The 144,179-nt window shown below is 39.2% G+C and overlaps 1 protein-coding gene across 5 annotated transcripts; it reads left to right on the forward strand.

Annotated features, from left to right (window-relative positions):
- The first annotated feature begins 27,544 nt into the window (after positions 1–27,544).
- On the forward strand, positions 27,545–117,185 carry LOC124099227 (sperm motility kinase Z-like). Of its 5 annotated transcripts, none has more exons than XM_046454281.2 (4): positions 27,545–27,681; positions 27,851–28,057; positions 32,089–32,138; positions 115,725–117,185. In XM_046454281.2, exon 4 carries the CDS (start codon positions 115,878–115,880, stop codon positions 116,868–116,870), a length of 993 nt encoding a protein of 330 aa, XP_046310237.1. In that variant the 5' UTR covers positions 27,545–27,681; positions 27,851–28,057; positions 32,089–32,138; positions 115,725–115,877; the 3' UTR covers positions 116,871–117,185. The 5 variants fall into 5 exon arrangements, with proteins under 5 accessions (XP_046310237.1, XP_046310234.1, XP_046310235.1 ...); XM_046454278.2 differs by having other exon boundaries at positions 27,581–27,724; XM_046454279.2 differs by lacking the exon at positions 32,089–32,138 and having other exon boundaries at positions 27,581–27,724.
- The last annotated feature ends 26,994 nt before the right edge of the window (positions 117,186–144,179 follow it).

Here is a 144,179-nt window from a genome sequence, read left to right on the forward strand (position 1 = left end):
TGCCACATAAGAAAAAAAGTAAGCACCAACATAGAAAACTAAAATAAGAAAAATAGTGAGTGATTTCTCTGGGCACTTCCCATTACTATCCCTTCTAGGTTGCCTGGGACTTCCTAACCAGGTTTTATTCACTTTTTTTTTAAATTTTTATTATTAGTTGTTCAAAATTTATTCACTCTTAGGCATATGTTTTCTATTGTGGTATAACAAAATTAGTCCAAGATTTCACCTTCAAATAAGGATTTATTATATCAGAATTTTTGTGAGTCAGAATCCTAGAAGTGGCTTAGCTGCGTGGTTATCCTGAGGTTGCAGAGAAGCTGTCACCTGGGGTGGTAGACATCTGAAGCTCTACTGTGGGAGAATCTCTTCCAAGCTAGTTCATATAGTTGCTGACCTTTGGCAGATCAAGACTCAGTAGTGGCTGTAGCCAGGTTGGTCATGGTAAGCAGAAATCTGTGGTGCTGTGCCCATGTATAACCTCTATCCCTGCTGTTATAGCCACTTTTGTTAATGAACCTCTTGTGTGTTGATAGGGGTAGATGAGGAAGGCAGATGACTTACTTCCACAGACTGGCCTTCCAACCCACCTGATTATTAAAATTCTTCTCCAAGACTACTCTTTAATGAGCCTTCACATGGGTCACAAACATCTCTATAGTCTGTCTATTTGAAAATGTCTCTCCAATACCTCTTTCTTAGATGTTGTAGTAACTGATTTTCTATGTGTATTTCTTTCAAGTCCCTGACCATCCCATTAAACTATTGGCCACAGCTCCTGAATTAGTGTATATACATATACACGAATTAATTAGTGTGTGTGTGTGTATGTATATATATATATATATATATATATATATATATATATATAGTAATTCACACACACACACACACACACACACACACACACCACACCCACCTGTGGGCATCTCTTTTTCCTGAAAGAGATGAGAAATCTGATGTATGGCTTGAAGTTCTACCCACAGCAAAGGTCTCTATTCATCCTCAGGGGTCTTCTGGAGTGGGGTTATCATATTATATCTCTCCATTTTGGGTGGTGCCTGAATATTGGGCAGAACTTCCCTATAATCCAAGATTGATTTTGTTCCTCAGTGAAATGGTCACAGGGAAACTCTCCAAAAGTCCATAGATGTTCAGTGGAGAGCGGAGTGAGGGGAGAGATAATATGGTAGGATTAGGGGCTGTGGGCATTTGGACCATTTCCTGGTGTTCCTACTTGTATCTTGAAGACCTGATTGAGCCTGATCTCATGTATATCATTTCCATTTGATGACAGAGAGCTACTGTGAAAGCAAATTTATAACTTGGTAGGTTTGGTAATACCCAATTATTGATGCACAGTTCAGTTTGCATGGTAACTTGGTATCTCTTGTTATCCCATGGACAAGCATTTAGTTTCTACTAAGCCCCAGGAGCAAATCAAAAGATTTTTCTCAAAATGAGTAATTATATTCAGAGGATGGCATAACTCTACTCCAGAATCCTACAGATCTTCTCTGATCTTCTCTGTAATTCATCCTTAAGAGCCTGACAAAGATGTCAATACTGTATCTTTATCCATTACTGCCACTTCAAGAACTTTTGGATTTGCTGGTTTATACAGTTCAAGGAGGAGAGCATAGACCTGTTGCAGAGATTTTTCTTTTCTGGGCACTGCTCAGAAAAGTGGCTTTTCTGGGTGTTATGGTATCCATGCATGCTTTACCTGTGAGATATAATTTGCTTAAGAGTGTTCAGCCTGCCCTTCCTGATGGCTTTCCCATGCATTTTTGTATGTACCTAGTCGGCTCTCATCATCTCTAAGCTTATTTCTTGCAATAAATTTATTCTTACATGTCTCCTGTGGTTCTGTTTCTCTGGTGGAACCCTGACTGTTTCTTGGCCCCTATCTCTGTTGAGCTTTTAGTTTTACCTCATCCCTTCCTATTCCATTATTTGTCTCCTGGCCTTGAAATTCTCGCACTATTAAGAAATAGCCATGGTATATTAGACTAGATCATCTTTAATATCATAAAACAAACTAATGTCTTTACCAAAGAGAACTTTAATATTCTCAAATAACATTTAGTCTAAGGATGGAAGTCCAGGCTGGGTTCCCTGACTTCAGGGTCAGGGCTCCTTCTAGCCTTCCACTACCACTTCTATGACATGGTTTTCCTACTCTTGAACCTAAGAAAACAGCAAGGTGCTGCTAACCTTTTGCCCCTATACAGCTTTGGACCTTGTTTAGATATGTGTCCCCCAAAAGCTCGTGTGTAAGACAGTGCAAGAAAGTTTAGAGGTGAGGGCTGGGGATGTGGCTCAAGTGGTAACGCGCTCGCCTGGCATGCGCGGGGCGCTGGGTTCGATTCTCAACACCACATAAAAATAAAATAAAGATGTTGTGTCCACTGAAAACTAACTAACTAACTAACTAAATATTAAAAAATTATCTCTCTCTCTTTAAAAAAAAAAGAAAGTTTAGAGGTGAAATGATTGGGTTTTGAGAGCCTTGACCTAATCAGTGAATTAATCTCCTGAAAGAGATTAACTGAATAGTAACTATAGGCCAGTAGGATGTGGGTGGAAGAAGTGGGTCATTGGGGTTGTGCCTTTGGGGTATGTATTTTGTATCTAGTGAGTAGAACCTCTCTCTCTCTGCTTCCTGGTCATCATGTGAGCTGCTTCTCTCCTCCACCACACTCTTCTGCCTTGATGTTCTGCCTCACCTTGAGCCCCGAGGAATGGAGCCTGCTGTCTATGGACTGAGACCTCTGAAACTGTGAGCCCCCAAATAAACTTTTCCTCTTCTAATTGTTCTTGTGAGGTCTTTTGTTCACAACAGCAAAAAACCTGACTAAAGCAGGCCTGCTTTGGAGCGAGAAGGAGGAGGAGGAAGGGAGGAGGAAGGTTTGTGCCTATGAATTCTTATCTTTTTTAATGAGGAAAACAAGAGCTTCCCTCTCTGACTCCTCTGATGGGGAGCTGACATCACATCTCACTCAGTTCTGGCCATTCCACACTGTAGTAGAGGCTGGAGAGATGAATTTTTTTTTTAATTGGGTCTAATGCTTCCCAAAACAAAATTGGAGTTCTCCTATGGAAGGAAGAGAGCAAGAATGGGTACTGGAAATTTCTACTGCTCATTATTTTTTCTTTTCTGAAGTTCTTATATATTGGAATTGTGGATGGGAATTAGAAATAGATTGAGGATCTGGGCAAGGGAGAGGAAGAAGAGGAAGGGGCAGTCAAGAAGAGGAACTGGGTACTAGAGGAATGGCTTTCCTTTGTGCCCACTAAACCTAATAAATTTGCATGGTGTGTAAACTCTCTCATCTTTCTAAGGGAGGAGGCCTGGGAAATAAGGCTTCCTTAATCTTCATGCTACTTGTCCAGCTGTTCCTCTCTGAAGACCCTCTTCATTCCCATTATTGCTAGCTGAGTCTTATGAGGATTTGCTTTGGCCAGAGATACTAGTTTGGTAATCCTGTCTTTTCTGTCAGCAACCAAAGTGGCTCTTTTGGGTTTGGGTTCCATTTTCCTATTCTTCCAGAGACATTAGCTCTATTTTTATCTAAAGCAAAAAAAAAATGGTCCCTGGTGATGATTTTAGCCTGAATTTAGGAAATGTAGGGTTGATAAGATTTTTAGTTGGTTGGGACTTGGGAAGGTACCATATTATACTCTTTAGGTAATTTACCATTTTGCTTAAACAAAGCTGTTTTTAGCTGTGTAGACTCCCTTTAAACTCATTCTTGTGGTACCACCTATTCAGGACCCATGTGGATGCTCTCTAAATTCCTGGGAATAGGTTTTGAACTGGGAGGCCTGCCTTGAAAAAACTTTCTGTCCTTTGGTCATGACCATGTATAATTAATGAGACACCAACTATACTACATATTAGTTAAATGGCAGATTTTCCTGCCAGCAAATTATTTTCATGCCACCTCCTAACAGTGAGTCAGAGTAAAACAGATTATTTTAGGGAGGTAGTTAATGCATTTGTTATGTGCTAGTCTAATATAGATTATAAACCACACATTGATATATTGACAGGATGAAGCTACAGAAGCAACTGTACACTGAAAGTTCTGGAACTCAAATAGTGATATCAACATAGCACCACAGCTCACAAATTATGTAGGAGAAGATGTGAATTTCTCTTATCCCGAGATAAATATCTTGTCCCAAGATTGGTATTGCCAGTCTCAGTGGTAAACTATTCAAATGATGAGTGTTTCTCCTTCTTGGATTAGTAGGTTTTAATAATTTAAACTGTGCTTTTGATTTCCAGGTTGTCTCCATGGTAACCTACTTGGAAGTCTTTTTGGCAGCTAAATGGTTTAGAACTTGTATCCCAGCCACCCTGACTTGTGGAAAGCTTCTAGTAGCTGTTTATTTTTAATTCTAAAAAGTCAAGGAGCATCTCATTAGCACTGAATTACCTTCAACTCTCTGTCCTGAGGAGATTGACACCCTTAGAGTTCAGGGCTGTGGCTTCTACTGTGGGTCCCACCTGACATGTACTTACTTGTCCCCTCCAGCCCATAATCTCTAGTCTGGTGTGGTCAGTGTCCCAATTCCCTGATTCTGTTGGAAGCCAGACTTCTCAGAGGCAGAAGGGCTTGTGGCTTCCAATGGCTTCCAGTGCCCTCTGTGGTGCTTGCTTTTTCATGATCTTGTTATTTTCTGTCTTCTCTAAGCCAGGGATAGACTTTTCTAGTTGATCTGTCACTATACTTGAATTGAATAATATTTTCTTCATGTTCACGACCCACTTCTGCTTAATAAGAATGTGAAGTAAAAGAGGAGGAAGGGTGGTTTAGAGCACCCAATTCTTCATCGCCTGCCATCCTTTCCGGTAGCTTATTATACAAGGTTGTCAAGCACCAAGGTAAGATGTCAGGCTACCTTAAAAGCTGCATTTGCTAAAAACTTCATTTGTAACAGATACCCAAGGGAACTTAGGAGAGTGGCAGGTAACAATTAGCCAACAGTATCTTTTTCTGGATCTACTTCATTACCTTTTTCTTGCAACTTGTCAGAACATATTTGTGGGCACGTTTGTCTCAAATATTGGAGGGAGTTAGTAGAAATCCATTTTTCAGTTTATTTTGTATGGTGGTCTCATGGAATGATGGCTTTCTTGATTTTTCTTGAGAGATACAGCCCACAGAAGTTTGAGTATCCAGGTACCTCAGCTGAACTGACTAGTGAAGGTTTGAGATAAGAAATTCCTTTGTAAATATAAGGCAGTACTTCAATACATTATTTACCCTCTCTATTCTTTATTCTGTCATATTCCTCTCTTTCTTTTCTTTCTTCCTATGAAAAAGTATTTTTCTTTTTTTTTAACGTGTAATTTCTCCTTAGATCTTTAATTCTCCTCAGGTCAGCTACAAATTTGATTTCCTTGGCTTAGCTGGCTGTGACAGAGACAACCAGCTCTCCACCTCAGATGTGTGTTCCCCTCCGCACAGTGGGAAACTGCCTAGCCAGAGACCACATTTCCTGGCTCCCCTTGCATCAAAACAGACTTATATGACTCATCTTCAGCAACAGAGTGTGTAGTAGTGATGTGCTTCACTTCTGAGTTGGAGCTTTAAGAAATGGTTGTACATCCTTTGCCATTTCTTCTTTGGACCAGTGATTGGATTCATAACACACTGAAGTCCCAGGGAATGGAGAAGTCATGAGATGAAAGTTACCCAAGCACTGAATTACTGTGTGAAGATAGTTGACAAGCTCCATTGTACATTTGGACAGTGCTATCAGTGTGAAATAAACTTCTGTCTTCTTCAGTTCCATCTTACATGCTTTTTCTGGGTGACTAGCAAATTAGATGGGTAAGAGTTGAGGTAGATGGGCAGGAATAGAGAGGTGATAAATTCTGTTTTAGGAATATTAATATGAATTTTCTGTGAGATATTCAAATTAAGATTTCAAGTAGGAATTTAGATATTTTCCTACAAATTTCAAGTGTGGGTTAGAAATAAAAGTTTTGCAGTCAACAGTTTAATACTGTTCTTCAACTCCAAAAATAATTGTTGAGATTATCTAGGGAAAGAAGATAGAAAATGGAGAAGTATGCCCTAGAACAAGCATTAAGGTTCCTCAACACTGAAAGGATGAGTAGAAAAGAAGTTTGAGGAAGAGTGAAAGGGGAAGTAGAAGGAAAATCAGGAGAGTATGAGGTTGAAAGAGCCAAGGGTAAAGAGTTGTTCAAGAAGGAAGGAGGCCACCATTTTGAATTCTCCTGAGTGGTAGAGTAACTATGAAAGTCCCTGGTAATCTTGACAAGAGATGTTCAGTGGGAGGATGGAGGGAAGCCAGATTAGGGTGGTTGAGGTGAGAACCAGAGGTTCTCAATATTTTCTAAAGATGAAAAGTACTTGAGCCTGTTATATGCTATTGAGAACAATCAAATGGGGAGAGAAATGATGAGAGAGAGAGAGAGAGAGAGAGAGAGAGAGAGGAATTTTCTAAGGAAAATGATGCCTTCCTTGCCTCATCTAGCCTTCAGTGATCTCTTAAGCAGCCTCCAGCCTCTAGAATGTACAAATGATGTGGTTTTTGTATCCCTTCCCTGTACATGTTGGGATGGTGTGTAGAGTTGGAAAGACTAGACTAGAGTTGAATGTTCCTCCATCTATTTTTTTTCCCAGGTACATCTTTTTACTTCTACATTCTCTTTTTCTAGTCCTGTCCATCCTGATCTACCTTCATATGTGTTGTTCTCATATATTCCTTACCTTTGCAGATTCTAATCCACCAGTCACGAAAGCCCATACCACCTTCTCCTCCGTAGGTATCACTAACTCCCATGCATCAAGCTCACTTAACTTCCTTGTTATATTTCCTGGACTTCTAGAGGTAGCTGCTCCTTCAACAAGCTCTTGTAGAACCACAGCATCCCTCTACAGTGCACTTGTCACACTGAAGACAGTTTTCGTTACTAATCTTATTCTTCAGTAGCTCTTAAGCACCTTTCCAATAGAGACCATGTCCCATTAATCTTTGGATCCCAATTGACTCACATAGTGTCAATCACATAATAGGCATTCAAATAGTTTTTAATGAATGAGTAACGAAAATAGGTATCATATTGGCTGTTGCTTTATAGAGTTGATTATTACTAATAATCTTTATTTGTCCAGTGCCTAAACAATATCCTTTTGTTTATGAAGGCTCAGATTCACTCTGCATGTAATTACATATTGTACTGAAGGACAAAGAAATGTTCATTCCACTGCTAGGAAATTCTTAAATATATTCCAATAACAGATGATATGTTAAGAAACTTTATAAGATAGAAAAAGAGTTAAAATTGGCTGGAATAGATACGATCTCCTGATTAAATTGCTCAGAAAACAATTTTGATTTTGAAGATTAAATTATGAATATGCTCTCAGTATTTCTGCTGGTGAGAAAGTTATTTTTCCTTGGGTAAAGATGATTAATATGTGATATAAAGTCAGGAATAATGATCTCATATTAACAATGATGAACTATCTTCCTGGTTTATCTTTTATTGAAATGAAACTGTTGTTTTAATCCCCCTACTGAGATGGAATGGGAATGGGGAGGGTATATGTTTTGTCTTCAGGGTCATTTACCTTAACAAATATGCCATTTTCAGTGAGACTATTTGTGAATAACCTTTAGGAGATTTGAAAGAGAAGATTTGTAATTTAAAGCCACAAGTAGTCAATTTGCTTTATGAAATACATTATCTTGCAGGATCTGTGGTTGGGTCTTCTCAGAGAGCACTGAGATTTCTCACTGCCTCATCATGGGCACTGAAAATGTCCTTTCAATTCAGAGGATTAAAGTGGCAACACAATGAGTAAAAGACATGGAACTTATGTGCACAAGTTTTTTGGAGTAATTGGAAGAAATAAAGCACTTACGGCAAAGTTTTAGCACCACTAATTGTGGCTCAGACACTCAAAACTGTAATGAGGAGTTCTAATGCTAGAGGGGATTTTTTCCCTCCCCCTCCACATTAACAAACAAACAAAAAACTAAAAACATTCACTAAAGTGAGCAAGAATTTCCTAAGGAAAATAATGACAAAGATGGCAAATGGTGGCAAAAAAAGTTAACTTTGGGCATTAAAATGTATCTTAGGGCTACAAGTAAATATCTTCATGAAGCTCAGTTAATGTTTGAAGAAAGAAGGGGTGAATGGAAAACTTCATATTTTTTTAACTTAAAAAATTAATTGGTACTAATTGCATATATTAATGGGGTTCAGTGTGCTATCTCATACACATATATATGTATGGGATGATCAAATCCATCCTTCCTTTATTCCCCACCCCTTCCCAACCTCTATCAGTCACTAGTTGAAATTCAAATTCATTGAAAACTTTTGGGTTCTTAAAACCAGAATGTAGATGCTAGACTCATAGCTCCAGAATCATTTCAGGTCACCTTGTGTTGAGAAAGTACATTTATCTCAGAATTGAAATAGAGAACTTCATGAACCCATTCAAGAGACTAAGAAGCAGGTATGAGAAGATGATTAATATGTGATATAAAGTCAGGGATAATGATCTCATATTAACAATGACGAACTATCTTCCTTGTTTATCTTTTATTGAAATGAAACTGTTGTTTTAATCCCCCTACTGAGATGGAATGGGAACGGGGAGGGTATATGAAGATGACAAGTGGAGTCATCAAATTGTAGGGACTAGAGCAGCATCTCCTGGGAGCTTGTTAGAAATTCAGAACCTGTTTCTGGTTTTTATTCTTTTTTTTAGTAATACATTGAGTAGAATGTATTTTAATACATCATACATACATGGAGTATAACTTCCTATTTTTGTGGTTGTACATAATGTGGAGTTACACAGGTCATGTATTCATATATGAACATAGGAAGGTTATGTCCAATACATTCTACTGTCTTTCCCATTCCCATCCCCCCTACCTTCTCCCCACTTCGCCCTGTCCAATCAGGTAACCACCCCACCCACCCCACCTTTGTGAGTCAACACCCACATATCAGAGAGAACATTCTGCCTTTGGTTGGGGAATTGGCTTAATTCATTTAGCATGATGGCCTCCAGTTCTATCCATCTACCAGAAAATGCCATAATTTCATTCTTCTTTATGGCTGAGTGTATATATAGCACTTTTTAAAATCCATTTATCTGTTGAAGGTCACCTAGGTTGGTTCTATAGCTTAGCTATTGTGATTTGAGCCGCTATAAACATTGATGTGGCCACATCACTATATCATGCTGATTTTAATTCTTTTGGGGTATATGCTGAGGAGGGGGATAACTGGGTCACATGAAATCATATTCCAAGTTTTCTGAAGAGTCACCAATTTGCAGTCCCACCAGCATTGTATGAGTGTACCATTTCCTCCACATCCTTGCCAACATTTATTGTTACTTGTATTCTTGATAATTGCCATTCTGACTGGAGTGATATGAAATCTCAGTGTAGTTTTAATTTGCATTTCTCTAATGGCTAGTAGTGTTGAACATTTTTTCATATATTTGTTGACCAGTCATAGTTCTTCTGTGAAGTGTCTGTTCCATTCCTTTGCCCATTTGTTGATTGGGTTATTTTGTTTTGTTTTGTTTTGTTTTTGTATTAAGTTTTTTGAGTTCTTTATATACTTTGGAGATTAATGCTTTATCTGAGGTACAGGTGCAAAGCAACTCATTCACTCTTACTCATAACCTTGGAATTGAGGATCCTTTCACAGTTGTATGGCATTGTACAGAGGGTTTTGTATAAGAGCATCTTAGGTTTTCCTGTTCATTTTGATGTGGATGTTGCTCTTGAATAGAAGTGTCTCAGCTAGTTTCTGGCTTTCTCAGAGGGATCTACCTGTGTAGATGTTTATTTGTTGCATATGTGGGAGGAGGGAAAGCCAGGATCTACACAGGGATCTACCTGTGTAGATGTTTATTTGTTGCATATGTGGGAGGAGGGAAAGCCAGGAACCACTTATTCTGCTATCTTGCTGATGTCCCTTTCCTAATATATTTTCAGATCACAGATCACATTTTTAGGTGATTTCACTTCTGGTTATATCATTTAAATAGAATTAGGCCTTTATATATATATATATATATATATATATATATATATATATATATATTGAATATTAATGATCTAGCTGAGACAACTGCATACATTTTTTTTTTCAAATGACTGAGTAGCACTCTTTCCTAAGGTCTAAAAATCTCAACAACAACAAAAATTTTAAAATCATCCACATGAGAAGTAAAAAGTAAATAATAATTTTCAAGAAAGTTAATGTTCTGCAAGTCATCAAATATGTGGAAAGGTAGTAAATAAATTCTTCTACTCTGAAAAAAAAAGAAATTCAGAACCTGAAATCCCAGCTAATCAGGATGCTTGCAAGAGATGGAACAGCTGTGCTCCAGGCTATTCACTGCAAGATTTTAGCTCAACCATTCTGCCCCTCTGGGCCTCCGTTTTCCCATCTGTAGGTTAAATGGAATGGCATTAGTCACTAGGATCTTATTCCTGACTTTGAAGAGAGCCAGAAGTGGGAAGGTTATATCTGTGCCAGGCACTTGGCAAGTGCTATGCTGAACGCTACCAACTTTGTGTGGTGTAGAACAACATCCGTGCAAAACAGTTGTTAGCTGATGGAAGACCAAGTCTGGAAAGGTGACACTTGTACTGTGGAGTGCCATGCTGTGATGTCAGGGGTCATTTGCAATCAGTTCTAGACACGGGGAAGCTAAAGTTGAGAGAGAGAGAGAGAGAGAGAGAGAGAGAGAGAGAGAGAGAGAGAGAGAGAGAATGAATGTGATTAAGAGTGCAAAGCTCAGGGCAGAGCAGCTGTGTTGATCCAGGAGGGCAGGGCCTGTTGAGGGCAAAGTTGAAGGACCCAGAACCCTGGAGCTTAGCCAAGCAGTGATTTCATCGGGGGCAGATCAGAACTGCTTGACCATTTGAGGGGTGGAAAAGTTTTAAAGGAAGAGAGCGTGTTTGATGTGATCAAGGGAGATTTAACTATGAGATGAAATCAGAAGCCTCAATGCAGGATTTTCCAGAAGAGCTAAATGAGAAGGGAGATAGACTCAAGGGATGTCTGACAGCTTGAATCATGAGGCCGAAAAAATTCTGAAGGCTATGTGAAAGTCAAATGAATCCTCTCTGCTGTGAGGAAGTGGTGGGAAAGGAAATGGGGTGTTAAGGTCCACAATGTCTTTCTCCCCATTTCTGTTTGGATCGACAATGGCACAGTCATTTTACTTTTTCCTCCCCAGAGTCTTCTTTGGACTTATCCCAAAGGTCTTAGTGGACCTCAAGCCTCTTTTCGTTTATGGCTAGCCTGCAGGCTCCAGACTAGCTATTGCATTTCGCTCTCCATATCCACCTCTTCAAAAATGTCACCGTACAGACCACAGGTGCTGCCTGAAGCTGACTGTCAGCTGTTTGGTTAAGCTGTTCCTTTCAGTCCCCTCTCAGCCAGAATTTTACAAGAGCTACACAAGTGCAGAGAAACCATACTGACATACCAAAGGGTACAAAGAAAGAAAAGGGTCTGGATGAGTCCATGACAGTGCAATTAACACTTGTATAATTTGTAGAGATTCTGTCACTGTCACTTCTGTTGGAACCTCTGGGAGAAACCAATCCTCGGGCGCTATTGTTGCCCATTTAGGGTAGACATGTTTTCTATGTGGCCCCATCTTTCCTCACTCTAGAAAGAATTGGCTTTAGTACTTTTGAATTTAGCTGGTTGAGTTTTTGGCATGTGTACAAATTTATGCTCATATTACTAAAGAGTTAAAGAAGTTGATTATGGGTTGGAAAGAGCCTATTAAAGTAACGATATACACAATTGCACTGGCTAAAAGTTGTCACCGTCTCTAGTCCACACAAAAATATATATAAAAAATATTCATTAAAGAAGAAACAAAGAGGATTGATAAATGATGTCTCAATTGACAGCAGACTGGCTTACAGTTATCTGAAATCAACATCTTTGAGTACTATATAAATGACCAAGCATGTTGATTTCTTACAAATAATAATAATTCCTGGTGAGAATATGGGAAAAAAGGTACCACTTATACATCATTGGTGGGATTGCAAATTGGTCCCAACACTTTGTAAAGCAGTATGGAGATTCCTCAAAAGTCTAGGAATGGAACCACCACATGACCCAGCTCTTCTACTCCTTGATATTTATTCAGAAGAACTAAAGTCATCACACTATGGTGATACATGCATCCCAATATTTACAGTGGCACAATCCACAGTAGACAAGTTGTGAAATCATCCTAGGTGCCTGTCAACAGATAAATGGATAAAGAAAATGTTATGTGTATATATACATACACACACGAAATTTTACTCAGTCATAAAAAATTATGTCATTTGCTCGAAAATAGATGGAGCTAGAGAACATCAAGATAAGTGAAATAAGCCAGACTTATAATGTCAAGGGGTGAATGTTTCATATGTGGAAGAAGTGGGAGGAGAAGGGGAGAGAGAGAGATAAAGGGAGAGGGAGGGAGGGAAGGAGAAGAAGGAGGAGGAGGAGGATAAGGAGAATGAGGAGGAATAAAAGAAAAGTGATCTCATGAAAATAGAAGGGAGATCAAGAGAGTAGAGGAAGGGGATTGAGAAGGAGGGGAAAAGGGAGGACATGGGAAAGTACTGGGGAACAAAATCTAACAAATTATGCTATGTCCATGTATGAATATACATATACATATACATATACACATATATATATTTACAATGCAGTATTAAAATAATATTAGAAGGCAGATCAGAGCAAGAAAATGGGGGAGGAGGGGAGGGAAAAGGAAGGTAATGGGGATTGATAGTGATCAAATTATGTTATATGCATGTATGGCTATGGCATAATAAATCCCACTATTATGTGAAATTATAATTTACAAATAAAAACAAAATTAAAAATGAATGTTGATTCCTTATATATACATATATATTTTTAATGTTTATTTTTTAGTTGTAGTTAGACACAATACCTTTATTTCACTTATTTTTTATGTGGTTCTGAGGATTGAACCCAGGGTCTCGCACATGCGAGGCGAGTGCTCTACTGCTGAGCCACAATCCCAACCCTGATTCCTTATATATTTAATGAACATGTATTTGAATAGTTAAAGGACAAGTGCACAAGTTTAAGAACTTGGATACTATATCTGAGTGGTGTGCCTGGAAATGGGCAGTCCTTCAACATTCCCAACCATAAACCATGTAAAGATAAGTTGAAGAAGGAATATGAACCCTGATGAATCCTGGGTGATGTCTGGTAACTTTCTGATGATACTTTCTGGTAAGATCCTGAAAGTGCTAGAGTCCAAAGAACGAGTGGTAAGAAGCTAGAAGAAAGCCCTGGAGACAGCAATGGTATATTTAAGAAATATGGCATCTTGGGCTAAGGTTGTGGCTCAGTGGTAGAGCACTTGCCTGAATGTGTAAGGCAATGGGTTCGATCCTCAGCACCACATAACAATAAATAAAAATAAAACAAAGTTATTGTGGCCATCTACAACTAAAATAAATAAATAAATAAATAAATAAACAAACAAATAAATAAATAAAATGGGGCATCTCCAAGGCTCTTAATGACACAAAGAACAGTCATCTGTAGAAGAACAGGGTCTTTAATTACTTTGAGTCTAAGAGTGATTCTGTGGAGCTGGGCTCTATGTGAAAAGTCTGGGGAATGCATTGTTTGTTTCTTTTTCTTTTTTTAATAATTTGCTGGGAAAGGAGGTTTAACCACAGATTGAACCGAGGGGAACTTACCCATTGGGCCACATCCCAGCCCTTTTAATTTTTTATTTTGAGACAGAGTCTTAACTGAGTTTCTTAGGGCCTTGCTAAGTTGCTGAGGCTGGCTTTGAACTTGTGATCCTTCTGCCTCAGCCTCCCGAGTTGCTGGGATTATAGGCGTGCACCACTGCACCTAATTGCATTGTTCCTCTTTGAAAGAACGTACTTGAAGTCTGGTTCTAAAGCTGTCTCTTCTCTCTTTCTAAATCTAACTATTGATTTAGGGTTTCATTCTCCTCCTTTGACTAGAGGCTCTTCAAACATCTAAGATATCTATGTTATTAATAATATACCCAACTTCTGACTCTGACCCCACCTAGCTCTTTCTGTCATTGTATCCCTTTACTGTCAAATGTAAAAAAAAAAATAAAGTCTGTGCTCACAGCCCCCACTTCCTCCCCTCCCGGCCCTTCTTCAGGCTTGTCATCCCATCATGTCCTCAAAACCTCTTTAGCTGAGGTTACCAAAGACCTCCAGGTAGCCTGATCTGCTGGCCATCTATCTTGGCTCACTTGACTGTCTTGCAGCATCTCTGCACCTGTCACCTTTCATTCCTTTTCCTTATCTTCATAGCCCTTGACTCTGGCCTCTTACCTCCTCTTGTGCACCCTGGCCATTTTCTCCTAACCAGTCTTCCCATCTCTGCTATGTGTTCAATCCTCTGTACAGTTCCTGTGGTTCTTTTAAATCAAAACCAGAGGTTCCTGTTTTCACTTGAAGCCATTCTGTTGGGCTCACAGAGAAAAACCTCGCCTTTCTTAGCTGTCCGAGAAGGTCTTGAGGATTTGCCCGGGCCTGTGTCTCCCTCACTTCATTCTCCTCCATCCTTTTTCTGACTCTGTGTTCTAGTTGATCTCAATGACTTGCAGTTCCCCATATCATGCCATTTCCCACATCTGTGCCTGTGCACTGGCATTTCCTTCTGCCAGAGATGTCCTTTGCTCTTTTGTTTGTGTATCAAACACTCATCCCTTGAGATCTGCTCCAAATGTCTTTCTCTCCATTAAGCTTTCCTTGCCTGGGTAAAGGGGATCTCTCTGTACCACCATGAGCTGCACTTCTGATTGTAATTATTGCCCAGTTTACCATTACTGGTTACATTTCCTCCTTTTTCAGCCTGTGAACAACTAGTAGCAAGACTTAACCTTGTAGCCCCAGTGCATACAGTAGACACTTATGAGAACACTTATTGCATGAATGAATGGGAGACTGAATCAAGGTGACATTTGTACATGATGCTTACTCTCTTTGCTGGCAGCTGTCTCTGCCTCTGGCATTTGAGTGCAGCCCTCTAGGATATTAGCAAATTCTCTCTACCCTGGGTTCCTGAGATGCCCCAGATGAGTGAACTCTCTTTTCCTCTTGGGCTAAAATATCACTTCCTATTGACCCTTCCCTCTCACCTTGTATCTGTGTCTCTCTCTCAATCCTACTCACTTGTGAGTAAGTTCCCTGAAGCAAGGGACTCTTCATTATTTTTCTTGGTCCTCCCCCACCCCACCAAGATCAAGTTCAGTGCTTTGATGGGGAAGGCACTTGATTTCTGTATACTGAATTCATCAACATTGTTTTAACTCAAACAACCAGGAGTTTTTCAACAAGAAAAGGAGCCATACATTGCAAAATTGGCTGGAGTGTTATATGGGTGGAGTATAGGTTATATGGGTGAATGATTATTACCAATAGACAGGCAGGTCATTCCAGAAATCAGAAACAGAATGATTGCTGAGAGAGAGAGAGAGAGAGAGAGAGAGAGAGAGAGAGAGAGAGAGAGAGAGAGAGCCCCAGGTATGAAAAATCCTCTTCCACCAAGAAGCTGCTTTTAAGAAATGTTCTCAACCCACAGGGGAGAGCTTGGCATATCTCAACACTCCCAGCCTGGGGCAGGAGGAAGAGTTGCTTTTTCACTGAGCCTATCTAAACTTGATTGGACTTTGGGGCAAAGCTCTGTGAAACTTACGAAAGGCTGTTTTTAGAAGATGTCAAAGGAGAGAAGCTGATTAAATCTTCTTGAGCTATGGCAGGCCCTGGAAGAAAATGTGCTTCCTTTGCCTCTGTTCCCTTGGTGGGAATACCACGGTTGAAGAGAGTTCCTTTCCCACTCTCAGAGGCCTTAGTATTCTAATCTCTAGTTAAATTAAGCAGCAATGGAGAGGAAAAAGAGCCTGACTTGATGAAAACAATGAGCTTCCATGGAACAAACCGATCTTGCGGGAGAGCAGATACCCTTAGCCATCCCCACTCTCACTCACACTTCTGAAGAAAGGGGCCCATTAAATGTTAAATATACCCACAATCAACATTTCCTTTGATTTTTTTCATGAGTTATCAGATATTTCAATATTTCAGTGTAACATGTTTTCATCATGTCTATTTCAAAAAAATTGTCTTTAGTCCTTGAAAACAGGCTGGAAGCCCTCATCTCATTTTTTTGAGGGTTAAAGGAAGCAAGCTGCTCCTGGACGTTAGGTGGCTGATCTTGGGACCCTGACCATCCTGGGAGGAGGAGGGGGAGCACCGAGCTCCTCACAGTTCCCCTGACAGCAGGACAGAAGTCCCAGCTAAGTGAACTTTGGGCTTCTAGGACTTGAAAATGTTTATGGAAGCATCCCTCCTTGGCCCAGCAAGGGTCGTTTCTAATTTAAAGAAATCCCTCACTCTTGTGGAGAATTTTTCTGAAAAGGCTAGAAGAGAACAACAATCTTTTAGTGACTTCCATTTGATATTTGTTTCCATAGTAGATACAAAAGGAAAGCTTGAAGACAGGAAGAAGAAAACTCTGTTTTATCCATATGGTCAGCACACTTACTGGAGGCCCAGTGAGTTCTGCCAAGAGGCAGGGGCTGTTCTCCCCCAGGGGAGGTTAGCTGAGAGGCCTTATTTCATTTAAGGGCAATGGTTGGATCTGGGTTGGATTGTTTTCTGTTTGCCCTTCTAGCACCACACTCCTCCCCTTCTCATCTTGCTCTGAGCCCCAGGAGATCAGCCATTATAGGCTGAATCACAGGGCTCTCTTGCCTTTGAGCTCTATGTTAGGTCTGATCAAAGAAAAGCAGGTACGAGAGGTCAAAGGGAGGGAGGGCCCTAAGGCTGGGGTATTGATCCTTGGTTCTTCCCTGCTGGTCACTGCAGGTTAGATGGCCTCTTTGGCTTCTGTCATGTCCTCCCCTATAATTTCTCTAACTTTCTCAAGGTTTGGTCGATTACTCCCTCCCTCTTCTGCTTCAAACCTGGGAGGAGGTAACAGCTCCCCCTAAAGCTAGCCTCAGGGTGCTTCACCACCCCTTGGTGGTGCCTCTGTTGCTAAAGAGCCCCTGTGTTAAAGCTTCCCCAGGTGTCCTCCTTGAGTGTGCCGTTTGTGTCTGGCCTGGGCCCTGCTTGGTATAGGAGGCATCTTGGAAATATCTGGGTGGAGGACACTAAATAGAGCATGTAGGAATTGGAAGGTATCAGGGGAGGAGAAGCATGAAGCAAATGAGGGTTGACCAGGTAGGAGGGGGTTGCAGAAGGAGCAAAGCTGAGATCAGTTTGGAATGATGGAAACCTATCACTCCTGAGGCAAAGAAATAACCTGCCTTGCTTATTGCTTTAGGCGCAGTTTCCACTAGAGCCCCAGGGACACTGTAATTAATTCTGTTTGTCAATAAATGGAAGAGTGAAGGAAGGCAGAGAATGGAAGGGGTCAGAGTGTTCTTCAGGGCCCAGATCCCAGGGATACAGGTAAGCCACGGCAAAGGAGAGACACATGTGAAAATACATAATCACATGAACTTGAATGATCAGATGAGTGACATAAAGAAAGATTCAAAGAGGACAACTAATATGCAATTATCAACTGAAAAATAAACTCGGGCTTTCCAGAATAAATGATAGTAATTATAATAAGATTTTTTTTTAACAATAGGATTTTTGGTCCTTTTGTAATCTTCAGTCCTTCATTCATATTTATCTTTGGGAATTCCTGCTGAGACATCTAATTCTAGGTGGATTTTGCTATATATGTTTAGATGTATATTCAGTCAAATGTCCTGGGGTCACCTGAGTTAAAAAGAACATAGAGGTTCTTACCTTTAGTCTTTTCTACCTAAGCCCCAGGAAGCAGCATAAGCTCAAGTAAGGGAGGCTACATCTGTCCCACCAGACAGGCCTGCTTTCTAGGGTACAAGCATTGCTTTCGAAAGATAGGTTCTTCTTTAAAATATAATACTTCAAATAATTTTGCATATTCTTTTCAAGTTATGTTTTCATCCTTGATTTACCAACATTATTGTGAAACTACTGGGTGCAGCATGGGGGGTAGATTTGTCAATTAAAAGAAAAACAGACATGGGCCTTGCCTTAAAGGGCAATTTTAACTGTAAATACAAGGTAGTAGTCCTTCCTGCGCAGAGTGTTCCTGAAAATATGCATGGGAGGGTGTTTAAAATCAGGAGCCCAAACCTTAACCCCATCAAAAAAGAGCTGTGGGTACTGAGACTCATGTGGTTGCAGAGAGGTGATCCTGCCACAGTGGAGCAGGGGGTCATGGTGAGGAGAAGACAGAAAGATAGTGAGTGGCGTGTGGTAAGCCAGCCAGGTGGACGGAAGGTACAAGTGGAAGGTGCTTTGTTCCACTTCCTGAGGTCAGAACAGGTGGTAAAGTGAGGTTGCATCTGTGTATATTGTCTTAAAAGAATGATTAGCGTTTGCTGTCCTGTTGGGAGGGGCTGAGGTGTTAGTCTTGCTGTTCCTCCTGGAGTGAATCCTGTGTATGCAATGACGAGGTGTGGAAGGCAGGCGAGTGATGAGGGATGAGCTGGGCAGAAGTTAGATCACGACACAGTGGACTGCTGTTTTCTTTCTCGGGTAAGGAGGTGGTATTCTATTGTAACAATGATACCGATTTGGGTAAAAAGTTTGAAATGATACAGAAGCAGATGTGGTTCCTTCACGTTCTCCTCCAACTCCCCAGAGGGACCAAACACCATTAGAACACTTCCATGTTTTCTTTGAGATATTTTCTTTTAGATGTATATTCATATACTCTTTATTTTAGAACAAAATTGTACTTTAGATAATTATAACCTGCTTTTTTCTTTTAATAATTAAAAAGGAGATTCCATTGTATTTCTACCTGATATTTTCTAGTTGTTACATGGTATTCTCATTAGGAATCATCATGGCTCATAGATAAACCAAATGAGTGATGTTTATGTCCACTGCTACAACAACATAAACATTTTGGTGTTGCAATCAATGCTGAAACAAATCTCACATTCTGTATGCATGTGTCTAAGATAATTTTTTTTGGAGGTACTGGGGATTAAACCCAGAGGGACTTTACCATTGAGCTATTATCCCCAGTCCTTTTTATTTTGTTCTATTTTTTAAAATTTGAGACAAGGTCTTATTAAGTTGCTGAGGCTGGCCTTGAACTTGTGATCCTCCTGCCTCAGCCTCCCATGTTGCTGGAATTTCAGGCTTGCATTACCACACCCAGTTTGATAAATTCATAAACGTAGAATTAATAGGTTTAAGGGGCATGAGCAGTTTTGATTTTGATGCCCATTATCACATTCTTCTCCATGAATTGCACCATTTTATACTTGATACTAGGTTTTTACTCAACTTGACATACCTGGATATTATTACACAGTATTTCACAGGACTGGATAGCATTTCACTTGTAATAGCTGTCCATCTGATAGGTGGACTCCCAGTTATTTTACTTAACTGCTTTCTCTCAACCAAATGCTTCATTTTGGCTTTAGTAACTTCCATTTCTTGTATTGAAATTGCAAACTCCATTTAGAATGAAAAGAAAGAAAAATTTCACAAGTACTAATTAATTTTATTCTCTACATATATTTCCTCTGGGATATTTCTACAGCTTCTGAAATATTTTCTTTTCTTACCTTCAATAAGTGACTATTTTAAGTTCATTTCCATCCTTGCTGCTTTCCTCATGGTTTCTAACACTCCTTATTATTTCCTATTTTTTTTTTCCTAAGGGAAATCTGGCACTCTGATTTATGCTTATAGTGTAGGTTAGTGAGGCAGAAAATAAACAAGTAAAAAAGAAAACAATATAATTTCAGATGGGGAGTAGAGCTATAAAAATACAATAAGGACAGGATGCGAGGGTGTGTATGTTGGAGATGGCACGTGGAATTTGGTGTCCAGATATACAGGTGATGGACGACCTCTTTTGATGAGGTGACTTGTAAGCAGACTGAATGATAAGAAGGAGTAAGACCCATGATGAAGGGACAGGTGGGGGAAGTGAGACAGGCAGAGAGAGAGTCTGCAAAGGTCCTGGCATGGCCAGTGGTGGTGGTGGTGGGAGTTCAGCAAGAAGCGAGCCAGGCAGGGGCCTAGTGAGCCCTTGTAGGCCTCATGGTGGGCCACTGCAGAGTCTGGCTTTGTCTGGAGGAAGGGAGGCCATTGGAAGGTGACATGATATGACTCAGGTTTTTAGAAGACTGTTCTGGGGAGGTGTGCTCCTTCCTGAATTTCCAAACATGACAAGCAAGAATTAAAATACAGAGGTGCCTATTTGTGTGGTCTTTGATCTCTCCTTAGAGTCCTTTAGCTGATTTCATGAAAGGTGATTAAATTTTATGGAGTCACTGAGGATTATCTGAAGCATTTTGGATAGATCTGTAACACGATTAGGAAATGTTTGGAACACTTCCACACACAGACCCGGGCTGTTTAACATTTTCTGGGTTCCTTCAACGTTTCAGATGCCTGAAATGTTCCATTCCTATGAAGATTTAAGAGAAAAGCAATTTCAAATAAATCCTCTCTTTCACAAATTTTTGAAGTTTCTTCTCTCACTGCCAATAAAAGTCAACTTCGGTGTGAATAATAATAAGAGATTCAGTCTCTCCAAGGTTGCCAAATCATCTTCTTTGCAGATCCGTGAATGTTTCCCCAGCTCCCTGTTGGCCAATGTAGATTTAGTTTCAGGAGCATGTTGGGCTACTCCTCCACTGATTCTCTGCACGTTGGCTGATGTGTATCAAGTTAATTGCTGGCTAATTCTATAATAGATGCATTCCAGGTGTTTCCCCCAGTCTCATGAAGCCAGTACTCTGTCATCTGCACTTGGATCTCTGCTTACATCTTTGCCGACTTGCATAATACATCCATGTCTAATCTCTCTGAAAGCACTGCCTTTCTCCTTGCTGTAAACTCTGGATTAAAAAAAAAAAAATCCTTGCTGACTACATTGAGTTCAGTTTAAGAATTTTCATTAACATCAGAAATCAAGTCTAAAAGACTCAATGATGATGATAATGATTTTGGTATTGGGGATTGAACCCAGAGGTGCTTAACCACTGAGCCACATCCTCATCCTCCTTTTCTTCTTCTTCTTCTTCTTCTTCTTCTTCTTCTTCTTCTTCTTCTTCTTCTTCTTCTTCTTCTTCTTTTGTATTTTATTTAGAGACAGGCTCTTGCTGAGTTGCTTACAGCCTCGCTGAGTTGCTGAGGCTGCTTTGAACTCTCAGTTCTTCTGTTTCAGCCTCCTGAGGCACTGGGATTACAGGCGTGCACCACCGTGCCCTGCCAAGACTTGATCATTTTGAACTAAAATGTGAGAATACCCAACTGAATGGCCCAATCACACAGCAAACACGCACAGAGTTTGGGGACTGAAAGTGACAGGGAGGTGGCAGAGGACATAAGTAAACAGTACTGGGCCTCTAACTCAGCTGTCATCTGTGTCGTGTCCTGTGTCCTGCATCATAACAGAGCCACCTGCAGTTTTAAGGTAATGCTGGACATGCCTTTCACTCTGGATGCCCAAAGTTTGGACTCTGATATTCCCTGAACCTCAGATGACAAACACTTTGGATCACGGGTGGAAAAGTTTGTTGTTGTTGTTGTTTTCCTATCTCTTGAGGCCCTGGCATTTTCTAATCATCTGTGGGTAACAGCTTTTCTAATATTGCCCCTATAAGGACACCCAACCTGAACTGTCCTATTTAAAATTGCAACACTCCAAACCCCGCTATATCTCAATCTTCTTTCCCTTTTCTTAGCATTTATCACTCTCTAGGATATCATGTTACTTTTTTATTATGTTCACTTTTTTTCTTCCTCTCCCTGTTCAACCCTGGAGGGAGAGCTGTCTTCTTCATTCACCTATCCCTGTGTGATCACTTAGAACAGTGTCTGGAACATAAAAGATTCTTAATAAGTATTTGTTCAATGACAGATGAATGAGTGATGTTTTGCCATAAATATGGGTCATAACTATTAGCTGTCAAGATCATTTATTTTGAGAATCTAATTAATTCAGCTCTTCAGCTAGTCTTCACTTGGAAACGTTTTTGAGACCTACTATATATCTATATTACCATAAGTTTTAATGTGATTTCCTTACCGACTAGGTACATATTAGTCTTATCCTCAGACTACCAAAGTCATAAAACTAGCTATTACCTGCTTGATAGTCAAATTGATCCAAAATGGTTGGATCCTCATGATTGTATGATACCTTGGCATCTTTCACTGTGTTCCACTTTCTACTTCATTTCTGATTCTACAACCTGGCTCATGTTGATTCTTCTGATCAGGAATGCCCCATAACCTGGATTCTATGGGTCAAGTTCTTTGCATCTTCCAGACTTGGCTCAAAGGCCACCCTTTAAATCAAACTTTCTAATTCCTCCAGTTGGAGGTACTTCTCTAAACCATTGTAACATTTTGCACTTCTGATATACACTTGATTTCTTTGACATACATGTTAATTTGTGCACTTGTACAGTCTCCCTTCTCTGCTAGAAAACATCAGTGGTCAGGGATTGAAGACAAGAATTACATGCATGATGGTGGTGAGTGATATTTCACTGTTACACCTGAATTGAATGAATAAAGGCCTTTTCCTGTCTAGTGGGGGATTTTCCATCCTTTTATTTGGCTTTATCTCGAGAACATTTAACTGTAGGTAAGTTTAACTTCCCTGGCTCATGATATCAGACTTTGAGGGATTATTTCATGAGTTTGTCTCCTGGCATATCTAGCTTCCATTTGGCATGGAAATGGAATAAAAATAATTAAATGTATAAAAGCACTTTAAAAATGGAAAAAAAGTATGCAAATATAAACTATTTTTTATCTTATAACTCAGTCCTGTCCTGAAATGTAATCGTCACTCCATAAATCTTGTTAGATTGGATGGAATGAAAAATTAGTTGGAGATTTGAGTTGTATGGTAATAGTAAGTTGGTTGTCACTTGTGGGCACTTCCTCTGTGCTGGGAACTTAAGCAAATTTCTGAGAATATAAAGAATAAGATATTTCTTTGACTTGAGCAGCTTAGTGTCCAGTGGGGAAGGGAGTCTTGCAAAAGACATTTTAGTTCCACCATTATTGGCAGTGTGGTGAGTTATGAAAACATGAGAGACAGGTACTTAATCTACTGAAGTGCACAAGGAAGACTTTGTGGAGATGATTTTAAGCTGAGTCTTAGGATGCATAATAGTTGAAAAATACATAGAAGATGGACAGGTAAATAAAGGTACGGTTGATGTTTCAGGCAGAGGAAATAACAATCAAATCCCCAGAGAATGGAACTACATGATGTATATGAGAAAATGCAAGCTATTTGGTCTTGTTGGCATGTATAGTGGGAAGTAGGAATTGGTGGGAAGTGACAGAAAGGAGGTAGGTTAGAGAAAAGCAAAGAGCAGAGATTTGATCCTGCAGGCAAAGAGAAGAAGAATGTCACAGTTCAGTTTTCCCTCCTGCGAAGTAGTGAGGAGAGATTCAAGGTGGGCAATACTGAGCGCAGATAGGTTAAGTTGTAGGCTATTTTGTTTTTGGATACTAGGGAACTCAGGGGCACTCAAACACTGAGCCACATCCTCAGCCCTATTTTGTATTTTATTTAGAAACACGGTCTCACTGAGTTGCTTAGCGCCTTGCTTTTGCTGAGGCTGACTTTGAACTCAAAATCCTCTTGCCTCAGCCTCCCTTTAATCCTCAGCTGGGATTATAGGCATGTGCCTCTGTACCTGGCAAGTTGGAGGCTATTTTAACTGTTGAGGTTAGGGCAATAGTAGCAGAGATGAGGAAGAGGGAGATACTTTTTATTATTATTATTATTATTATTATTATTATTATTATTATTATTTGTTCTAATTAATTATACATGACAGCAGAATGCATTTCGACTCATTATATACAGATGGAGCACAACTTTTATTTCTGTGGTTGTACATGATGCAGAGTCACACCATTTGTGCAATCATATGTGTACATAGGATAATCATGTCCAACTCATTACACTATCTTTCCCACCCCTATACACCCTTCCCTCCCCTCATTCCCCTCTGTCCAATCCAAAGTTCTTTCATTCTTCCCTTGCCCCCTGCCCCCCCCCCATTATGGATCAGCATCCATATATAAGAGAAAACATTTGGCCTTTGGGTTTTGGGGATTGACTTATTTTGCTTAGCATGATTTCTACAACTTCATCCATTTTCCTACAAATGCCATAATTTCATTCTTCTTTAAGACTGAGTAATATTCCATTGTGTATTTATACCACAGTTTCTTTATTTATTCATCTATTGAAGGGCATCTAGGGTGGTTCCACAGTTTAGCTATTGTGAATTGAGCTTCTAAAAAAATTGATGTGGCTGTGTCACTCTAGTATGCTGATTTTAAGTCCTTTGCATTAAACCAAGGAGTGGGATAGCTGGGTCAAATGGTGGTTCCATTCCAAGTTTTCTAAGGAATCTCCATACTTCCAGAGGGGTTGCATCAATTTGCAGTGACTTCAACAATATATGAGTGTTCCTTTTCCCCCACATCCTCGCCAACACTTATTATTGCTTGTATTCTTGAAAATTGCCATTCCGATTGGAGTGAGATGAAATCCTAGAGTAGTTTTGATTTGTAGTTCTCTAATTGCTAGAGACGTTGAACATTTTTTCAGATATTTGTTGATCAACTGTATATCCTCTTCTGTGAAGTGTCTGTTCACTTGAGGGAGACACTTTCGAGAAATAATTGAGATATGAGATTGGCAGTACTTGATGATTGGTGAATGTGGGGTGGGGGTTAAGGAGAGAGAGAGAGAAGCCAGCGAAAGGCTCAGGTTTGTGCACAGGGGAGCTAGGTGAAAGTGTAGCCATTGATAGAACTGGATGATTCACATGGGGAGGAGACATGTGGACCAGGAAGTGTGAAAGGCATGGATTTTACGGTGCTTGCATTGAGCTTGAGGAAGCTCTGTGCTATCTGGCATCTGAGCATTAGAGGGTGAAGTGCAGTCAGTTCTCGGAGATACAGTGCTACCGTCAGTAGTTGATGAGAGTGGGTGAGATAGCCTGGGGAGAGTCGTACATAAGGAGAGAAAACACAGGCTAAAGACAGAACTCCATTATTATTGGTGTGGAAAGAGGAGCTAGAGCACACAAAAGAGAAGAATCAGAAAGGTAGGAAGGATGTCAGGAAAATCAAGGGGACTGAGGGATTCAAGGAGGGAAAAGGGATCTGGTGCCTAATGAAATCTAAAGTTGTAATAAAACAAGAACTTGAGCAGGTCCATCAGCGTCTCCTGGGTTAATGGGGACCTGCATTAGAGGATTTCCGGAGAGGTGGTGGGGATTAACCCTGAAGGCTGGTGATTGAGGCGTGAATAGAAAGCAAGGAGGAGGCAGTGAGCTTCCTTTCAGGAAGATCACCAATTAGAATGGAAGGAAAAAAAATCAAAGAGGGAAGCCAGAGGTAGATACAGGGGAAAAGGGGAGTGTTGCCCCTCCTACAATGGGGGAGAAGAGCTTTTGGAATGGAAAAACGTATATACTTTATGTAGCAGATGGAATGTCTCTCATTTCACGACTTCACATGAACAAAAATGCAAAATCATTTCTCTGTAGCAGAATAATTTCTATCTCCTGCTTTCACGTTTTCAGTGTAAAATAATCTACCTTGCCAAGTGCAGCATCTCCTTCAATAACCCAGAGTTTGGTCCATCATTTCAGTGTTCCCTCCTCTCCCCTCCCCTCCCCTCCTCTCCTCTCCGCTCCCCTCCCCTTCCCTCCTCCCCGGGGTTGATCTTAAATTCTAAAGGGATGGCAGGGGAGAGTCCTTGGTTAGAAACTGTAGTCAGCTGCCCACACTATGATTTGCTGAAAAGTGTACCTTCCTTTCTGGTTTCTGCTGACCTTCTGGAATATCTAGCTTTCTTTTGGCATAAAAGTATATTTTTAGCATAAGAATGATATCAAGTCACGCATTCTTTGCCTGACTTTATGCCCTCTCCACATTTATTGGTATGATGTAGTTTCTCCTGAACCCCTTTGCAGGGTAGGAGTGGAGTGCCTGAGTTCAGATCTGAAGACACATGTGCTAAAGCCTTGGTCCCTATCCTATGGCACTTAAGGAGGTGCAGCCTCATTGGTGGAAGTTAGGTGGTTGGGAGCATGCCCTTAAAGGGGATATTGGGACCCTGGCTCCTTCCCTTCTCTCTCTGCTTCTCAGACACCATGAGGTGAATGGGCCTCCTCTGCCATCTGTTCCCACCATGATATACCGTGCTGCCACCTGTATATGGCTAAGTAACCATGAACTGAAATGTCTGGAACTAGCAGACAAACCTTTCCTCCTTTTACATCATCTCAGGCATTTGTCATAGTGATGGGAAGCTGACCTACACAGGTAGGGCCTGTGTGGATGCCTTCTCGTGCTGCTCTGCAGCCGTGGGCTGAGGCCATGTCTGCCTGGACGTGCTGCACTCCCATTTCCCTCCACCACCTACCACTACTGTTGATGTCACAAAAATTTTCTGATGGGGAAGTTGCTCTTTTGTTATTGGAGCAATCGATTTCGCTACTTTGTCATTTAATTGTCGGCTATAAACGAATGCAATTTTACATCAATGCAATTGAGAGAGCAATACAGGTAGCAGTCAGCATTGGCTACGTCCCACTGTGTAGGCTTTCATTTGTCCTGTAATCACTTATTCGATCTTGTTGTATAATGGGGCTTTCTAATAGGTGCCAGAATCGAAGATGACAAGGGGTAATGCCTGCCATTAAGGACTGACTGTGCTACTGTAAAGATAGGTGCATGAAAATGTTTTGTCACAAGGCCAGTACATCAGAACTCTGATCAGAGGTGCTGGGGCTCTCTGGGGATGCCTCGCAGGGTGACATTTGAGATGGCTGCTGAAGGTGGTAACAGGAAAAGAATGAGGGGAATGACAATGGAACTGGCATATAGAGAGTTTGTGAAAGGGCAGTGTGTCATGATCAGCATGGCCAAACCAGCAGGTTCTGGTGAGGGGTGATGGGAGACTGGAAAAACTAAGATTCGCATACACAGATCTTGAAGATCAAGCTGGGGTCAGGCGCAGCGCTGCTCTCTGATGGAGAAGCAGATCTAAAGAATGACATCAGCTGTCTTTATTATATATGTCTCTTAATCAGATTAAAGATTATGCAAGCATTATTCTTTGTATTCATGAATGTTATAGAGTTAGCAACAATATGCAGCTATTTTCTCAGTTACTAGAATGTGCAGTGTTAGGAGCATGGTGCAGCTCCTGAGAAAGTCCATTGTTTAAAGTTACCAATTCGCGGGCTGATCCAGGAGCAGCGGAACTGGTGAAACATTGTGGTTATCTTAGCAAGGAAAATCCCTCATTTCCAGGAACTGCTCTGCCTCAGAATAAGGTCGAAGCTGATAAGACCCTAGCATGGAGGACATCTCCATAGCAACTGGGCATCCTATGACCTTGCACAGAAGAAACTTTCCCAGTCACCAAGTATGCCACAGCCATGAAGTCATCAGGGACCCCAGTCTCAGACACTGCTCTCCCAGTCACTGTCACAGCTCTTCACAGCAGTGTGCCTAGGAATGGTGAGATATTAAGAGTGGCCAGTCAATGTGTGGGGAAAATGAGGTGAGACGGGGACAGAGAGGTGGACGGGGCTGGATCCTGACAAGATACCTGAGTCAGTTTGTGGGAGGTGGACTTTATATTTCAGTTTAGGCCCCAACAGAGATTTATGTTCATATTTGTTTCTAGCTCTGGTTCGTGTACAGAGGTTGTACGGAAGTGAGGGAACCATGGTCTGTTAAAACCACGATGGAGACGACTTCCAATAACCTACTGAGATGAGGAGAACCCACTAAAGCCATGACCATGGGAGTGGAGTAGAGGGTCTGGAGCGGAGGAGGCTGTTTGTGAAGCTGAACCAGCAGGACGTAGGGACTGGTTGGCTGTGGAATAGAGGTGAGCTGCAGGAAAAGGGAAGTGAGATTCTCTTTGGCTCCAGAATAGGCTCCATTAACAGAGGATTGGAATAGGATTGGAATGAGAGCAGAAATATGTTTTGTGCATGTTTTAGGTCCGAGGTGCTTTAGAGATGCTGGGTGGAGCTAGAATATAAGTGAGAAGCACTGGAAGAGATTGATGAATGGAGGGTATATAGAGGCAGGAAAAAAGCAAAGCAGGTAAATACAGGAGAAGAGGAGCAAAGATGGAATTCTTATTATAAGCAACACTGGCAGAGTGAGGAGGGGAACAGAAACAATAACCAAAAAATGATGATTAAAAAAGCAAGTGGGGGATGGGGGAGAGGGAGAGGGAGGGAGAGAGAGAGAGAAAGAAGAAAAAGGAGGAGTGCTGGGAGCCATTAGCCAAGTAGGTATGACAGTTTCCTTGCCAGCGTACCCCATGTTGCTGACATGTTGCAGTGACATTGAATGTAAGTGACCTTGCTCAAGGACCAAGGCAGATTAGGGTGTTCCCGGTTTAAGATAATCATGTTTAGGGCGTTCCCAGTTTAGGTTCCAGGTTTAAGGTTTAAGATTATTCCTGCTGGGAATAGGGCGTATCCTGCTGCCTGAGTTCCCCTTGAGTTCTCACGGGATTTAGACAATATATTTGGGAGATAGAAGCCCAGTGGAGGTGGATTTGGGCAGAGAACGTGGATTTGGGCAGAGAACGTGGATTTCCCCAGAACGTGATTGTAGACGGCTGGTGTGAGTTCGGGAATAAAGAGTTGCTGTTTGAATCTACAAGCTGTGTGGTGGCTCCTGATTGTGTGCCCAGCCAGACTGCGGCATTTGTGCCCAGCCAGACTTCGGCAGAGGAGGAAGAGGAGAAGGAGGAGGAGGGAGAGGAGAGAAGGGAAGGCAGGTGTTGGGGAGGATGAAGGGACAGAAAACATCACAGAGGGGTGGGAACCAGCGGTGCTCACTGCTGCCACGAGGCCCAGGAGGGTGTGGAGTTAAACAAGACTTTGGGTCTGACAATTAGGAGGTCTCTGGTGCTCTCCGGTAGGACCTTCACCTTTACAGGGGTGGAGAGAAGAGATTATCAACAAAGCCGAGGGAAGATGAGGAACCAAAGCAGCTTATCCTTAGAAGACAACTGGCAGAATAAATAAATCCCATCACCAACAAACTAAAACAAGATGTAGAAGAAGTGTGTATTTTCATAGGAACGGAGTTAACTGTGGTCATTTTTCCTAGACTGCAAGAGGTTTAGTTTGTTTTCCTAAGGAAGGAAGGAAAGGAAGAAGGGGTGTGTGTGAGAGGCTGAGGACATAAGAGAATGGGCTGAAGATGGGAATAAGGTTCTGAATAGGGTAGAAAAGGATGGCCAGCCTATGTGGCAAAAGGGAACAGCACTAAGCGAGGTATGTTTAGAAGGTGAAACGGAAGAAAAAGAGAAACGGTGGAGAGATAGGATGTGTGTTGTCAACTATTTTTACAGGATGGGAGAAGAAATGGGAATGAGTGTTAAAAGAACACCGGGGTGATGTGATGTGTGATGGGGGTTCAGAAGAGCCTGTATGTGGAGTGAGCAGAGGGTAAAATTTTGTCCCTTCCAAGGACAACTGAAAGGCCTGCCTGATCACAGAGGGCACCCAGCTGAGCCAGCAAGGCACCTCATCCTACATTTGTTGTGAAAGGGTAGTGAATAAAAATAATAGTTAGAGATGTGCTAAGCAACACACTAATCATTTTCTAATGATGATTTTAAAATATCATACACTATGAGGAAGATGTTATTTCCATCTCACATCCAAGGTAACTGAAGCTGAATGTTTTACTCAAGTTCACACCAACCACTAATGAATGGCAGAGCCAGAATTGCCAACCACCTCTTTCTGGCTCCACATTTGGAGCATTTAGTAACAACATTAGTCTTTCTCCAATGAAGTTGAACTTTTAAGTTTGAGGAATCTTTTAGCTCAACTGTAAAATTAGTCAGCCAGAAGATAAGTCCCATCTTTCTTTGGGCTTTAGCTCTCTTGAAACCCTGTGTGGCCACACTGGAGAGGGGTGGGCTGGAAGGTGTCCTGACTGATCTCTGAGGTCCCCCACAGGGCTGACACTTTGTGATTCTAATTGTGTCCCTCAGGTTTTTTTTTTTTATCACCAAAAGACCGGACAAGACCAACATAGAGGAGGGAAAGTTTATTTGGGACTCATGGCTCACAGGTCTCAGTCCATAGATAGCTGACTCCATACCTCTGGGCTTGTGGTGAGGCAGAACATCATGGCAGAAGAGCATGGTGGAGTATGGCCACCAGGAAGCAGAGAGAGCTCTGCTCACCTGGGACAAAATATAAACCCTGAAGGCATGCCTGCCCACCTCCCCCAGGAACATCCTACCTGCCTATAGTTACCACTCAGTTAATCCATCATTGGATTAATCCACTGATTAGGCTGCAGCTCTCATAATCTAATCATTTCACCTCTGAAAATCCTTGCATTTTCTCACACATGAGCTTTTGGGGTCACCTCCTATCTGAACCATAACACTAAATCTATAACAAATATGTCCAAACAGAGCTTATACTTGGAATTATAAAACAGAACACAGCAGCATCCTGTTCAGAGTATACAACATTCTTATTTGCTACTGTTTTTAATTCGGTCTGAGAGTCTCAACTTGACAGCTAATATTTTGTTCTTACTACATTTCACCTTTTCCTATGCTTGGGAAGAGATAGGGTTATTACATTTTCTTATTTTCTACAAACTTTTTTTTGTTTTGTTTTTGGTCCCTGCTTTTTGGCATTTTTGTGATCGTGGGCACTAGAGGATCAGTTTTCTTGACCTCTTACAGACTGCAATCTCCTCTCCATCAGCATTGCTGAGTGGTTTGCTGAAAGCTGCTATTTAGCCTGATTGGGGTGTGGAGCCCTACCTGCCTGCAGGTACCTCTTTGCCCAATACTTCTTAATTCTAGTCCATTTCCTGTTTGGATACATGTTTTGAATCACAGAGTCGACTCCTCTGTCTTCAACACTGCCCACTTCTATGAAGTTGGAATCTATTCCCAGAAAGAGACACTGTCTAGTGAGTTTAGGGATTTTCAATTTTGGCAGTTGTTTTCTCTTGGAGCAGAAACATACTTTTTAGTGTGAAGGACTACATGATTTTTCATCTCTGAATGGATGTATGGTTTGTTTCGTTTAAAGTTGGACACTGGGAAAGCTGTCTTGTACCAATATTTATGTGAAAATGACAAGTGGTGGATCAGAAAATCAGGGAGGTAATTTAAGAATGTATTTTGGAGTAGGTTACATTCAAATCATCCAGAGATTAATATCTGTTTTATTTATTTTTTATGTATTTTTTATTTATATATAACAGCAGAATGCATTGTAATTCTTATTACTCATATAGAGCTCAATTTAGCTACACAAAATTCTATATCTTCTTTGATATATGAGCTATGATTTTTGTCAGCAACATTTATAGTTGTGTGGAACTAATACCTCAAAGGTAAATTGTAACAGGTGCTGCCAGAAAATGAGCCCAACTGGGCACAAATCCAGAGCTCTGGGAAAGCATGTGTCTGAGGTGTCAGGTCTCTGGGTGTGGGGCATTTGGTTTTCTACTATCAAGAGAATCTGAGAATTTCCCAAATTTTGCCTAAAAGGAAAACCTACCAATTGCTTTCTGTATATCACTTTATTTACCTGCCTCCAGTTATTTCTCATTGACAGATAAGGAATAACCTTTAACAAAGAGCATAAAAATTCAATTCACACACCTTTCCTTGATGCCTGTTTTTCTGTGGGTACTGTGTACCATGGGGATTTTAAAATGATTGAACTGTGGTTCCTGTTCTTCAGGGAGTCACAATTGAGTGGCAGGAGCAGGTATAGATATAAATAGCTTGAATACCAAGTAACCCTAATAAGTGCTATAGTTAGAAGGTTGTGAAAATACTGGGGTGTGAGAGAGTGATGCTTCTGGAACCCAGAAGACCTTTCTGAAGCTCCTTGTTTTCCTTTCCAGATCCTCACCATGTGAGGAGGTGACTGGTGAGTTTGGAAGACAGAGCTCAGGTCAGTCCACTCTCTGCAATGTACTAAGGTTTTGCCCTCATGAGCAAAGACTGTGTTTGTGCCTGTCTGCCTGGCTTCAGTGGGTAGCTCATCTCTGGCCTTCATATTATCAGGCCTCTTTGACTCTCACCTTTTAGCCAAGGTGCTTGACTTCTCTGTCTACCTCTCAATTGGGGAGGAGTGGAGTTATTTGGTGACCTCTTAAAACTCCAAATGCAAGTCATTCCAGGAAGAGGAAACCATGTTGTTAGAGATCAGAGAGGGGTGGTGTAAAAAGATGCTTGGAAAAACTTTCAAACATAGTTTTGTTGGGAACATACTAAGTCACTTCTATTTTATTGATCAGTTAGTGAAAAAATTCTACATCAGCATTTTGTTGATACAACACTATATAACCAACAACTCTAAATTCAATGACTTTTGTCAATCAATATTTATTTATTTTTTTTTTTGAGAGAGAGAGAGAGAGAGAGAGAGAGAGAGAGAGAGATTTTTTAATATTTATTTTTTAGTTTTCGGCGGACACAACATCTTTGTTTGTATATGGTGCTGAGGATTGAACCCAGGCCGCACGCATGCCAGGCGAGCGCGCCACCGCTTGAGCCACATCCCCAGCCCCAATCAATATTTCTTTATTATTTATAAGTCTGAGGGTTGACCATGGTTCTTCTAGGCTTTGTTGGGCTTGGCATGCCTGCTCACTCTGGAATGAGTTGTTCTTGTGGATGGCAGGACTGCAAATTTGAATTCATAATGCCTCTCACAGTTTCTGCTCAGAGACTTTATCCATATGTGATAGGTTAGAGCAACTCCCAGGACCAAGCCCAAAGTCAATGGGTCAGGGAGCTAAACTCCACCCACCGTGAATCATGACAAGGATGGGGACGGGGAATGTGACGCACTCTCCCACATGCACCTTTGGTTTCCCTTTGATTTCTTGTACATAGAGTCTTTAGTTGCTTTTTATGCTACTTACATCATCTACCACATTTATTCCATCTATCTTTGTTAAAGCTCTGTAGACATTCACATTTCTTTAATATACTCTCTTGTCATGGATCACCATTAAAATCCCTCCCAGGTGACTATTACCACCTAAACAACTTGTGCAAGCCATTTTAATTTCTTATTCATAAAACCCTGGGGGAGCCAGTGAGGTTGGACATATTCTTTATTAACAGAAATATTTCCTCAATCTTAAACAATTCAGGCTCTGAATGACTATTTGTTTGTGGTGAACAGACTACAGATGCCTCCTTGATTCCTCTCTTCTGGTGCTCCTACCTTTGTGTATTAGTCAATCATCTTATAAGGAAGAAAGGTTTACTTTGGTTCTTAATTTTGGAGTTTTCAGTTCATGGCTGCTTGGCCCTGTTGCTTTTGGGCCTATGGTGAAGCAGCACATCATGGCAGGCATGGGTAGTGGAGAAAACTGCTCACCTCGTGATAGCCAGGAAGCAAAAGAGGCAGGAAGGATATGGGGCTCCAATATTGCCTTCAAGGGCCAGTGAACTAGCTTTCCCTTACTAGTACTTACCTCTTAAAAGTCCCATAACCTCCCAAGAGTGCCCAAAGGATGGCAACCAAACCTTTAACAAGTGGGCCTTTGGAGGGCACTTAATCAAACCTTTCTACCTTGAGATCCCCTCCCCTTGAGTGTGGGCAGGGCCTGTGGCTCGCTTTTAACCAACAGAAGATTACAAGGGCAGTGGAATATGTGATTAGGCTAGACAGGCTATCGACCTGCTTTGCAAGGAGACTCTGCTAACTTGGAGGAAAGCAGCCCTACTGGGAGGGCCTATGTGGCAAGGAACTGAGGTTGGCTCTCAGCCAAGAATCAGCAAGATGCTGAGGTTCCAGTCCAGGGGCTCACAAGGAACTGAATATGGCCAGCTACCATGTGGGCTTGGAAATGGGTCCTTCCCCAGTCATCCTCAGATGAGGTGCAGTCTGGGCTGACACTCTGATTGGAACTTTATGATAGCATGAGGCAGAGGACCCAGTTGAGCCTTTTCCATCCTGAAAAAACTCTGGGAGAATCAATGGGCATTGCTTTAAGGGGCTAAATTTGTGGTCATGTTGTTGCACAGCAATAGAGAACTTTATAATTAAAACATGGTCCATTTCACAGTATCATGGATGGAGTGTCTTTATAAGTGTCTGCCACCTGTGATTTCTACTACTTTCTTTTTTTATCACTTGGCTATTTTGTTACAGTTGGCTTAATTTATGTATTAACATGGAGGATTTGGAGTGGTAAGAATGTTTGCTGAAATACCTTCATGTCATATGTGCTTGTGTGTTTTCAGAGAAATAAAAATACTTGTTGGCTTATTAAATAATTTATTGTTAAACCTCCACAATGTTTTGTTGGTCTAATGGGTTATGGGGAAAGAAAGAAATGGTCCCTGACTTTGTGAAGCTTGCAGGTTATTAGAAGAGGGAGTGGAACTACAATGAAAAAGATTTGAAAATGCACATGTGAATTGCAATCTAAATAGCTAGGGGACTTTTTTTCCCCCAACAAACACTTTTGGGATGTTAACATCTTAAGCTGAGATTTAAAACATGAAACAGGGCAAAGATACTGCTTAATTTCCACTCATTTAGAATCGTATGAGTTCTTTTGGGGCAAAATTGTGTTTGCTTATGTGTGTGGTGTGTGTGTAGAGATAATATAGATGAGATTTATAATATTATAATTTATAATATTATAATTTATAATTGGGTTCAGAATTGAATTCAAAGAAAAAAAATCCTTGGTGTTTAGGAGATTTAAAAGAAAATATAAGGAGGAACAAAAAACATATATTTTTGGAATATAATTTGTGATAAATTGGATAGGAATGGCATGGTAAAAATACTATATTAGCAATTCTTAGAGAAAAAAGAGTTTTTAAAATTATGAAGTTAGATACTGACTTTCATCTAGAAAATACTGATCAAGTACATAACTACACTTATATTTGCAATAGCAGAATCAGGAAGTTTCGATACTGTTTTGTGTATCCATTGCCCTCTGGCATCTCTTTATTATTTTTGTGGAAATGCTCTTCTGGCTTTTATTAAGCTACATTTTTTACCACCACGAACCTAAATCTGGATTTTGTCTCTTCTGCAACACATCATGTTCAGAGCAGAGGCCGGTATGCCTTCTGAGTATGCCAAGAAGGAAACAGAGTTTTCTTTTATTGGCTTATTTTTCTCTTTTCTTCCCAATTTGTTTCCACCATGTTATCTCTAGGTATTTCTCTTGATGGTAATACTCTTTCTCCCAAAAGTATGTTTTTATCCGGAAGGATATCTTTCTTAAGGGTCTGGCACCATTTAAATGTAAATGTGTTCTTTGTGAACATTAATAATTGCTAAAGAAAAATAATGGATATCTGTATATGTTAATTCTGTGTGTATTTGTGTGTGGAGGGGAGGGAAGAGTGAGAAAAAGAGGGGAAGGAGAGAGAGATTATGGGAGAAGGAATAATTAGAAGGGAGTCAGGAGGAAGAGGCAGAATAGAAGAAAAAGAAAATTCTTTGAGATAGTTGATAAGTTAATAAATAAAAGCCAGTTTAATCTGAAGTAGGTACCAAGGTTCTAGAGACAATTGCACCAGGATATATCTATGGTAGACAACTAAGAAATGACAGCCATATAGGGAAATCATTTTGGACAGACAGGAAAATCCCAAAGAAAAAGAGGAATGCTGCAAGATTCCAGCTAGTCCTCCTTTTCTGGATTCTGGTTTCCAGAAAGTCCAATTCTAGGTAGTAGTGACAAGGGATTTAGTGATCAAGAGCAAACCTGTTCCAGACTAGATTGCAGGTAAGCAGCTAGACACCTGGAGTGATGTTTTAAAGTGTAACAAGGGAGAAGGATTACTTGGGTGTTTATTCTCAGGGAGACTAATTTCCCCAGTACCTGAGAAGTCTGAGTGATTAGATTGGGTTTCAAGCAAGTGGTGACAAGAGTGTAATTGGAAATGGCGAAGAATAGAGCCTGATTAATATGTTAATGCCATGTAGAAGTGACTGTATCTATAACTTCCTAGGGACTCCAGAGGAAGTGAAAAATAAGGCAATGATCCTGATCTTCTACTAGCGTTTTGGCAAAAGAGGAAAGCTTATCACTTCTAGAACTCCTGGGAGGCAGCTATTAATCATGCCATTCTTCTTTTCTCTTTCCCACTCCTTACTTCAGATGTATCATCTTTAGCCCTTTTTCTTGACTATTTTCCATAATCTTTAAAAACTTTCTTTTTCTTGTGTTTTGAGACATTTAATCTTTGGAACATTTTTTTTTCTTTAATTCACAATGCCATTGGAGATTTAAAAATAAACATAGGTTTGATATTATCCTTCAATTAAACTTAATTTATATGCAATGACATGCTCTTGTACCAGTTGTGTGCGAAGTGTGTGTCTGAAGTGATAAGGGGTTGCCCTACTTCTTCAGACTTTATTGCACCAGCAGTTTCCTGGGGACAGACTTGTGTTATACAAGCAGATGCTGCTCAGTGATATGCATGATCAGTGGCAGAGGTTACTCTTGCATTGTGAAAGATAACTAGGAATTCATTAAGTGGTGGGAGATGGAAATAGAGACAAGCATGCGGAAGCCTTTTCAGGGTAAGGGAATGCCTTGTGTGGAAGGTATTCATTGAATAGGAAGCATGTTCATTTTAGAAATAGATGGAATTTTATACTAATTGCAACATTCAGGGATGATTTAGGGGAGTAATGAGGTCTAAAGATAAAAAGTAGAGAGGATCCAGTTCTTAGAGGTTTGCTATCAGTGACAGAGAGCTGTTAAAGGATTGAGGCAAGAAGTGTTATGATCAGGTTTTTGTTTTAAAGATCAAATTCCATTAGTTGTGCTGAGGAGTGATTTTTTAAGGTTAGATAGAGTAAGGGGAAAATTTTGTAAACCATTACAACTGTTGGTGTGAGAAGTAAAGAGGGTTGGAAGCAAGTGGGGGTAGTGGGGATGGATTGCAGTGGTCAGAGGGACTTAAGGGCTAGGAACAATAGGATTTAGGAACTATCTACTGGAGTGAGGAAGAAAGGAGGCTCTATAATAAAAAAAGGAGGAAAATATTTTTTGAGAAGATGAAGAGTTCGTCTTTGGGTATGCCGTTGAGAGGCCCTAGGGTACTTCGATAGAATCCAACTAGAAGTTAGCTTCATCTACAGCAAGTGATATCACTGTCACCTGGGATATCATAAAGAATGAGAAGGAGTCTGGGGACCATAACAATCAAAAACAGGTAAAAGAAGATAGGTCAGCAAAAGAACAGAGAGGTTTATCAGAAAGCTAGGAGGACCCTTAGTGTAAAATTCCTCTAATCCTATGGGTTCAACTGATAGAGTTGATTATTTTGGGAAATGAATGGAATCATTTTTTCAAATGAGGGATGTAAAAATTTAGAACTTCTGTTTATTGGTCTCACAGTAACATTATTGAAGAACATTCATGCTAAAACTGAGTGTGCTAAAGATTCTTCATCAGATCTACAGGATGAATGGAAACTTGAATATAAGGAGTCAGTTAGGTCTAGAATTTAGAGGAACAAATGGACATACCATTAGTATGAAGGTATTTTATCTAGTTCATTTGGAAAATTTATTACTTCTTTCAATTTCATATTGCCACCACTATGTGGATGATGCCATCTTGCCCCACAACTAGGTCCCCCTGGAATCATGACTGCAGTGGCCTCTGAATACCTATAAGTCTCAGCACAAGTGAAATAACTTCCTAGATGTCCCTGTGTAAGCAGGGTGCCCCATGATCTCCTCTCAGAACTTTCCTTTCTATATTCTTAAGCCTGCAATGGTTGTAGTCTGGCAAACTCCTGATATGCCCTCAAGCCATCTTTCCTATTGTCTCCATGCAAAGTACTCAGCATCTCTTTAAAGACTATAATGTCTTCATAAGCAAAACTTCCTTGGCCACAGCTTTACATGTACTTGTTCTTTTTTTCCAAACTGCAAAGATTAAAAAATTCTTCAGCACTGCTTTCTGCCTCCAGTTCTCAGTAAACCTGGCAAAAAAAAAAAAATGTCACAATCTCCATGCCACTGTCTGAATGCTGTGTTGTCTTGAAATTGCCTCCACTAGATTAGTTCATCACTTTTAAATTCAGCCTTACACAGACTCTGGACATGGGCAAAATATTGCCAAGTTCTTTGCTAGAACATAACACAAGTGGCATCTAGTCCAGTTCCTAATAGAACACTCATTTCCCTCTCAAACCTTATGAACACAGTCTGCATTTTATCTGGCATTCTGGTCTTCTGAGCTCCCACCAGAATTACCTATTAAGCTCCACTGACAACATTCCAAAGCTTTTCCAGTCTGCACCTCTAAGCTTTTGAAAGTCCCTTTCACAAGCCATTCCCCAAGGCATCTGAACCACATGGTCAGGGTAGTCATAGCAAACATCCCCTTCTTAGTACCTAATTCTGTTTTAGTTAACTTTTGCATCTTTGTGACAAAAAATACCAAAACAACAACAGCAGCAGCAACAGCAACAATAACAACAACAACAACAAAAATCCCCAAAACAAAAAACTGAGATGAGGGAAAGTTTATGTGGGGCTCATGGTTTCAGAGGTCTCAGTCCATCGATGGCTGACTTCATTGCCCTGAGCTGAAGTGAGGCTGCACATCATGGGGGAAGGGTGTGGCAGAGAGAAACTGCTCCCTTCATAGCAGCAAAGAAGCAGACAGGGGCTGCAGTGAAAATGAACCCTTTCAAGACACAACCCAATGACCCACCTCCCCCAGCCATGCCCCACCTGCCTACAGTTACCACCCATTGGGACCATTCAAACTAGGATGAACCCACGAGGGTGTAGCTTTCATAATCTAATCATTTCACCTCTGAATATTCCTGCACTAATAGAAATTTCTGGAGGATACCTCATATCCAAATCATAACAGATATCCTTCTATATCAGCAGAAAAAGAGCTTCCCTATTTTTTTTTTAAAGAAGTAGCTTTGCAATAAATTTACCCAAACTCCTCAAAACCTACAAAATGCATCATGCATTTTATTTTATATAAATTTTTCTCAATGAAAGTGATACAAAATAAATGTTTACTTTGATTTTTAAACTAGTATTAAATAAGAAAACTTAACAGAAAACATCTATAAATATTCATTGCAATGGAGATACCAATTATTTTATCTGACTTAAAAAAAAAAAACTACTAGTTTTTCTGGAAATAGTTTTCATTTTATTGTGTGAGCTGCCAAAACTTTTTTTCCAACAACAAAATAGTTACTGCATGGAGGCTCCTTGACTTTGCAGTTCTGCTTTGCTATTTGTCTTGGATTTTTAGAAATCCATTTAACAAGCATTCATCCAATACCTGCTGTGTTTCAGTATACTATGGAAACATCTAATATTTTACCTGGTTAAACATAGAATACACATTTGTAAAAATCTTGACATTTCTCATAGTCAATTCTCATGTATTGTGAGGACTGGAACATTTCCATCATCTCTAAAATTGTATTATTTTCCACATCAGACAATCCTCACCTACTCTATATCTGAGTAAATGTTGGTTTGTTTTTCACATACATCACTACATATGAAGTTTGTCTTTTCTAGACTTTTATATACATGGAGTTAAATAGAATATATTTTTGTCACCACTGGCTTCTTTGACTCAACATGATATTTTTGAGAGTCATCTACCTTGTCTCTGTCAATAGTCCATTCATATTTTTCTATTTACCTGTTAATGAACGTCTTATATTGTTTCTCATTTATAGCTATTATAAATAAAACTGCTATGAACATTTGCATAAAAAATTGTGTGGTATTCCACTGAATAGAAGTATGAAAAAATAGATAGCCAACCTCCATATAAACGGAGATTTAAAAAACTTCTAATTTCTGCATACAAATAATGCTACAATGAATAACCATTCACACGTCTCTTTTACTATCTGCTGAGACACACAATTGGTAGAATAAACTCCTAAAAATCGAATTGCCGAATGAAATGACATGCACATTTGTAATTTCAATATGTATTGTCAAATTGCTTCTGTACAGGTGGTTCCAATTTGCGCTCTCATTGGTGATATTCCGGAGTTCGAGTTTTCTTCATTGCTTTGCCAACAAAGCCTGTCTAAATTTTCAAAATGCCTCCAATCTGAAAATGAAAAAGATGCAGTATATTTTTAAATAGCATTTTTCTTATTATGAATGTGATCAAAGATATTTTCTGCATTGCAGAACCATCTCCAAAGTCTTTTCTGTGACTTATTTATTCCTATGTTTTGAGTTTTCTGTTTATCTTTGTATCCTTTAATTATCTATAGGAATTCCTTAAGTATTAATGAAGATCTGTATATTTTTCTAAGCTTTTATTGTCATTTGATTTTGCTTATGGAGTCACTGCATAGGGACTTAGCTTAGACTTAAAAAATGTTTTAAGATAAGGCATTAGTAAAACGAGGGTAGAAAACCTGAAGATGTTCTGCTAATAAAAAAGAGTACAGTAGCAGAGATAATATTTTTTGATATGAAAGATGGCTTTCATATTTTTCACACACAAAAATTTGAGAAGTAATCTTTGTTATATTTTTTCTTTTGTTTTAGCAATGTAGATAAAGTCTTCCCTTAGATTAGGTTGGGGTCATACACAAAGAATTCTGATTGTGCAAATCAAAACCACAATGAGATACCACTTCATACCTATTCTAGTCAGGTTTTCTTCCTTCCTTCCTTCCTTCATTCCTTCCTTCCTTCCACTGGGACCAAAAGACCCATTAACAACAATTTAGAGGAAGAAAAATTTATTTTGGCTCACAGTTTCTGAGGTCTCAGTCAATAAATGTCCAACTCCATTGCTCTGGACCAAAGATGAGTCAGAACATCATGGCAGGATTATGGAGAAGGAAACCTGCTCAGGATGTGACAATCAGGAAGCAGAGAGAGCTCTGCTCACTGGGGACAAAATATAAACCCCCAAATCACAACCCCAGTGACCCACCTCCTTCCAACCTACAGTTTCTGCCCAGTTAATGTACTGATTAGAGTAAAGTTCTCATAACCTAGCCAATCATTTCAGCTCTAACTTCCTTTCATTGTCTCACTCGTGAGCTTTTGGGGGTTATATCACATTTAAACCATAACAATACCTGTTGTGGTGGCTATCAAAAAGATAAAAGATAAGTGTTGACATGAGGTGGAGAAAAGGGAACTCTTGTATACTGTTGGTAGAAACTTGAGTAGGGTAGCCATTATGGAAATTAGTATGAAATATCCTCAAAAATAGGAGTAGAACTAACATATGAGCCATAAATCCTATTTCTGGAGATATATATGTATACACAAAGGAACCAGTAGGTTGACAAGATATTGGCACTCCCACATTCAGTGATTCACTGCTACAGTATTCATAATAGCCAAGAAAATGGAAACAACTAAAGTGTCCATCAATTAATGAATGGCTAAAGAAAATGTGGCACATATATACAATGGAAAATCATTCAGCTTTAAAAAAGAAGGAAGTCCTACTATTCACAACAACATGGATGAACCCACATAACACTATGTTAAGCGAAATAAGCCAGGCATAGAAAGGCAAATACTGAATGATCCCATGTGTATGTGGAATCTGAAATAGTCAAACTCACAGAAGCAAGAGTATAATAGTACTTGCCAGGAGCTGGGAGGAGAGGGATGTGGAAAGACGTTAAGTCAAAGGGTTCAACTTTTCAGTTTTGCAGCATGAATAAATACTGGAGATTTATGCATAGCATGGTGGCTATAGTTAATGCTGTGTTGTATACTTGGAATTTGTTAAGTGTTCTTTTCACAACAAGCAAACAAAATAGTAATTATGTTAGTAATAGAGATGTTAGCTTGATTGTGGCAATCATTTCACAATGTGTAGCTTTACCAAAGTGCATTTTGGGGGCTGGGATAGTGCTGTGTTTTAGAAAGCATACTTAGCATGCACAAAGCCCTGGATTCAATCCTCAATACCAGGGTGGGGGGAGGACCCTCATCACATTGCATGTTTTAAATATACACATTTCTCCTTGTCTGTTATGCCATGGTAAAGCTGAAAAAACATAATAGAGTTATTTTGTACCATTCCCTTCCCTTCTAACTCTCTTCCAATAAAAACTGAGAATTCTGAGTAGGTAGGGGAATTCTGATTGAATTGAAAATTAAGAAGTCTTAGAGTATTATGAGAATATAGGACCAGAAATTTGAAGACAAATTGCAAAGTTGTCCTTTTTAAATAAACAAACAAACAAAAAAAACAACTATAACCAGATTTTAGAGTGAAGCTGTAGAAAGATTATTGAAAATAGTATTGAAATATAGTCCTGATAAGGTGATAAATAAAAGTTTTATACATCCCTTAGGGCAAGTTTTGAAATCAATTTGGTTCAGGTTAGACCAACTTGTACTGCCAAATGAGTTTCTGAAAAACCTATTTTTAGAGATTTTTGGATTTAAAAAATTCCACAAAGAAACTGTGGACTTGCACGTTGCAAATTGTCTGAGTTCTTAGTAAAGATTTTCCCTGCACTTACCAGTGTCAGAAGACAGTCCTTGTTCTCTGTGGTAGGGATGGAGGTATAGTCTACTCTTTGGAAAATGGTTACAAGAGTAGAAATGAAGAGCTTGTATTTTAAATGTGTTTTTACCTACAATTTCTCTTAATGAAATGTTATGAACAAACCTTTTCCTATCAAATACATATGTAAATGGAATATGCTCACATCAAACCAAAATTCATTCCTTCTCCATATATACACATTCGAGTTTCCTGGTCACCTCTATTGTGGTTTAAAATTAATATCCTAGTGGCTAAATATCCTGAATATTTGCTTATACAGATGACAGGGCTGGAATTGAGAAAACAAAGAAATAGATATTTTCTGTCTTGAAGTGTTTATGACCAATAATGAGGCAAACAACTAGACCAGTAAGTGTAGCTCATTGAGGTGAGTGTTAGGTATGAATGGGCACAGGGAGCTTTGATGGTGTGGAGGAAGGCAGCCAACCCAAACAGGGAGGGAAGAGGCTTGCACCAAGTTCACAAGGATGAAAAGGATGTGAGTCAAGAACTGGAAAGATAAATGGAGGAAGAATTCACTGAAAGATGTGTGTGTGTGTGTTTGTGTGTGTGTGTGTGTGTGCGTGTGCATGTGCGTGCGTGAGAATACACACACACACACACACACACACTCAAATGGCTGGACTGGAGTGAAAAGGGCACTCCAGACAGTGGTGGGAAGCAAAGCCAGTGACTGAGTGAGGAGTCCGAGCATGGAGGCTCTGTGTCCTCCACAAAGGCCGATGATGGCTGTTTTGAAACCTAGCAAGTGGGGGATACCACTGAACAGTTTGAATCAGGAAATGGAGGCAACTGGGTTTGCCTTTGATAAAGACCACTGTGATATCTCTATAAGGATCTCTAACATCTCTATTACCTAGCATAATTACTATTTTGTTTGCTTATTGTGGAGAGAACACTTAATATATTTCAAGTATTCAACACAGCGTTATTAACTATAGACACCATGCTATGCATAAATCTCCAGTATTTATTCACGCTGCAAAACTGGGCTGATGGGAAGCCAAGGGCCCCAGGCAAGAAATGATGAAGGCCTAACTTAATAGGTGGGTGGGAAGAGGAAAGACTCAAAAGGGGTGAAGAAGCCCTGGAAGCTTCTGGGGACTGATAATTGACTGTTGAGGAGGCGAGGTAGGAGGTGAGCTCAGCTTTGTTGCTTATTAGTTAGGGGATGGTGGTGCCTGTAATGGAGAGGAACTGGCTTTGGGAAAAGTGATCAGATCTATTTTGGATATCTCAACACTAAGAGGCCAGTGTGGGAGAGATTCACCGAGTCACCCAGGAGGCAGTTACAGAGAGTTCTGGTATGTGGAAGAGAGGTCAGATCCAGGGAATAGATTTGGAAGTTATCAGAATAAGTCTGCTTTTTATGCCAAAGGTTTGCGTGGGATCATTCAGGGTAGGGCTGCAGAAAGTAAAGAAGAGAAACTCAGGGCCACTGCCCCAAACTAGACAAATGTGTTCCCTAGACAAATTGTGCAGCTATAATGATAATAATAATAATAATTATTATACAATTTTATGACAGGGTTCTTGTAAGTTGGACTAAGAACATTTCCAACTAGATGGATCAACCATTCCTGTTGGTTAATGTGTTACAGATGATGGCTAGAATAGAAAAGTCACAGAGAGAGGCCTGATCCTGATATTCTTGACCTTGAGATTAAAGAACTGAACTGTACTCTTATTGCTTAAGTTCTGTATCTAAGTCATCTCAACATTTTCTTTTCTACCCTGGAGATGGGTCTCTTTGGGATGTCTGAACAAGTAAGCTTGTATCAAATGGTGGTACAAATGATGGTCCCCAGTGGTCATGATGAAGTACCCATATATATATTTTTTTATCTTCTTATGCTTTGTTATGATTGTTGGAATGTTGTAGGGTTAATGTATAAGATTTGGATTTTATTGAGGCTAGTTGAGCTGAATTTTAGAATTTAAATCTCTGGACATGTCTTTGCAATTCTTCAATATGAACTGTTACGTCATTTTTCTCCAGCTCTATCCAAGCTATCAAACAGAATTTCCTATCCCGGAACTCAGGGGAAAGGTAGATGATTTTAGAATCTCTCTTTATCCCTATTTCATGCTACTCTCATTTATTATGTTCCAGAATCACGGGTCTTATTTCCTTTTCTTCAACTCATTGAACTATTTTATCTTCCACGGGACTTTCGCACATTCTGCTTGGAATTTTTTTCTCCTCATTTTTTACCCTTCAGGTTTTATTCTATATGCTTACTTTTCCGCCTGGTCACCAAATGCAGGTTCAGCTCCTTCTCCCCCTTCTCAGCAGCCTATCAATTTGCCTACTTGTTTTGTCTCTTTCCCTTACTAAATTTTAACTTTCGCAAGGTAACAGGCAACAATAATGATTTCAAACTCATTCTCATTGGGACCATTCAGAATGCCCAAGAAGTAGTATTAAAGCAACCTCCTTAATAAATGAGACATTCGAGGCCCGTAAAGTTCAAGAGACTTCCCAAGGACTATGTGTGGAGTACTTGGAGAGCCACACTTGAACCCAAGACTTCTGATTGAGAGGACTTGACTGCTTTTTATAATATCATTGTCCTAGTGCAGGACACAGTGCCCCTTTTCTAAGGAGTAACATTCCTTTCACATAAGTGATCTAGGGGGAAGGTTCTGCCTGTATTTCTTGTGAGTCAGTTTGTTTTTGTGCCCTGCTGCAATCTTAAATGGATCTTTTAGAACTCTGTGGAGGAATGATTCTGTTTTTCCTGCAAAAAGGAAATATCTACTCCTTTCAGAACTGATTATAAGTGATGGCTTTCCCTGGGGACATAATCAGCCCTGGACAGTTGGTTCTGATGAGTTCTGAGTTTCTTTCTCTTGCTCTGCCCTGGGGTAGGTGAAGGGGTTCTCAGCCTTTACTTTTAATGACTACGTAAAGGAAAAAGAACAAGCTGATGCTAGAGGAGAAGTTGGTCATATTGGGAATGGTAATGGGGCCTGCAAGGTTAGAAGCCATGTGTCACTGGCAGGGGGCTGATTTTAGAGTCCTTTCCTGTTCATGGTAATTATTTCAAGGAGCTCAATCAAATCCACTGCTGGCCCTGTGTAAATCAAAGAGAGAGTTAACTAATTGCCAATTTCTCCCTTTTAAATTACACCGCTTCTTATCATTAAGTAGCTCTAACACACAGATACAGAAGTGGAAGTGTCAACTCTATATTTACTAGCACAATCTCTTCCCTCCATATTTTTAAGCTAGCAAGAGGGGACAACCCTAACGAATCAGCATTTCAAAGAGTACTGACAGCCATTTAATGAGAATAAGATGAGACAGGAATTGCTCTGGGCAAGGCATACTCTTCTCCTCACTCTCTAGAACTTTCTTAGAATTAAAAAAATTAAAGCAAATCTATTACCGACTTTTATGTTTTATTTTCAGGCTACAAAAGTGCACCCTGCTCCATTCTGGTACATTTCTCCCCATTATGGTGATGTTGTGGGGAGGAGGACACTTGTGATCCTGCTGTCTTGATTTGGTCTCTGTGGAACCCGGGGAGATGGAAAATCCCCACAAAGGCACCCGGACAGTTTTCCCCACTTTGTCAGGGAAGTCTGCAGAACAACTCTGTGCTCAGGGTGCTGCAAATGTATCACTATGTTTTGCAAAGTCCAATTGGAGCAGAGATTGAATTTCCATTCTCACCAAAACCCTCTGAACCTAACAGCCCAGAAGATCCAGCAAATTACCCTTTAGCTCTTCTAAGTCAGATCTCCAGCCTCCCTTGCTGGCTCACCCCTGTGCTTTCTTGGGGTGTTAACTATTCCTCCTGAATGTTTCCTACTGTGTCCAGTTGGGGCCTGCCCCTGGAAAGCAAGGGCCCATGTCCTCACTCTCTGCAGACACTTGTCTCTTATATTTGGGGATCATTTCATTCCCTAGCACCTCAGCTCTCTGAAGATCTCCAGAACATTAATGAATGACCTTACAGTTTGCCTGCATTTTTTTTCTTTTTTTAGATATAAAGGTAGAGGCACTACTCCTCCTGGTTCTCTCTATACCTAACTAGAAATTGTACTTTCATTTGTTTTAAATAAAAACTTCAAATTTGGATTTTATGTAAAGTTTCTTTGAAAGTTACATTAAGCATTTTAAAAAGGACAGATGTCATTGGCATTACCTGTTCTGTGAACAGCTATGCTTTCTGCTAAATCTCAACAACTGCTTAATTTTTAAATCACAAAATTTGAGTTTCACAGGAATTTTGTGGTTTGGGTTAGGGTCACCAAGGAAGAAAATGGCAGAGATGGGATTAAATCCACTTCTGTTTTCTTTACTGTAGCAAAAAGGACATCATGTAAAATGTATCATTTTAGTCATTTTGAAGTATACAATTCAGTGACACTGAATATATTCAAGTATTCTACAGCTGTCCCTGGGATCCTTATCCAGAAAATTTTAGTTTTTCCAATTTCTGAGTGGGAGTATCTTTTTTAAAAATGTGTTCTTTTAGACATATATGACAGTAGAGTATATTTTGATATATTATATATACATGGAGTATAACTTCCCATTCTTGAGGTTTTACGTGATGTGGAATTACACTGATGGTGTATTCATATATGAACTTAGGAAATTTATGTGCAATTCATTCTACTGTCTTTCCTATTCCCTATCCTTTCCCTTCCCTTCATTCCCCTTTGTCTGATCCAATGAACTTCTATATCCCCTGTTCTCTTATTGTGAGTTAACATCTGCATATCAGAGAGAACATTTGGCCTTTGGTTTTTTGGGATTGGCCTATTTCACTTAGCATGATAGTCTCCAGTTCCATCCATTTACTAGTAAATGCCATAATTTCATTCTTCTTTATGGCTGAATAATATTTCATTATGTATACACACCACATTTTCTTTATCCATTCATCAATGTTTGTAACAACTCAATTCACAATAGCTAAGCTATGGAACCATCCTAGGTGCCCTTCAACAGATGAATGGCAGTATCTTTTAAACAGTAACTTACTCCTCATACTTTTCCCAGACCCTGAGAACTACCATTTTACTTTCTATTACTATGAATTTTTCCTATTCCTAAATGCCTCAAATAAATGCAATAATATAATATTTGTCTAGCTTATTTCCTTTAGCATAATGTATTCAAGGTTTTTTCATGTTCTAGCATGTTGTCGGGGTTTTTAGCCCCCCGTTTCCTCCTGACCTACGGAGAGATGGGGAAAGCATGCCCCAACCAGGATGAGCCAAGAAAGGCAAAGGTCGACTGGCTACACGCACCCAGCCTTCCCTTGCTGGAGGACAATCAGATGTGCCAGGGAGACCAGTCAAAGCCGGATCTCATTTAATGAGAAAACACATACAGTTAATATAATGTACAGGAGCCAATCAGGATAAAGATCAGCAGGGTGGGGAGAGTTCACGTGTATACCCATCCTACAGGCCGCAATGGGAGACACAAGCTGTCCAAGAGGGCAGAAGGGTTCTGATCCTATCCTAGAGGTCCTCTGATTTTTCATCACCACCCACAGCACCACCTCCTGGCTGATCACCAGGAGCTATCTTAGCCACATGTGGCCCCAGGACTGGGAAGCGGGTAGCAAGTTAGGTTTCCTCCTTTCTGATACAACATGCCTCACATGTTACATCATGTCCTACAGCATGTGTCTTAATTTCCTTCCTTTTAAGACTGAATAATATTCCACTGTCCACAATTTTTCATTCATTTATTTTTAGGCACTTGGGAAATTTCTACTTTTTGACCCTTTTTTAAATGTTTTATTTTTTAAATGACAGCAGAATGCATTACAATTCTTATTACATATATACAGCATAATTTTTCATATCTCTGGTTGTATATAAAGTATGTGGACACCAATTCGTGTCTTCATACATGTATTTTGAATAATGATGTCTATCACATTCCACCATCCTTGCTAATCCCCTGCCCCCTCCCTCTGCGCTATCTAGAATTCCTCTAATCCTCCCATGTTCTCCCTTCCTACCCCACTATGAGTCAGCCTCCTTATATCAGAGAAAACATTCTGCATTTGTTTTTTTGGGATTGGCTAACTTCACTTAGCACTATCTTCTTCAACGCCATCCATTTACCTAAAAATGCCATGATTTTGTTCTTTTTTAATGCTGAGTAAAATTCCATTGTGTCTATATGCCACTTTTTTTAATCCATTCATCCACTGAAGGGCATATAGTTTGGCTCCACAGTTTAGCTATTGTGAATTGTGCTGCTATAAACATTGATGTGGCTGTGTCCCTGTAGTATGCTGTTTTTAAGCCTTTTGGGTATAAACCAAGGAGAGGAATAGCTGGGTCAAATGGTGGTTCCACTCCCAGATTTCCAAGGATTTTCCATACTGCTTTCCATATTGGCTGCACCAATTTGCAGTTCCACCAGCAGTGTATGAGTGTACCTTTTTCCCCACATCCTCACCAACACTTATTGTTGTTTATCTTCAGAATAGCTGCCATTCTGACTGGAGTGAGATGATATCAGAGTAGTTTTGATTTGCATTTCTCTGATTGCTAGAGATGATGAACATTTTTTTTCATATATTTATTGATTGTTTGTATATCCTCTTCTGAGAAGGATCTGTTTAGGTTCTTGGCCCATTTGTTGATTGGGTTATTATTATTATTATTTTTTGGTGCTTAGCTTTTTGAGTTCTTTATATACCCTAGAGATTGACTCTTGCGATAATGCTACTGTGGACATTGGTGGTTAAGTGTCTACTTGAGTCCCTGCTTTCAATTCTTTGAGGTGTATACCCAGAAATGAAACTGTTGGATCACAAAATAATTCTTTGCTTAACTTTTTGAGGGACCTCTAAATTCTTCCAGCAGTTGTACCGATTTTACATTCTCACTAACAGGACACAAGGGTTCCAGTTTTTATACATCCTTACCTAGTTATTTTCTTTCAATAACAGCTATTAACAAGGATGCAGTGGTTGGATCAATCTTTTTCAGATTCCCAGAATAATTCTGGTTTCCTACAGTCACATCTGATACTTTGAAAGTGGCAAATGACAGAAAAGAGCTTCAGGGCAATGTACGTGATTTGGGAATCTTTTCCTGGGATGTACAATGGGGGTTGGAGTGGGAGGGTTGTATGTTACTTCCCACGGAATCTTAATGTCAAAATAGATCCCAAGTTCTCCTAAGTTCTCAGGAGACCATTCCTGAGCAGTTGGAAAGGAAAGAAGGAAAAACAAAAGCTCATCTTCCACACATTTCTAGTTTTGAATTGTCTGCTGCTCCCGCTATACCACTGGGCTTCTTCATTATAAATCTAGCATTAGATTTTCTGTACTTTTGTCTCCTCATCTGAAAATAGAGCGACAGTGTGCTTTCCCCCCAGGATTGAAATAAGGATTACATGATTTGATTTATATACTTTCCTAGTATACCACCTGGCACAAGGTAAACACTCCATAAATGGGAATAAATGCCCTTAGAATTTCTCATTAGCAGTAAAAGCATAATGGAAACAATGATGATAGTAATGACAATCTAAAAAGCCTTCAAAATAAACTTAGTTGAGATGTCCATGATGGGGCAGATTAACGTGGATCAGGCTTTCTCACATATACTTTTGCTGTTCTTCCTTTGGGAGCCAGATTATTTCAGGAGTCACGTAGACTTAGTGGGTCCAGGCAGAGGGCACTGCCCAATTCAGCCTTGTGTTTGAGTTTTATAATTTTTTTTTTTAATTTTTTTACTCTCAAGAACTTAGAGAAAAAGAAAAAAATATGTGAAGTATTTTAGTTTGCAGAGGCCACCATGATGTGTATGACAAAGGTGATGTTCTAAGCTTGCTGTGTGTGTGTGTGGTGGGGGTAGAGTAGGGTGGGTGGTAACTGAGAAGGAATTAAATGACTCATCTGGTTTATTTCCTATAATCTCTTATGAACTCTGATAGTTCAGAGCTTCAAGAGGATGAAGAAAAGCTTGATTCCATTGTTTAAGGGAAGAGGTGTTTTTCTTTTTTCCCTGTAGCACCCCCCCTCCCCCGCCACACACACACACACACACACAGGTACATATACACATACAATCCCAAAACCCTTCCATTTTACTCCTTGGATTAATGATAATATTGTTTTAGTGATTTTTTTTGTTCAGTTTTCTCTTTTAACTAGAAGAGTACCAGATGCTGTTTGCTGCCTGCTTCACAGGAGCCTACTTTCCCCACGTACCGGCCCATCTGTATTCCCACCCGTATCTGACAAGAACCCAGTGAGAAACAGATGCCCCACTAAAAGTAGGAGAAATGGAGGATGGTTTAATTTGAGGACGTAGGGAACCCTGGGGAATTGGGAGTCACTAGTGGGAGTAATAGAGAGGACTGCAATGGGGAGGAAGGAGAGTATCTCCTGGAATCCCAGCCGGGCCAGTATGTAGGGGGCCACTTTGAGAGCAGTAGTGGCTATTGCAAGGTGAGGGAGGTAGCCAGCCAGAGGTGACTCCACAGGAAGGAGGGTGGAATAAATAGTCCTAAATCTCTCTTCTACTTCCCTCTGATTCCTTCCCAGGACTTTGCATTGGTTGCTCCCAAGGGAAAAGGTGGAAGCCCTTTGATACAGTCCCTGGAGGTCAGCTTGAGCTGGTGAAGTGGTTTTGTAGTGAATACAGGAGGTATCAACCTGCACCCTGTCTTTTCTTCTTTCTTTACCGAATCCAAGGGCAGGAATGTAATGCCTGCAGCTCGCCACTCTTCATCAATCATTCATTCTCTTCTGCATCAGGATCTTTTGCTTTCCATTGGATCCTTCCAATCACTGGATAGTTTTGTCCAGGTTTCTTCCGTCTTGAAAAGACAAATCTATCCACGCATTCCTCCATGCCATGCATCTTTTTAGCTTTCTTGAAGATATGGTGTTTAATACCTGAACACTACAATGGTACTAGTCAGATGAGGAGTGCATTCCAGGTAGGCAGAATGATAGCCTCAGCAAGGTTCCTAATGAGGAATAATAAGCAAACATCTGTGTGGTTGAGAACAAGTGCCCAAGGCCCAAGAAGACGCTGCAAGAAGGGTGAGAAGCCAGATTATGAAGGGATCTTAGAAACAATTTTAGATCTATCCTGAGGATTATGGGACACTTATCTAGTCACTTGTGCCATAAAAAAAATTACTCTAGAATTTTCTGATATAAGAACAACCATTTTAATTTTATTCAAAATTTTATGGGCCATTATTTCAGAAAGAGGTTGATTGGGCAGTTCTCATCTGAATTCTTTTCTCAGGTCATGGCCAGGTGTTGGCTAGGGCTGGGTAGTTGAGATGTGTCACTCATGGCTGGCAATTGATGCTGGGAGTGCCTGTGTGTGATCTCCCAGAACAGTGGTCTCAAGACAGCTGAATTTTTACATGTCTGATGACCTCCCCCAAAGCAAGTGTTTCAAAGAAAATAAACAGAAGCTTGTAGCTTTTTTTGATCTAGCCTTGGAAGTCACACAGTGCCACTTTCACTGCATTCTTAATACTTAATTAGAAATGAATCATAAGGCTAGGCTAGATTCAAGGTGAGAGGGTTATGTCTCACCTCTGATGGGGAGAACTCATAATCACATGTTGTCTTAGTGTATTTTTGCTGCTATAACAGAATACCAGAGACTGAGTAATTCACATAGAACAGAAACATGTTCCTCACAGTCCTGAAGGCTGGGAAGTCCAAGATGTAGGTGAGTGTCTTCCGGATGTGCCTTTACATGGCAGAAGGCAGAAGGGAAGAAGACAGTGAACCTACTTCCAAAGCCCTTTTTTGATTTCATTGACCCATGCATGAAGACTGAGTCCTCATGACCTAAACACCTAGCAAGATGCCCACTTCCCAGCACTCCTTGACTGGAGATGAAGTTTCTAACACATGAATACATTTTTGGGAATACATTCAAACCATAACACACATGGTCCCAGGCACTATGGGTAGGACTTATGGTGACTATCTGGGGAAAATACAATCTCTCAATCTACTAAAAGTTCTTGAACAAACAGTAATATATGCTCATTTATATTTTACAAAGATCACAATGATTGCTGCTCAGACTAATTTAGAGAGTGAAAAAACCACATGGGAGTGGTGGTTTAGTGTAGAGCGCCGTGTTGGGCATGGGGAGTGGAAAGCAAATGGTAGTTGGGTTGTAGAGACTGTATTCACAGGGCTTGGTGAGGGAAGCCAAGTGTGACTGACTCCCAGGGTTTTGAGTCGGGAGCTACTAGATGATTGCTGGTGCCATTTATTGAGGCTGGGTAGTGAAGAAGAGGGACAGTTCTGAAGGGGAAAGAGCAAGGTTTCAGTCTAAGATGAATCTAAATTGCTTTAAGGACATTCAAGTGGACTTCTCTAGAGGCTGGCTACACATTTGTGTCTGGAGCTCAGAAGAGGATTCTGAGCTGGAGATATAAATATGATAGGCATTAGCATATTGATGATATATAAAGCCATGAGAACAGATGAAATACAGTTTGGGAAAGCCTGCAGGGAGAGCAGAGAGGAAGTCTTAGGTAAGAGTACTGAGAACTTGTATCTGAGCTTACAAAGGAAATAGAAACAGCCAGAAATTGAATGTATTTCAGTGGAAGGAAGTAATTGTGTATGGGTGTATACATATTTTCATATCTATATTGTGTATACATATGTGTACATGTATATCTATATCTATGTCTATATCTATATCTATATCTATATTCCAAACTGCATTGGTTAATATAAAAATCTCAATATAAAAAAACTGGAAATGTTAAATATGCTTCCATAATTACTACTTAAAAAGAGTTCTTCCTTCTTTATTAGCCACCTTTCATATTTCCCAGCTTAATAGGTAGTGTCTGATGTTCTGTGATTTCTATGAATAAGATATTATTATTAAAAATAATTAGGTATCAAAAGTGTTATGTTAGATTGCTGATCTCTGGTCCCAAATAACTTGCTTTGCATATTATATATTTTTTGGTTGTTGTTTAGAAGCTACTTGGGTGTAAATGGAATCAAGTAATAGCCTGCAATTAACTTTAAAAAGTAGTATCACATGGACTGCTTTTTTTGAGGTAGTTTGTTCCGCTTCCTACTTGTCAGAGAAAGAACTATTTTGAGGCAAATGTGTTGAGAACACAGAAAAGGGTATTTGCATATAACCTATGCATATCCTAACTTCTACTTTAAATAATTTCCAGGTTACATATAATACCTGGTATGATAAAAATGCTATATAAATAGTTATTATAGTGTATTATTTGGGGTATGCTCTTGGCCCCCTGTTCCTGAAGGTACTGCATCTATGGATTTGATCATCATGGATTAAAAATAGTTTAAAAAATTCTGCCTGTATTGAACTAGAACTGTTTTTTTTTTCAGACATTATTCCTCAAACAAATACAGTGTGATAACTCTTTACATAGCATTCACATTGGATTAGGCATTATAAGTAATCTGGAGATGATTTAAAGTGTATGGGGATAATGTGTATAGATGCTAATATTACATCATTTTAAAGAAGGGAATTGAGCTTGAGTGAATTTGATATGTGAAGGGGCCCTGAAAGCAATCCCTGGTAGATACTGAGGGATGACTGTATGACAAGAAATAAAGTCGGACATATTCAGTTCAGATGTCATTTTTCTTGAATGTTTTTGATTCATGGATAGTTATAAAGGGTTAAATGTAGTCTCAAATTTTGGCATCAGTCTCTTGCTTAAAATTCTTATCAGATCTGGGGCCCAGTGATGTCCTATATTCCCAGCAACTTAGAAGACTGAGGGAGGGGGACTGCAAGTTTGAGGTCAGCCTCAAACTTTTGAGTGAGACCCTCCCTCAAAATAAAAAATAAAAAAGTTTAACTCAGTGGTAGGGCACCTCTACATTCAGTCCCCAGTATAAAAACAGACAAACAACAACAACAGCCAAAAACAAAAACAAAAACAGAATAAGAAAAAAGAAAAGAAAACAAGGATAAAGAAAAAATTTCCCACTGGAAATTGACCTATGGTGGCAGATACCATTCTTTTCTCATTTTGGACTATATTCAGTCCCTAGTACCTATGCTCAACATGTATAGGGTAACTACACACGGGCACATCCATGCACACTCACACATTCACATATATACCCACAGGGGCACACACACATGCATTTATTATAGGAATGAATTAAACTATATATCAAGAGCACTAGAAAAAACTAAAATGAGGAGGGATTCTTTTGAGCTACTTAGTACTCAAAACATCTCTTCTAGCCACAAAACTAGTTTACAAATGACTCTGAATTGCCTTGATATAGTTTTCTTACAGTCAGCCGCCTGTTTCCAGCGTAATTTTCTGAGGCTAGAATTACCCTGATGGTTTTGTTTTTCATTCTGATTGTGCAGTTTTCCTGAAAGTCATTTTCCTTGCTGTCTTCTCTGGGACCTCCAGTTTAAATCAGCACATGTGTTTCCAAAGGCACTCATTCTGGTTTCTTCCAGGCGCATTCATTCCCCCAGCAAATGAATTATTTTCGGTACAAACATTGTTTTATCCATTACCCACACTATCTATTCACATTATTCTGTATATATATATATATATATATATATATATATATATATATATATATATTCTGTAAAGGTCTGCAGGGGTTTATCACAATACCATAAATTACTATTTTTTTTCCCAATTTGGAGTTGATGCTACAGGTAAACAGTGGGAGACACATTGTGCCATGTAGTTTCATTTTTTTTCAATGAGAAAATAGTGATGTAAATAAGTTATGAGACTTACCTAAATTCACTCTTAACTGGAGGAAGAATTGTTTATTATGTCTTAACTATGCATTTCTTTATCATCCATTTACTTGCTCAAGGTCATCTGATATCTCCAAAGGCTTTTAAAGGGATGAGTTAGGAATAAAATGACAGTGGTGCCTAGAGGGAAATTAGTAAGAGTTATCTCTAATCCTGGTTCTCAGGCCACAAATAAGCTCAAGTAAAACATGGTGCATGGTGGGCGCTGGGCAGGTAGGCCCCATATTATTTGGGGGACAGAAGAGGCTTAAAGTCTAATGTGGTTACAGCTACATTCTTTGGGGGCTTGAATAACCATCAGTAAGAATGGAGAGCATTATAGTCACTTCTAAAACTGAATAATTGTATGGCTTCTGTTGAAATTAGCACGTATTTTCCCCACTACAATTCCAAAAACACAGAAATGGGTTCTAATTTTAACTTTCTTTTTCAGATTTTCTGGATCTGTTGATTCTTTGCTTGCAATGGCTTGGTGCCATCAACCTAAAGGGGCTTCAGAGCCAACATATTGGAATATCAGGGTATGGCTCCTCAGAAATCTGACTGTGTCACCTTCGGCCAAATCAATTTAACAAACACTTATCGAACATCTTCCAACAATGTTCTATAATAGGTGCTCTGGGAGTGATAGTTGGGAAAATGTCTTCCGCTCATGGTTTTCCAACTAATTAGGAAATGTCAAATAAAAACAAAATAGAACCAAGCAAAACCCATCTAATCACAGACTAAAATGTAGTGTGCTGTAATGGAGGCTCTTATAAAAATGCTTTGTAGTGATTAGAGGCAATAGCCCAATGCCTAGGTTCTTAAGCAATCAACAATATTTTTAAGGTTAGCCACATAGACTCAAGTCGAGTTACTTCATCTTAGATCATAGAGCGAAAAGTTAGTAAATAACAAGAAGCTAAAAAGAAGTCCAAAATAAACCTAAGGTAAACAGAAAGGAAATCAGAAAATAAAGACACCAGAGAAGAAAGAAATGAATTAAAACCAGAAAAACTAAATGGAAAAATCAGTCAAACCAAAATTTTATTCATAAAAGGGTCAATAAAATTGGTAAGTCACTAAGCAGACTGATCAAGAAATGGTCAGGAATTGGGAGGGGGGGCGGCATGGGGACAGATTGCACACTATTGGGAACAACTTTATAACAATAAAACTGACAATTTATGTGAAATGATAAAATTCTTTGAAAGACTATCATAGGTCATTCAAGAAGCAACATTTAATTTGAATGGCTCTGGGTCTTTTAAGGAATTTGAATTTCTAGTTAAAACTTTTCACCCATGTACCTGCTCCACACACATACATATGTGAACTCTAGGCCTTGATTGCTTCACTGGTGAGTATACCATACCTTTAGAGAAAAATATAATAGGATTTTTATACAAATTTCTATACAAATTCTATCCTAAAACTGAAGAGAGAACCATCCCAGGTTATTCTGGAGGCTCACATTGTCTTGATACCCAAATCTGAACAAGATAATAAGGAAACTACAGAACAATGTTTCTCAAGGATATAGATATAGAATTCTAAAAATTATTTTAGAAAATTAAATGCAATAACATATATGAAAGGAAAATATATATCTTGAAAATATGGGATTTATCCCAGAAATGAAAAGTTTGGTGTAATATTCAAAAATAAATGTAATTCACTGTATTAACAAACTTATAAAGAAATTATGATGCCCTCAGTAAACACAGTAAAGCATTTGAAAATTTCCAACATCCTTTAAAACTCATCAGCTAACTAGAAATAGGAGAAATTTTTAGTTCAATAAAGGGCATCTAAGAAAAATCTATATCCTCCAATAGTCTTATCTGGAAAAGACTGGATATATTCCCCTAAGATTAGGAAGAAAAAAGGATGTTTATTTTCACAACATTTAGTCACCATTGTGACTCACCATTGTGACTAACTAAAAGACATCCATATCAAAAAGGAAGAGGTGGAACCATTTTTTTATATACGATATGGTCATCTATGTAGAAAATCTGAAGCATCTACAGAAAATCTTCCAGAAAAAAATGTGCTAGTTTAGCAAGTCTTGAGATACAAGCTTGTGGTACAAAATCAATTGTATTTCTATAAAGTATCAGCATTAGTCAGAATTTAAATTGAAATAAGAAAGACTTTTTAAATACTATCCAAAATGGAACATTGATGATAAATCTGACAAATATGGGCAAAATTTGTACATAGATATCTAAGAAGTTTCTGACAGGAATCAAAGAATATCTAAATAAATGGAGGGATATGCCATGTTCATGTTGATCTTTTAAGGCGCCATTTCTATCCACATTGATTTATTTGCAATTTCCAACAAAAACCAAAGATACTTTTTCTTAACAAGCTGAGTTTAGCATGCATGTAGACATGAAGAGCCTATAATAGCCAAAATTACTTTTTTTAACCTGCAAATGCCATGATTTTATTCTCTTTTATTGCTGAGTAAAATTCCATATATGCCATATTTTTTTGCATTACAATTCTTATTACACATATAGAGCACAATTTTTCATATCTCTGTATATAAAGTATGTTAACGCCCATTTATGCCTTTATACATGTACTTTGTTTGGTTTTTTTGCATTACAATTCTTAATACACATATATACCACAATTTTTCATATCTCTGTTTGTATATAAAGTATGTTGACACCCAATTCAAGTCTTCATATATGTACGTTGTATAATGATGTCCATCACATTCCACCATCCTGCCAAAATTACTTTGAAAAAGACTAAATAAAGATGAAGATAACACAACCTAATTTTTAAGGCTAGTTATAAAGCTACAGTAACCAAGATAGTACAGTATTGTCCTAAGCATAGATAATTAGATTAAAGAAATTAAATAGAAACTCAGAAATAGACTCATACATTTATGAGTAATTAATATTTGACTAAGTTGTAAAGGCAACTCAGTGGAGTTGAAAAAAAAACTACAGAAAATATTTATTGACTGAAATATTTATATAGATATTAATAGCGGACATTCACATGAAAATAAAACAAACCAAGAAAAAAGTAATGTTCATATTATCATAACTCAGCATTATAGACTTAATGATAAATCATAAAATTAAAAATTTGGAAGAAAATACAGGAGAGAAACTTTATGATATTGAGCCAGACAAAGTTTTCATTGATATGACCTATAAAACAAAAACAATGATATACAGTTCCTCATCAAAAATTTAAAAAATTATCTTCAAAGAAACTGTTAAAATAATAAAAAGACAAGACACAGCCCAGGAAAAATACTTGACAATCACATGTCTGAAAAAGAACTGGAATTCAGAATATAGAAACACCTGTCAAATCTTTGTAATCATAATCAAAATACAAACAAGGTAATAGGCAAGAGATTTGACCAGATTTTTCACCAAAGATATAGAGGTAGCAAATAAGTAAAAGAAAAGAGGCTCACCATCTTTTGGGAAACACAGATTTAAACCATTCTAAGATAGCTCCACCTATTACAAAGGCTAAAATTAAAATGGCTGACCGAACCAAGAGTTGAAGACAATAGGGAGCTTTTACACCTGTTGATAGGAGTGTAAAATGGTGCTATCATTTTGGGAAGCCATTCAGAAGTTTCTCGAAAAGTTGAACATATATACCCCTATGATTCAGCCACTCCATCCCAAAGTCTTTTCACAAGAGAAATAAGAGCATATGTCCATAAACAAATGTGTATGAGTGTGCCTAGCAGCTTTAATTATAATAACTAAAGAGTGGAAACAACTCACATATCCGCAAAGAAGTAAATGGATTAACAAACTAAGCTGTTCCCACATGATGGAATCCTACTTAATAACAGAAAGGAATGGACTATTTACACATGTAACAATGCAATATATTTCCAAATAATTAAGCTGAGTGAAAGAAGAGAAACAAATAGGAGTATATACTATGTTACTCCATTTATATAAAATTCTAAAAAGTGAAAACTAATCTATAGTGACAGAAAAAAGATCAATGTTTGTCTGGGGAGGGCAGAGGGTTCCCTGGAGGGGAGAAATGGAAAGATTGCACAAGATAGGATGGGACTTCACTCTTTGCAATGTATGATGAGTGTATGCCAAAATCTATCATATTGTAAACTTGAAATATGTGAAGTTTATCATGTGACAGTTAAAAATCAAAGATGTCAAAGTGCAAAAAAAAAAAAAAAAAAAAAAACAACAAACAAACCCAAACAAGCTTATACAGAGACAATGTACAGAACTAAGAGAAAAAGGAAGGGCTTAACTCAGTCCTTTCCATGGAGGAACATACAAATAAAAATACAAAAGTTACGGGAATTAAAGAAAAAAAAATCTTACAAGGATTAGATCATTTCAGAAATCATTTAAATCCTTAAGCTTTTCAGCCATTTAAAGAAATCCTTATGCAAGAATATTTTCAACCATTTCAAATTATTATTAGTCATATTTGCTACATTTTGTTATTCATCTTGCTCTGAAACAGGTCTTAAGGGTTTGTTAAGCACTAGCTGCTTTTTGGAAGACCCGCTTTCTTCTTTCAGAGGAAGAAATCCCTGCAAATTAAATATTACAAGAGAGCGAATTGGCTCTACCATTGTGGAAGAACTTTCTGTTCTTGAATTTAATACAGTGAACTAAAAAGAGTTGCTGGTTCCATCCCTAAAATTCATCCCCAGAGATGCCCAGAATACTCTGGAGGATATCAACATGGGGAGGTGAGATTGGGATCAGAGGGAGTTGAGAGACACCTGAGGATATTGTTTCATTTGGAGACAAGATAGAGATAATGGGGTAATATTTGAACATTCATATAAAACAACAATTAGGCCTTTTTATAATTTATGGACAATCAGAAGAATAAAAATCAAATGCACAACTTAAAAGTCAGTAGGAAAAGAGGATGAGATAAAAAGAAAGGATGCTAGATTTAAAAAACCCCACTCTATGAGTATGGAGAAACAACGATTTATATTACTGCATTTTCAGTAAACTAATTGGAATAAAATGAAGAGTCAAAATACAGATATTCTCAGATTAGCAAAACAAATATCCAGCAAGTGATATCCAGCTATATGCTGTAGGAGGAATGATAAATAAATTTGAAAATGAAGGGACAGTAATAAATCTTCCTACCATGTAAAAAATAAAGATAATTTAGAAAAGCAACTTTCATATTAAAATTCATGGTCGGCAAAAATTACATAGAGGAACAAAGAAATATATAATATCAGTAAAAATAATAGTTAAAGAAATTATAACAATCACAAATACATATTTACCTAATAATATGGTCTTAAAACATATAAAACATCAAATTAAAGAGCTAAGTAGAGATAATTTCAGGTTAATTTTCACTAGCTGGCCAGGTCAGTGACCTCAAGGGACAGCTCCACACTGGGCAGCACTTTGAAAAAGAGCATGCACCTGGATTCTCTTTATTTTATAGGGAACACACACATAAGGGAGGGTTGATGGAATGTTCTTCACCAAATAAGGCAGGGAATAGTGGAGTCTTGCTTTGTGATGTCTTACAGTCAGCAGCTTGATTGACACCTTGGCAAGTCACACCCATCTCAGGTACTGTGTGGGATCACAGGCAGAGCGAGAGGAAAGGCATATTCGCATTGCATAGCCCATTCAGTGTGCAACACTGGACCAGTCCCCTCCTAAACTCAAATGCAAATAGCTCACACATACAGCCTATGGATGGTTTGTAACAGTCAATATTACTCAGGAACACATGTAAAAATATTTAATTAAAAAATTAGATACCCTTTGTTATAATCAAGTAGATTTTTTTTTCAGGAATGCAAGGATGGTTAAATACCAGTATGTTTACCACATTAATGAAGTAAAAGGGAAAAAACGTGGAAAAATCACTTGCAAATTTTCTATGCACATTCATTTGGAAAGCTTCTGGATAAGTACAAATAGAAGGAAACTATCTTAATTTAGTATTGACTTGCCACCAAGTCCCGAGGTACGCATATACTTATTTCAAAAAATTTAGATTTTTATCTTCACGTTCAGTAAAACAAATCTGTTCACTATGGCTGCTACATTTTGACATAGAACTTGTTGTCTTTTCTAATTAAATAAAAGAGAAAAGCCTATAAGTCTTAGAAGGGGAAAGAAAAATTATTAGTTTTAGGCCATATCTTGATTAACATAAAAACTTAATCACAGGAAAACCAATGGAACTAATAAGAAATTTCAGAAGGGTTTCTGGATATGATGTCACCATTTAACATGATTAGAGATTTCCTAAACAAGTAACAATTAACACATACTGTTATGAAAAATGAAATTCCATTTCCAATAACAATAGCAATTATAATGACAAAACCCCCTCTATCAATTATCTAGAAAATGCAAACAATAATAAAGGATTCAGAATTTCTTTAGGGAAATAATTTTAAAAATGTATGAAATGACATTAAACATCAGCATATATTCACTAGTGAAACATTAAATCATTTCCTACAAAATTCATAATACATTTTCCAAGGATAACGTGTCGTGTCTGCAAATAAAGGCATGGTAGGTGGATTGGGAAGACAGAGACTCAGTCTAAGAGAAGAAGTTGTTTAGAGTTAAGCAGAACAACAGCAGAAACAATAAAAATAGCTTGGGGAGCTTTCTATGGTCTAAAAATGGTTTGCTGGGAATGAGGGGGTTATACGACATAAACATGGAGAGTACCTTGCGCTCCCATAAAGACAGGGCAGCTTTCTCAATGACAGTGACATGAGAGGGCAAGCACAATGGACTTGCAACTTCTGACATTGGAAGAACTGGAGAAGGGGTGGGAAGTGGCACAGTTAGTGGGGACCTAGAAGGTGATAAAGGTGGCTGTGTATCCAATGAAAAGAGTGATGATTGGGCCCCACTGACAATTTATGAAAACCAATATACAGTCTTAGAATAGGAACCAACAGCCAGAAGGATTCCCTGTAAGATTTGTAAACCAGAGTTTAGTAAACAGAACAAGTTCTTTTATTGGATTAGTAGACCTGGATACTGTCACCAGCTGATGTCTTCTTAGCTCAAAGTTTGACTTGGGGAAGAGCAGTTGGTGATGAGAACTGCTAAGACTTGACAGCTCAGTTACATTTGGAGAAGGAACATGTAGAGATACTTGCAGGCATACCCATTGCTTCTATATGAACTGATTCCCTCCCCATAGTTAGTTGTCCTTTTGATATTAAAAAAAAGATGTGCTTTAAACTAACTGGACTCTCGTTTCGTCACCCTCAGCATGCCCAGCAGATCCTCAGAGTTGGTGAGCTTTACTGCCCTGCAAATTATCCTCTTTTCTGACTTGGTTTTCAAGACTACTAAGTGCTGAAATGTGGATGCAAACCAAAACAATCAGTTCATTTTGTCTGAAGGTGTTTTTTAAAAAATCCAATATTTTAGTAAATTCATTTTTGAAGCTATCAATTCTGAAGAGCAATAGATATTTCCATTACTTCCCCCTGACCCCCCGCCCCAGGGAAGAACTTAATTTTAAGGCTATAATATTTTCTCTAAGCAGAATCTGACATATGGTATTTCAAAGTAGGCTTTTAATTGTCAGATCATTGCTTGATCTTACTATAATAAAAGCACACCTAATAAAAAGCCTAATTATACCTCCATTGCTAATATAGAGAATGCCAAAATGTATGACGGAAGAAGGTAGGGCACCTGGCTGTAGGTAATGAAGTCTGCCAGGTAAGGTGCATCCAGAAGGTTACCAGTGAGCTCCGAGTCTGGCAGGATACATGTGCTTTTGCAAGTGGGCATTAGTAGTGGAGGGGAAACAAAGTTTAGAGGCACAGAGAATACCTGCAAAGCTTTCTACTCTAGTCACTGTCTAAAATATTGACCTTCCTCTGGGTTTGGTATTGGAACATATGACAGTGCCTTCAAGTACTCCCTCTGCATATTAGAGTTCATAACTTGAAAAAAAATAGGAATATATCCCACTATTTTAGAAATGTGTATCTCATAACAATACTGTCTTCACTCTAGTTTCTTCGAAAAGCTAGCCTGAAGGGAATCTTACAAGCTAATGTTTCTAACAAGTGCAATCCCAGGATTGCCACAGTAAGGAAGTAAGGTAGGGAAGGAGATAAAGACCAAGTAATATGTTACTGTGTCAGTGATCATCTGGCAAGAAATCTACCTGGGTTATTCATCATGTGCAGTATTTTGTTGTTGTCGTTGTTATTTTGTTTTTTTGTTTTTGATACTAGGGATTGAACCCAGGGGTGCTTAACCACTGAGCCACATCCCTAGCCCTTTTTTTATTTTTAATTTTGAAACAGGTTCTCATTAAGTTGCTAAGGGCCTTGCTAAGTTGCTGAGGCTGGCTTTGAACTCACAATCTGCCTGTCTCAGCCTTCTGAGCTACTGGGATTATAGGTGTGTGCCACTGCACCTGGCTCATGTGCAGTTTCTTTGAACCAATCATAGAGAGCCACCTTTCCTGGGAACAATCCTAGGGGTGTTGGGGTGAGAGTTGAGAAGGACAAGGAATTCATCCATCAGCTACTTCATCTCCTACTTGTTTGTGGAGGTCAAGGTCTGGATCATTTTTCCTGATTACTTATTCTCTTTTATGGAAACATACGTCCATGCACACTTTTTGGTATGGGACTTTGCAGTTCTCCATCTGAGTTGAGCAGAATGTACTTCCCTACCTCACGAAGGCTGGGCTTATCCTCTTTCATGCAGTGTGGTTCATGAAGTTGGGTACTAGCTGTCTGAGTTCTGTTATAACAAAGTGCCAGAAGTTGGGTGGCTTGTGAACAGCAGAGTTTTATTTCTCACAGTTCTGGAGGCTTAAAGTCTAAAGATCAAGGTTCAGATTCTGGCACCTTTACGTGTAACTGTGGAGAATTTTCTAAATTTCTGGAAGACCTGGTTTCTCATCTATCCAACAAGAAGAATGAGTGTCACTACTTTTTTGTGCTAATTGGGAAGCAACAAAGCAAAAGGATTTAATGCATATTTTATGATCATTCATGCTGTTGGAGGAGACCCTCTTCCTCTCAGGTCCATGTTAGTGTTGCATTCTAGCTCCTTTTTGGTTGAGTGGGGACATATGACTGATAAGTGGTGAATGGAACTGATGGGTATTATTTTAGGGGTCAGTATAAGGCCTCCCAGAAACTCCTTACCTTCTGGCATGGTGATCAAATGTCCAGGACAATGATTTCTCTGTTAATTTGTTTCCCTGAATATTCAGGTAACTGTGAGTGGAATCTCACTGCCAATCTGAGATGGACCCTTACTGTGAGCAAGTTGTGAACCTTTGTTGTCATTGCAAGCTACAGAGATCTTTGTTCTTGTTAGTTACAGCAGCCTAACCTGTCATTTCCTGATATGATAGTATTCAACAAAGCTTCTGGTACATAGCAAGTAATAAAAAATACACAGTTGTTAAACTGGAGAACCTTATTATGTTTCAATTAGGCATATTCTCTAAGCAGCCTTTGTTTCAATGTCTTGTGGCTAATGAGAAAGAAATAGAAAGAAGAAAGAAGAAGACATGAGTATCTGTGGAATTCGGGGTCTTCTTTCTTATAATCACTAATTTATGATCATAATGAATAAGCACACAGGAAGATCATTATTGCACATGCAATTATCTTAGAAGAGTCTGGAAGTATTGAGACAAGTAATTGGTTGCATGGAAAGTTTATGCAGAGGCTTAAATATAAATGCGTGTCAATTTCTTCTTAGTTAAGACCTACACACATTCTCATCTGGTTGTTTATCTGGATGATAACTCTGGTTAATACACTGATTGTTCATTCATGGGCTATCATAAAATTTATAGAACAGAAGATGAGAAAGCATCCCATTAGGCTTCTTAAGGTGACATTCACATTATTTGTTATTTATGATCCCCGAATGCCCGTCATCAGAATCAGTTAAGGAGTTAAATTTAAAAAAATTTCTTTCTTTGTAATAATTTTTTAAATTAGCAGAATTTTTGCAGTATAAATAAGCAGAGCTCATATTGAATTTAATATTTTTAAATCTTTTCTACATTTGCTTACTATCTTTAAGATAAGGGTATTCTCTTACCACAGTACCCATATCTAGTTATAAGAATTTAATGTGAATGCACCCTTTTTATCTATAATCCACAGTTTGGTTTGATAAGTTGTCTCAGTAATGCTCTTTTTAGCATAATTTTTTTTCTCCAGTCAAAGATCCATTCTGAAATTATGGATTGCATATAATTTTCATGTCTCCTTAATCTCTTTTAACCTGGAATAATGCATGAGCTTCTCTTGGTATTTTGTTGTACCGATACATTTGAAAAAATATTGGCCAATTATTCTATAGAATGACCTTCACTGTGGACTTGTTTAGTATTCCTTATAATTGGATTCAGATTATGTACCCCTTGCCAGAATACTACTAAAGTGACCTGTCTTCTGCAAGGTGTCCCACCCATGGGAGTGCTGTACCCACTGCCTCTCCTTGGGGATGTTCATTTTGATTATCCAGTAAAGGTTTTATCCACTTTCTCTACCATATAGTTACTGTTTTTCCTTTTATAAGTAGTAAGTGGTTTATGGGGAAATGCTTTGAGATTGTGCACATAGCCCACTGCTCATTAAACATTGCACCTTAGATTAAACAATGGTTGATTTTTGTCCAAGCCAATCTCCAAATCTGTCAGTTGGCCTTCTGCTGGAAGGATAACCCACTGTCACATCGTATCTGACTGTTTTAATGCATGCATCTATGTAGCCATGTCCATCTATGTATTCTATTTTTTTCTTTCTCTTTATGTGTCTACCATCTATTTTTATCTATCACTGTGATCCATATGGCATCATGAATTCCTATTTTAATTTATTGGTATAATCTGTAACTAACATTATTTATTTTGATGCTCAAGTTGTCTTAGCTTTGGCCATGGGAGCCCCTTCAAGCTGGTACTTCTGTCTTTTTGAGATACACCCATCTTGTGTATGTTTGTGTGGGGGTAAGTTTGGCTATGTCCTTACCTTCCCGTACAGCAAGATGTTCCTTCCCATATTATAGCCACCTGAACTTAAAGATAACTGAATTAAATGTCAGGGAGTGCAGCTTAGCTGTCTGTATTTTTTAAAAATATTTTTTAGTTGTTGATGGGCTTTATTTTATTTACTTATTTATATGTGGTGCTAAGAATTGAACCTAGTGCCTCACAGGTGTGAGGCAAGCACTCTACCACTGAGCTACAACGCCAGCCCCTGATGTCTGTATTTTTAAAGAGAAGTTCCCAAATGGTTCTGAAGGTCAGGTGGCTGTATAAACCACTGTGTTATTTGATAAAAGGGGTTATAAAATGCCTCATAATGGTCAGAGTCCATGACCCTTTGATGGCTAATTGATTTTTTCAGGACTCTTCTCTTTTATAATTTCAGACTACCAAAATTGTACCCAAAAGTCCTCCAAAAATCACTGATCAGATTATGATAATTTGCTCTTTTGTTTAGCTTCCCTTCTAGATTGGTCCTAGTTCTACATTATCTTAACATCTTTTAGTCCTGTTTTTAGACACTTGGTTCTTTCTTGCTCTCTCTCCTCCCTCCCTAATTCATCATTCCACAGCACAATGAAATCTTAGTATAAGGTTTATGTGATGGGCTTTTAGATTGCAGGAAGGAAAGCAAGTTGTTGGATGTTTATCCATTCACTTATTCAACAAGTATTAATTGAGCCACCACTGTATGTAAGGAACTGTGATGCACAGGGGGCTAGGGACACAGCAGGAACAAAGCAGTCATGATGCTATCTCCTTAGAAATTACTGTTTAGTGAGCTAAATCAGTAGTAAGAAATGGGGCAAACAAATTTATGTAAAGTTACAAGGTGAGAGGTCCAACACATCTTTTCTGAGGAAAAGATAATTGAGCTGAGAATTATAGGAAGAAGAGAAGTTAATAAATGCAGCACTGGGTATAGGAGGTGTGTTCCAGCAGAGGAACCAACCTGTGCAAAGGCCATGTGGCAGAAGAGAGCATGGTTCATTTTAAATATTGCCATTGAAATATGACCATTGTTGCTGAAAAACAGAGAATAATAATTAATATGGTAAAAAATAATGAAGAAGAGGTAAACAGATACAGGATCATGCAGAATTCTGTAAAGTATTATATTAAAAATTTTATCTTAAAAGCAATGTAAATATATTGGTGTATTTTAATCCTGAGTGACATCAGATAATGTTTTAGAAAGGTTTCTTTCCAAAGGTCACTATAATGGGAAAGACAGATTGAAGGAGGCAAGAGAAGACATAAGAGGGGAGATTCTAATAGAAGATGGAGAGAAGATGATGGATTCAGGATGGATCGCTGTCTTTGGCAAAGGATGTCAGTGGAATGATAGAGGTGAAGGTTAAAATGGGAGTCAAAGGAAAATGAAGACACAATGCATGAATAGCTCTTTGAAGGGCTTTGGTTACGAACTGGGGGAGAGTGTTGGGTTCCTAACCCTCCTGATTTCACCCCCACCCAAGTAAACTCTCTGAAACAAACTGTGTCAGAGGTTACCTTGTTTTGCCCACTCTGAACCTTCCTTAATGTACATCTCTCCCTGTGATCACACCTGGAGAGAGAGTCAACCTTGGCAATGATCTTTGCTCTTTCTTCATGGATGTCAAAGTTGATGGGATGTTTGTTTGCATCAGGACACTAGTGGAAACTCTTCACAAAGCCATTAGTCCTTGTGTACTTGATCAACGTTTTAGATAAGAAGAATCCTTAGCAATTCTTCTGTGAAGTATTGGCCACTTGCTTTATTATTAATAGAAAATGGTTTCTTTTCCCTCCCTATTTGCAGTGACCTTTCATCCCTTCTCTGTGTGGTCTAGGTCTTAATACAGTAAAATATTTAGACTCCGTTTGCCCTAAGGAAAAGCATTTTCAGCCTTACAATTGAAATACACTCCTCACTGGCTGGACACAGGGATATACACAGGGACACTGTGTATCACCCTAGTGCTTCCTGAGCTTCTCTGTTTTGTGCCCATTGCCATGGGTAAAGAGACTAGACCAAGGCTTTCCACCTTTGTGAATGGAGAAAGTTCTTTACTTCTCACCCAGAGCCGAGATGGTAGAGTGTGAGAAGCAATGTCTATAAGTCATGTGTGGGGATATTTGGAGAGGTAAGTAGCTAGTTAACTGGGAGGTTATGAATGCATTGTTTCCTGGAGCTTGATGACTGCTCTGGCTGCAGAACCTTCCCACTGGAGTGTTCTCCAACAGGAGCAAAGGCGGGCAGCCAGAGGCCAATGGGTTCCATACTAAAGTTTAACTGACCTCAAGTTTTCAAGTGAATCTGGTCTCTTGGAGAGGAATTGTCCTAAACTTAGAAGTCAATTCCAAGTACAACTATGTATTCAGTTGGTTAGCACCATAGCTTCATGGACTCCAGGTTAGTCCAAAACTTGAATTTGCTGGGGTTATTTTCAAAGTGTTTATGGAGTCGAGCTTCCTCTTTATTTAATGGGCTAGGTGGCAAAGGAAAACCTCATTCAAAACACAATCTTCCATCAACGCTTTCTTTTGGTCTGAATGTCTCGGTGTTTCTTTTAAATAAATCCTCTAAAATGATTAACAATTGAAAATAAAGTCCTGGTTAAAGATTAATTGATTCTGAAAATGGATGTGTGAGCTAAATAGCTCCTGTCCAAGGGCAAGCACATTCTATTTCCTTTGCAAATATGCCAAATGAGTGAATTTCTGTACACTTATTGACTAGAGGAAAAGGACAGGTCTAGGAAACGAGGATGCACAAGGGGGGTCGAGGGGAGGTAGGCAATAAATAATTAAACCAACAAATGGTCAGGAAAGTCCCTGTGTTCAGAAAGAAGGCAGAACAAGAGTAATGAACAAGGAAAGTGAATCCACGTGGGAATCACCATTGAGGAAGAGAATTTTGATATGAGAAATTATAAGGCAGAGAGCCTTCTGAAAAGCCTACCAGACATCATAGATTTGCACAGGGAACCTCAGAAACTCTAGGGATGAAATACTGTCAGGATAAGAGGCGGGGGGCGCAAGGCAGAGGAACCCATTGCTTTGTATGGCTGGAGGGTCTGAAAGACATTTCCTTTAAATTTATTGTACAGAACGGACTTGACAGAAAAGCTAGGCTGGCTTCAGGAATCTTCAGTGCAGGGTCCCAGTGCAGAAAACCCCTAAGCGAGATGTATTTCTTGGTCTGAGCTCCCCTACAGCCGTGTGTCTGTAACGCTTGCCTGTGTGCACCCTGAGCAGCCCTCATCACTGGAGAAAAGAGCTCCTTACACTGAAGCTGTCACAGTCACAATTGTCAGAAGGTCACCGTGGGGAAATTGCCTGTTGGCTGGGGAGTGTGCAGATCTATTTGATCTGGTTTCTTTTTTTAAGTCTCCTTTCAGCAGCTTCCCAAGCTGCTGCTGGTGCAATGAAATGGGAATTCCATTTACACCAGCATTTGAAGGGAAGGTGCTTTCACCACCCATAGATCTCTCTATTTCAATCCTTTCTCCATCATGGAAACACACGGCACTCTTTCTCTCAATCCAAATGCTCACAAACCGTACCATGGGTCTTCTCTGCACTGCTGTGGCTCCCTTGAGGCAAGGAAGAAAAGCCGTCAGCCACTATGCAAGCGCAGCTAGGAAGCTTGTTAAAGGCAGCAGGGGCATTAGGAGAGGGAACTGGGGAATCCGCTTCAGAGCATCTTTATTGCTGTGATCTGGGGCAAAACTCCAAAGCTGACCGGAAGGAAAAAGAATGCAATAGAAAGTAACAGCTGGCTAAGCCAGATCAGATGCAGTGTTTATCACGTTTAGCAGAGCTCTGGAAAAATTGAGGTTTCTCTACCAGAAGGCAATTTAAAGAGCAGGTAAATGCTTTGCTCATCTGCTTAGACACACAGCTCTAGAGAACCCTAGAGGGCAAATGCACATGGTAAAGTGGCCATTTAGCAAAGACACAGTTTTGAGAAATTGAATGTGCTCCCATCGCAGTTATAACTCGTCCTTTGCTGTAAATTAAGTGAACTCATTGTTTCAACAAAACAAACCAAAAATGAATTTGTAGGTCATCTTTTGATGAATAATAGCAATACTTAAAATGGATGAAATGCAGAAATGTACACTCTTTAATCAAGGCGCACAGCAGAATTGCTTGTGGGCTGGCTGAGGACAGCCTGCAGGATCGATGTGCTTTTAATCAGGGTATGCTGGTTTGTTGGGCTCAGGTTTTTTCCCCTCTGTTTTGCTGACTTGCACAATTTGCCACAAGATAAACAACAGCAACAACAAATCAGTTAATCAAAGCCCCAGCAGGGAGCACTGGCTCAGTAAAACATTGTTCTTGCCTCTTGTGTGTCCACATGGCCCAAGTCTGGGGCTGAGTCCCTAGGATTTAGCAGCACCCGAGTCCCTGCCTCTGAGGCAGTGCCTCCCCGCCCACCCCCCCTCCGCCTACCCCCTATAGAGTCATGGTCCTTGAACATATAGACCTAGCCTCCCATTATGACCTCAACTCAGATACAGGGACAAGGCTGTCTTCTGAAAGAGATTTTTTAGGATTTGTGACACTTGTTTTGAGGATCCTCCGAACAAAATGTCACAGGACACACAAAGAATCAGGCAAAAAGGTTTATAACCATGCATTAGTTTTTGCTTAGTGACATCCATATTTAATATTAGTATTTAAAAATATTTCCCTTTGCTCTGCCTGATCATCGTGGATTTGGGGTTCTGCTGCTCTGTAGGAGCAGCTTACCCTTTGATAGCTGCTGTCCAGGCTTTTCTCTTAGGGAGAGACACAGGTGCCCTCAGATGCTTAAGTAATGAGGTCAAGAGAGCTTAACATCCATCAGAAGTTCTCACTATGTGTTCAAAAGAACAGCAGGAAGGAACACCTTTGGGAGAGAGAAGTAGCTATTTATATTAGGGGTGATTTACTTTCCATGCTCAAGTCTTTATTATTGGAGTAGGATAGCATTCATTGATTTCTCTCTTTGTTCCAGTCTCCAGAACAGCATTAATCCTATAGAAATGTGATTTAAGTCATATATGCGATTTTTTAAAAAAATTAAATTAATCAAGTTGCTTTGAGCCTTGCTAAGTTGTTGAGGCTGGCCTTGAATTTGTAATCCTCCTGCCTCACCCTCCCAAGTTGCTGGGATTACAGGCATGCACTACCATACCTGGCACAATTTTAAATCTTCTAGTAAGCTCATTAGAAAAGTGAAAACAGGTGAAATTAGTGTTAGTGATGTACTTTATTTTATCCAAGATTTCCATAATATTATTTCAACATGTAATCTATATAAAAATTGTCAATGAGTTATTTTACATTTTTTCATTACAAGTAAGTTTTTGAAATATGGTGTGTTTGGTATAATTACTTTTTTGATTTCTGTATTTTGAAAAATATTTTATTGGTATATTATAATTACTTCTTACATTTACCTTTAAATCTAGTGGTCTATCTCAAGTGTTTCTTTATGTCCTTATATTCCTTATTCAACACAATTTCTGATGATTACAAGTTAATACCTCTCAGAAAAGTTCTGTCATTTTCTACTTCTCTTCTTTTGGACATGGAAGGTTTTCAGTTTATGCTATTGTAAATGATGTAGTGCTTAGTGTTTTTAGATAAAGATCTTTCAGATTTATAATTATTTCTTAAACTAGATTCATAGGAACAAAATTACTGTTTATATCACGTGAAACTTAATGTCAAAAGTTTGTACCTTCTAAACTTTCACTAGCAGAACATGAGATTGTTTGACTTTAATACCCATGAATAAAAGAGGAACTGGTCAATAAAACTGTTGAAGTTCTTCAAACCAGTAAATTGTTTATAAGACAGAAAAAAAACTTAGAAAGATAGTGAAGGAAAGAATTCTTTTTCCTCATTAGATAATAAAAATTTAGTGGTTTTTATTGATTTCAGAACTTGAATGGATAGGGGTTATAAGAGAGTTAGACCCTGATGTGGAAAACTGTGTGCTTCACCTTTTACCTTTTCTTTTCCCATATTTTTATTGGTTCATTATAATTATAGATAATGTGGGATTGGCTGTTACATATTCATATATGCACATGGCATAACAACATAATTTGGCCAATATTACTCCCCAGTTTTTCCCCTTCCCTACTTTCTTCCCTCCCACATCCTTTAATCTACTCTACTGATGTCCCTTCAATTTTTATGAGTTACTCCCCCCCACCTTTCTTTTTCTTTATCCTTTCTAGCTTCCACACAAGAGAGAAAATGTCTAAGTCTTGACTTTCTGAGTTTGGCTTATTTCGCTTTGCATAGTGTTCTCATGTTCTGTCCATTTTCCTGCAAATTACATGTTTCATTCTTCTTTATGTTTGAATAAAACTTCATTGTGTGAGTATATTTCACATTTTCTTTATCCATTCAGTCATTGATGGACACTTAGGCTGGTCACATAGTTTGGCTATGGTGAGTGGTGTTGATATAAACATGGATATGCATGTATTACTGTAGTTGTATGATAACTTTAATTCTTTAGGTTAAATTCTGAAGAATGGTATAGCTGGGTTCATATGGTGGATCCATGCCTAGTCTGTTGAGGGAACTTCATACTGATTTCCATAGTGGTTGTACTAATTTATACTCCATGGACAGTGTAGAAGTTTTCCTTTTTCTCCACATCCTCTCCAGGATTTATTGTTGTTTGTATTTTTTTTTTGGGGGGGGGTACCGGGAATTGAACTCATGGGCACTCGACCACTGAGCCGCATCCCCAGCCCTATTTTATAATTTATTTAGAGACAGGGTCTCACCGAGTTGCTTAGTGCCTCACAGTTGCTGAGGCTGGCTTTGAACTCACGATCCTCCTGCTTCAGTGTTTGTAGCCTCTAGGATTACAGGCATGCGCCACCCTTCCTGGCTTCTTGTTTGTATTTTTGATGGCTGCCTTTCTAACAGGAGTGAGATGAAATCTCTGGGTAATTTTGATAGCATTTTCCTAATGGCTAAAGATGTTGAATGTTTTTTCATCTACATGTTGGCCATATGTATTTTTTCTTTTGAGAAGTACTGTTTAATTCATTTCCCCATTTATTAATTGGACTATTTTTGGGGTTTTTTGGTGTGAAGTTTCTTAAATTATATATTTTCAATATTAATTCTCTTTCAGAAAAGTATCCAGCAAAGGTCTTCTCCCATTCTATAGGTTCTGTCTTCACATTCCAAATTGTTGCTTTTACTGTGCAGAAGCTTTTGAATGTGATGCCATCCCATTTATTAATACTTGACATTATTTTCTGAGCTTTAGGAATCCTATTGAGAAAGTTGTTGCCTGTGCCTACATGCTGGAGTTTTAACCCTACATTTTTTTTTTTGTAGGTATTGCAAACTTTCAGTTCTAATTCCTAGGTCTTTGATCCATTGTTTACTTGACTTCTGTGCAGCACGAGAGATAAGAGTCTAGTTTTATTTTTCTACATATGGATAACCAGTTTTCCCAGCATCATTTGTTAAAAAGACTTTCTTTTCTCCAATGTATGTTTTTGGTAATTTTTTCAAGGATCAGATGACTATATATGTGGGGTTTGTCTCTGTGCCTTCTATCCTCCTCCATTGGTCTACGTGTCTGTTTTTATGCCAGTATCATGCAGTTTTTGTTCCTATAGCTCTGTAGTATAATTTGAAGTCAGGTATTGTGATGCTTCCAGCATTGCTTTTGTGGCTTAGAGTTGCTTTGGCTATTCTGGGTCTTTTATTCTTCCAAATGTATTTTTTCATTAGTATTTCGATAGGTATTGAAGTGAATCAGTCTATTTATTTTGGTAGTATGGCCATTTTAACAATATTAATTCAGCCTATCCATGAACATGGGAATCCTTTCCATCTTCTGAGGTCTTCTTCAATTTCCTTCTTCAATGTTCTATAGCTTTAATTGTAGAGATCTTTCACCTCCTTGATTGGATTCACTGGTAGGTATTTTGTTTAGAGACTAGTGTGAATGGGATTATCTTCTTAATTTATTTCTCAGCGGATTCATTGTTGCTATGCAGGAAAGCTATTAATTTTTGCATGTTGACTTTGAAACCTGCTATTTTGCTGAATTTGTTTATTAGCTCTAGCAGTCTTCTGATGGACTTTTTAAGGCATTATGAAAACAGGAATATATCATCTGCAAACATTGATAATTTAACATCTTCCTTTTCTTTTTTATCCCTTTTATTTCCTTCTTTTTCCTAATTGCCTCTGGCTAGAATTTCTAGTACTATATTGAATAGGCATGGTATGAGTGGACATTCTTATTTCATTCCAGATTTCAAAGAAAATGTTTTCAGTTTTCCCCATTCACTATGATGTCAGCTTTGGGTTTGTCATATATAGCTTTTATGATGTTGAGGTAAATTCCTTCTATCCCTAGTTTCCTCAGTTTTTTTTTTTTTTTTTTTTGGTGGTACTGGGGATTAAACCCAGGACCTTGTGCATGTGAGGCAAGCACTCTACAAATGGAGCCCAGCCCTGTTTTACTTTTATTCATGAATGGGTACTGAATTTTGTTGAAGGCTTTCTCTGAAACTATTGAAACGACTATGTGTTTTTGTCCTTAATTCTGTGTATTTGGCAAATTACATTTATTGATTTGTATATGTTAAATCATCTATTTTTATTTTAAAAATTTTTTAATTTTTAAAATTTTAAAAATTAATTAATTCTAATCAGGTATACATAACAGCAGAATGCATTTTTCACTCATTGTACATAGATAGAGCACAACTTTCCATTTCTCTGGTTGCACATGGTAGTGTCCCATACATGTACCTAGGGTAATGATGTACATCCCTATTTACCCTCCCAACCCACCCTCCCCTTTGCCCATTCAAAGTTCTTTCATTTTTCCCACGCTCCTTTGCCCCATTATGGATCAGCAACCACATATCAGACAGACCATTCAGACTTTGGGTTTTGGGGATTGGCTTACTTTGCTTAGCATGATATTCTCTAACTCCATCCATTTACCTGAAAATGCCATAATTTTATTCTCTTTTACTGCTGAGTACTATTCCATTGTGTGTGTGTGTGTGTGTGTATACACACTACAGTTTCTTTATCCCTTCATCTATTGAAGGGCATCTAGGTTGCTTTCACAGTTTAGTTATTGTGAATTGAGCTACTATAAACATTGATGTGGCTGTGTTACTATAGTTTGCTGATTTGAAGTCCTTTGGGTAGAGACTGAGGAGTGGGATAGCTGGCCCTGACTTCCTTAACAAAACTCCTAAAGCGCAAGAAATGAAATCAAGAATAAATGGAATGAACTCAAATTAAAAAGCTTATTCTCAGCAAAAGAAACAATCAATGAGGTGAAGAGAGAGCCTACATATTGGGAGCAAATTTTTGCCACACGCACATCAGATAAAGCACTAATCTCCAGGATATACAAAGAACTCAAAAAACTTAACATCAAGAAAGCAAACAACCCAATTAATAAATGGGCTAAGGAGCTGAACAGATACTTCTCAGAAGAAAATATACAATTGATGTATATATGAAATATATGAAAAATGTTCAACATCTCTAGTAATTAGAGAAATGCAAATCAAAACTACTCTAAGATTTTATTTCATGCCAGTCAGAATGGCAGTTATCAAGAATACAAGCAATAGTAAGTGTTGGTAAGGATGTGGGGGGAAAGGCACACTCATACAATGCTGGTAGGACTGCAAATTGGTGCAACCAATCTGAAACGAAGTAAGGAGATTCCTTAGAAAACTTGGAATGGAATCACCATTTGACTCAGCCATCCCACTCCTCAGTCTTAAATCATCCTTGCAATTCTAGAATAAAACAATCTTCTTAATACATTGATGAATATGATTTGCTAACATATTATTAAGGATTTTTGAATCTAAATTCATCAGGAATATTGGTCTGCAGTTTTCTTTCCTTTGTTGATGTGTCTTTTTTAGTCCTGGGCTGAATGAATTCAGATGTGTTGCGTCCCATTCTATGCCATGGAGTAATCTGAGGAGCATTGGCATTATTTTTTATTTAAAGGTCTGTTAGAATTCATTTGAGAATCTATCTAATCCTGAGCTTTTCTTTGTTGAAAGGTTTTTAAAAAGTTTACCGCTTCTGTCTCATTAATCATCTTTTGTTCTTATGGGCCAAGTCCTAGAAATGGGCAGAAGATGAAGAAGGCTGCTCCCTTTTTTAATTTGGAGATCTAAAAGTAAGGGAAATGAATGTCATTCTTGAGGAACTTTTTACCCTGGGAGGTACCTGTTCTTGTAGAATCCTCCTCATCCAAAATAGTTCATCAGAATAGAGGCATCTACACAAAACACCTAGGTAGGTGTGAGAAACATGTTTTCCTTGGTGGTAAAAAGTGGCTTGAATGAGACCCTGAGAGAAGTAAGGACCCAGAAGTAGCCATAGCGTCATGTCTGGAGAATGCATCTTTGGATATCAGTATGGACAAGAGATGTGACATGGACAAGAGATGTGACTTTCTGGCAGATGATTACATTGTCAGATGCCAATAGCTTTGGCACAGGCCATTACACAGCAGAACAAGACAGAGGAATGGACAGACCTTCCCCTAACGATGATGCATCTTACAGGAGAAAGGGTAGAGATAATCCTAAAAGTGCTAAGTTTTAAATCCAAAATGATTAAGAGGTCTATGAATTTGATGAAATTCACTTGGAATCGAGTTCATGTGGAGGTGGGTAAAAATAGAATTTAATCTGGTTGTTTAAAAAAAAAAAGATGCTTACTTACCTTTTGCCAAAAAAAAAGGTGGTGGAGTGAAATACTTATCCATTAAAAGACACATTGCTTCTGTATTTTTTGCCAGGGTTATTTGTTCAAAGGTGAAATGTAAAAGAATGGTTTACATTGTTGGAGAAATCCAGAATTTTGTGCAACTCCTGGGCTGTGATTATTGTCCTTGAGAAATATAGACAGTAACCAACAAGTTATTTCATCTGCCTGTATTTGTCATGCCTTTCATCATTATCAAAATTTCTCGGTTTCTTGAAAAATAGTTTCACTTATCTATTTTGATGGCAAAACAAATCAGGAATATTTCAACAGGAACAGGAGATAGAGCTCAATGAGGCAAAGAGAGCTCTGCATGAGGTTCAGAAAACTATGAATAGGAGAGTAATTTTCATAGGTCGCTGAAAGTCAGAATAATTGAGATGCTTTGTGTGATCCTGCTTAAGTGACAAGAAGCTGGTAGTAGATAAGGATGTGGCTGTAGCCAATTTCCATTATTATAATTTTCTTAGGTTCCTCACGTATTGGATAGCTATTTGTAGGGGACAACTCAACACCCATATTATTGTTTGAAAGTACAACCAAGCATTCACTCAAGTATAGTACAGAGGGCGGCAACAAGGATTCTATTTTTTTTTTCCTGGAGTTGATCTTTTGCAAAAGATAACATGGACAAATGGTGAGGTACGGAATTTTAGAGGGGAGAGAAACACCCGAACATTCAGTCTAGTGGTTTTTAAACTTTCAGACACAAGAGCACTTTTTTGGGGCAGGAAATTTAAAATGATTTTTATTATCTGACTTATTTTAAAAATAAGCCAGCAATTTAAAAAGGGGGTGGGTATGGAAAAGATCCACAAGAGAATGCCAAATAAAACCAAGTACAAATTTACCATTTTCAAACATTTTGACATTTTGATTCATATTCTTTTATCCTTAGTGTATTTATCTGTATATATGTGTGCTTGTGTCTAGTCCTGAGTTTGCCCAGAGTACTTTTTATCACACATATTTTGTAACAGTCCTGTATTAACTTTCCATAAGGATAACAAAAATACTAATTTGTAAGTGAAATCAACTAGCTTATATGGTGAAATACCAATGTATAAAGAGATAATCAATTATGAAGTGAAAAGCTTTATTTTGGCCCACAGTTTTGGAGGCTTCAGGTTGGTTGGTTCTACTGCTTTGGGCCTGGGGTGAAGAGGAACATCATGGCCGGTATGTGTGGCAGAGAAGAGCTGATCACCTCATGGCCAGGAAGCAAAGAAAATGAGGAGTCCCATTGAGGGCACACCCGCAGTGACCTAACTATCTTTCACTAGGCCTCATCTCCTATGAGTTTCCACCACCTTCCAACTGTGCCACCTTGGAAACCAAGCCTTTAACACATAGGCCTTTGGGGAATATTCAGTGTCCAAACTACAGCAATCCCTGCACTAACTTAAAATAAAATTCATACAATAAGTAATTTATAGGTACACGTAATTAAAAATGCCCCAACTATAAGAGAAAATGAAAATGAGGGTAATTTATGATAATATGTATTTCAATGCATTATTCACAGATCTGATACTGTGTTGTAGAAGCGTTGAATCAGCCAGAGGCTTGAATATAGAAAAGCCAGAGGCTTGTATGTAAGAACATAAGTTTAGATTCAATAGAAGACCTGGTCTCATTCTGAATAGGCAAAAAGAAAAATGTAAGAGCTAAGGTACATGTAAGATAATAGATGAGAAAGTAGTCATTTGAGTACATATTAAAACCTCCAAAAATGCTTTGCTTTTATATGTAAAACAGTTAGCTTCTACGCTCATTTATAACAAGGTTTTCACCTACCTCAACGTCAGAGGGACATTAGCATGGAAGATGGAAGACAGTTTCTGGCTGTATCAGACTGGTATAAGCACTGCAGGCTGTCTGGTGTGCGTGTCTACACTTGCTAACGCCAACAGTACTGCCTAATCCCTGTGACAAGTGGAAATCCCCCTCCTCACCACATAAGGCCAAAAAGACCCTTAGAAGGGAGAGCCACGGATCTAGTTGAATCTCTTTTTAAAAGTATTATTATATTAAATCGACATATAATTCTTGTACATTTTTATATGATATTTTGGTACATGTGTACATTGTACAATGATCAAACCAGGGTAGTAGCATATTCATTCCCTCAGACATCTCTTATTTCTTTGTGGTGCAGACATTCAAATATCTGTCTTCTAACTCACACATGTAGCAATCTCCAGGATAGGTCATATGTTAGGTGACACAACAAGTCTAACAATTAGTAGACTGAAATTGTATCAAGTATCTTTTCTGACCACAGTGGCATAAAACTAAAAATCAAGACTAGGAAGAGATCTGGAAACTTCAGAAATGCATAGAAATTAAATGACATATTCCTTTATATCAGACATTGTGCAGAGTTTGGCATATATGGTCATTTTTACTTTGAAATGATGCTATTATTAGACTTGCCACTAATTCTTGTTTTAATGCCTTTATAAGGGTGCACTTAGTTGCTATATCATATTTGAACATTTTGGGATTTGTACTTCAATATAATTAGGTTTCTTTGTAATTTGCTGTGTTTTATTTTGTGGATCAAAACCAAATACATATACTCTGATTAGGGGTTCACCCTGCTTTAGAAGACTGTGAGGAGGATTTGTGACCCACAAAATGATTAAGGACTCTTAAAGGAAACCTACCATATAAATGAATGAAACATTCATTTATATCTTTAAAAATAAGCGTGTATTAAAATAACTTTTCAATAATAGTGTGCATTATTTGATAAGGCATTTAGCATAATTAATGGCAAAGAAAAACCCCTAGTGATTGTGAAAGAAACAGTACATTATTATCAACTATAGTCACCCTACTGTGCAATAGAACACCAGAGTTTGCTTATTGCTTCTGCTTATAAGTTCATCCTGGTCAACCAACCACCTCCCATTCTCTCCCCTCCTCTCCCCTCCCTGGTCTCTTCCAACTGCCATTTTATTCTCTACTTATTTCTTTAATAATTTTTTACTGATGCATTATAATTATAAATAATAGTGGGATTCATTGTTACATGTTCATACATACATGCCATATCATTTGGTCAATTTCATTCCCCAGTAATTCCCTTTTGCTCCCCTTGACCTTCTTCTCTATATCTATGAGTCACCTTTTTTTAGATTCCACTTATGAGTGAGATCATATGAGTCTTTCCATGACTTATTTTATTTTTTTAACATTAAATTCCTCAGGCCCATCTATGTTGTCACAAATGATAAAATTTCATCCTTTTTAAATCACTGAGGAGTATTCCATTGAGGGCCAACGTAGTTATACAACTGGTCTGAGATCACTCAGTTGAGTAGAAGTTAGGCAAGGCACAGTTTCCCCGACTGCTGCCCAGAGCTAAACCAGCCTACCCTATGTTCCTTCCTATTGCTTCCAAAACAGTTTTGGAAATAGAAGGTCAAATTAAAGTTCTTTCAGTTTTTGAAGACAAGGGTACACTTTGAGGCTAAATTTTCACTTTCAATATATACTTATTAGAGGAGACTTGAAGGACTCAGTGGAGATATGGAGGAGCTGCCCCACACCACCCACTTCTCACTCAGAAGCTCTCCTTTGAGGGGTCACTTCCTTTGTTCCACTTCTCATTATCTCTGCCTTGGCCAGGCTCTATTTTAGGCTCTTATGCCATTAGTCATTACCTTCCAATATCTTAACAATAGTAGGTACTTTTCTAATGCCTTATAGTTGTTTTAAGTGGGTTATATTTTTCTGCAAAATACAATTATCAGTAAAACACTGTTGCTATATTTCTATTCTTTGGCAGGCACTAACCTAGGCCCTTTTACAATTCAATCTATTTTCCTCATAACATTTAGGGTAGGTATTATCATTCCAAATTTAAAAATGAGAAAACTGATTCTTAGATTAAAGAAGAATGGATAGAAGAAAGAGCATTCTGGTCAGTTAATAGTCTATAGAGATTGAGAAGTCACAAAGTTGGAAATAATTTAACCAAAATCTAAAAATACCGTAGGTGAGTTACAGCTACATTTTTTTTTTTAACCTTCCTTGTGGTGTCATTTCTTCTGACTCAAATCTGAACCTCACTTTTCTCTTTTCAATTATTCCCCATTTCTTAAAGAGAGGCCACACACCAGCTTTGCAGGTTTGAATTCCTTGCAATATGTCACCACACTCTAATAATATCTTGCTGAAGTCAGTCTTAGGATCATCACATCTCCAAATTCTCCGAGCAGCTGTTCTTAGAAAGGTTCTGAAGCTCTTGACACATGGTGGCCATCCCTCCTTAAATCTCTCAGCTCTTGAATCCCTGCATCCTTATTTCTTCTCTTTTCTTCCATATTCTAGATTACATGTTCTTCCTAATAATGTATAATTATTAGGAATATAATTTCCTTTAGCTACAGATGCCTTTCTCTAGTTCTAACTTTGCATAATTTATTTGAATTACATTCATAATAACTCACATTAGACTATATTCCATATATGATTTGAGGCCTCTTCCCTGAGACGTAAATTTGACTTTCCAAACATTTTCATGAAATCCTCATCTAACCCTCATCTAGAGGTCATACTGACATCTTAAACGGGGTGAGATCAAGATGGAATTTATTTTTTCTCCCATAAATAAACTCTTCTACTTCTTGATTTTTTTTCTTCTTCAGAGATGGCATCATTAATTATTCTTCCAGCCTCCTATTAATAACTTTTTTACTTTCTTTGCTTCCCATGTTTACTAAATCATTGGCTGGTTCCTCTGTTTTTCCCTTTGTTGGCGTCTCTTGTATTTGTCCTCTCTCTTCCATCTTTACTGCCACTTCATTGAGAAGTGTAACAATAATCTCGTCTCTCCTTCTCATTCTCTATCTCCTCCAAGGCATCTTGTGCTCTGATTCCACAATGATTATTATAACACTCTCTAAACCTACGACTCCCACAGCTTTGATTGCATGTATATGTAGTTGAATAAAGTTCTGATGTATTAAGTAATTTTTTTCTTTCCCTTGATTTCCTCCTCTTCCTCCTCATCCCATCAATTAGCCAACCCTTCATTCACTGTCTTAGGGCAGGGATGAAATAGAATTGAAAAAAGAAATCAACAAATTTAGTTTCCAAAAGCCTATACCCCTGAACACAGAGCGAAGGAGATATCATTATTAAACACATTTCTTGGTGAAAAATTTGCAAGACTAATGATACATTTCATCCTGGGATGGAGGGAAGAGGAAAAACAGCTGCGAAGGTTGCTGGTAAAGGTAGTGATGATGGTGTAGGTCTTGGTAATGGCAGGTTTGTGGTAGTAAAGGTGGTGAGGATGATGGTGGAGGTGATGGTGATTGTTGTGGTAGTTCAGGTGGTGGTAGTTTTGATAGTAAGGGGTGCACAGTTGTTCTCAAATAGTACTACAATAGGTAAGACAACCTTAGAGGAGTATGTGATGCTCTAGAAAAAGAGACACTGTGCTTTTCAGCATTACCACTGGGGATTTAAAAGGTGGTCACTGTGGCCACATATTTTATTAGAGCCATAATCAACTTTGAACAATGTCCTTCAGGAACTTGAACATCTTTTCAGCAAGTGGATAGAAGACACAGGATCCAGTGGTACAAGGCCTTCCTGATACCTTAGCATGATGTAGACTCTTGACTCAAAATCTTAGGATAAGAAAAAGGCAGAAACACAGAAAAACTTAGATTAAAATTTCTTGCTAATCTAGCAAAGGAGGTCTCAAAATAGAAGTTATTTTGAGTAATTGAAAATGAAGTTTTATTGCTCACACAAAAAAGTCTGTGGATTAAGATTCCTCTGTTTGACACAAAAATTAGTGTAAAGCCTGTAAAAAGGGACTTGGATTAGTATGTCTAATTTTTGAGTTTTGCTTTATCCTTCCCATTCCTATTTTCTTTCTTTGTCTTGTTTTCTACACTTTATGTAAACTTAGTCAATTCACAATTCTCTCTCATGTTTTTTTGCTCCTGATCCTCTGCCACCCCTTCTCTCTCTGCCTAGAAAGCCCTTCTCCAACTTCTTCTTGTTAAAATCCTGCAAGCTTTTCAACAACATCTCAAATGCCATCTGCTTCATGAGAACTTTCTGGTGTCTCCCTTCTCTGAACTAAGGGAAACACTCTGCATGCACTTATCCTCTGGCCCATGCTGGATAAAGAAGCTTGAATACTCCCATTTATACTAAGCTTTGTGTAGCTGCAGCAAAACCATCAACTCTAAACTTTTATGTACCCATTCCTTACAAACTATAAACACTGACATGAATTTTTCTCATAACCTTCTCCCCAGTGTTAATTAATAGCCAGAGGTTAAGATCTGCTGAGTTTTGTGGTAACCATTTTAGGTAAGCCGTTGGGGTAGGGACTCCTGACCAGTTGAGACAGAGGATGAAGGACAGAGCAGTTCATCAAATGAGCATGAACCATGACCTGTAACCCAGCTCTAGGGACTCAGCACAGGAGCAATGGCATTTAAGTGTTAAACTCTGAATCCACCATTGGAACCGTCTCTGCAAGTCTTTAATAAGCCTGAGTCTGTTTTACTCAGAACTTTTATGACCTGTAGTCTCTCCAAATGTTGGGGAGCTGTAAAAACAGTAGCAAGCCTGGTTCAGCAAATCTTCCAGGAAAGACAGTTGCCCAAATGGGGAGACCTCCTGTGACATTACCATCATCGGCCTGTATCATGATACTTGATTACATCTCATATTTCTCTCGGTTCAATTGTAAACTGCTTGACACTGTTGTCTACTTGGTTATTTTATATCTTTCTTAGTAATTGGATTATAATTAAATACTCAACAAATATTTGTTGAATTGGGTTCTCTTGTAACAATTATTAGTCCTATTATGTCTTTTCATGAAAAATGAATTTTTAAAAACTAATCTTAAAATGAGTTGAGATGCTGTTAAGATCCTAGAATACACCACAGTAATAAAGACTACCTTACATGTTTGGAATAGTCTCCTTTCATGTGTGGATTTTCTCTTTTAAGCAATAGCACTTCTAATGTGAAACCATATATAATTTCACTTTTCTTCATTTGTAAGATTTTTACACAAATAAGTTCATAATTCAAACTACGCATTAGGTGATATATCCTAATCTTCATTATTGAAAATATGGTTACTGTTAACAGTGTAGGTATTCCATAATATTTTTTGATTTTGAATCGACTATATTTAACACATTTTTATTTTGCCTATAAAAGTAAATTGGACAAGGTTCTCTTTCACCATGAGATGTGAATTTAAAACAAAGATGATGGTACAAGCACATATTTTAGGCATGAGTTTTGTTAAATGCAATATATACTTCTAATTAGTGCTTATTACATTGCAAAGTTTAAATTGAAAAAAAAAAAAACTTCTTTGTCTCTCCCTTGCTTGCCAGGGTAATGACATAAACCATTTCATATGCTGCTATGTGTTGCTTTGCTCTAGGAATAAAAAATGGTCTAAGGGAGTAAATGCCATTAGAGATATTTGTGATCTTGCTGAACTACCCTGGTGCCCAATAACCTACAGACCTTTAAAGTTCTCCATTTTTAAGCATGTCAAATTTAGGAAAATTTGGGTCATACTAAGCAATGATGAGTGCCGCAGTCTGGCTGGGCACAATCAGGAGCCACTTGTCAAAAGAAACTAACTTTATTTTTAGAACCACACACGCCAAACAAAACAGCCTCTCAGGAAAAACCCTCAGAGCCTCAACTGCCACCACCGGCTTTCCACAAGCCTCTCTCTCCCCTACAACTTCTCTCCTCCTCCCCCAATCCTCCTGCTCTTGAGGCCGATTGGCTGGGTCACGTGGGCAGAGCCAAAAAAGTCCCCCAATGAGCAGCTCCGTGGTCTGAAAGGGCAGGGAAACAGCCCAATGAGCATCACCGCAGAGGAGCCAATCAGCTAGATGTTGCTGGGGCCGAGGAGCCAATCATCAGCCGGCAGCTGGAAGTTTGCTGGGGCCCCTTCGGCTGTGGCTCTCAACATCTCCCCCTCTCTGTTTAAGCAACAAGCATGTGGCTTAGGGACCCTGTCTGTTAGGCAGTCCAATTCAACATATGGTCCTTACCCGTCATTGGATGAACTGACCTCTAGGCATCAGCCTCCTGTCTTAGGTTGGTACCACTGCAATTGGATCATACCCGTCACTGACTACCGGTCCAGCATACAGCTATACTTGTGGATAGGCCTTTGCACCAGTGGGGGGGTGAGGTTCTTTGCCTCACCTCTGTTGGCCCCCAAATTTTAGACCATCACTAGTAGAGGAGGATGCAAAATGCCATGACATTAAGCCAATTGAGGGCTCCTTTGAAAAATTGTACCACCGGTGACATCATCAGCAAAAATACCCCAACACTACCACAAGTCGCTGCACCAACAGATAGTTCACAATGCATACAGGTGAGCTCACAATGTGTCCAGGCAAGTTCTGCAAGCAGTTCAGTGATGGCTATTGTAGAAGCTGTAGATTGGTTTTATCTTTGACTTCACCAGCACTGGGATGAAGATAGGAATTCTGGCAATAATGGCTAAAGAAAAAATTATGTAACATTACAGAAGGCACTAAAAGAAAACAATTTTCTTAACAATTTACATTGTCTTCACCGGCACTGGGATGAAGATAGGAATTCTGGCAATAATGGCTAAAGAAAAATTATGTAACATTACAGAGGCACTAAAAGAAAACAATTTTCTTAACAATTTACATTATCTTTAAGAGAATTATTAAATATAATGAAAAGGAAAGGTGAAAGTAAACAAACAGATCTGTTAACCTTCTTTTTTGTTTACATATTAAAACAATCCTCAACAGTTGTTTACCCAATTTAAATTAAACCATATAAATCACGTGAAAAAAAATATTTGGATCCATTTTATCATGAGCGCTCATCATATATGATATATGGACATACATACATTCAAACATATAACACAAAACACAAGTGTGCACACATAATATAATACATACAACATATAACATTATAGTAAAGGCCTTATAACTTTTTACAGGTGAAATCTCCATTGCAATGTTTAAAAACTCTATAGTCAAAAAATAGAACTGATCAGCAAAACATTAACCTAGGTCTGTATGAGCTCAAAAAACAAAATAGAACTTCATGATATGGCAAAGGGCAATAATAAAATAGATATTGAAAAAAGCATCCTGGTTCTGTTGCAGATGTAAGAATAGCCAAACTGGAGTTTTGGATATCAGTTGTTATGGATTTGAGCCAAATCATCTTCTTTTTGGTCTGTAGAAATCGCTTTAGTTAATCTTTCTGGAATCCAAATCGGCTGCTGTTCTCCCTGTGGAAACGCATAAACAGACCCCCGACTCCAGGCAATTACTGGGTCAGGACCTTTCCATTGTCCTGTTAGAATATCCTTCCAAAGTACCTTGGGCTTATGTACATTTTTTGGACACATATGCCTTTCCGCAGCACTAAGTCCTGAGGAATCCAAATTTAAAAAGTTTAGAGTAAAAAGGGTTATTTTAAGTTTATCTTTGGGGAATATATACCCCTTCCCAATTCCTTCTTTTTGCTTTAATAAGTACATTTTAATAGTTTGATGAGCTCTTTCAACTATGCCTTGTCCCTGTGGATTGTATGGGATTCCTGTTATATGAGTAATGCCAAATGTTGAGCAAAATTGTTTTAAAGAGGTAGAAGTATAACCAGGGGCATTATCTGTTTTTAACTGTTTTGGAACACCCACAGTGGCAAAATTTTGTAAGCAATGAGCTATTGTGGTGAGCCGCTTCTGCCGTTTCTGCAGATTATGGTCGCCATTACAAGATGACGCTGGCTCCGCTGTGGTCTGTGACAAACAACTCCTTATCTGGGAGAGTTGGCACATGATTTTTCACCACCCTGTGAGAAAGCTCCACGCGGCAGCTTTGCATTGGGGCTTGGGATGCTTTATTAAGGCTGGGAGGGGCATCCGAGAGAGAGAAGAAGAACTATCCAGGGCCTGAATAAACTGCTGAAAGAAGATTCCCGAGTTGCGTCTTCCTTGCGGGCAAGGGGTCGCGACAAGTGGTGCCGAGACCCGGGAACCAGAACTTTCAACAGTCAGGGGTGGTGCACCGGTTAGTCCCAGGTAAGTGGGATCCGCGATCAAAGCGGGGTTAGTCCCAGGTAAGTGGGATCCGCGACCAAAGTGGGGTTAGTCCCTGGTAAGTGGGATCCGCGACCAAAGCGGGGCAGCTCCTCTGTAAACACAGAGAGAGCCTTACATTTTATTGCAGCTGCACTGTGTACTTTCGCTTCTACTTTCGCTTTTGTTTTTTGTGCTTCTTTTGTTGTTGTTACGACAGGGACGCTCCCCTGTAAAAGGAAGAGAGCGGGGACTTTTGTACTTTCACTTTCTTTATAGCTCTAAAAACATTATGGGTGTTGCTTCTTCAAGCCCAATTTTGTTGGCCCTAGATGGGTTGTTACATTCAAAAGGACTTAAGATAAAGCAAAGTACTTTGCAGATGTTTTTAAGAGAAGCTGATATAGCGGCTCCTTGGTTTGCTTTTTCAGGGAGTCTTACGATTCCCAGCTGGGACAAATTAGGGAAAGATCTAGATTTCGCTCATGAGCAAGGTACCTTGCAGGGTGGCATTATACCACTTTGGAAGTTAGTTAGAGGATGTATAACAGATGGTAAATGCCAGGAAGCTGTGAGTGAGGGTCAAGCTATTCTTGAGCAACTGCATGAGGAAAAATCTGAAGGATCATGTAGTGAAGTGGCAGAGAGTATTAAAAGTAACAGTAGTGAGAAGGCAAAAGAGCCTGAAGATAAAAATAGGAGAAGGCTCTACCCAGACTTGACCGAATTAAAAACGCCTGAGAACACAAGCGACTCAGAGAGTTCTGAGGACCTTGATATATTGTTACAACAACTACATAAGATAAAAATGAAAAAGAAGAAAAAGGAGACACAGGGCACACAGGCCTACTGTAAGAAGGGGAAGGGAGTTAACATTGGTCAACAAAACTCTGAGGAGGAGGAGGTAGAATATCTAGAAGAAGATATGGTGCCGATTGCCCCACCTCCGTATGTGGGGGGGAGCCAAGGTTCCGGGAGATCTTTTCATGCACAAGTTTGGAGGACAGTTAATACAGATATGGGACTTGCATACCTTGTATTTCAGAACAATAACAGGGGAAGATATCATGAGCCTTTAGACTTTAAGATAATTAAAACCTTGGCAGAATCTGTCCGCACTTATGGCATAGATGCCGCTTTCACTCTCACTCAGGTGGAGGGACTTACTAGATTTTGCATGACTCCCTCAGATTGGGCTAGTCTAGTCCGCGCTTGTGTTTCCCCAGGGAAATATTAGGAGTCCAAAGTTGGCTGTTTAATGTTTCTGGCAGTACCCAAGACTCGGAGCGAGGTAGGAGACTTAAAATTACTTCACACAATTCACAATTGTTTAATGCTACATTACCCTCCGCAGCAGTCTGTCTCCAATCTCCGTTCCTGTTTCTTTTGGCTAATGTTACATTACAGGGGATGCTTAATTGCTCTAATATTACCTGTTATTTGTCTGAGTGTTGGAATGGATCCTGGCCTATGGCAATGGTTATGAAAATTCCAACTTTTGTCCCGATCCCGGTTACTGCAGATCCAGAGTCATTTCCTATTGTTGAACTGATTGGAGCCCGTAGAGATTTTGGAATTACGGCAGCTATGGTGACAGCTGTGGCGATATCTGCTGCTGCAGCAGTTACAGCTGGAGTAGCCATGGCCAGCCAGGTACAAACTGCTGCCACTATTAATCAGGTTATTCAACAAACATCCACCATACTTGAATCTCAAAGTAGAATTAATCAACACATTTTATCTGGGATTCTGGCTGCTAATCAAAGGATAGATCTGCTTCAAGCTCAAGTTGAGGAATTGTCTGACCTAGTACATTTGGGTTGTATTGATCAACGTGCACATTTATGTATAACCTCTGTCAGATTTTATGATTCCAGAAATGCCTCCCGCATCATCGGAGAGTATCTATCCGGAACCTGGTCCATGGAAGCAGAAAACTTGATCCAGTCTCAACTAACTCAGATTGCTGTTCTGAATAGCACCCGTGTCGAACCAGTGACTTTGGGTCAATTCACCAGTTGGCTATCCTCTGCCTTTTCCTTTTTTAAGGAATGGGTGGGAGTGGGCATTTTTGGTGCAATGTGTTGCTTCGGTGTTGTACTTTGTTTGTGGCTTCTCTGTCGCCTTAAAACTCGCCATGCACAAGAAAAGGCTATGATCATACAAGCTCTTGCAGCTTTAGAAAATGGCAACTCGCCTCAAGTCTGGCTTGCGCATCTTAAACAGTAAACCTTTGTCATGGTCGTTACACCCCAAGTTATTATAACATTGCACTGGGATCGACATGACTTTCCTTGTTATTCTCTTAGTGTTGGAAAGCCCTTGCACTCTGCCGGTCTTACTGCCATTGCACGCAGATGGGTTTCCACACTAGTGCTTTTCTATCGTCTTAAAGTCCGTGCCTTTCTTTCAGGGTGCTGTCAACTTGTTTGTCATTATAAACAGCCACAGTTCAGCCTCAGCTATCCCCCTTCGTCCACCATCGTCATGATACAGGATGCGAGGCAAGGCACTGCACTTGAGTGATCCTTGATGTGGACCTCAAGGAGAGCATGTCCTATTGCATGCGGGTTAGACGCGTTCACGCCCCGCCCCACGAAAAAAGGCGTCGGCTGATATGGCTTCAGATCTGGGGAAGGCGCCTCCTTAGGACTGAGTCATACTATGCAGCCACTTCTGCACAGTGGGATAGGACCTCTACTCTCGCCTGTATTGTTTTAAGAAAACAGAAAAGGGGGAACTGTGGTGAGCCGCTTCTGCCGTTTCTGCAGATTATGGTCGCCATTACAAGATGACGCTGGCTCCGCTGTGGTCTGTGACAAACAACTCCTTATCTGGGAGAGTTGGCACATGATTTTTCACCACCCTGTGAGGAAGCTCCACGCGGCAGCTTTGCATTGGGGCTTGGGATGCTTTATTAAGGCTGGGAGGGGCATCCGAGAGAGAGAAGAAGAACTATCCAGGGCCTGAATAAACTGCTGAAAGAAGATTCCCGAGTTGCGTCTTCCTTGCGGGCAAGGGGTCGCGACAAGCTATAACATCTTTAGTTTTTTCTCCGGCATGAAGGGAGCCCATCAAAAATCCAGAAGAAGTATCAACTGTAACATGCAAATATTTTAATTTTCCAAATTCTGGCAAGTGTGTGACGTCCATCTGCCAAATATGGTTAGGTATCAATCCTCTAGGATTGACTCCAAGATTAACTTGTGGTAAAAAGGTCACACAATTTTGACATTGTTTTATTATTTGTCTAGCTTGTTCCTTAGTTATTTTAAAACGCTTTTGTAAAGTATTAGCATTGACATGGAACTTTTTATGAAAATTTATAGCTTCTTCTAGTGTAGAGAAAATATGTATGTCATGTGTAGTTTTATCTGCTAAATCATTGCCCAAACTAAGGGCTCCAGGCAATCCTGTATGTGCCCTGATATGTCCTATAAAGAATGGATCTTTTCTGTCCCAGATTAGACTTTGTATAGTGGAAAGCAAAGAGAAAACAGTAGAAGAAGGGGAAATCCTACCAGCATCTTCAAGAGATACTATAGCATTAACTACATACTGACTATCAGAAAATAAATTAAATACAGAATCTTTAAACATCACAAAAGCTTGTAAAACTGCATTAAGCTCTACCTTTTGAGCTGATTGTTTGGGTACTAAAAATGTAAAAGTTTGATCAGGGGTAACTACTGCTGCTGTACCATTATTTGACCCATCAGTGAATATATTTGGAGCATTCATGATAGGTGTTTTTCTTGTCATTTTTGGAAAAATTACAGGATGCAATAACCAAAAAGACAGTAAAGGATTAGATGGTAAGTGGTTATCAAATGAAACATTAGATTTGCACATGATTATTGCCCAAGTATTTAACTCATTAGCTAACTCATCAATTTGATTCATAGTATATGGAGTAATAATTTTATTGGGAGAAATTCGAAACACTCCCTTTGCTGCTTTTATTCCTTTGAGTATTAATTGTCCTACAGCCTCAGGATACCTAGTAAGAATAGTGTTAGGAGAATAAGATAAATGTATCCATAATAATGGACCTGCTTGCCAAAATACTCCTGTAGGAATATTTTTTGTTGGTAGTACAATAAATAATAAAGGCAAACTTATATCAATTCTATGCAAATGCATATTTTCCATATATGTTTCAATGATTTTTAATGCCTTTCTTGCTTCAGGCATTAACATTCGGGGTGAATTTGGATCTGATGGACCTTTTAGGATATCAAATAAAGGTCCCAACTCTCCTGTTGATATACCTAAATAAGGCCTTATCCAATTTATGTCGCCTAATAACTTTTGAAAGTCATTAAGTGATTTGAGTTGATCTACTCGTATTTGAAGTTTTGGTGGACGGACCATGGTTGAGGATAATAGAACTCCTAAATAATTAATTGGAAAATTTAATTGTACTTTATCTATTGCTATCTCTAGATTATAATTTTTAAATAAGTTTGTAAGTGTGGCATAACATTCTAGCAATGTGTTTTTATCTTTGTGTGCTAATAATACATCATCCATATAGTGAAATATTTGTAGTTCAGGATTTTGATTTCTAAGTGGCTGGATTACTTTGTTAACATAAATTTGACACATAGTTGGGCTGTTAGCCATCCCTTGAGGGAGTACTTTCCATTCATATCTCTGATCAGGACCTTCATGATTCAGTGCAGGGATAGTAAATGCAAAACGTGGACTATCCTCAGGATGAATTGGAATTGAAAAAAAACAATCTTTAATATCTATAACTAAAACATACCAGGTTTTTGGCAAAGCAGACAACTGAGGAATCCCAGATTGAGCAGGTCCCATAATAACCATCTCATTATTAATGGCTCTTAAATCTTGCAATAATCTCCATTTACCAGATTTCTTTTTGATGACAAAAATGGGAGTATTATGGGGAGATACAGAACGTTGTATATGTCCTTCTGCTAATTGTTGTTTGACCAGGTCATGGGCTGCTTGTATCTTTTCTTTAGTCAGGGGCCACTGAGGAACCCATACTGGTCTTTCTGATTTCCAAGTAATTTTTATTGTCTCAGTGGCCCTTTCTGAAAATCCAACCCATGTCTGTCTGTTCCTTGATCTATTTGTATTGGTGCTGCTATACCTTGTTCTTGTTTTTCTAATCTTTTTCCTTTCCTAAAACCTTGTCTAGTCATAATAGTGGGTGCATTTTGGTTGATGTTATTTGTTAATGTCAAACCTAATTGATCTAGGACATCTCGTCCCCATAAATTTATAGGAAGATGATCCAATACATATGGCTGTATAGTTCCTTCACATCCTTCAGGATCCTTCCAATCTAATACCATTGCACTTCTATGGGGATTAGTTGCCACTCCTAGGCCTCGAAGCGCTTGAGTGGCTTGTTGTAATGGCCAATGTTTTGGCCATTCTTGACGAGAGATGATGCTAAGGTCTGCACCTGTATCCAGTAGTCCATTAAATTCATGTCCTTGAATATTTAGTTTTAGCATGGGGCGAGAATCTAAATTTAAAGAAAGCATAGCCCAATCTACACCTGTGGAGCCTAATCCCTTGGAACCTCTTTCTACAGTACGACTGGAAAATTTATCATGTAGGCTGGGTATTATTAGTAACTGTGCTATTCTATCTCCTGGTGAAATTACTGATATACCCTTTGGAGAACTGGCTATAATTTTTATTTCACCTTCATAATCAGGATCAACTACCCCAGGACTTATCATAAGTCCTTTTAGAGTAGAAGAGCTGCGTCCCAATAATAAGCCTACTGTTCCTTTGGGAAGAGGTCCTTTCACCCCTGTGGGAATGATTTGAACTCCCATCTCTGGAGTTAGTACTGCTCTGGCGGAGGCGCAGATGTCCAACCCTGCGCTCCCTCTGGTTTGTCTGATGAGGGATCTGATGGACAATGTGTCCTGGGCACTACCCTGATGGGGTTGCTTGGTTCCTCCAGTGCTCCGTATATTTGTGGTTTTGGGCCCCGGAGCATTGGGCCCCCCTGTCCATTTTTTGGCAATGGAGCCCGATGCCTTTCTCCACGATATCGTGGATAAACACCTGGTCCTTGTTCATTTTTTGATAATGGAGTACCCTCTATGGTGGTTTGAGAACGGCATTCATTAGCCCAATGTCTCCCTTTACGGCATCGTGGGCAAATACCTGGTATTCTACTCCTTTGATACCTAGTTTTGTTAAACCCTCCTCCAATGGGGCAATTCCTTTTAAAATGTCCTGTTTGTTCACAATTGTAGCATGTTCTTGGCCTGGCATCTAAAGCCTGTTTTACTGCAGCTGCCACAATTTGCCCTTGTTCATTAATGTCTCTGGCATCTAAAGCCTGTTTGACTGCAGCTGCCACGACTTGCTCTTGTTCATTAATGTCTCTACATAATTTAATATATGTGTTTTAATCTTCATGTTTCCATGGTCTAATGATATCTCTGCACCAACGATTCGCTTGCTCATAAGCCAGGTGTTTTAGTAATGGCATTGCTTGTTCTGTATTCCCAAAAACTCTGGTAGCTGTTTGAATAAGCCTATCTACAAATTCAGCATAAGGTTCATTAGCTCCTTGTATTACCTTAGATAATTGACCTTGTAAACCTCCATGTCCTTGTAAAGTCTTCCATGCCTTAATTGCATCTGCAGCAATTTGTGCGTATACGCCAGGATCATATGCAATTTGTTGCTGCTGATCCTCATAAGGTCCCTTTCCTAACAACATATCTAGATTTCTCTGAGGATAACCAGCTGCTGCATTTCGCCTAGCCGTCTCCTTGCAAAATTCCTCATTGTCAACCTTCCATAACAGGTATTGTCCTCCATTTAGCACAGCTTTACACATATTAGCCCAATCTGCTGGCGTCATGTTCAAGTTGTTAATGGATTCGACCATGCTTACAGTGAAGGGTGCTTGAGGACCATAGGTTGTTACAGCCTCTTTTAGCTGCTTCACTGTTTTGAAATTTAAAACTTGGTAAAATCGCTGCCCTCCTGCCTCAAATACAGGGCATGTTAATATTTGAGATCTTGTCTCAGGATCCCAACTATCAACTGCGGGGGTTGGGGGCCTCCCAGCATATGGAGGTGGCGCTGTTGGTTGGACACTTACGCCCTCTGGTGATAGAAAGGTGTTAGTAGCAGTCTCCTGTAGAGGTGGTGCTGTTGGTTCGACACTTACACCCTCTGGTGATAGAAAGGTGTTAGTAGCAGTCTCCTGTTGTAACTTTCCCCCTGATGGCTTTTTCTGTTTTACACTTTCTTTCTCTGTCTGACTAGCTTGAGAGGCCTTCTCTTTTACTTGAATCTTTTCCTCTGTCTGACTAACTTGAGAGACCTTCTCTTTTACTTGAATCATTATGTCTTCTCCTTCCTCTACCATTGTCTGAACTGAAGGCTTTGGACTAAGCAAACAAGATATGAACGTCCACAATGGCAATGTGCCATCTGGCAGAGTCCCTGGGCTTTTCTTTTCTATTCTTTTTAAATCTTCACCATGATGGTTCCATTGTGATATATTTAACAACTCCTCCTTAAAAAGCCATGGGCTACATTTTTGTATTGTATCAACGTATGCCCTGATTGTTCTTGATTTTACTGAGATGCCTCCTTCCTCTAACAATTTACTTAACACTCTTTCAGTTTGTTTTTTACTAATTTCTGATCGAACGGGCGGTGGATGAGGACCAGGATGTGCCCTTTCAGTCTTGAACAGGTGCATAGAAATCAATTTTGCTTCCTCCAAGAATGAGCAAAATTACTTCTTTTCTGATATTTCATGTGGCATTTGAGGCATCAGGGATGTTGTGAAATATATGAGACATTTTACAGGAAGCTCCTGTTCCCCCTGTAATCTACTTGTGTACAGATATATAGAGGCAGGGATAGATAGGGTGACTGCACACCAACACAGTCGAATTTGGGTTCACAAAAGTAAAAGAAATTGACTTTCTAAGTATCTATACATTTTATGAGGGCCAGAGCTAAGTTCATGTTAAGTGTTCTTTAATCTGTCTTCTGAAAAGTGTGACTGAGAAAAAAATTATTGGATAAATGAAAGTAATGTTTATCTAAGCATTAGATCCTGTGTGGCTTGAAAGACCCCTTAAAACTATGAGTAGATCACAGATTCAAGAAAGGTTTTAAAAGTTTTGATATTGCAACTGTGACGGGCCAGGGTGCCCAGGTATTTGATGAAACACTATTCTGGTTGTTTTTGAAAGCGCTTGGGGATGCAATTATTTTAATTGGTAAAGTTTGCCCTCTATCATGTGGGTTGGCCTCATTTAACCAGTAGAAGTCCTGAGTAGAACAAAAGGATCCACCCTCCCTGAAGTAAAATGGAATTGTCTATCTGCTGGCCTTCAGCCTGGATCTGCACCATTGGCTCTTGTGGGTGACCAACCTACTGATCCACAGTTCAGATTCAAACTTGCAGGTCTTCATAAATGCAGGAGCTACTTCCTTATAATAAATCAATTTTTTTTTGTATATATACATATCCTTTTGAGTTCTTGTGGAGAACTCTGGCCAATATAGTAACTGAGGAATTGTAGAAAAGTCACCTAATCTCTCTGAGGCAGTCTTTCCTTATCTCTAAAAAATGGAGATAATAATATTTGCTATTCACAGTTAGGATTATATGTGATTGCACACATGAATCAGATGTCTAAAATTAATATACATTTCTGATTGTTTACAGATAGTAACTCATTTAACCCTCACAACAACCCAATGAGATAACATCCCCATTATTGATGGGGAAACTGAAATACACAGGTGTTCAGTAACCTACCTGAGGCTACATGGATAGCAAGTACTGCATCAGAGATGATGTTATGTCTTCACTTAAACCAGTGACCACTTTCCTGGGCACTCTGGAGGGCTATGTGTCCTAGCCCACCTGTGTTGAGGTAGGGGTACATAACTGATTTCATTCTAATGAAATACAGGCAGAAATGATGCATGTTATTTCCAGTTCTAGTTATAAAAGACACCCACAGGTGTCACATGCCCTCTTTCCCATTCTGAGGCAACCGTAAGGCCAGTGGTTGATGATGGCAGAACTGCCAGATCTAAAATCCCTGGGTCTCTGAATCAGTTGTTATTTGGAGAATTGCTTGCATGATTTCCTTATCAGAAACATCAACATTGTGCTTTGCATAAATGAACAATGATTTCTCACTGAGGCAAGTCTCTGAGATCTCAGTGGTCTCATAGAGCTTCACTTGGACTATCTACTGGTGGGGGTTTCAACCAAGGCCTTCTAAATGTAGAGATTATGCCCTTAAGTGGTATGGGGTAATGCATTTCAGCTCCTAGCATGAGAGAGGCACTTAGGAAATATTAGTTATAATTATTAGCTTACCTTCTGAAAGGTCGGTCTTCTTAACTGAAAATTAAATATATTTGACTATTTGGTTTAAGTAAAGCTAAACAGATTTCTTTATCATTGGACTTCTTGATATATACATTGAAGTGCATTATGAACTTAAAGAGAGGAGAGAGTATGAAATGTTTCTCAAAATTACTTACTTGTTCCATTGAACTTTTCTGCAAAAAATACTTTTAGGAAACTTGTTTAGATGCAGCACATATAGCAAGAACTGGAGCTAGACTTTCTGGGTTTATCCCAACTTCTCCACTGATAGCAGCATGACCTTGGACAAACTGTGTCATCTTTCTGAACTTCAGTTTCTCCCTAGGTAAAGTGGAGATAATAGGACCTAACTACATTACAGTATGAAGGGACTTAAAAGTCTGTCTAGAACTCCAACTGGCATGTAGTAAATGCCCTGAATATATGTACACACAAGCTAATGGTTTGTCAATTAATGAATATGTACCTTTTCTTGCCTTATCTACTGTGTTCTTGCTGTTCACAGTTAGGATTTTCTACTTTGTGATCTCCTTGAAAGCCAAGGGTGCTTTTTTGATATTGGATCTTTACTATCCTAATGTGTGTGAATACTTACTAAGTATATCCTCAGTAGTGGTGGAAGAAGTGAGTTTAAAATAGATCAAGTTCCATGGTAGAAAGGCAGTAATCTGAAACCAAGATTTTTGTTGTCTTCAACAACATTCAAGTTAAAAAAAATGCCCACCTTTGGGCATTATCATCTATAGATGCCTGGATGACCAGAGGTTAACAAATAACCCCGGCCAAAATTCTGGTGCTTTGTACCCAATTTAAGATAAATAGCAATTCTTTGTTTTATTTCTCCATTCTTGGGCTAGGAAATTTTAATTAGGCAGCAGAAGTAGATTAAGGACTGTTAGCTTAGTTTTCCAACATTTTCTCAAAGAAGTAATTGTTATTATCATTACTTTTTGAAATCATTATTATTAAGCACCAGAGTGTGCTAAGCACAAGTTCTCTTTTGTGCATATTGGTTGTATGATTTGGGGAACTTTTAACCAGTATTTCTAATTGTTGAGAAGGGAGTGTTAGCTCAAACAAATGCAACTCGATGGACAAAAGATCAAAATGAATTAAAAAAAAAGACTAAGGAACAATTCCAGAAAAAAATAGAAAGATGAAATTAGTCAAGAATTACATCACCTGGAGAAAAGAGTCAACCACAGTGCTTTCAAGGCAGCAGTCAGGAGAGGAGGTAAATGAATACCAGGTAGAGTTGGGGGACCCCCAGAGTGGTCTTGCAGAGAAGTAAGGGATGCAATAAGGATATCTGGATTGTGCTAATGATGTAAGCTACACATTTGAAAAGTAAAAGGTAATTAATCCACAACCACATGTTTTTTTTGCATGTATCTCCTATCAAAAGAAAAGAAGAGGGCAGGGGGCTGTGGTGACAGAGCACTTGACTAGCATGTGTGAGGCACTGGGTTCAATCCTTAGCATCACATAAAAATGAAACAAATAAAATAAAGGCAAGCTGACCATCTACAACTACAATAAATAAATAAATAAATAAATAAATAGAACATTTTTGTGCTACAATATTTTTCAAATTGGGATTCCCGAATTCCTGAGATGGAAGGATGTATTCCTGAGCAACATCCTTGCTCAGGAATTTTGGTAGGAATTTTCAGATATTATGTTTTCATTAGGATGACAAAACTGTCACTCCTTCCATTCAACAAATGGATATTCCAGATTATTTGTATGATTACATTATTGTATGGAAATATGATAGAATACTTTCACTTCACTTGCTTTCAGTGTCTGAGTTTGTTGTGGGTTTGTGAGAAACAAAGGCCAATTGAAGATGAAAATGAAATGTTCGTGTCATGTGAGAATGAAATGATGTTGTGATCTACTGAGCTAGGAGTTTGAGTAGGTAAAGGTGAGGGAAGAGTTGAGTTGCCACATGGCAAAAGGTTGACTCAATAATATTTAAAAATATGAATGTTTTGTGTCCATTCTGTTTTTAGCAGGGACACGGTAGAAATTCTGTGCCACTTTGATTTCCCTTGCATGGTGATTTCTAGAAAGTATGTGTAGGACGTAGAGACCATTTATATATAATGAGGGATAATAGTAGAAGGTATCTGAACTTGACTCCCCAAATGGAGTCCTATGGACTCAATCCTCATAGATTATGGTTGTCAGGTTTATCTGGGAAGATGAGGTTGTTGACAGAATGAGGAAGGTTCCGGTCCCTCAGCCTGATATGGACATGGGGTAGGACATTGGAAAGCTGAAGGAGGTCCGTGGACAGAAATGAGGGCCCTCTTCACAGTGGCAGGCGTATGTTGACAAAATGTTTCTCCATGAACATTGGTATAGGTAGAGGGTTTGGAGATCACAGAGTTTCCTCCTCTGTCCCACCACCCCTCTCCTACACCCCCTTCTCATGCATTTGGTACCAGCTAAGAACCACAGAATTTAAGTGCAGTCATGAGGAGAAGCCAGACCCTGCACTAACTAAGTTTCTATGCCTTCAGCAGATGATAACTAAAATTAGAAATTAAATGGAGTCATTGAAATAATGAAGAAAATGTTTCTCAGGTACATGGGAGATTACAGACAAAGGTGCCTGCCTTTAAGTATTCATTAGAGACATACCAACTCAAAAGAAAACACAGACAATAACAGATCAGTCCCTATTCTTGTAGTAAACAGTGATTTATTTTTTAACAAAACAATATTATGTGTCATGAGAGATTAATGTTAATTGGAATTTTATTGGTTTTATAATTTTGTTTTCTATTTAATTTGTTTTGGTTTTATAGTCATTTAAGAGCAACTAGAATTACCTTCAACTCTATGTTTGTCCGTGTTGAATAGCACAATATGAGTAAGTTACATAATGTAATTTATTCACATTACGTAATAATTTATTTAAATTATGTATAATTTATTCACATAAATTTAGTAGTCCATTATAATGATTTTTTTGAATGGAGTCAAGAACTTTTTGAAATGTTGTGAAGATAAAGGTGGTAAATTTCAGGGAATATAGTAACATGGAATTAAGAGGTAAGTACAGTTGGATCTCAGTATCTGTGGCTTCTGTCTGCAAATTCAAATAACCTTAGATTGAAAATATTTGAAAAACATGTTGCTCAAGGGTACTGTGCAGTCATGTCTATGATGACTGTATCTATACTGAACATGTATAGACTTTTGTTTCTTGTCATCAACCCTAACAATATAATATAGCAACTATTTACGTGACACATTATGTTACATACTAAAAGCAATATGGAGATTATTTAAAGCATATGGGAGGATGCACACAGGTTATATGCAGCTATGCATATGTCATTTTACATAAGGGTCCTGAGCATTGGGAGAATTTCTTGCCAAAGAGGGGTCCTGCAACCATCCTCCATGGGAGGATGAGTATATTTACCATTGTTTTCCATCTTTGATCAGGAATTGACTATCACTAGCTGCAAACAATTCCAATTAACTATAGAACCCATCTTTCAATGGGGAAAATATTCCAATTTCACTTGAATTTCATTTAGTAAGCATGCATTGGGCACTGCTAGGCATCAGACCCTGTGCTATGTACTGTGGGTACACAAAGATACAATTTGGACTGGACTCGTGGCTTCAGAGTGAGGTTCCAGTTCTAGTCTAAGCCTTGAGACTCATTATTATGCACTTCCTCTCTTGTGCTGGGAACCCTGCTCCCACCACAGGAGCAAGACCAGATTAGCCTGTTGGAGGGTGAGACCAAACCAAACCACACAACTGTCAAAAAATGTTGGAGCAGAGAAAAGGGAGCAGTGTACAAGGTCACTTTGGAAGGGAGTGCAGTCCACAGCACTAAGTGAGGTCAGTCAGGGTGAGGACTAGAAAAAGAGTATTGGGTTTGGCAGCAGCAAGCAGACACCGATGACTTCTGAAAGGTGGTTTTTAGGGAATGAAAAAGGGTTTCTCCCACAGGGGAAAATTTTCTCATAGAAAGAAAAAAAAAAGCCAACAATAACAACAACAACAACACACACATAAATCCCAAACAAAAAAAGTTACAACAGCTCTAGTTTATCATCTCATTATCAGGCTCTGATAAGCATCTGTGAAGTTTTGGGTTGAAATGTAGGTGATCTTGTGCTCTGTCTCAGGAAAATGGTTCATGCATTCTTTCCTGCTGATTGTGCAGGTGTTTGGTTTTTTTCTTCTTCATCAGGAGGATGTATTGCCTGCAAGCTCTGGGATGAAGTTTATTTCTTGTTCTTTGATATTCCTAGTAAGGGGCTCAGTGATTTCAAATGCCAAGATCATTGCAGTGTTTCAGCGTATCATTAGAGCTTATGTAACACATCTTTGGGGATAACTAGGAACATATCTGCTGTGGTTTGAATGATGGTAACCCCTTCAAAATCCATGCTCACCCTTTAATCCCCAGTGTCACAGTATTAAGAGGAGTGGCCTTTAGAAGGTGATTCAGTCATGAGGACTCCACCCTCACAAATGGGGCTCAGAGTTAAATGGAGCACTCACTTGCCCATCTGACTCCTGCCATGTGAGGACCCAGCAAGAAGGCACCATTTTGGAAGCAGAGAACAGTCCTCACAAAACGCCAATGCAGTGCCTGGATCTTGGACTTTCCTGCCTCTATATCTGTAGAAAACAAATTCTTCTTCTTTATGAATCATCCATTCTAGAGGTGTTTTGTTACAGCAGCACAAGTGAAATAAGACAAAATGAAATAAACACTAATTTTCTGGGGAATTAAAGTAACTAGCAAAATAATTAGAGAAAGCTCATGAAAAATCTTTTACAGTAGGGCATTATAGATGCAAAAATCTTTCCTCTATATTGTATCCTTTCTAAAAGCAAAGAAACAAAGAAACAAACAAACAAACAAACAAAAAACCCCCCAAAAACCCCAAAACCATGAAAAAAATTGCTTGTGTTGTTTTTCTTACCTTCTTTCTATTGATGCCTTCAATCAAATCTCCAACATTTTGAACCATGCAAGCTTTTTCTGGGCCCTCGAAACCCAGGAGAAGATAACCCTCCACTAGGGACAATACACGCAATTATTGCTTCTAGTCCTACCACAAGCACCACTGCTGCAATCTGCCTCAGTACCTTCATCTTCCTGGCCTCTGGAGTTTTGGCCAGGGGAGATCACAAGTTATTTGGTGCCAGGGACTATGCAAAGACCATCTGAGCCTGGACATTGTTGAACATGTGCTGTACCAATGCCCCCCCCCCACCCCCCCGTCCCTCTCCCTGTCATTAAAATCATGCTAACAGCACTGGCATATACACGAGTGCATGTGCCCTCGTGAGTGTTGCCGATTCTCATTTGTCACTCAGAATGACCCCACTTCTTTAGGGCAGCACTGAGAAAATCTGAACAACTTCTCTGGACCAAAAGAATCATTTATCTCATCCTAGTTGCTGATTCTGAGAAGAGCTCTTCTCCCAGCCCTAGTTGCTCACAGGCTCCTGGGGGGAGTTCTAGGGAGGGAAGACGTGCAATCCAGTCTTTCCAAGTGTTCTTTTCCCAACAGCCACAGTAATCTCTAGAATACCCTATTTTACCTCCTCGTCTTCTTTCCTTTACAACTTCCACTTTCACTCTCCCCTATGTATATATTCCTCAAAATGGACCTCAGCATTGACACCTCCCTGTTTGATATGGGTATTTCCACTTCAACAAAACTTTTTGAACACGTACTCCATTCCTCCTCTGCTGGGAACTATGCCTGAACAAGCCATGGTCTCTTCTCTGAGGAAGATCCCCAAAGCACTTGGTTCTTAAACCCACTAGAGCAGAGCCCACCAGAGTGGACTCTCAAAGTAAGTTTGGCACTTGGACGTCTGTCTGGCACTGTACTTATCACCTGCTAGGTGCTCCACAAACATGTGTCCTTTAATCCATTCTTAAATTTTTTGTGCCTCAGTTTTTTCATCTGTAAAATAGTGCTAATAACCTTATTATCCTTGAAATTACATTAAAGCCTATAAAGTACCTGGAAAACAATGAGTGTTATGTAAGTTAAGATAATAAAATTATTATTCCATTCACCATGCTAGGCCCTAGGCTTAGAGCGTGAATAAAACAAAAATATAATGCATTCCTCAAAGGAGTTAACAATTAACTATAATAAAGTCTAATTAATAAATAAATGAATTAAGTGTTTGCCTCATTGGCTTAAATTTCAACCTCCTTTCAATTCCTTCTTTTTCTCCTAGGATAGAAAAATAAATGAAGCCTTTGGACACCTGTGACTATGGGGTGTTGGGCACCATTGTTTTGACTGGGGTAGGTTTTTATTTGAATCATAAAAAGGGATACCCTTCCTATAAGTTTATTCATACAAATGTTTTATATTTTATTTATTTTGGTAATGCCATCTATGACTTTTTGATGTCCTTCTAGAAAAATCCAGCATGGTTCTATTTTGTTAGAGCAGCTCCCTTCTCCTATAAGGGCAAATCGGTCCTTGAAGGGTGAAGTTGGCAGGTCCCATACTGCAGTGCTCACTCCCTGTGTATTTCTGAGATCAGTCATTTAATTAAACTATGTGGAATCTTATTAATTCACCAGTGACAGTTTTAGCTAATTGAAAGTAAGCCACAGCGCTGATCTCATTTAGTACTTGTTGTACCCAAACTAATACCATAGGAGCAAAAATAATCACTTCCAAAGACTCTAAGAACGGAGCTTATATCTGAACGTTGTTTCCAACGATAATATATTTCAAACATGCTACCCATGTTATTCCCAAAGAAAAAGGCAACATGGAACATTTATTTCTGTATCTAAGGAGCCTATTTTGATAGACCTTAGTTAGCTCATTTTAGGTACATTTCAGCTTTGGAACTCACATTGTAAAGCTATATCAAACTACACTTTTAAAATCAGACATAACTGATTTACAGAAAGTTTCGTATATTAAGATATAAAATTTGTTAAGTTTTCTCTCTCTCTCTCTCTCACACACACACACACACACACACACACACACACTGAAGCCATTATGGTCCTATATAACCCCTGTCCCTCCTCATACCAGCTCTACCCAGGTAACTGCTGATCTACTTTCTTTCTGTCACTATACATTATTTTGCTTTTTACAACATGTACTCTTTTGTCTGCTCTTTTTATTCAGCATAATTATTTGAGGATATGTTCTTATTGTTGCATGTATCAAGTGTTCATTTTTAAATACTGATTAGTATCTACTGGATGGATACACTACCTTTTTAATCCATCTACTTATTAATGGGCATTTGAGTCCATTCCAGTTTTTTGGAATTATAAATAGAGTTATTTTCATTTGTAATACATTTTGTAATAAGTTTTTGTATAAATATATATTTTCTTTTATGTTTGGAAAATATTTTTGAATGGAGAGACTGAATCATAAGATCTGTATATATTTAAATTTTTAGGACACTTCCAATATGTTTTCCTATGTCTTTGTAAATTATTACATTTCTATGAGTAATCTATAAGCACTCTAATTCTCTGTCTTTTCACGTGTTTTCATGGCCAGCCTTTTTTAATTGTAGCCTTTTTAATAAACACGTAGTAGTATCTTATTGTGGTTTCCCTCATGACTAATGATCTTGAGTGTCTATTTATGTGTGTGTTTTCCACTCCTATAACTTTTCCCCCCATTTTTCCTGAAGTGTCTGTTTAAAACTTTTTTCTTATTTTCTTCTTGGGTTTAAAATTTTGTTACTGAGTTTTAAGAATTCTTTATGTACCTGGACACATATCCCTTATCAGACACATGGTTTTCTAATATTTTCACCCAATATGTGGCTTTTCTTTTTGTTCTCTTAATAAAGACTTCTGTTTTCATCAGCTTTTGCATCTTAGTGGCCAAAAGACCTGAAAAGAACAACTTAAAGGAGGAAGAGTTTATTTTGGCTTGTGGTTTCAGAGGTTCAGCCCATTGGTTGGCTGAGTGCACAGCTCTGGGCCCAAGGTGAGGCAGAGCACCATGGTGGAAGGGTGTCGGGGAGGAAAGCAGCTCAGAACAGGGCAACCAGGAAGCAGAGAGAGACAGTTTTGTCACTAGGGACAAAATATAAACCCCAAAGGCATGTCCTCAGGAACCTACTTCTAACCTACTTGCCCAGTTACCACCTCATTAATCCATTTCAGTAGAATAATCCACTGATTAGATTGCACCTCTCATAATCAAATCATTTAACCTCTAAAAATTCCTGCATTGTCTCACACATGAGCTTTTGGGTAACAACTCCTATCTAAACCATCACAGCTTTCAATGAACAAAAAGTTTTAATTTTGATGGAGTCCAATGTCTCAGTTTCTTCTTTCACTTATCATGCTTTGCCTACTTAAAAATTCTCCATCTAATCCAGCGTTGTAATTTTTTCCCTTATGTTTTATCCTACAAATTTTATGGTTTTCAGTTTTATATTTGGTTCTTTGATCCCTATGAATTAGTTTTGGTACATGGTCCAGAGTATGGATTAAAGTTTATTTTTGTAGCCAAATGTGCCAGAACAACTTGTTGGAAGGCAATTATCCCTTTTCCTTTAACCTCTAGTACCTTGTTGGATAGAATTAAGAGTAATTAATTAAGAGTAATCCTTGTCTTCTTCTTCTTCTTAAAGGGAACAACTCAGTCTTTCACTGTTAAGTTGGATGTTGGCTGTAGGTTGCTTATAGATGCCTTTATAGAAGTACAGGAAGTTCCTCTCTATTCATGGTTTGTTTAATTATTACCCTGAAGTAGCCTTGCTTTGCTTTATGTTCATTATTTTGCATCTGATGAAACAGTTGTTGTTTTTTCCATTGTGCTATTAATGCAGTTTATTTCATTAATTGCTAGGTATAATATTCCGGGTTGAGATTTTTTTTTCCTTTCAGTACTTTATAAGTATTACCCTACTCTCTTCTTATTTGTATTGTTTCTTACAAGAAATCTGCTGAGTTACTTATATTTTTTCTTTTTTTCTCTGGTTGTTTTTCAGGGTTTTACTTTTAACACTGAGTTTGAGCAATAAGATTCTCATGTACCTTGATAGGTTGTGTGATGACTGGGATTTATTAGGCTCTTTGGTTACAGACATGTCACTTCCAATAAATTGGTAAAATATTTGTTCACTAATTTTTCACATATTGTTTCTGTTCCTTCCTATGCTGATAAAATACTTCAATTATTAGTATATTAGGGTGTTAAAATTCCAGAGCATTTTAATGTTCTATCCTACTTTTAAAAATAAATCTCTCTTCTTTCTGTTTCATTTGGAAAAGTTTCTATTACTATCATCCAGTTTATTAATCTTTTCTTCTGCAGTGTCTAATCTGCTGTAAAATCATATCCAATGGATTTTCCTCCCTCATGTTACAGTTTTGATTTCCAGAAGTTTAATTTAAATCTTTATTTTTTTTAACATTTTGGAATAATTATAATAATTGTTTTAATATTTTTACTGTTAATTTTATCACCTGTATATATTCTGGGTAACTTCTCTTGACTGATTTTTCTCGTCTATGAGTTTCAGTATCGTGCTTATTTTCATGCCTGACAATCTTAGAGTGAATGGCATTTATATCACATTTCCTTTATCCTTGCTGATTTTAATTTTAGAAATATTGTTGAGTTTTGTTCATGGATATAGTTCAATTTTTTTGAAACTTGAATTTTGAAATTCTGTTTTTAAGGAGGATTAGAGCTGGTTATAGTCTATGGCTAAATATTTCTCATTAATGAGCCCAACAATTTTGAATCTTCTATCGAATCCTTTTTTAAAATTGTTATAAAACATTAAAGTCTACAAAGTTAATATAAAATGTAAGTCATGTATATATAGAATCATGGTGTTTTATTTTGTGCTTGTCTGATTCAAAGGCTCAGCTTTCATAAAGAATATAGCGTGCTTGTGTTTAGATGCAGTCAGTAGAAATGATAACAGAAGCACAGAAGAGACCTTAAACAAGTCAGTGGTTGACTGGTTTCTACAAACTGAGTATGTGAAAGCATGGAGTACACTTTGGCCAAAATGCTGCTCCACATTCCTACATTTTGTTTTTTAAATTTTTTATTCTTCTTCTTATTTTATTTGCTACTTTTAGATATACATGACAGTAAAATGTATTTTGATATATTACACCTACATTGAGTATAATTCCCATGCTTGTGGTTGTACATGATATGGAGTTTACAGGTCTTATATTCATATACAAACATAGGAAAGTTATATATGATTTATTTTACTATCTTTCTTATTACCTCCCCCCTCCCTTCTCTTCATTTTATTCCCCTTTGTCTAATCCAGTGAACTTCTATCTCCCTCCACCTTATTGTGTGTTTGCAATGTCATATCAGTGACAACATTTGGCCTTTGGTTTTTTGGGATTGGCTTATTCACTTAGCATGATAGTCTCTAGTTCCATCCATTTACTGGCAAATACCAAAATTTCATTCTTCTTTATGGTTGAGCAATATTCCACTGTGTATTTATATCACATTTCCTTTATCCAATCATCTGTTGCAGGGCACCTAGATTGGTTCCATAGCTTAGCTATTGTGAATTGAGCTGCTATAAATATTGATGTAGCTGCATCACTGTAGTATGCTGATTTTAAGTCCTTTGGGTATATACCAGGGAGTGGGGTAACTGGGTCAAATCGTGGTTTCATTCCAGGTTTTCTGAGGAATCTCCACACTATTTTCCAGAATGGTTGTACCAATTTGCAGTCTTACTAGCAATGTTTGAGTATACCTTTTCCCCCACATCATCACAAACATTTATTGTTATTTGTATTCTTAATAATTGCCATTCTGACTGGTGTGAGATAAAAATCTCAAAGAAGTTTTAATTTGTATTTCTCTAATCACTAGAGATGTTGAACATTTTTTCCATATATGTGTTAACCAATTGTAGATTTTATATACTGTGGACTTATAGTGTCCCTGAAGGTTTCCAGTACTTCACAGTTTAGGGGGAGACAAATAATAACAACCAATGCAAACAATATAAAGCATTAAACCAAAGAGTTCCTGTTATGATATCTGCAATATTAATTGTCACAATAAACAAAAATGACATAATGAGTTATTGCCTACAGTAAGAAATGTAAGTTTGCAAAAAGGTTTACAATTTTGAATGCTGGTCAAGGAAAGAACAAAAGTGATGTAGGATGGGATGATTATAAAAGGGAGGAGGAGAAAAGATAGAAGAAAAAATTAAAGAGTGAAAGGGAGATCAATAGAGACTGTTAGCAGAAGAAAAGAGAGAAAGAGAATCAAGGGAAATAGATAAGTGAGAGAAAAGATATATAAGGTAAAAATTTTAAAAATTAAAAATAAAAGAATAAAAAACACAACTGAAATGTACTAATCAAAGATTCTAGTCCTCAAAGTACTGATCTATGAAAAATAACAGGCTTTAAAAATGTTAGAAATGATAATAAACAAATATGAATATGTATAAATGTCCATGAACCATTAAGATCACAATTAATAGAAAAAAGAAAAAAATCTTAATGAAAAGTTTGTTTCCTTTGGAATTTAATAGATTCTCAGCTTCCTTTCTCAACCACTAGATGGGGTGGTCTGGAGTCAGATGCTTGCTCCACCCTCAGGTTGGAGTTGCTGGAGTGAGATGGGTAATTATGTAGGTGGAGCTCCTAGAGGCAGGATTTAGGTTTTGGTAGGCTCCAAGGTCTTCACTGGATGCCAGTTGGTCTTGAGATTTTAAATCACCACACCTCTAGGGCCCAGCAATTGCCAGTCCAGGCTGGAAGACTCCACTCTAGGGATCTCCACTGGGTTCCACTTATGTGGTAGAGGAGCCAGTTCTTAGTCCACTATGTCACTATGTCACCACGATCTCAGGTTCAGCCTCCAAACTCAGTCACTCTGCCCTGACCCTTTTGAATTCTGGCCAGATACATCTTTCCTGGCCAGTCCTGCAAGCAGCCAGATTGGAGGGTGAGGTGGAGAGCTAGGTGGCTTTTCCACCAGTTGTCCCCCGTGTAAACCTCACCATGTTTGATTTTCTCTTGGTTACTTAGGCACACTCTATGTGGTGCAATGTGGGTTTGCAAGGCCTGTATTTCAGGCCAAACTCAGGTGTGCCAGGAATTGGCTCCCCCAGTGACCATGACCCTCCCCACATCTGCAAAATTGTTCCTTCCTCTGTCCTTGCACACAGCCAGGAGAGATGTGGCTTCTTTCCCTTACAAGGATAGCATGCCTTTCAGTTTAGTTGGGCAGTGTCTCTGATCTCTGAACTCTCCATACCAGATACTCCTCAGGTCTCCTAAAAATGCGGGTTCCTTAAATTCTCTTATCTCTCTCTTTGCTTGTGGAAGGACCACTCTGGTTGGTGTCTCTGGCCACAGCAGCGGCTGTGGTGCTCGGGATATCTTCCTGGTTTTATTATATCCAACCTCCTGAGTCCCTGATCTGCTTTGAATGTCCAGTATTAAATTCCAGTAAAGTCCCCTATTTTTTTCCACCCAACTTGCTGAGAAGCTGCCTATCTGCTTTCCTGGTTTCATGTCATAGAGCAGCCAGGAAAGTGACATTCTTTATTCTGCTATCTTGAAACCTCCCTTCCCACTTTGACCCCATCCCACAAACAGCTGCCCCCTGCTCCTCATGAGGCCAGAACCGTTTGTCTTCTGGAGACTGGACCAAGGGAAAGTCCTAAGTAGACTATAGGAGGTTGGGACCACAGGGCAGGGGATCCTGGGGATCCAGGTGCCTAGATTACTAAGAATGGGGGTGGAGCCTGTGGGTGGACAGTTTCTTTGTATTGTCTCTGCTCCTGTGGAGCTGGATGTAGCCAGAGGAAAACCACAGGCTTCTGTTTCCTGGATCTAAGGGAGGGACTAGCCATGGCAGGGGATGGGGAAGTAGAAGACCATGGATGCAGGGACATAGGTAGATGAGGTAAGCAGGCTGAAAAAGTGAAGGGAACAACATATCTGATTAAATCATATGGCTGGATTCTTGCATTGGTAGTCCTCTTGGCTGGGGAGCCACCCACACATGTGTGAGGGTGCCAAGGCGCTCAGTGTCCCATTTGAATGCGAGTTTCCTGTTGTATTTGCAGTTGTATCATTTATCAAAGAACAGTATTTTAGTTTTGTAGCAAAGTGAAAAAAGGGAACTATGATTTCCGGATTCAAACCAGTTGAGGAATTTTTATTTAAAGACAGACATCCTTAAATGTGTGTTTTAAAAAGCATGCTTATAAAGAATTGCCAAATGAAAGAGCACAGGTTTTTCTTCATCCGTCTTTGGAGATAACCTCCAGAAACCTTGTGACTGAGGACCTTCCTGCAGGTTGGGTCTGACTGATGTTAAGCCTGTGCACAGGCTTGAGCTTGGGGGAGGGGACTGAAGTCCCAACCTCCTCCAGATGTGTCGACAACATTCCCTTTAGCAAGAAGGTAGAGTACAGGGAGGTTGCAAAGAAGCATTAGATCACCAACCATGGTGTCCAAAGTTCTGGGCCAGTGAACCAGCCTTCTACCCACCCCTAGGACTCTTCTGCCACCTCCTTTACACAGAGACAGATAAGTTTCTTATTGCTCAGTTGAGAAAGCTCCCCTTCTGCTGCCTCTATTCCTAGGTCCTCAGTCCCATTCACTTTAAATAAATTCCAATATTAAAAATAAATCAATGAAGCCGTGACTTGGTCATTTGTTTAGCAAGTACTATTGCCAGGCACATAGAGATGACTTTCGGGGAAGGACTTCACTGTGGACTCTAGTAACCAGATCTGAACCCTTTCCTCTGCACTCTGTACATTATGGACCCCAGGAATATATGTAGGAGGACCATTGTGGCTAGCTAAAGGTGGCTATGAAACAAGTGGAAGGTACATGCGTTACTTCCAATCTGGACATAAACAAAACATCCTGCAAGATCTTTCCCCCTCTGCCTGTCTGGAAGGGCAGGACTGTGTCAGGAGAGACATGTGATGGAAAAGCCCAGCTGCCTGAATGTGATAAATGCAGTAGGGTGGCACCTGCATTGGACCTTGCACTAGCAGGAAGAGACCTCTGTTTGTTAGGTCATTCACACTGTGATGCTTACCCCCACAGTGTAAGCTGGCCCTTGTGCAGCAGGTGAGGAGGCTGGGTGGGTTTGTTGCCGTCTGAGTGCATGCAGGCTGCCATAACAGGACACTTTTTACCTGACTGGTTCATAAACCACAAGATTTTCTTTCTCAGAGGCTGCAGAGGCTGGGAAGTCCAAGATGAAGGCAGATCATTGTCTAGTGATGGTCTGCTTCCTGCCTTCTCACATCATGGAAGGGTCAAACGCCTCACTGGGGCCTGGTCTGTAATGGCTCTAATGCACTTGTGGAGGTTCTGCCCTCATAAACTAATCACTTTCCAAAGGCCTCCCTTCCAATACTGTCACCTTGGGGGTGAGGATTTCAACATGGTTATTTGTGGGGGACATAAGTGTTCAATCCACAACAGTTACACAGACTGCAAGAGCTCCTACCTCTAAGGGACCCAATATGTCTAGACTTCCTCATATTGGAAAATAAATGGTTGAACCGATGGAAGACAACTCCCCATCCCTCATTCATCTCCTGTTTCACCACTATGCTCTTTTTTGAAGCAACACTTTTTAAAGAAGTCTGATTTTTTTTCAGGGGTGGGAGGGGTGGTACTGGGGATCGAACCTAGGGCCTTGTGCATGTGAGGCAAGTACTCTACCAACTGAGTTATATCCCCAGCCCCTGAAGTCTGTGAATTTTGCGTTCACTTCCGCAAACTCCTTTTTTACTCCTCAAACTATTCCAATAGAGTTTTTGTCTCAACAGTCCCACCTGAACTGTGCAGTTCACTAATAATACCCTCATAACCAAATCCAATAGTCACTTTATTGCCTCTGTCTTAGAAATATCTGCCATAGTTACCTTCGTTCTCCTTTAAAAAGTTACCATCAAATTCCATTATAAAAATATATAATGATATAAAGAAAAGGCAAGCTACTGTGAAATTCACCATATTTTATTTATATGGACATATTTTTAGAAATAGCATCTCACCATGTTGCCCAGGATGGTCCTTAATTCCAGTGCTCAAACAATCCTGCATTAGCCTCCCAAGTAGCCAGGACTTAAGGTGTGTACTACCATGCCTGGCTTGAAGTTCACCATATTTTCGTGATGGCTATAATTCTCTGTAAAGTGGGATTACAATTATTTTGAAAAATTTCATGAGCGTTACTGTATAGAATAGATAACACAGCTACTGATTCCTCCAGCTCTCTAGCCTGCAGATGGCCATTGTGAACTATGCAGCCTCTGGTTGTATGAGCCAATCTAATAAATCCTCTTTGTATAATCATACCTCCTGTTGATCCTGTTCCTCTAGAGAACCCTGATTAATATACCATCCTTTCTGACCTTGTGAGTTTATATCTTTAAAATAATTCCTTAATTGTTGTTTTTGAGCAGTCTTTTGCTCTTGCTTTAGAGGGACACAAAAAAGGAAAGGTATGTTCAGGCTGCCATCTTTGCAGAGAGCCAAGCTTGTGGTTTTTTTGTGTGTGCACTTCAGCTAGACTCTTAACTCTGACACTATATCTCTATGTTTCACTGTCTCAGAGGCACTTTTAACATGAGATGATGTGATTTTTTTTTTTAGGACCCACACACAGAATTTAAAAAGAAAGCAACTATATTGAGCTAAAACTTTTATACCATGAAATGTAACCTTTAAGTGTGTTATTTAATGAAGTTTGACAAATATATACAGTCAAGTGAATACCCCAATCAAGCTACAAAGCATTTCCATTATTCAACAGGCAATGAATACCTCTTTGGAAGTAGAGAGGATGGAATTAAAGGAACAGGGTTTAACTGAGTAATATTTTACTACACAAATTGATAAGAATTTGTTTATTATCATAAGGACAACCTGTCACTTTTTTAAAAGGAAAAGCTAATTTTTTTTTCCTGCTTTTTTGCTCATTTCAAAGCTATACCAGGAGTGGCTTCTTGATGCACCCAGGTGTCCTTGTTGTCATAATGCTGTTGTGACTGTGTGTTTAGACATGGAGGAGCTAGAGTTGGGGTGGGGAAGAGCCTCAGGGTTCAGAACACTTGGGTTTCAATCCTGGTTCTTTATTCACTGGTCGTGTGACTATGTGCACATTATTTACTATTTGTGTCTCAGTTTCCTCATCTATAAAATGGGGGAAATACTAGCACTTGCTACGTGAGGTAATTGTGAAAATTAAAGGAGTTTTGAAGTATGTGGATCAGAGCTGACGTAACGGTGAGCACAGTTTGGTGAGAGCTGATATCATCAGCATTGTGTGTGGATTTCAGGGTTGAGAATGGCCTTGTAGTGTACCAAGTACTCATGTCCCTAAACCTAAAATATGGAAAAATCATAGCATTGGAAGGAGACAAGTGGCCCTTGGAGATGGAGAGGAGCAAGGTTTCTTCAGCACTGATGTGGGCTCAAAAGAGTCTTTCCCAAAGGCTGAGCACAGACCTTTGTTCTTAGTGTCTGTGGTACAGTACCAATCTCTGGGTTTCAAGACTTCCTCATGCAGGTAGCCTTGATTTTGCCTCCGTTCTCCAGGCAGCTCCAGTTCTTGCTGGGCAAACATGATTACAGAAGCAGAAACTAGCAGGTTGCAGCTACTAACAGACATAAACAAAACAAAACAAAACATTTTAGGATGGAATTGCTGTTTCACCAAAAGCAAATGGTCACAGTTACCTCCTCACTTTCCAAAAGTCTTTCTAACCTATAAGATTTAAAAATTCTTTAGCTCTGTTTTCCTCTCCCATTCTCAGAGTAAAGGAGGCAAAAAGTTACCATAATATCCATGAATGCTGTGCTGTCCTGAAATTTCCTCTACCAGATAAGTTGGTCCCTTGTTTTAGAGTGCAACCTCACAGAGTCTCAGGTGTTTCTTGGTATCAATTGTGATTCAGTTAGCTTCATTTCATGCGGTATCCACACCACCCAACAAGAACAACTTAGGAATGAGAACTTTATCTGCAGCGCCTAATTTCAGAAGTCTCAGTCCATAGATGGCCTAAAACATTGCTCTGGGCTCAACAGGAGGCTGCACATCATGGGGCAAGGACCAAGCAATGGAAAGCTGCTCCTTTCATGACAATAAGGGAACAGAAAGAGGGGAAGGAGACACAGGGAAGTATCCCCATTTCAGGGCATTACCCCAATGGCCCACCTCCTCCAGTCACATATTACCTGCCCACCCAGTTAGTCCATTGGAACTGGGGGGAGGGGTCTGATCAGGTACAGTTTTCCCAATCCAGAAACTTTTACTTCTGAATAGTCCTGCCTTAACACAGCAGCTTTTGGGGAACACCTCATTTTTAAACCACAAGAGGGTGTAAGCCTATCCGCTTGAATCACACGTTCAAGCCCAGCCTGAGTAACTTAGCAAGAACTTGTCTAGCAATCTAAAGGCTGGGGATGTACCTCAGTGGCAGAACACAGGCTTGAAGTGTGTGAGCTCAGGTTGATGTGTTGAGTTGCCAGTAAGTACAAAACAAACAAACAAACAAATAAAAGGGTAGGGGGTTCTTGATAGAATGAGTTTCACCCTTCTGCCCTTCCTTCATATGAGTACACAGCACCAAAGTGTGCTTTGACTTTGAACTTGACAGTCTACCGAACTGGGACTAGTTAATTTGTTAATACATCATCCAGTCTAAGGCATTTAATTATACTACTATGAAGGGGTGAAGTCATCTGAGAACACCTCCATTCCTTCCCTCTCTGGGAAGGATACTTTTACTGGTTCTAGGATTCTTTGTTTCTAGAGTTTGTCCTTTATTGCTTTGAATATTTCAACTCTGTTTTGTGCTCCAGTTTTTCTAATGAGAGATCTGATGACAATCTTATGGGGAAACTATGATGAGCCCTTCCTCCCTCTCAACCCCTTAGGTATGTGTATTGTGATCTAAAATGTCTTAGGGAACAGAGCATTTTGTTAAGAATATCACAACATGAGTCAGGTGCTACCATTCTTTGACACCCTCATTCAGTGTTGGAAGAAAAAGCAGTTGGATACCTTCAGTGTGGATATGATGAGGTCTTTCAAAGCCAAAGTTAAACAACAGACTTTCAGACTTGAAAGGAAAAGTCCACTGAAGTACTGTACGATTTTTAATTTTTAAAGCATAAATATCAGTTTCCATAACCCCTTGAAGCATAAAGCTTATGAAGTCCTTTCTTATTCTTACTCTGAAACTAGAAAAGTTCCTGTAGGACCAAAGGGACATGGCCACTGGAGATGATGCCCAGGCATGACTGGGTCATTTCTTACTCTGAGCTCACAAGGAGCCATTGTGAGGGAGTCTCAACCCCCGGGGTATATAACAGAGTGACTGAGGCTGGGTTTTTGTCCATAAGTACAGGAAGCTCTTGGTGGTGACCTGTCGGACTCCCAGCTAGTTAGTGCGTTTGGTGGTTGGTGGTTGGTGGTTGTGGTCTTTGGCGATTGGTTCTTTGATTTGGGTTTTTTTTGTTTTGTCTTGTTTTGTTTCTTGATTTTGTTTGTTGTTTTGATTTGTTATTTTCTTTTTAGCTAGCATCCTTAGTTGGTGTTCCTGCTTAGGATGCATAGTAAGAGTAGTGAGTCTAGTGTAGTGCCACAGTGGCCTGGCTCCTGCCAGGAGAAGGCCTTCACAGACCATTACCAGGTCTTGAAGGACATTGGGCATGGGGCATTTGGTCAGGTGATCCTAGCCCGCCATCTGTGCACTGGGGCTGAGGTGGCGGTGAAAATCCTGCCAAGGAGACTTTGGAGGAGTTTGACCTGCCCTGAAAAACTGGCGATGAAGACCCTGAACCACCTGAATGTGATCCACCTCTTTCAGGTTATTGAAACCCACCGATACGTCTACCTGGTGATGGAGCATGGAGGCAGGGGATCACTCTTTGACCTCATCCCACCTGGGGGCATGTAGGAGGAGGAGGAGGCCTGGAGACTCTTCAGACAGATCACCTGTGCGGTGTGCTACTGCCACAAGATGCACATCTTGCATGGAGACCTGAAGCCCCAGAACGTTGTGCTGGATGCCAGAGGCAACATCCGAATCATCGACTTTGGCTTAAGCACCGTTCTCAAGCCTGGGCAAGAATGGAACAGAGTCTGGGGTCCTCTGGAGGGCCCCACAATGGACACCTGGCAACTGGGTATCATTTTGAACTTTATGTTGACAGGGAACCGCCCGCATGACATCTTACACCCCGAGTTGGAATTTCCCCAGCACGTGTCCCCCGAAGCACAAAGGCTCATCAGGAAAATCCTGGCAGAGGACCCAGGAGCAAGCCCCTCGGCAGAGGAGATCTTGGCAGACCCGTGGCTGAATCAGGGTGAGGAGAATTCATCTTTCCATGATGTGCCCCTCCCCAACCTCTCAGACCCCACAGTACTGACAATGCTGTTCAACATGGGGTACGACCCTTACAGTACCTGGGTGTTGCTGTCCCAGAGAAAGTTTGATGAGGCGATGGCTTCCTATCTCATAATCCAGCAGCAGATAAGCCAGGGGGCAGGCTGCATGAAGCCTGTGAGAAGGGATCCTTCCATTTCCCCTGCCCTCCCGCAGAGGAGGGCGAGTGAGCCTGCCCTTCACACCTTCCCCCTGCCCTGTGAGCATCATCAGCCTCAGGAGGCCAAGGAGTCAGGGCAGAAGGGCTTCAGAAGGGCCAGCTGGCCTGCCATTGGTCTCCGCTTCCTGCATGAGAAGCCCCCCACTCCCAGGTTAGCCTCCCAGCATCACTCTGTGTCCAACTCACCCCAACCCTGGCCATCAACAACAGACAGCCATGTCTCCCAAGATGCCACCACAGGGCGTCCCTGGGGCCACAGGAAGGGCTGGAAGCGGGTGAGGCAGAGGATGGCTGCCTGCTTGCGCAGACTGTGCTGTTACACACCCTCATGTGTTGGCGAAAACGAGGCTCCTACACCAGGAGAGCAGAAACCTGCTAGGTTCACAAATTGGGTGGTTCCTACATAAATGGACAGTTCAGATGGACCAAACGAAGAAACAGCCAGCCAGAGGAGCCTTTGCTCCGTGGATGCTGTCACTATGTTGGCATTTGTCACATGGACTCCAACAGCTGCAGGACTGAGAGTGCCTACTGGCTGGGCTTCTCCACATGGGGTCCAGCCAGGAGCACACCTGGATCTACCTGGACATCAGGACTCTCCCCTGCCCCCACCTGCCAGGGACATCAAATGAGACTATTTTCCCTGGGACCCTTCCCTTACCTTGCTCTTCTCTGTCCTTTCTCCCATGCTCCTGAGATGACAGAAATATTAATAAATTTGTTTTTCTCAAATTGCATAGTCAAATTGATGTTCCAAAAAAAGAAAAGGCTGATGGGGGAGGGAGAAGGGTCCTTGAGTGAGGGCTGGAGGCCACCAGGCATCCTCTCGAAGGCCTGGATCACTATGCCTCTCTATAGATAGACTCACCTCAGCCAGTGTACAAGGGAACACACAATTGCCTTTAGCCAGTGTAGATGGGGACTCAGTTACCTTAGTGTTGAGGATCTCTTACCTCTAGCCATTGAAGATGTACACTCACTTGCTTTGACCTAGTGTCTTGGAGATTTGCTCTCCTTAACCTGGTTGGATGGGGATTTTGCCTTAGAGCCAGCGTAGATATGAATGAGTCTGAGCTCATGTTCTTTGGCAGAAGGCATCCTTCCCTGAAGTGTGTGGAGAGGATGGGTGGCAACTGTTGGAGAAATCACATCTGAGAAGGCATAGGAGACCCCAGAGAGTTCTATGACATCATCTACTTCATACGGTTTGCTAGGAAGTCAGAGGAGGGCCAGGAGTTAGGGGTGGGCCTTCCTGCAGCAGTGACTGTGTGCCTCACCACCTGCCATGCTGCCTCGTCATCCAAATCATCCTCATGGCCCCTGCTGGAGGTAGCAGAGAAGGGAACACATGGGGTTTGGGGAGTGGAGATGACAAACCATCTTATGGATGATATTTGCATAAAAGCAAAATGTACTCTTGTGGAATTGCTCTTTGCTTTGAGTTCTCTTGATGCTGAAGTTTGAAGCATGCACAAATGAAGAGTGGGAAGTACTTGGGTTAGCCAGGAGGGGAGGCTCTAACTCTTCCATCCCTGATATTTCCCAAGACTGCGCCCCCACAGCTGTTGTGGCAGCTTCTTCCTGCTATCCCCTCAGTGATCAGGTGTGGATACCTTAAGAAATGTAGAGCATATGTGTCATTTTAGTAGTTTGCCATTTTCTGATGGGGCCCCATTTGTGAAATTATCAGAAAATTAACACTTTGCTATAGAAAAAAATCCCAATGGTGGTGAATCCCTCTAAGGCAAAACCACTTCCCAGCTTGACGCAGGGCACAGGGGTGCAGTTAGGAAATGGCCATTTTCTGACCCAACCTTGGCCTAGGGAAGGGATTGCCCAAGAGCTGCCTGAAAGGTCACAATGTGCAGGAGGTTCTTGGAAGCAGGAGAGGCCTAATGAGCATCATGGAGGAGTGTCCTGGGGAGGAAGCCCAGTCCCAGGTGCCAACTCCAGGCCCACATTGGGACAGTCACAGGGATATGCAGGGATCCTGGAGGACTGGAGGGGGCCAGTGTAGAGGAGGAACGCCTTTTTGCATTTTGTGTGGTTGTTCTCAGGAGCAGAAGGACAGGGTGTCCTGGGCTGGCATTTTCCTCGAGGCCTGCCACTGGGCCAGGCTGGCACATGTCAGGCAGGTGTTCTCCCTGCGGCTCCTAGAAACAGATGTTGGCCTTCCAATGGGGACAATGCAACTTCCCGTCTCTAGGTAAGAAGGAAGGGCTGTTTCACTTAACTATTTCAATATGTGGATGCGGAGCTCCTTCATGCTGAGGCCTTTCCAACAAGTAGAGCACAAACCATGGGTTCCACCTTTACAACCTACAATCGCTTTTCCACTTTGTGTCCTAGATGCCTGTTTCCCCAGGGCCTCCTTGCTCCACAGCCTCCCATGGCCTCCTTTTGCCTGCAGGACTCAAGTGCAGTCAAAGGGGGATGGATGGTGGCTGTTGTCAGTGCGTGTCCCCACCTGACAGGAGTTTATCAGCAGTAGTCTAGAAAGCCAGGTGTGACATTCATCTTCACAAACCTGAATAGAACAGGCCTCATTTTTACAGTGACAGCTCAATAAACCTGTTTTTTTTTTAAAAACAAAGTATGCAACCTTTTTTTTTTTAATGAAGTGTGCAACTTTAGGGAAAACATGATAGTGACAGAAAATGATTAGAGCAACTGAAACACTTTAAACACACAGTCTATACAGTTTAGATGAAATAGATCAATTTGTAGAAAAGCTTAAAATACCAAAAGAACATGAGCATTTACATGGTCCAGTGATCCTTAAGAAAATTAAGTTCCTAATATGAAATCTCCAAGAAGCTCCTCAGGTATAGATACCATCAGTGGCCATTTCTACCCAAGCCTACTCAGGAGGAGAGCAGAGACAATGTCCCTTGTGGTGACTGAGGCACAGGAATATCTCGAGTTGACACCTTTACCAGAACTGGGAAGCAGTCCTTGTGGGAGAATGACCTTGATGATGTCATCATGATTTTGGACATATATTCTCCAGAACAATGAGAGAATGTGTGTGCTCTTTTAAACCATTGTCTTTGTGATGCTTTGTTGTGGCTTTGTCATACCCAGAGGAATGGAACTTACTAGAGACCAGCCAAACTGGTCTAGGCAATGTTGTTTCATGGTGAAAGGATGAACAAGGTAAGAATGCCTACTCTTAGCACCTTTATTCACCGGTGCTGGAAGTTCTAGCCAGATCATTAAGACAAGAACAGGGAATGAAAGGCCTCCAAATCACAAAGGAAGAAAGAAATCAATTCCCATTTAAATATAATATGATTTTACACAGAATTTTTTTTTAAATTTCCAGGAATTCCTAGAACTTAGTAGTAAGTTCAGCAGGCTTTCAGGATTCAGAATAAATATCAAAAAATCTGTTTTATTTATGCACAGTAACAAGGAACTTGTGGAAATTTAAGTTAAAAACATAGCATTGTTTAATTTTAACTTAAACAGCTCAAAAGAGGTACTCACTTTGTATTTATCTGATGGTTTCTTTCTTTTTTTCTTCCATGTGTTGTAAAAAGTCAAAATTAGCATTATCTCCTGCTATTTATTTTCAACATCTAAGCACATTTACCTCATAATGAGTGAACTAGTTAGTCTTGGGCATTTTAGTTGCTTTTGGACAACAGGGGAGAAAATTTTATCTTTGGTACCATGATGATTTTTTTTTAATTTTTTATTGTTGGTTGTTCAAATCATTGCATAGTTCTTTTTTTAAAAAATTTTTATTGTTGGTTGTTCAAAACATTACATAGTTCTTGATATATCATATTTCACACTTTGATTCAAGTGGGTTATGAATTCCCATTTTTACCCCATATACAGATTGCAGAATCACATCAGTTACACATCCATTGATTTACATATTGCCATACTAGTGTCTGTTGTATTCTGCTGCCTTTCCTATCCTCTACTATCCCCCCTCCCCTCCCCTCCCCTCCCCTCCCCTCCCCTCTTCTCTCTCTACCCCCTCTACTGTCATTCATTTCTCCCCCTTGTATTATTTCTCCCTTTCCCCTCACTTCCTCTTGTATGTACTTTTGTATAACTCTGAGGGTCTCCTTCCATTTCCATGCAATTTCCCTTCTCTCTCCCTTTCCCTCCCACCTCTGATCCCTGTTTAATGTTAATCTTCTTCTCATGCTCTTCGTCCCTACTCTGTTCTTAGTTACTCTCCTTATATCAAAGAAGACATTTGGCATTTGTTTTTTAGGGATTGGCTAGCTTCACTTAGCATAATCTGCTCTAATGCCATCCATTTCCCTGCAAATTCTATGATTTTGTCATTTTTTAATGCAGAGTAATACTCCATTGTGTATAAATGCCACATTTTTTTTATCCATTCGTCTATTGAAGGGCATCTAGGTTGGTTCCACAGTCTTGCTATTGTGAATTGTGCTGCTATGAACATCGATGTAGCAGTGTCCCTGTAGCATGCTCCTTTTAGGTCTTTAGGGAATAGACCAAGAAGGGGAATAGCTGGGTCAAATGGTGGTTCCATTCCCAGCTTTCCAAGAAATCTCCATACTGCTTTCCAAATTGGCTGCACCAATTTGCAGTCCCACCAGCAATGTACAAGTGTACCCTTTTCCCCACATCCTCGCTAGCACTTGTTGTTGTTTGACTTCATAATGGCTGCCAATCTTACTGGAGTGAGATGGTATCTTAGGGTGGTTTTGATTTGCATTTCTCTGACTGCTAGAGATGGTGAGCATTTTTTCATGTACTTGTTGATGGATTGTATGTCCTCCTCTGAGAAGTGTCTGTTCAGGTCCTTGGCCCATTTGTTGATTGGGGTATTTGTTATCTTATTGTCTAATTTTTTGAGTACTTTGTATACTCTGGATATTAGGGCTCTATCTGAAGTGTGAGGAGTAAAGATTTGTTCCCAGGATGTAGGCTCCCTATTTACCTCTCTTATTGTTTCTTTTGCTGAGTAAAAACTTTTTAGTTTAAGTAAGTCCCATTTGTTGATTCTAGTTATTAACTTTTGTGCTATGGGTGTCCTATTGAGGAATTTGGAGCCCGACCCCACAGTATGTAGATCGCAGCCAACTTTTTCTTCTATCAGACGGCGTGTCTCTGATTTGATATCAAGCTCCTTGATCCATTTTGAATTAACTTTTGTGCTTGGCGAGAGAAAGGGATTCAGTTTCATTTTGTTGCATATGGATTTCCAGTTTTCCCAGCACCATTTGTTGAAGATGCTATTCTTCCTCCATTGCATGCTTTTAGCCCCTTTATCAAATATAAGATAGTTGTAGTTTTGTGGATTGGTTTCTGTGTCCTCTATTCTGTACCATTTGTCCACCCTCCTGTTTTGGTACCAGTACCATTCTGTTTTTGTTACTATTGCTCTGTAGTATAGTTTGAAGTCTGGTATCGCTATACCGCCTGATTCACACTTCCTGGTTAGCATTGTCTTTGCTATTCTGGGTCTTTTATTTTTCCATATGAATTTCATGATTGCTTTCTCTATTTCTACAAGAAATGCCGTTGGGATTTTGATTGGCATTGCATTAAACCTATAGAGAACTTTTGGTAATATCGCCATTTTGATGATGTTAGTTCTGCCTATCCATGAACAGGGTATATTTTCCCAATGTCTAAGATCTTCTTCTATTTCTCTCTTTAGGGTTCTGTAGTTTTCATTGTATAAGTCTTTCACCTCTTTTGTTAGGTTGATTCCCAAGTATTTTATTTTTTTTGAGGATATTGTGAATGGAGTGGTTGTCCTCATTTCCATTTCAGAGGATTTGTCGCTGATATACAGGAATGCCTTTGATTTATGCGTGTTGATTTTATATCCTGCCACTTTGCTGAATTCATTTATTAGCTCTAATAGTTTCTTTGTAGACCCTTTTGGGTCTGCTAGGTATAGAATCATGTCACCTGCAAATAGTGGTAATTTAAGTTCTTCTTTTCCTATTTTTATGCCTTCAATTTCTTTCATCTGTCTAATTGCTCTGGCCAGTGTTTCGAGAACTATGTTGAACAGAAGTGGTGAGAGAGGGCATCCCTGTCTTGTTCCAGATTTTAGAGGAAATGCCTTCAATTTTTCTCCATTCAGAATGATGCTAGCCTGAGGCTTAGCATAGATTGCTTTTACAATATTGAGGTATGTTCCTGTTATCCCTAGTTTTTCTAGAGTTTTGAACATAAAGGGATGCTGTACTTTGTCGAATGCTTTTTCTGCATCTATCGAGATGATCATATGGTTCTTATTTTAAGTCTATTGATGTGGTGAATAACATTTATTGATTTCCGTATATTGAACCAGCCTTGCATCCCAGGGATGAATCCTACTTGATCATGGTGCACAATTTTTTTGATATGTTTTTGTATCCGATTCGCCAGAATTTTATTGAGGATTTTTGCATCTAGGTTCATTAGAGATATTGGTCTGTAGTTTTCTTTCTTTGAAGTGTCTTTGTCTGGTTTAGGTATCAGGGTGATGTTGGCCTCGTAGAATGAATTTGGAAGTTCTCCCTCTTTTTCTATTTCCTGAAGTAGCTTGAAAAGTATTGGTATTAGTTCCTCTTTAAACGTTTTGTGAATCTCTGCTGTATACCCATCCAGTCCTGGGCTTTTCTTAGTTGGTAGTCTTTTGATGGTTTCTTCTATTTCCTCAATTGATATTGGTCTGTTTAGGTTGTCTATATCCTCCTGACTCAATCTGGGCAGATCATATGACTTAAGAAATTTATCGATGCCCTCACTATCTTCTAATTTATTGGAGTATAAGGATTCAAAATAATTTCTGATTATCTTCTGTATTTCTGAAGTGTCTGTTGTGATATTGCCTTTTTCATCCCGTATGCTAGTAATTTGAGTTCTCTCTCTTCTTCTCTTCGTTAGCATGGCTAAGGGTCTGTCGATTTTATTTATTTTTTCAAAGAACCAACTTTTAGTTTTGTCAATTTTTTCAATTGTTTCTTTTGTTTCGATTTCATTAATTTCAGCTCTGATTTTCATTATTTCTTGCCTTCTACTTCTTTTGCTGTTGTTTTGCTCTTCTTTTTCTAGGATTTTGAGATGAAGTATGAGATCATTTATTTGTTGGTTTTTTCTTTTTTTAAGGAATGAACTCCAAGCAATGAATTTTCCTCTTAGAACTGCTTTCAATGTGTCCCATAGATTCCGATATGTTGTGTCTGTGTTTTCATTTATCTCTAAGAATTTTTTAATTTCCTCCTTGATGTCTTCTATAACCCATTGATCATTCAGTAACCTATTATTCATTCTCCAAGTGATGCATGATTTTTTCTTCCTTCTTTTATCGTTGATTTCCAGTTTCATTCCATTATGATCAGATAAGATGCATGGTATTATCTCTACTCCTTTATATTGTCTAAGAGTTGCCCTGTGACATAATATATGATCTATTTTTGAGAAGGATCCATGTGCTGCTGAGAAAAAAATGTAACTGCTTGATGTTGGGTAGTATATTCTATATATGTCAATTAAGTCTAGGTTATTAATTGTGTTATTGAGTTCTATAGTTTCCTTATTCAACTTTTGTTTGGAAGATCTGTCCAGTGGCGAGAGAGGTGTGTTGAAGTCTCCCATGATTATTGTATGGTGGTCTATTAGACTCTTGAACTTGAGAAGAGTTTGTTTGATGAACATAGCTGCACCATTGTTTGGGGCATATATATTTATGATTGCTATGTCTTGTTGGTGTATGGTTCCCTTGAGCAGTATGTAGTGTCCCTCTTTATCCCTTTTGATTAACTTTGGCTTGAAATCTATTTTATTTGATATGAGTATGGACACTCCTGCTTGTTTCCGAAGTCCATATGAGTGATATGATTTTTCCCAACCTTTCACCTTCAGCCTATGTATGTCTTTTCCTATCAAATGCGTCTCCTGTAGGCAGCATATTGTTGGGTCTTGTTTTGTGATCCATTCTACTAGCCTGTGTCTCTTAATTGGTGAGTTTAAGCCATTAACATTTAGGGTTATTATTGAGATATGGGTTTTTCTTCCAGCCATATTTGTTTATTTATGTTACTAAACATGGTTTGTTTTCCTCTTTGATTATTTCCCCCCCCCTTTACTGTCCTACCTCCCACTGTTGGTTTTCATTGTTATTTTCCATTTCCTCTTCCTGTAATGTTTTGCCGAGGATGTTTTGAAGAGATGGTTTTCTAGCTGCAAATTCTTTTAACTTTTGTTTATCATGGAAGGTTTTAATTTCATCTTCCATCCTGAAGCTTAATTTCGCTGGATACACAATTCTTGGTTGGAACCCATTTTCTTTCAGTGTTTGAAATATGTTATTCCAGGATCTTCTAGCTTTCAGAGTCTGTGTTGAAAGATCAGCTGTTATCCTGATTGGCTTACCCCTAAATGTAATCTGCTTCCTTTCTCTTGTAGCTTTTAAAATTCTCTCCTTATTCTGTATGTTGGGCATCTTCATTATAATGTGTCTAGGTGTGGATCTCTTATGATTTTGCACATTCGGCGTCCTGTAGGCTTCTAGGATTTGGGATTCTGTCTCATTCTTCAAGTCTGGGAAGTTTTCTCGTATTATTTCATTGAATAGATTGCTCATTCCTTTGGTTTGGAGCTCTATACCTTCCTGTATCACAATGACTCTTAAATTTGGTCTCTTTATGTTATCCCATATTTCTTGGATGTTCTGCTCATGGTTTCTTAACAGTCTTGCTGAGCTGTCTATGTTCTTTTCAAGTTGAAATACTTTGTCTTCATTGTCTGATGTTCTATCTTCTAAGTGTTCTACTCTGCTGGTAGTATTCTCAATTGAGTTTTTAAGTTGGTTTATTGCTTCCTGCATTTCTAGGATTTCTGTTTGTTTGTTTTTTATAACCTCTATCTCCCTGTATATTTGATCTTTTGCTGCCTGGATTTGTTTGTGTAATTCATTGTCGAAGTGATCTGTCATTGTCTGATTTTGCTGTCTAATGTCTTCCTTGAGACTCCAGATCATCTGAAGCATGTATATCCTGAATTCTTTATCTGACATTCCATCTGCTGCAGCTGTTACCTCTTCTAAAGTTGAGTTGACCTGCATTGCTTGTGGTCCTTTCTTTCCTTGTCTTTTCATATTGCTTGCGTTTCTTTCTGCTTGGTGAAACTGTTGTGTTTTTGAAAATTTTTCCCCCTATATATTTATATTGCTCTTGTATAGTTGAAAAGTCTCCCTTGCAGGGTCTGGCGGCGGTCTGCCTACCTTGCAGGCGCGGGTGGTGGCTCTGCTCTGCCCCTCCTCCAATTGGTGTGACGTGTCTACCATGCCCGTGGACCCCTGGGCCTGTTCTGCCGGTCGGTCGCAGGTGTGCCTAACTTGCAGGCGAGGGCAGCGGCTCTGCTCTGCCCCTACTCCAATTGGGGTGACGTGATTACCACGCCGGCGGGCCGCTGGGCCTGTCCCGGGCACGGGCGAAAGCTCTGCTCTGCCCCTACTCCAATTGGGGTGACATGTGTACCACACTGGCAGGCCACCGGGCCTGATCCGCCGGTCAGTTGTAGGTCTGCCTACCTTGCAGGCGTGGGCAGCAGCTCTGCTCTGCCCCTCCTCCAATTGGTGTGACTTGTCTACCACACCCGCGGACCGCTGGGCCTGTTCCGGGCGCGGGCGAAGGCTCTGCTCTGCTCCTACTCCAACTGGGGTGATGTGCCTACCACCCCGGCCGGCCGCTGGGCCTGTTCCACCGGTCGGTCGCAGGTCTGCCTACCTTGCGGGAACGGGCGGCGGCTCTGCTCTGCCCCTTCTCCAAATGGGGTGACGTTTCTGTCAGGCCGGCAGGCCACTGGGCCTGTCCCGCTGGTCGGTCGCAGGTCTGCCTACCTTTCGGGCGCGGGTGGCAGCTCTGCTCTGCCCCTACTCCACTTGGGGTGACGTGTGTACCACACTGGCAGGCCGCTGGGCCTGAGCTGCCTGTCTGTCGCAGGTCTGCCTACCTTGCAGGCGTGGGCAGCGGCTCTGCCCTGCCCCTCCTACCACGCCCGCGGACCACTGGTCCTGTTCTGCTGGTCGGTCGCAGGTCTGCCTACCTTGCGGGCGTGGGTGGCTGCTCTGCTCTGCCCCTACTCCAATTGGGGTCACGCCGGCAGGCCTCTGGGCCTGTTCCGGGCGCAGGCGGCAGTTCTGCTCTGCTCTCTGGCTTGATGACAAAGTGAGAGAGACTCGGGTGTTTGTGACTCACTTTCTTTACCAGGAGACCAACTGTTTCTGTTGCCGCTGGTATCGATGAAGTTCTCTCCTCCGCCTCTTTCTGATGACATCAGATCTCTGCCATGTTGGTATCCCATGTGAATGGCAGCATTTCCTTCCCTTTGTTGGGTGACCAAAGCAACGGGTGAGTCCTGACCGGCCCTCACAAGCCCCGTCTCAGTGCTGTTGCCACTGCCTATGAAGGCTCGGTTGGTATTTACCTCCACAGTATTCAGCAGGACCCGGACTGAGAAGAAGTTTCCGCGGATTCTTTAGCCCTGGGCCAGAGCAGTTCCGGGAGCCGGAATTCGGCCGCTCAGTGCTCGGTGTATGTTCTGATAGGAGCAGGCTCCAAGAAGCAGTTTCCGCGGGTTAATTAGCACTGAGCCTGAGTAATTTGTCTGCGAGCCGCAGGCGAATGGCAGCCTGAAATTACCTGTTCTATCCCATGATGATTTTTGTTTTACGCAAAACTCTATGCATATGATTAAGTTTAATGTATAATGTTTTGCCATATTCTAACTTTAGACTGCATACTTAAGTGCTGAGTACTTAGATTATTAACATTTATTCAACAAATTGTTGATAAGGAGATGTGTTTTTCCACTAAATTCATAGAAATGCCTCTTCTAAAGTGAGAATATATAAATTAAAAATTTCATTGGTGATGGGAAGACTGAAAGTAGAGAAAAATCAAGGTACAATTTTTCAAATCAATGGGGCTTGTGGAATATATTTTAGTCTAATAAGAATATTATGATTAAAATAAAATGGGACATAGTGGTAGAAGATAATATTCTGACATGGTTTGAGACTGAATTTGAGGAGTAAACTTTATGTATTGCTATACAATTTATTATCTTATAATAGATTTTATAGTCTGCATTTGTGGAGTTATAAAAGATTCTCTTTGCAATTGATAAAACAAGTTACTGATACTTATTATTTTAATGTCTGAACTCTAAATATGTGAACATTTTCGTCAAATTATTTCCTCACCCAAAGACTGATTAATAGTTTTCCTAAATTTCATTTGATCACATCTTCAAATACAAAAATTGTTAAATTTCCCTGTGACTTCTTTGCTAGAGTTCATTGAGTAATGAAAATATAAGAGAAAAAATGTGATATCTTATTTTGTACCAGCAATTAATCATGTCATTAACATAAACAACTCTAATATCCAAGTAAATTTTTTATAACAAATTGTACTAAAAGTTTTATGAAATGGGAGAATATTATAAATACTTCGGAGGAAGACTAAAAGTAAGGATGGATGGTTTATCAATTTAAATTTAAAGGTAACTAAAACAAACTTCATTTTTATTGGTTAAATTTACAGGTGATGCTTTCCAATGAATTTTTAACTTGGTTTATTGATTCCTTCACTTCAAGGATTTCCAACTGATTCTTCTTTAGGATCTCTATTTTCTTATTGAGTGGTTTTTCACTTCTTGTATTTTGTCTCTGACTTCATTTCTTACGTTGTCTTTTGTCTCCTAGATCAGTTTAACCATGACTTTCTGAATTCCATCTCTGACATTTCCTCACTGTGATGTCACTAGAATCTGTTGAAGTATTCTATGTTGGTTTTGATGGTTTGTTTCCTTGTTTTTTTCATATTGTTTGTATGTCTTCCCATCTATCTGGATGGATCTGAAGCTGCAAAGTTTTTACCTGACAAGTTGATAGTGTCCCTCTATGTTATTAGTACCTCACAGATTGCAGGGCAGCCCAGTGATAGCCACAATCTATGCAAACAATATATAGTAGTATACTAGGTACTTAGTTCCTATTCTGATATCTATAGTGTTAATTGGTACAATATGCAGAAATAGGAGGATCAGCAATTTCCATCAGTCAAAATAGCAAATAATCATGAATTATGTCTGGCATAAAAATCAAGCAATAGGTGTTATCTATGACTTTTGCCATATTAACTATTGCTGTGACATTGATAGGGGCACACATTATAGACATCTGTTGATATTAAGAGACATTAAGGATAGAGTTGAATATGAGGAAAAAAGAAGAGATAGGAAGGTAGAAAAGTGTTTGCAATTTCAAAAGGGTGAATGGGACAGATGAAGTGGTAACTTAGGATATATTTTTAATGATAAAGTGTAGGAAAAGATAGAAGAATATAAAGGCAGAGAAAGACAATGGAATTTAGCTGTCAGCAACTGAGAAAATAGAAAGGGAGAGAAAGACGATAGAGTAGTGGCAAAGACTATACAAAATAAAATAAAACTATGCTAATGAAGGCCTGATGCAGTGGTGCACACCTGTAATCCCAGTGGCTCAAGGATGCCAAGACAGAGGATTGTGAGTTCAAAGCCAGTCTCAGCAAAAGGGAGGTGCTCAGGAACTCAGTGACACCCTTTCTCTAAATAAAATAGAAAATAGGGTTGGGGATGTGGCACAGTGGTCAAGTGCACCCGAATTCAATCCCTGGTACAAGAAAAAAATAAACTAATCAAAAGCCCTAACCCTCAAAAAACAGAGCTTGAAAAAATAACACTTTCAAATCCAAAGTCCATTTATGAAGACATGAATTGGTGTGAATATACTTTGTATACAACCAGAGATAAAAAAAAATTGTGCTGTGTATGTGTAATAAGAATTGTGATGCATTCTGCTGTCATTTATTTTTTTAAAAAAAAATCAATAAAAAAAGAAAAAAAAAAACAAACAACAACAACAACAATAAAAAAAACCAGAAAAAGCAACAAAAACAAAGCCTAGGAATGAGGAGAGAGAAACAAAGACAAAACATAAAAAATACAAAAACAAAAAAGCAAAACAAAACAACAGGAAAAAAATATATCTTGGTGAAAAGTTTATTAAGGAGTTGCTTCCACTATGGTGGACACAATCGTCAGTGAGCATATGTGTTTGCTGTCTGTGCCCGGCTGATTTTAGTTTTGTTTGTTCTTGAGGTATGAACTAAGTGTGGGAGTATGGGCCCTGGGCTGTTGAGTCCTTTGTTTTTATTGTATTACTCACTGTGTTGAAGTTTGGGGTTTAAGGCTTCCCAACTTCCCTTCTTGGGAGGTTGGTGTGGGCAGGCCAGGCTGCAGGCTGGGTGGTCATGCTGCTGACTGGGGCAGGTGGCCCTGGAAGCAAAGTGGCATGCTGTTCCTGGGTGGCAAAGTGGCAGCCTGGGTCAGATGGGCCTGACGTTGAAGTGGTGGGCCGGGCAAGTTGGGCTGTGGCTGAGTGGCAAAGTGGCTGGTTATGTCTGGTGGGCCTAGCTGGCTTGGGCCAGGCAGATCAGGTTTGGGTGATGGGCTTTGCAGACTGGTGGCAATGCTGTGGGGTAAGTCTGGCAGGCCTCTTGGTGAAGTGTCACTTTGTCAGGCTGGGCTATGGGCCGGTGGCAAAGCTGTGGGCCAGGTAGGCCTAGCAGTGGTGGGTTGGGTGGGGAGCCGGGGCCCTGGGTGTGTGCCACACTGGTGCTGGACCTGGAGGGCACCAGGCACTGGTTTGGTGCTGGGCCCAGGAACCTGGTGGGTGCTGGTCCTGGTGATCTCCAGGGGCAGTTGGCCAGACAAATTGAGAACCATGTCCTCTCACACCCACCCTTCCAAGTTCTCACCCTCTGTAGATGGCCTTGTGAGACCCTGTGAGCCGCTGGACTCTCAGGGTTGGGGAGGGCTGGGTTCACTCAAGCCTCTCCAACTTGTGTTTCCCCTGGGCAAAATGATCTCATTTTCTGATTTTCCATGGGTTTGTTAGGCTCAGTGAAGTCTTTGGAAGGCTCAGATAGGTTTATGTGGGCTTAGCTGCGAACTCACAGATCTGGGATCTGGGTCCTGTTGGCACCGCTGTGCAGCGGTCCCCAGACGGTTCCTGGATTGACTTCCATCACAATTCTTACAAACTCAGGGTGACTTTATTTTAGATCCATTTAATGAGTCGAACAGCCTCTGGTTTGGCTAGGGCAACTCCCCTCCAGTCTCAGTACTTTTTACTCTAAGCCTCAGGGAGGAGCAGTATTTCTGCTATTTAAGTTCTGAAGGACAGAGTTAGAAGAAATGCTGCCTCACTCTAATCTGCCATCTTGTCCCTCCCTCTATTATTATTACTATTAATTACTATGTGGATGATGATGATGATGAGGAGGAGGAGGAGGAGGAGGAAGAATGGGCATTGAACCCAGGGCTTTGTGCAGGCTAGGCTAGGCACATGCTCTAACATATTCTATACATTTGAAAGCCTGGCATCACCAAGAGTAGTGAAGCTAAGAATGTTCTTAATTATTTTCCAAGTTCCCCTTGCAATACCAGAATTATGGCTACATAATTACTTCTGTGGTATGTATGGCTCTTTATAGGTTTTCCAAGTGTAAAACCATCATCCCTGCTCAAATCTGCTTAGGTTTCAAAACTGCACTTTCTATAGTATGGTAATTATTTGGTTTGTCTGAGGAAATAGACTAAAAGAAAACAAAAATCTTGATTACTGTATTTATAATGCTATCCTTACTATATTATCTAGGTAAATGAGAGTTCTCTAAATTTAACTTATCAGGATTTGAATGTTCAAAGCAAAGTAGAGAAAATCTTGAATGTAATACTCTTTTCCCATTAGATACTCCTCTAGGAATATACAGAAAGTCCCTAAGTTAGGATAGCCTGACTTAACAATTTTTTGACTTTGTGATGGCATGAAAGCAAACCCATCCAAACATCTCATTTTTCATTTTCAGTGCGATATTCAATAAATCACATGAGGCATTCAACAGTGTATTATAAAATAAGTTTTTTTGTTAGATGATTTTGCCAAACTATAGGCTAAGGTAAGTGTTACGAGGATGTTTAAGGTAGTCCAGGATAAGCTAAGATGTTCAGTAGATTAGATGTATTAAAAACATTTTGAACTTAAGATATTTTCAGTTTACAGTGGGTTTATGGAGATATAATCCCATCACAGGTCAAGAGACATCTATTATACACCCACTCATCCTGACTATATTAGTTCAGTTTTCTGCCTGGGTGAAAAATAATTGCAGTCTAGTTGTATGGAAACCATTTTTCTTTGAATATGCAATATTTTGCGGAAGGTTTGAGTTCATTATAAAATGACTCTGAAAATGCTCCTGATACCAAAGCACATGTAGATTAAGTTGAATGTGTACTCACCCCATGACAAAGCCTAAAATGTGTGTTGTGTTAGATACAATGTAACTTCTTATCTGATGGGTTTTTTTCTTCTAAAAGAAGATTTAAAAGATCTTATAAGTGAAATATTATGCTGTATTTGGAGTTTGTCAGTGTTTTTTTTTCTGTCTTCTAATGCTTCAGCATATAAGTCTTCAAAGATGCAAAGACCAAAACACCAGTATGTGGGTACACATTGGGCATCCTACTCCTCCTCCTCTTAAGGATCTCTTTCTAGACCTTTCATCCAAGAACATGGATTGATAGTGATATCCACAAAGGGCAATATCTGCTGTGCTCCACCAAAATGAACAACTGGTCTAGGGATGGAGGGGGATGTGGCAGTTGAGGAATGATGAAATCATTGGATAAACAAATTGGAGGATTGTAGAAAAATTTGGTCAAGAATTTATTTTACAAAAGGGCTTATCAATTGCCTTTATAGTGGCAAGAGAACAGAATGAATCCTTTGTTGGACCTTTGTATTGGACTGGGAGAGCATCTAAGTCATGAAGAGGCATCTTTGGTTGAGGGTCAAAGAAGCTATTTCATATTGACTGGGGACTGGGGATTGGAAGTATGCTTTGCTAGGGCTTTGGTTAGGGTCAAGGATAAAACGAGTATTATTAGAACTTTAAGGATCATAAGACAGACAAAGAAACTAAGTAGATAATATGTTTAAGAAGAAATGCAAATAATGGATAACATGTGAAAACACATTTAACTCTGTGGTAGTTACTAAGGTTTTTATTAAAAATTTTATTTTTGCTACCAGCACAAGGTAGGATTACATGTCAAGCATGGGCAGGGGCTTACTTTGAGCAAAGAAATGACTGAAATAATGTGAATCTCTTGCAGCAGGAGCCATTAGCAGCCAGTACTGATTCAGTGGACTCTGTTTTTCAAAAGAGTTCAAAAAACTCTCTTTTTTGGCCATATTCCGGTGAGGGGAGCAACTCCTTGTACTTGGGTCCTGAATGAGAATGGCAGAGACCCCAAACAACTCATAGTGAGGATCCATCTTGAGCAAGGAATAAGCTTTGGTTGGCTACATCTATCTAGTCTGTCCTGACTAACGTCTATGCAATCAGGACACAAGCCTAACAAATAATAGAGAATTCCTTTACATTGTGTTTAGAGTTTTTGAAAAAGTTTACCTGTTTTTAATTATTGAAACTAGATATACAAAATGTAGCTGGTTATACATATATTCAAACAATATAAAAGAATGAGAAAAAAAATTGAAAGTAGCTTTGTAATCATAACTTCTGGAGATAATTGCCAATAGACTTCCAATCATCCGTGATGAATAATCAGTTTAACTTATACTTTAAGTTTTCTGTTTCACTGCTTATATTTTTTAATTTCTAGAAATTTTCTTGGGTTGTATTCAAAATTTGTGTCCATCTTTTCATATTGCTTTCAAGCTGCTCTGCTCTTGACCAATAGTTCTTTTATCTTTCTGTATTTTTTCCTTTCCTAGGAAGATCACTTTTTATGTTAATTTAATGATATTCTTTTGCAAATAATCTGGTTTATTCTCTGATTGTTTTATGTGTTTTTATTTATTGTTGGTTAGTTTTACAGATTTTTGTTTTATAATAGACATGAATATTTTTTGAGAGTCATTGAATTTTATTTTTCATTTACTATGGAAAAGGAGCAGTTGTCTCTTTTGAATTTCATTTCTGCTACTCACTTTCCCATTTCTAAAATTCATTATGGACATATTTTTGGACCTCTCCTTCTGCTCTCCATGTTTTTTCATTTCTCTATTTTCTATCCCTTTGTCTATGCTGCTTTCTGAGTAATGTCTTCTACTTTTCTAGTTATCTCTCTGGCTATATCTAACAGCTGGTTTACCTACTCACCAAGTTTTTAGCCTCAATGACTATTGTTTTCATTGCATGGAAGGATGTATGTAGTAACATAGTGAGGTTGGGGAAGGCCTCACTGAGATGACAATATTTGAGTTGAGATTTGAAGGAGGCGAGAAAACAAGGTATGTGAGTATTTAGGAGAGGAACATTCAGGTAGAGGGAAGAAAAAAAATCTGATGTGGAAGAATGCCTGATGTGGTAGAGAAACAGCGAGAGGGTCACTGTGGCTAAAACTAAGTAAGTTAGGGTAGTATTAGGAAATGAAGTTTAAGGAGTGATGAGGGGTTACATAATAACAGGACTAAAGGCCATTGTAAAGCTTTGGCCTTTATTTCATCTGAAGGACATGGAAAGCCATTGGTAGGTTTGAAATGAGAAGTGACATAATCTAACATGTTTACCAGGGTTACTGTGCTGAGAAAACAAAAGGAGCAAGGAAAGAAGTTGAGAGGTAACTAGAGAGGGTATTTTATTATTTAGGTGGGTGATAAAGATGGATTGGATGGAGGTGGTGAACAATAGCCAAAGTTGTTGATGCAGAACAAGGACATATAGCATTACACTTGTGTCAATATAGATGCTGGGAGCACAAATAGTGTATCACTTAGGAAATGGGAGAAGCTGAGTGGATGTATTTATGTATTTAATTTGTACTTTGTGAAGCATAAGTTTTTTTTTAAATCATTCAGTTGTATAAATACAAAAACACTGATTCATAACAGACAAATAAGTTACAATTTGAAATAAGAATGCAACCCTTGAACCATTCATTAGGGTCTGAGTTATTTAGTGATTCTTTTGCTCTTAGTTTTTAAATAGTAAGAGTTCATGTTTATCAGAAAGTAACAACCACCAATTTTAAAGATAAATCAGGTAGAAAAAGTAATCAGTGATATAACTTCTTTCTGGTCTAGAACTTGAAATAAATGTCCTGAGCATAAGGAAATTAAAAAAAAAATCTCAGATTTATCACTAGTCTGAGTAAATAGGAAGGGCCAATAATTTGGAGAACTATTGATTCAGGCTTTAGTAGCTTTGTGAGTCAATATTTCTTTCTTTGTAAAATAAGAGGGTTGAATTAGATCTCTCTTCTAGTTCTGAAATCTGATGGTATGATTTCCTTTACACACACACACACACACACACACACACAAAAGCTCTACAATCTAAACTAGTGCACTCTATATACACTTGTAAATTCAATATATGAAATTGTACACTCTATAATTTTTGTGGAATCCTTATGATCAAACCTCCCATTGGTCTTGCAAAGTTTAAAGTGAGACTAAATTAACTGGAAAAATGTAGAACTGTCCGTCTATAGGAATAATACTACAGTTAAAACAGAAATTTCATGCTATAGCAAAGTGGTTTTTGTTTGTTTGTTTGTTTGTTTGTTTTCTTTTTTTTTTGCGAGGCTGGGTGCATAAAAATTTTTCAAAAATTAATAAATTGACCCACTGGTTAAAAGAGAGAAATAGTTTCTGACTTCAAAATTTTACTCTTAAAAATAATGATATTTGTCCTTTATTGCTTCAAAAAGAATATGCTTAAGAATGTTCAACTTTAGACTCATCATTCTTAGATTTTTCAAAAAATTAAGGTCAATGTGTGAAAAATATTGACCTATCTGTCCCCTCTTGAGGAACATTTCTTCAAAACAGAGGCATATATTTTACTGAAATTCTGTTTACCTTTAAATGATATAATTTTTAAATGTAGAAGTTCCAATTATGGTGTGTTATAGGTAGGATTGTGTTGCTTTATAAAGTCTGATTTTTCCCTTCTACATTTCAGTGGGGGAATGTGTACAGATATTGAGGACACTTTGAAAAAAGGATAGTCCTTAGCAGGAGGCAGTCTCAATTTGTACAGCTGCCTCCCTCCTCTAAGCCCAATTGTCTGAGAGGAGACTTAATAAATCAGTGAGGCAGTCAAGGTGTCCCCATTTTCCCCAGGTGGTGGCTGCTGCTTTCAAGAGGACCATATTGTTCCACCTACATAGTCCTCCTGATCCTCAGGGAACAGTTTGGCTCCTTGGATGCCCTCAAGGTTGTTGCAGGGCCAACCTGAGCCCCAGTTTCAGTGCTGTCCCCCAACACCCAGCCCCCCTCAAACCCTTCTTAGTGATCCCTGTTATTCTCAGCCCCAGCCTAAATAATAACAATCTTGGTTGGGGACCCAAAGTCATGTTGCTGTTGACATAGGACCCTGCCAAAAGCTGCCTTCATCATATTCCCCATAATCTTCATGGAGAAACTGTACAACCTAGCTGGATGGATAGATAGATAGATAGATAGATGAAAGATACATAGATAGGTGGATAATAATGATGAATAGGTAGGTAGATTACAAATAGATGGGTAGGTAGGTAGGTAGACAGTTAAGAGGAAAGCTGCTAAGTGATTGCATTCTCGCCACAGGAACAGTAAGGAGAGCAAGATCTGGGGAGCAATACATTGCAATGCAGTAAGATATGAATAAAATGTGGCAATTGCCCACACACTAATCCTAGGGCCTATGTTATGGGGTAATAAATAATATTATAGTAAGAAAAACCAAGGGCAAATAGAGTAAATAGTGACTCAAGGCAGAGAATCATAACATCTAGCTAGCTCCATCTCAGCAAAGTCTGTGAAGGTGTTTATGCTCCAAAAGAGAAAGACGTGGCATTAATGAGGTTACCCTGGAAGGTATTGTGGTATCAACAACCTCAAGTCTCACTGACTCAACACAAGAAGGATTTTTTTCCTGGTTCATGATTCATGTTCCTTACATGTACACAGAGAGTTGTATTCTTTTTTGTTTGTTTGTTTGTTTTTATGTGGTGCTGAGAATCGAACCCAGGGTCTCATATGTGCGAGGGGAACGCTCTACCGCTGAGCCACAACCCCAGCCCAGGAGTTGTATTCTTATGTTTCTTAGCCTCTGTTGTGGATATTGCTGGTCACCAAGCCAGGGGGAGAGAGCTGTAGAGGGTCTTGAATTGCCCATTAAGAGCCCTGTCCTGGAAGCATCATGAATCATTTCCTCTCACAACTTATTCAGAATGAGTCATATGATCTTACCCTACCACAAGGGGGACGGGGAATGGTGGAGAAACCCATATCTAGTGAATGCCACTGATGGCGAGGTTCATCTTCTCTTTTGTTTAACAATATCACATTTACCTTTCATTCCACCCAAAATAGACTCACTAATACCCCATGTGAGACAACCAAAAACTTGGATCTAGACATCAGGTTCCAAGTTTAGAAATCTCAAAATCCACGTGTGATCCACAGCCTTTTCCTCAGTGTCTGGCTCTCGGATTCACTGCTTCTGCTTTCTGGCTCAAGAAGGCAGAAGGGCTTGAACACTTACTCCCCCCAAAGGTTTTGCAGAGACTGTGGCTCCCAACATTCTCTGCATTCTGCTGCCCTGGCTGGCCTGGCCTGCCGCTGTTTTGTAGGATTTAGGTGGTTGAATAGACATTGGAAAGAGAGTGTGTGTAATGCATGTTTAAGTTGACATATTTTGAATCAAACATTTTAAAATTAAATTTATCTTAACTGATATATAACAATATAAAATTTTTACAGACTAATGGGGTATCATGAGATGTTTCAATACCCAAATAATCATACAATGTTCAAATCAAGTTAAACATATCTATCTCCTTAAACATCAATTATCTTTATGTTGAAAATATTCAAAAATAAATTTTAGCTTTTTGAAATATATACATTATCTAATTGTTACCTATAGCAATATTTAAAAGGCTAATACACAGGGGTTGTGAGGATTTTTTTTGAAACAGTTACCTTAACACTTTTTGTGGGATATTATTTAATATGGTATAGATTATAATTGTTGAAATGTCTTGTTTCAGTTATCTATTCTGCATAACAAACTACTTTTGAACTTAATGTCTTAAAACAACAACCATTTAATCTCTTGGCTTTCAGTTCTGTGATTCGAGTGGGGTGTGGCAGGGGTATGTTATCTGTGCCCTCTATGGGTCAGCTGGGCAGTTCATGGATCCATTCATGGCCAACACACTGATACTGACTATGAGTGAAGAACTCACAGGAACTCTTAGCTGAGGGCCTATGTGCTCCTTCTCACGGCTTCTCCAAATGGAGGCCTCAGAGTAGTCATATTTTTTTTATGCAAAAGAAATATGTAAAAGCAAAAGTAAAAGTTGCCAGACTTTTTAAGGCTCAAATCTGGAACTGGAAGACTATCATCTGTTTGCATTCTATTTTTTTTCCTTTTTCAAGACTTTATGCAAACTCATGAATGTTTTCTCCTGTAAATATCAAACCAATAAATAATGGTACAGAGTAAACATTTGCATTTCAAAAGAGAGTATAGGGGCATAGAAAGAAGGGATGGGACCAAGGCAAGACCGAAATCCAACTGGGCAAACAAGTCCTGTAGCTTCGTGTTTGGCATCTGCGACATATGGCATCATGATATTCTCTTTAAAGGGATTGTGTGGCTTCAACCCTATGTTCTAACCAGTTGCAGCCCACATGGCCTCTCTCTTAGCTTGTTTCTGCTCAATTCCTGAAGTTTTTCTCAGTAGACATTCCACATTACTGGCATCTCTTAAACTCTGGGGTCTCCACTGCAGCTTCAACTTCCTTCTCACATTATGCATTGCCCTCTCCGGGGCAGTCCATGTGGCCTTCAACCTTGTTATACTTTGCTTGGCCTCCTAGTATTTATTTTGGAAATCTCGATGGAGGCCTCCATGACTCCCTGACTCCAGCATCTTACATTTTTGAAAAACCAGCAAAAGTCTGCTGCCACCTTGAGCAGCAGTCTCCTCTTGGAAGCATGGCTGCAGTAGTCTCTGAGTGTCTGGATGGTTGAGCATAGAGAAATAATTTTGTAGGCTCCCTTGTGCAAGTGTGGTATCCCCATGGCCTCTTCTCAAAGAAATTTTTCACTTTTACACCCTTGAGACTGAGATGGCCTCAAGCCATCTTTCCATTTTGGGGTAAAGTACTTAACTCTTCTTTAGTGGCTGTAATCTTTTCAACAACCACATCTTCCTTAGCCCCAGTTTTATTCCCACTTTTCTGACCAAATTTCAAGTTGAAAAAAAGTCTGGCCAGGCATGGTGGTGCATGCCTGTAATCCCAGTAGCTCAGGAGGCTGAGGTAGGAGGATTACAAGTTCAAAGCCAGCCTCAGCAATTTAGCAAGGCCTTAACAAACATACTGAGACCCTGTCTCAAAATAAAAATAAAAAAGACTGGGGATGAGGCTCAGTGCTGGCACTTCACCCCAGTATCAAACTTATCCCCAGTACCAAACCAAAACCAAATTCAAAAACAACAACAAAAAACAATCTTTCTGGTCTGCTTTCTGTTCCTGATTATCACAGCAAATTTGACTAAAAGCTACCAGAAATATCCATGCCGCCACCTGAATGCTGCACAACCTTGAAATTTCTTCAACCAGATTCATTAGTCCATTCCCTTTAAATTTATCCTCACACAAAGTCTCAGGATATGGACAAAACATAGAAAACTTCTTTGAAAGAATATAACACCAATGGACTCTAGTCAAATTTCCAAATTAGTCCCCTCCTCTGAAATCTCATGAACCCAGTCTACTGCCCACTGTCCTATTGGCATTCTTTTGAGCTCCCACCAGAATAGCCCAATAAGCTCTACTCACAACATTCTAAAGCGTGTGTCTCTAAATTTTTCAAAATTCCTTCCCCCACAAATCAACTTCAAAGGCTTCTAAACCATACAGTCAGTTTAGCCACAGGTTAAGTACTTCTCGGTACCAATTTCTGTTTTAGTGAGGTATTTTTTATTTTATTTATTTTTTCACTCTGACCAAAAGACCTGACAAGAACAAAATACTACTTCTCCTTTGAGCTGTTTGCAGTCGAAGTTCTAAAGACAGCAAAAATTTTCATGTTCTGAATGCTGGAGAGAAAGGATTTGTGTATAAGGGTTCCTGCTCTCACAAAATTATTCCAGGATTTCTGTGCCAGGGTGGTGACTTCACACCCTACAGTGGCACAGGCAGCAAGTCCATCTATGGGGAGAAGTTTGATGAGAACTTCACCCTGATGTATACAGGCCCTGGCATCTTGTCTACAGCAAATGCTGGGCCGAACACAAACGGTTCCCCTTTTTCATTTGCACTCACAAGACTGAGTGGTTGGGTGGCGAGCTTGTGGTCATTGGGAAGGTGAAAGAGGACATGAATGTCGGGGAAGCCATGGTGTGCTTTGAGTCCAGGAATGGCAAGCTAGCATGAAGACTGTCATTACCCACTGTGGACAGCTCTCACACATTTGACTTGTGTTTACCTTAACCATCAAAACCATTGCTTCTGTAGCTCAGGAGAACACCCCTCCACCCCATCTGCTCGCAATATCCCATAATCTTTGAGCTCTTGCTGCATTTCTTTGGGTTCCATATTTTCCTTATTTCCCTCCCAAGTGTAGCTAAATTGCAGAGTTGTTTAAGATTATGAAGAAAAGCTAAATGACAAAAGAAAAAGATGTTCATAATGGCTATCAATAACAGCATTAGCAACCATGGAAACATCTTAAATGTCCATCTACAGGACAATGTGTTGTATTAACCACACACTTTTGTAAGGGAGAATATTTTGTGACTTCAAGAATGTCATGAAGCTGGGCATGGTGGTGCACACCTGTAATCCCAGTGGCTCAGGAAGCTGAGGCAGAAAGATCATGAGTTCAAAGCCAGCTTCAGCAATTTAGTGAGACCTTATCTCAAAATACAAAAATAAAAAAGGGATGTGGCTCAGTGGCTAAGGGCCCCTGGTTTCAATCCCTGGTACCCTGCCTGACCCCCCCCAAAAAAAAGAAAAGAAATTTTTAAGGACATGAAACATAGTTATGGTATGGCAAATTATTAAATGTGAAGAAAAGTGAGGTGCAAAATTATATATTATAATTTTATTAAAAATTATAAAAATCCATGAATAGGACATATCTGGAAAAAAGACATAAGGCCATTAATAATAAGCCTGTTACTATGGCAGAGAAATGAATAAGATTTTTACTTATTTTTGGATTTTGATATTTTTAAATATTTTCTTAACATGTCTTAATTAGACTTTAGAAACATGTCTTAAAACAGGTAAAATGGAGTGTGCTGCTTTTTAAAATAGATAAATTTTCAAAGAAAACTATTCTAGTCCATTTTGTGTTGCTATAACAAAATAACAAAATGCCTGAATCTGGGTAATTTATAAAGACAAGAAATTTATTTCTCATAATTTTGGAGGCTGGTAAATCCAAATCAAGGAAATGATCAGTTTGTTTTTGGTGATAGACCTGTCTCTGCTTCCAAAATAGCACCTTGTACACTTGTCCTCACATGAAAGAAGATAGGAGGGCAACAGGGATATCTCCTCTGTCAAACTCTTTGGTAAGGACACTTAATCCCATTCACAAGGGAGAAGCCCTTGTGGCCTAGTCACCTTTTAAAATTCAATAGATTGTCACACCTGGGTTTGGAGGGGACACATTCAAACCATAGCACAAGTGGAAGAGAAGTTTCAAAATCAAGTATATGTGTGTGTGTGTGTGTGTGTGTGTGTTGACTTTATTTACTAATAGTGAACAATGACATGTAATTATTTTATTTGTAAATATTTTGTATTTGAAGATCTCCACACATTATTATGAAAATAGTTTTTACTGTTTCAATTCTGAATCCTAAAATGGTGCACTATAGAGATCATAGGGGGTGGAATGGACCCAGGAGAGAATCTGATTTCAAAGGGCTGGGTCTGAGGAGGGGGAATTCTGGCCTCTGGAGTGCAGTTATGTGTGTATATGATAATGTCTGTGTCCTTGTGCAAGCTCCTGTGCTCAGCGAGGATCAAGAGGAGTGGGGGTGAAGAACTCTGGCCACCATGTGGTGATGCCATTGGAGCTAGCTGCATTCCAGCTTTTGAGTGCTTCCTGCAGTGCGCTGGCTGTTAGGGCTACAAAGGTGAAAGGAAGAGATTTTCCTTAAGGAGGTCACGATCTTGGAAAGAGAAAAAGATGCAGGCAACAGTATTACAGAGTAATGTAAAGCAGTTTTTAATGCTGATAAAAGGTAAAAATGATGTTTCATTAACTAATGCCCTGGTCCTTGACTTCTAGCTGTGTAGATTTTTTTTTTTTTTTTTTTTTTAGCATTTTGGGTATCATTTTGATAAATCTATGTACTTTAACTGTAGAAGGGCTTTTAAAATTATGTATTTTTATTAATATTTTTTATCATTCAGTTTCTTCCTTGGTCTCTTATTTGACCTTCTGATTCTTTTTTTTTTCCTTTTATTGGTGAGTTATAGTTGTACATAATGGTAGGATTTCTTGTTATATATTAGTATATTCACATAATATAACAATGTTATTTGGCCAGTTTCCCTCCTCAGCATTTCTTCCCTTCCTCCCCTTCTCCCACTGCCCCGACTCTGCTGTGCTTCCCTTCCTCTATTCTACTGATCTCTCTTTGCTTTCCCTAATATCCACCTCCACATTTCTTTTCCTTTTTTCTCTCTAGTTTTGACATATGAAAGAAAACAGAGACTCTTGACCTTCTAACTTTGGATTGTTTTTCTTAATATAATGGACTTCATCCATTTTTCTGGAAATTACATAATTTCATTTTTCTTTATGACTGAATAAAATTTCGTTGTTTTTGGTGTGTATGTGTGTGTGTGTGTGCATGCACATACGATATCACATTTTCTTCATTCATTCATCTATGGATGGTTACTTAGGCTGGTTTCATAGTTGGCTATTGTGAATTGTGCTGCTCTAAACATGGGTATGCATGTATCACTGTAGTATGATGACTTCATACCGAGGAGTGGTATAGCCGTCATATGGTAATTCCAAGCCTAGTCTTTTGAGGAACCTCCATTCTGATTTCCGTAGCAGTTGTACTAACTTATAATCCTACCAACAGTTTCTATTAGTTCCCTATTCCTGGGAGATAGCATAACTTGTCTTTAATCCATAAGAGAAAGCATTAAAAGGAATGTAAGAAAAAGATAAGTTCACACCTCAGAAATCTGATTCATTGCTTATTATCTAATTTCTCATTCATCTTGTTTGAAGTTTTTCTTATATCATTCTGCAATCTTTAATGAGTATGTTTTGCTTAAAAAAATTAAAGGCACATAAAGATGTATAAAATAAATTCAAATCTACAATTAAATTTTTAGAATAACCTCTATTATGAACACTGTCTTAAAAACTTTGTAGAATTTAGAATCAGTACATATTTTATATTATTTAGACAATAAAAATTAAATATTAATCTATAATCCCATGACCCAAACATACCTCCTCTCAAATTTTTCCATGGATATACATAGTATGATTATTTTAGAAAACTGGGTGATACCATTTAATTCTATATCCCATTTCTTTATATGTGATGGACATTTCCATGTTGTTAAAATATTTTGAAGTAATAATTTTAATGACCATAGAGCACTCTATTATATGGATATATTGTGATTGATTTAACTATTCTACTATTGCAGATTTTTAAGATATTTTCAAATTTATATTCTAAATAGACATTATTTAAAAGGAAATTTGTTTAAGTTGTGTATATCTTCCTGACTCAATTTGGGCAAGCCATATGACTTTAGGAATTTATCGATGCCTTCACTATTATCTATTTTATTAGAGTATAAGGTTTCAAAATAATTTCTAATTATCTTCTGTATTTCTGTAGTGTCTGTTGTGATATTGCCTTTTTCATCACGTATGCTAGTAATTTGGGTTCTCTCTCTTCTTCTCTTCGTTAGCATGGCTAAGGGTCTAATTTATTTTTTCGAAGAACCAACTTTTAGTTTTGTCAGTTTTTTCAATTGTTTCTTTTGTTTCAATTTCATTGATTTCAGCTCTGGTTTTAATTATTTCTTGCCTTCTATTGCTTTGCTGCTGATTTGTTCTTCTTTCTCTAGGGCTTTGAGATATAGCGTGAGGCCATTTATTTGTTGCCTTTTTCTTCTTTTAAGGAATGAACTCCATGCAATGAATTTTCCTCTTAGTACTGCTTTCATAGTGTCCCAGAGATTTCGATATGTTGTGTCTCTGTTCTCATGTACCTCTAAGAATTTTTAAATTCTTAGAATGAGAATAAGATCATGGCATTTTCAGGGAAATGGATGGCATTAGAGAAGATTATGGTAAGTGAAGTTAGCCAATCCCCCAAAAACAAATGCCGAATGTTTTCTCTGATATAAGGGGGGTGACTCACTTATTTCCACTACCTCTAGATAGGGAATAGGGGTGGGAGGGAAAGGGAGGGAGAAGGGGAATAGCAAGGATGGTGGAAGGAGACAGTCATCATTATACAAAATACATGTTTAAAGATGTGAATTTGTTGTCAACATACCTTATATACAAACAGAGATATGATAAGTTGTGGTATAAAGGTGTATTAAGAATTGTAATGGGCTGGGGATGTAGCTC

This window comes from Marmota monax, unplaced genomic scaffold (assembly GCF_021218885.2).
Source record: "Marmota monax isolate L192 unplaced genomic scaffold, Marmota_monax_Labrador192_F-V1.1 WCK01_AAM20220418_F8-fsc00011, whole genome shotgun sequence".
NCBI lineage: Eukaryota > Metazoa > Chordata > Mammalia > Rodentia > Sciuridae > Marmota > Marmota monax.

Excerpts from the sequence above, each read along its gene's own strand:
- LOC124099227 (XM_046454281.2), top strand. The coding sequence starts at position 115,878 with ATGCACATCTTGCATGGAGACCTGAAGCCCCAGAACGTTGTGCTGGAT.